This window comes from Lepisma saccharinum, chromosome 21, assembly GCF_977018435.1.
Source record: "Lepisma saccharinum chromosome 21, izLepSacc3.1, whole genome shotgun sequence".
Taxonomy (NCBI): Eukaryota; Metazoa; Arthropoda; class Insecta; order Zygentoma; family Lepismatidae; genus Lepisma; species Lepisma saccharinum.
The window spans coordinates 48,875,244-49,019,422 of record NC_139249.1 but is presented as its reverse complement, the minus strand read 5'-3'; the positions used below and the strand labels follow the sequence as shown (position 1 = coordinate 49,019,422).

The 144,179-nt window shown below is 37.9% G+C and overlaps 1 protein-coding gene across 1 annotated transcript; it reads left to right on the top strand.

Moving 5' to 3' along the window:
- Positions 1 to 42,886: 42,886 nt before the first annotated feature.
- LOC146004088 (uncharacterized) lies at positions 42,887 to 114,065 on the top strand. Its single transcript, XM_083142717.1, has 5 exons — positions 42,887 to 42,903; positions 66,370 to 66,517; positions 76,162 to 76,338; positions 101,858 to 102,382; positions 113,978 to 114,065. Exons 3-5 carry the CDS (start codon positions 76,208 to 76,210, stop codon positions 114,042 to 114,044), a joined length of 723 nt encoding a protein of 240 aa, XP_082998843.1. The 5' UTR covers positions 42,887 to 42,903; positions 66,370 to 66,517; positions 76,162 to 76,207; the 3' UTR covers positions 114,045 to 114,065.
- The last annotated feature ends 30,114 nt before the right edge of the window (positions 114,066 to 144,179 follow it).

The following is a 144,179-nucleotide window of genomic DNA, read 5'->3' as shown; positions in this document are numbered from 1 at the left end:
GCGAATAACTGTGGCAATGCGTCGGGTCATGCTGCGGACGAGTCGTTCAAGGTATTCCACATCGATGCGGTGCCATTCCTCCTGCAGGCAGGCGATAAGAGCAGCCACTGTCGTGGGTCCCCTCTGTTGCACACGTCGCTTAAGAACACGCCACACATTCTCAATGGGCGAGAGGTCGGGACTCGATGGTGGCCATGGCAGAGTTCACACGTGATGGCGAATCAACCATTCTCTTGTCAGCCGCGCTGTATGAGGCCTGGCATTGTCGTGTTGAAAGATGAGATGCCGCCTGTGGAACAGGTGCCTTGGCACTGTGGGAAGATGCCGCTCCAGTATGCGTGTATAGGCGTGTGCATTCACAATGCCCTCACAAACGTGTAGTGGGCCAACCCCAGATGCCGTCATGCATCCCCATACCATCACTGACGCAGGTTTCTGTACCCGACGTGCATAACATTTTGCTTCATTCTGTTCCTTCTTCCGACAAATGATTGTTTTCCGTATTTTCCCGTACACAACATTGAAAATGGATTCGTCCGTCCACAAAACCCTATTCCACTGGCGAAATGTCCATCCCCGGTATATTCGTGCCCACCGTAGTCGACTGCCACTGTTCAACATGGAAAGGAAAGTTTTACGTTTCGCCTTGTACACTCGGTAACCGCATCGCAGTAGGTAATGGCGAATGGTTCTGGTTGACACTTCAATATGAAAGTGTTCTGGAGTCCACAGTCGAAATTCGGCCACAGAAACATGATTGTTGGTCTGGATATAGCGCCTAAATATCCGTAGGTCACGCACGCTCAGCAGACGTTTTCGACCGGGGACCTTACCTGGCTCAGTAGTACCCGTATTTTGGTGGTGTTTGATGATGCAGTGGACGGTTGACTTAGGTAAGTTTAGTTGGCGCCCTATTTCTCGTTCACTGAGTCCATCCCGTTGCAACTCCACCACTCTTCTCCTCACGGTGTTGTCAATAGGTTTGCCCCTGGCCATGGTGATGATGCAATGAGGTTCCTCGGTGCACAGCACGCGCTTATATATGGCGGACTCCCTTATCGTGTCCGAATGCGCCACTATCTGGAATATTTCCGTATGGGTCTGGTGCCTGGTCGAAGTTCAATGTCACGCGTATAGTTCCCCGTTTTCGTTCTTTACGTGACCTTGGGTGCAACATGCTGGGATCACGATTCTTGCCTGCTCACACGCCTTCTCTTACACACATGCGTCACTTCTGCGGGTCACCCATTCCACCGCCTATGCCTCTGTGCATTTAATCACGTATTCCTTTCTGGTCGAACTTCATTGTCACCAAGGTTGTAGGTTAGACGAACCAGGTGATTTAAATTGACTTGAGCTTTTATTATAAATCCACTTTGTGTAGAAATAGGCTTGTCATGGTGGACCTACAGCTTAAAGTTGAATCTTAACACTATGTGTCTCCATCGAACACAGGACCCCTTGATTACAAGACAACGAAGTTGCCACTACACCATCGGGGAGGGCCTCTACAGACACACCAGCCAAATTATAATCGAGAACTCCAAGTTACTTAGGGACAAATAAAAAAATACTACACTAACCCGAAAATGTAATACTAGTATGTTCCTTTCTTTAACACGAAATTAGCATGACCTGCAGACTACATGAGTGTTTCCAAAGACCAAAGATATGTTGCTTATACTCTCTCCTTCACAACAAACTTCAACTAAGAATTAAAACACGAGTGTTTCTTTTCGTCATATTCTGGTGAGCCTGATTAACAAAAATGTCAGATTTAAATTTTGCTTCCAGTCCGTCTTTATTTACGTGCAGCGCGCAAAGGTAAAGTTTCAAGTTTCCAATCTCAGAAAAGCATGCTTTGTACTTGTCCTTTCTTGCATCATGACAAGCTGTACAGTCACGAACAGTTCTGGGTTGTACTTTCATTGACTTTCAATTGGACAATTACAAACCAGTAGTGTCAGTGACTGTACAAATGTCCCAATTCGATATTTCAACGGCAGAGTGCTTCTATACTGCTTGCGCAAGTGGGTGTTATCTGCTTCCCTAATCTACAGTCGTTCCCCTTCTCCCACTTGTTTGGCTGCGAGAGTAGTGCTTAAGAATTATTTTGACTGGTATCTAATTTTCGCTGCGGGCTACAAGCAAGGTGTAACAAAATTATTCCTCATGCCACATATAACATGACGATTATTATTAGAGATTAATTATGATTGCCCTTTTGCAGAGTGAAATACTTTTCTCTTTCGCAATAACTAAGAACAACGGGATAGCAAAGTTATGAACTATGAATTAACGAAATGAATAACAGCGTTGGTTTTTCTGTGACAGTTTACTTAGGAAACTCACCTGTGATCGAACGTTTCATTCCCAGTTTTTCTAAATGTAATATTATTATTTTTCTAAATCTTGTATTTACAAGGACAATCAAAGAAAAGTAAGAATACCTTATTTGAAATTGTTAATCCCCCGAGACAAAGGGAGACTGAGTTCGGAATGCAAAAGTTAACCTTCGTACTTGGTTCTTGGAGAGAACCTGCATAGCATTAATATTACGAATGGTTTGTCCAATGAATGAGTAATAATTGTAACAGACAGGACGAAAATCCCGTGGATAGAACGAATTTACTATTTACATTGGGAACCATCAAACATGATTTGCTTACCTAAACGCTACTGCATACCCAACCCAAAGCTTGACAAATTAAAAGCAATAACGAGCAAATGTAGAAATATTATGAAACAGTTAATGGTCCATCATTCCCAGCTGCATTTTATCTTTAGACATCTCTCATAAGTGACTTATCAAAAGTTTCATCTGTCCATGATTTTGCAATACTCTACCTTTCCAATTCCACCTTCCTCTTCAGAGGTATACCTTGTTCGATACCTGGTGGAGGCACATAGTGGTTCGGATCTCATTTTAAAACTTTAGGTCCAGTCCCATTTAGCCTACCTGTGCATAAAAATGGACTTAAAACTATCCATAAAAAATCCAGAGATATACCGACCTCCGTACGAAGTGGTTACCACAGAGTTTACGACGCCAGTGGTAACGGGTTCGCATCTCTGCCTGGGAATGGCTGTTCTTTGTGAGTGTTGCTGCATCCATTCTGTAATTTCATCCTATCATTACTCATCCTCATCGTCGCGATTAGACACTCTCTGTAGAAAAGCGACGCTAAATAACAAAATCAAATTTTTCCAGGGGCCCGCACGCACGAACAATATATACATACATTGAAGAAACGGAATAGCAGCAAAGGTTTTGACATTTCCTTTCACATACTTGTGTATTTTACATTGAAGGGACCTTAAGTGATGTTTGCCATGGGCCCAAAATATGTAGATCCGTCACTGGCAGTCATTTGTTTTCTCCTCTCTCTTCCGCATTTACCCGAGTACTGCGTGTTGCTAATTTCCTTCACTCCTTCGTTATCAAAAGCTTCAACAACGATAAATATTACATCTCGACTTTCGATGTGTGACGTTCATAATGATAATGCTTAGCACTGAATAAAGGTGACGACCATCTGTTGAAGAATGCTGAACATTTTGGCAACGCAGGGCCAGGATTACATGGTAAAGAGCTCATTGCGTCACCACTCTCCGACCGCTCCCTTATTGTTGAAAATTAAATAACAGGGCCAATGGATTTTTCTCAGCTTGGTCAAGCTTAAACATCAAATTCATTCTCTCTATTTTTCTTAGGTGGAGTTCGACTTTCGATTATACTTCGGCTAATTCCGTCCTTTGATGCTGATACGTTTTCACCTTTCAAGTAAATGCAGGAATGATTGATTTGGTGTTTTAATAGCACTTTCTGCTAATCGGGACTGGACCTACAGTTTAAAGTGGAATCCGAACCACTTGTATCTCTACCGGGTATCGAACCCGGGACCCCTTGATTACAAGGCAACAACGCTACCACTTTTTTTTTTTAAAAAAAAGGAATACCCCTATGCAGAAGTATTCCCCATCATTCACACGACTTTCACTCATATCAATTTGACTATTTTCTCGATTTTTCTCAGGACAGACAAACACAAATACCAATGCCTTACCCAGGACTCGAACCCGGATCCCCTGGCGTTGCAGCACGCTGTGCTAACCAGTCCGCCAAGGAGGTCGACTACCACTGCGCCATCGGGGAGGCCCTGGGTATGCTGAATCCAAATATTATGTTTTGCAATCTAAAATTTTAAGCTATGTGCTCCAAATCGCTAAAAAAACAAAATGGCGGCCATACAAAATGAGCTCCAAATATCTTTTGAAGGAGCAGAAACAAAATAGTGATCTTGGTGTCAAACATTATGTTTTTGGGTATGCTGAATCCAAATATTATGTTTTTTAATTTGACATTTTTGAAAATTGTTGTAGTTTTTTCCTCTTTTTTAAACAAAAGAACCACAAAAATGACTAAACCTATATTATTTTTTTTCCTTTTTTACTTGATTTCAGAATGATAGAAACATAGAACCATGGATCCACTTATAAATTTGAAAAGACCTGCACCTGTGAGCCATCATCATAAGATGTTTCTTATCAGTTCCTCCAGAACATTGCCACAAACAAAGGATTTAGCTACTTCAGATATTCAAGATACTCTTCTCAAAGCTGAAACACTGGGCCATGTAAAGCTAGACACCTTCGTGAAGGAAAGGATGATGGCCCCTGGTAAAAGTCACACGCAAGTCAAGTTAAGTGATCCGATACATAAGTCAAATGCAAAGACCTTTAAGTCCCTCTATGAAGTTAAATTGGTAGTAAGTGGCAAGGAAACCATTTTGAAAACTGACAGGAATATTCTCCAGCGCCTCGTAACTGCCTATGAGGCAGGTCGTAATGTGGATCTAAATCGCAATTTGTGTCATGAACTAATGCCAATTTCAATCTCCCTTGCCAACACAAACAGAAGTCTGAGAACAGGAAACAAAGCCATTCTAGCTGATGTGATGACCAAGGATGTAATTTGTCCACCTGATATATCAATTCCGTCTGCGTCATGCCTTATAATAGATGGTCAAGCATTAGTTGTTGCACTTGGAAAGCCTGCAGTTTTTAAACTTTGGTCAACTGGCAGATGTATTTCTTAACCTTGTTCTTTCTATGGGAAGAAGCTTTAAGAGGATTGATGTCACCTTTGATCGGTATAACGCAACTTCAATCAAGGCTGGAACAAGGGATAGGCGCTTGAAACATGCTCATTTAGTAAGGATAGTAATAAATAGAAAATGGATCCGTGCCAATCCCCAACAAATTCAGTGACTTTCTTGCTAACTCAGAGAATAAAAAAGATTTGGCCTGTTTTCTCTCTAATCATTTGATCAACAATGCTCCTGAAGACAAAATATTTGTGGTTTCCAGTGGATTTCACAAGGAGAATGACGTACGAACAAACAATCGTGATTTGTCTATTGAAGGATTGCAGGCAAACCACGAAGAGGCAGACACGTTCATTGTCCTTCACTGTCTTCATTCTGGTGCTGATAACATTGTTGTCTTAGCACGTGATGCAGATGTATTAGTGCAATTGGTAGCGTTATTTTACAAGATTAGATGTACGAAATTGTGGTTGCGAGCAGGAACATAAAAAAAAAGAAAATACATTCCAGTACATGAAGTCAGGCAGAAGCTTTCCTGTCTTGGAAACTCTCATCCCATTCCATGCCATAATAGGATGCGACAAAGTATCCTACATTGCTGGGATCAGTAAGAAGACAGCATGGAAAATATTTAACACTAATAATACGTAATGATCTACTAAATCTTGGTGTTGACGAATTGAAACAAGAAACAGCACACAATGCAGAGAAGTTCATATGCAAGTTGTATGGTGTACCAGATGCAAGCAGCTGTGATGAAGCCAGAGTAAAGCTGTTCAGCAAAGGAAAAACACCACAAACACTGACCCCCACTACCGATGCTCTACGGTTACATGTAAAACGGGTCCACTATCAAGCAATGGTGTGGAGGCAGTCGGTCATACCAAAACCTGTGTAACCACCACCTACTATCTTGGGATGGAAAATGGTTGATGGACAGCTCGTTCCAAAACTTCAATCTCTGCCACCAATTCCACAACCCTGGTACGACATTGTCACCTGTGGATGTTTGGGTGGTTGTATATCCGCTACATGTTCCTGCAGGAAAGGCCAGCTTGTATGTACTGCAGCTTGCAAATGTGCAGATACTGGCACTAAGAAGTGCACGAATATCCGTGACTAGAAAAATGTTATAATATTTTTGTAGGCAAAATAAGGTTGAATAAGGATAACATGCGGATTTATCATACACTGGTACTGTTAATATTTCAATATGGTCTTATGCTTTGAATAATATTATTATTTTGCATATTTACTTTAGCAATGTTCTATACTTTTTTCTGTATTAAACACCTAATGTTACGCTGTTTTATTCCTAGTTCAAAAGTATGGATACGAAACATTGCATGGATGCATGTAGCCGCCATTTTGTTTTTTAGCGATTTAGAACAAACAGCTTAAAATTTCAGATTAGAAAACATAATATTTGGATTCAGCATACCCAAAAACATAATGTTTGATACCAAGATCACTATTTTGTTTCTGCTCCTTCAAAAGTTATTTGGAGCTCATTTCGTATAGCCGCCATTTTGTTTTTTAGCGATTTGGAGCACATAGCTTAAAATTTCAGATTAGAAAACATAATATTTGGATTCAGCATACCCAAAAACATAATGTTTGACACCAAGATCACTATTTTGTTTCTGCTCCTTCAAACGTTAATAGGAACTCATTTCGTATGGCCGCCATTTTGTTTTTTAGCGATTTGAAGCATATAACACCAAAATCGAGAGTGGAAAACAAAATATTCGTAATCAGCACATCAAATACATTCAGAAAATGTTGTTTGCCCGCTTACCCTCAAAAATGCTTCCTACAGTCAGAATTTTCGAAAATTGTCCCAGTCTAGGAGTATCTAACGCTTAAATAAGTTCTTACATCATGACCATATTTTCAAAGGTCACGTGATACAGGGTAAGTCAAAATGATGGACCCAATTTTAGACATTTATTCTGTGAAACATAATAAACAAATGTTATTGTGAGACATGTGCTAAGAAAGGTAAACTGTCAAAGTTTTTTTCAAACAAATCACAAGTGTTCTATGTGAGCACCTCGCGTAACACTGCACACATCAAGCCGATAGTCTATCTCCTGCCAAACCTTGTGTAGCATGTTGCGGTCAATATCAGCAATGGCTGCTGTGATGCGGGCACGCAGGTCATCCAATGTTGTTGGAAGTGGTGGTACGTAAACATGATCATTGACAAAACCCCACATGAAGAAATCACATGAGGTTAAGTCGGGGGAACGAGGTGGCCAATGAAGGAGAGGTCGATCCTCCGGAGATGCACGGCCTATCCAACGTTGTTCCAATGCCCCATTGATTGTCCCAAACGCTGCCATGGTAATGCGCAGGGGCACCATCCAATTGGAGAATGAAATTTGCGCTATCCTCTGCAAGCTGTGGAAGGAGCCATAGTTGCAGCATATCAAGGAAAACAAGTCCTGTCACAGTACGTTCATGGAAGAAAAAGGGCCCATAAATCTTTTCATGGGAAATGGCACAAAAGGCATTCACTTTGTGAGAATCGCGTTCGTGTTCCACAAATTCATGGGGGTTAGCAGTTCCCCAAATCCTTACGTTGCGTCTATTCACTTTCCCTGAAAGGTGAAAAGTTGCTTCATCACTGTAAATTAACCTCTCAGAGAACCCATCCGTTTCCATTAATGCGAGGAAATCAGCACAGAAGGACGCGCGCAAAGCATAATCAGTGTATTTTAAGGCTTAAACTAGTTGCAAGCGGTAGGGTTTCATTTGTAAACGTTTCCGCAGAACCCGCCAGACAGTTTTCTGTGGAAGTTGAAGTTCTCTCGCTGCCCGGTAGGTAGACTTCTGTGGACTCCGCACGAGACATGTGCACACTCGTTCCACTGTCTCTTCCCCAGTCGACGGATGGCCAGTCGATTTTCGTTTATAGATGCAGCCCGAATCTCTGAAATGTTAATACCACTTACGAATGGCCGGCCTTCCCCATAGGTGGTTCTCTCCGATATTTGGTACTGAAATGCCATTGCACACTAATTACAGACTTGTTCACATGATAATCAAGCGCACAGAAAGATCTCTGTTCTCCAGTCAACACCATTTTCCTGCTCGCTGCTGACTCCTAGTGGTAGAAAGTGGAAACACTGAGTGGAAACTAAACTTTGAAAGTTAACCTTTCGAAGCGCATGTCTCACAATAACATATGTTTATTAGATTTCACAGAATAAATTTCTGTAATCGGGTCCATCATTTTGACTTACCCTGTACAAACAGTATGTACAATTTTATTGCTCAAATATAAACAATTGTTCCTCGAAATAAACGAATGTAAACATTTTGAATGCCAACAATTAAAAGTCAAGTGGAGATATATTGAAGAATCAACATCCTTGTTTCTTGGTTCGCGTCCAGTGTGGCTACCGTTTTCCTTTAGTGCGTTTGCGGTATTTGTGTTATATGGCGAAATACATATTGAAAGTGGCAGTTTTAAAGAACAACGAAGTTTAATGAATATTTTTAATCAGATGTATCGATATTTTAAACTATACAAGATCTATTAGTACAGAGTATGCATTTTGGTGACAAGCGGGGCTTTGGCGTCTAGACTCACACTCAGTCTGTGTGTTGCTAACCGCCCATGCGTGTTCGTCATTGGCTGGCTTCAATTTCACCCTAATCTTCGCGAGTGACCAAAAGAGACAGAAGCGAGATGTAAACTAATCAAATCAATAAGTAGATAACAGCAGCAAATGTTGTGTCTTCATGCAAATGTCGCATATAATGTGAAGGCTAGGATGAATGATGAAACAGACTGTTGGAACAAACACAACTTCATGTCCAGGTTTTTTAACCGGGATGCGAACCTAGGACACCGTGTTTTTTGTGGCACGCTACGCTAACAATTCAGCTACAGAGCCGAACTGAAATACCTTGTGCTTGCGGGAGTGATTCCCGAGACGTAAACGATATAACTGGGAAGATGAAAAGATACTGTTGCATTGGCGTTTTCAAGTCTGGCAAAACCTTAATTTGATTTTGCGGTGTCATGGGTGAATATTATTTATTCCCATACTTCCGGTCATTGTGTTTCTGTATAATCAAGGGGTCCCGGGTTCGATACCCGGTGGAGGCACTAGTGGTTCGGATCCCAATTTAAACTGTGGGTCCAGTCCCGATTAACCTGACTGTGAATAAAGTGGACTTAAAACACCAAGTCAATTAATCGTGTTTCTGTAGTCGAACTTTGAGATATGCATGCGAAAAGAAATGTTAATTTCACGATGCTGGATTAAGGGTGTTGCATTGTTAACTGACTGTAGCAATTACAATTATGAAAAATTAAATCTTTATAGATTGGCTCACCTAAAGACTATTGGCAAAATGTTTTACTTGCATGCCAATGGCAAGTTAATGTACTTGAAGGTAATAGGTATATATTTTCAGTTTGAGACATCATAGAGGTCGGAGGAGTGGAGAGGTGGCTGTTGAAGAACTGCTGAATTCACCGCATTATTCCTACAATGAAGGGGAAACTATGCGTTCAAAATTTAAATACTTTTATCCAAAACCCGATTAGCCTTCCTGTGCATAAAGTGGACTTAAAACTACAAATCAATCAATCAATCTTATCCAAAACGCTAGTAACAATAAAATAGAGGGTGGGAAAAGTTGTCTTGAGCACTTTGTCACTATCCTCAATATTTCGCATGCATGTCTGTCACAATGAAAAATGCAAGGAAGAAATGTTTCCCGAGAGCAACTATAGATGGCAGCGCGTCATATAAAGAAGAGCAGAGCTCATTGTAGAAACTAAGAGCGGAGAAGAGCGATTATATATATTATAGTAAATGCAAAATATATAAAGGAAGAGTATAAAAATTATAGAAGGTGTGAATAAAATGTTGTATATAGCCAATTAAGATAAATAAGAATATGCTCCTATATGAAACAATTATGAAAGTTAATAAGTGAGCAAATGAATTCATAAATGAGTGTCTCTCCTTTTTGATCCTAGTGATCAAAATTTGATTTAATACTCGTACATCTGACGAGGAGAACATCGTCAGCTTTTGTGTTTGTCCGTCCCTCGGTGGCGCTGTGTTCAATTAGACGCCCCAAAGCACTTACGGTTGCGCTTCTTATTAGACGCACTAGGCCATAGGCAGCGCTTGCTGTTAGCGATCCTGGGCTATTCCCCTTTTGGTCGTTACATAGGAGGTGGCGCTATTGTCAGTTTAGTCGACCCTACTCTTTCTATAAGTATAGCTTGTATCGTTTGCCAAAGAAACGGGGAAAGCGAGGGCATATATGTAATAAATAAATTACGATTTTAAAGTGAAGAAATAAATTAGAAAAAGGAAAAGAAGAAGAAGCCTTTTCCTAAATCAAAGAGAAGAAAAAGAAGAAGAAGTATTTTCCAAAAATAGAAAGAAGAAGAAGAAGAAGTCTTTTCCAAAATAGAAGGAAGAAAAGAAGAAGAAGCCTTTTCCAGAAATTACGAGAAGAAAGAAGAAGAAGATTTCCTTTTAAGAAGAATATAACCGACGTAAATTTGGAATCAGCATATATATATATATATATATATATATTCAATGTATATACAAGCTTCGCTATATGTTTTCTCTGTATTGTATATAGTTTTCAGAATATAGATCCGCATTTAACTATATCCTCTTGGCTATAAAAACGCTTTCTTATTTGGAATTCTCGAAAAAAGAACCTATCCCCTGAGATTAAGATATCTGTAGCCGTGGTATAAATAACATTTAAGTACGTACCGCAAGGGCGTAGCATAGTGGCGCCCACAACGTGGAGCTTTACCTTAACATACACCCAAGGGCGTAGCATGTCTTACTTGAGAAGCACGGACTTGAACTTTCCTACAGTATAAACGAAAAATTACTTGCAACCCTCCCCCACTCCATGCGCCAAAAAATCTGCTGCTACCAGGGGGCTCTGGGTTCTACTCTAAATCCGCGCTTTTAATCCGAGGAGACGGGGTTCTTCACACATTGACTCACATGCTTGCCTTTCATGAAAATCCGCGCTTTTAGTAGGTCATTCTCAATGAATAGTAGAACTGCGGAGGTATAGCTCGCGCACATTGAAACAATGTTTGTTAAAAAGAACTTATGAAGCTTGGTTCACGTCAAAATAGAGGCCTAGCAGTCTTTGTCGAATTGAATGACTCGTTCCCGTGTGTCTCCATAAAGATGGCGGGGCAATCGTTTCACGGTTAGGCTGTCGCAATTAGTAATATTTTATCATTACTGCAAGAATTGTGCCTTACTTTTCCTTTCCTTTATGCTTACTTGAGAAATGTAGATTATTTATTTCAATTTCACTGTTTTTTATAGTTTTTACTTTGTTCTACAATACGTAAATCCTATCAACATACGTATTTTGTATTTTTACCTGCTCAAATGATTTAACTTGGTTCTCTAATATCTAGAGTTGAAGCACGGCCAATTTGTACCCACTTTCATACCTTACTTAAAACTGTTATTCCGACAAAAATGATTTGTGTTATTGAAGTCGTGACTTTACAATTTTATGATCTGTAGGAATCGAAGATGAAAGAGGTACAAATTACATTACCTGTACCTTTTTTCGGCTACATTTGAATTGTATTCTAGCTCAGGAGTAAAAAACAGGAGAGGAAAGGTGGCAGCCAAATTGTTGAATGAATGGGAATCTGACCAAAGCGAAGAACCCTTGCAGCAATACCATATAATACATGATTGCAAGCATAAAACCATTGTTTTACAAAAGAACTACAGTTAAGACTGGAAGAAGTTTCGTTTTATGATCCCTAGCTTCCCCTGGCATACAAGAAATTAACTTTCCTGAGGGGTCCTCAGAGGCCCAGACATTTTTTTCCCTTTTTAACATTAAAATTTAAAATTCATGGAACAATTTTTTAATGAATCATTTCTTCTTTTGTTGTTCATATAGGTGCACTTATATAACAGATATAATAATTGCAAAATGACCATCATGTGAACCAATTATTGCACGAGTGTCACACACATTTTATCATTCACTAGACCTCAAAATTACATGTTAATGATGAATCAATGCTATTTCTTGTTTTCGTATGTGCTGTTCTCAAGTAATTATAATAACTACATTAATTACCATAATTACCAACCAATTTTACACTGTTACAGGCACAAGTTTCATGGCGGAACATACTGATAGGCCCACAGCGTGAATTTTCCTCCTATGTACGTTACCTTCATCATTGTATGAGCAAAGGTAATTCAGAAATATTGGTAGGGACCATTGCAACGTGTTTTAATTTATTTTCATTTTTTAAATACAAATGCCCACAGTTGAGAATTTGGTTGGCCTGGAATCCCCCCCCCCCCCCCCGGGTAAGCTAGTGCTACCAATATATTATTTTAATTAAGGGCGCGGGGGTAGGGGCTGATTCCAAATAAATAATGGTTATACACAATATAATGTAATCTAGTCAGTAGGGCGCCTGGCTGCCACACGGGAGTCCCTTGGATGATCTAAGGTCTAAATGTTTCCGTCGTTGTCCCCGCATAAAGCGACTGGAGCTCATCCAGCCTCAAATAAATGGTGGGTAACTAGAGGTAAAACTCTGGTGTGTAAAGGCGGCAGGAACGTAGTGCTGATCACATCACCTCCAAATTGGCCGTGATCGAAGAGTGTGTGAGGGCTTACACATCTTTTTAGATAGTCTGATAGATAGTCTGGTAATTTTTACGAGACTAAAACAAAATGAAGAAGAACTGAATTTAGAATGTAATCGTTATATGCGTACCTTCAGTCAGTGCCACAAATACTGTAGGAGCAATGCATATCAAGTGTGTTAAAAACACACCTCGAAACGTTTGCCGAAATCGTGGCCATGACGGTGGGTGTGATTTCGCGCAATGAATATCATCCAGTGGAAACTGAACCACTGAGGCTCGAACGCCAGACCGCCGCATCGTTACATGTGATACCGTTACCACTACGTGACTTACGATAGTGGACAGCAGTCATACTATTTCCCCATCTTTCTTCGCAGTTCACGTTAATTGTGCAGCGAACTTGAATCAATTTGGGAGTATTGCGTTCCCAACTATAACTATACCCATGCACACGCCACTGATGCTTGGGTGTATACATTACTCTTGTTCACTTGGAAGTGAACCCAAAACTCGAGCTCTCACAGTAGATCCAGCACACATGTCTGGGCGAAACAACTCCAGAGTCCAGACTCTTCGGCGCCAGTGAAAGATAGCGGCGGAGTCGTGCGAGTTTCGTTGAAAGGAACGTTCATTTCTACACACGTGGCCAAAGCCCTTTGTTACACTGGTTTTGTTGCGTTTTTACTGTTGTCAATATTTAGCTGCAGGATACATGCAAGGCGTAACAAAATTACGATTTATCTTTTGCAGAGTAAAAAAAAATTCTCTTTCGATAAAGTTAACAACAACGAGATAGGAAAATACTTAACCAGACATCAACAAAGTGAATAACAGCATTTGCTTTTCTTTACCTTTTGATGTATTACCAACGCAAATAGATTCCATTGATTTTTTAAAACTGCCGATACTGTGCGTAGATGCAGTGAGTACTTCTGCCACCAAAATGGCATGTTTACTCTCTCTTCCAATTCTCTCTATACTCTGTCCCGGCTATCTATGGAGCAAGTCCGCGCAAGAAAGGGGAAGAGTGAGTAAGCGGAGCGAATCAGTACACGCTGCTTGAAAGGGTGGTCGCTGTTCACCTTTACCACAATCCCGTTCCCTCGCACGCGTTCATTAGTCAGTCCTCCATATTGACCGATTGCGCAGAGACTTGCTTTCGTTCGGCCGCTGCAGAGATACCTGGGGCAGAGGATAGTAGTGTAAACTTAGCGGTTCAACTTCAAAAAAAGGATGAGCCCTTTTTTTTACGATTTAACCTCAGTTTTAGCCTTTCATGACGATTTTTTTGTGGATTTTATAGCGTTCAACGACATTTTAGTACAATTTTCATGGCAACTAAATTTTCACAAAAGGATGAGCCCTTTGTGCCCTTTTTTTACGATTTGGCCTCGTAGCCTTTCATGACCATTTTTTTTGTGCAACTAAATTTTCGTACCTCACGATCTTACGTGATATAACTTAACCTATTCACTGATTATTTTTTTCCTCGGTCTAAATTAAGCTAAGTGTTACCGGGTCATATGGTGCAAAAGAGAGGTACCCCCTAACCTTTTTTTTTGGCCCACCACCTGTTGACAGAGAGGCTGCTGGACTTGGAAACTTTTCGATTGATGAAAATTGGTTCTATGATGACCTATACTAATTTTGGTATGGGAGGACAGAGGACACCGAGATTCGACCAACACACTAAACCCGACCTCTCTACGACTACATGTTCAAAAGTTACAAGTGATCAAAGTTTTGGAGGGTGTGCAAACACCCCTTACGCTTGAACTCAGAACCACCAAAGATTTTCATTTCTCGGGTATTTTCAAATTTCAGTTTTTCTCATTTGGACAAACACAAATACCCGTGCCTTACCGGGACTCGAACCCGGAATCACTGGCGTCGTAGCGCGCTTTGCTAACCACTCTGCCACGGAGGTCGACAGGGCTATCGGGGAGGCCTTAGGTGGAGCTCATACCCCTCCTACTTGACTGCGAGAAGAACTACCAAAGTAAGATTGGACCGGGCGTCCGGTAAAAAAGGCGCGAAAACGAAATACTTGTGGTCCAGGTGCTAGGACGCAAAGAAACACCAGCAGACTTCATGGATGACGTGGAAGTAGAGGTCAGGTGATCAACAGTTACTGTGATTGGGTGGTTGCAAGGAATGAGATTTATAAAACATTTTCTTGTTTGCTCCATTCGCAAAACAAACATTTCTGTACGCTTCACATCAAGTTTATACGTCAAGCATTCATTATTGGGTCATTCCACGCCATTTCAACGAGGTCATGACACCAACCAACTCCGATTGCGATGAAATTTGATATACACCCTTCCTTTATGGTTGAAACAAACCCCCTAAATTTTTTCACTCTATCTCAAACGGTTTTCATTTTACAGCACTTTGAAATGTCATCAAATCAGTGTTGTCTGTCACTCTTGAGACCCTCGACACAAGATACCCTTGCTTACATTTTATTTCTTTTCTCCTTAACCAATCATCAGATCTCTTTGAAATTTACACAAAGTTCAATGAAATAATGAGGATTTCAGAAAAAATACAAAAGCACTCAAAAAATGTTACAAATGCCTATAAAAAGACTAATAGGCCTAATGGATTTGTAGCTAATTTTTGTGGTGGGAAAACTAGGTTACGAAAATCTGAATTTTCATCATGTGGGTATGATGGAACCAAAAACCTTTGATGTTGAAAATCATTGCAAAGATATGCTCTTTCTCTACAAAATATATTTTTTTGGGTTTTTTATTCCTTGTAACGAAAATTTTACGATTCTTGGAAATTGATTAAAATTTCAGGGTTAATCCGTATCAAATGGTCCAGCACTGGTCGCACGACTATTTTTAAAATTTTTCATTTGTTTGTCATTGTAACCCCTGTACAAGGGTAGTTCAAACAGGCATAATTTTTCTAAAACTAGACTTCGTTTGAAAATGGCGGCCATTTTTGTTTCATGACTTGCAGCATTTTTGGCCTATGCAGACAGTTGCGATAATTATGATAACTCAGATAAGAAAAATTATAAAAATCTGGGGTAAAAAACATTGTTTTCAGTATATTTCAGGCTACATTTTATGTTTCGTATCATTTTTCACCACATCTAATGCAAATGGCTGAAATTTAGGGTCAAAACTGACTGATATTCAATTTTGAAGGGAAATCAATGTATAGGATATATATTTTTTTAGTAGGTAAGCAATGAAATATCAGAGCTATAATTTTTTTAGAGGAAAATTGTAATATTTCAATTATGCCCTATTTCAGCGGATCCCAACCTTGTAGTTTTAAAATTTTTCCGCGGCGCCCAAGTCAGAATGTAGGCCTATCTAAAACTTGCAACGCTAAGTTGGTGTTGTTAGGTTGCTTGTCTTAAGTTAAAAAATGTCCATTAAGACTCACACCATTATATACTTGGATAGTTTTACTGTACTGGACCTCTGGTAAATTAACTGCGGAGACTGTATTTGTATAAGCATTCTCTTCCTTTCCTGAGGAGAATTCAATAAAACAATGGCTTGGTGTAGCTTTCAGAGGGGAGCGGCACGTGACACGCTTAACTTGCAAACCAGCATTCAGAAATAAATGCAACCTTTCGTATCAAAGCGACAGGACAAGCTTCACGTGTTGCTCTGATTAGGCAGTTTTCTCAATACCGTGCATCCTGTCACCTCGTGCTCTTGTTAGCTCATGCGCGGTGAATGTTTGAATTTAAACTAACTGTGCTAGTGTCGCTTGCCGCTTGCAGCTTCTGTGTGAATTCTCCGTGTCGCTTGTCGCCTGTCACTTGTCGTCTGTTGTTTGCAGCTTTTTCGCTGTGTAAGGGAGATTTCACACGAAAACGACAACCACCACGTGTCCCTTGGAAGCGAACCCGCAGTAATGAATTGAACGTTTCCAACAGAAGCGACACGACAAGATGCAGATGTTGCTTGTAGCTTGCATGTCGCTTTGATTGGCCAGTTTCGTTAATACCGTGCATCATATCGCTTCGTACTTTTGTTCGCGCATGTGCGGTGAATGTTTTGCCTTATATGGAATTGTCTAATGTCGCTTGTCGCTTTGGTATAAAATCTCCATGTCGCTAGTCGCCTGCCGTTTAAGCAGATTCCAGACCGAAGCGTAACGCGACAAGCGACAAGCCTCGGTAATCAATGCAACGTTTCGAACTGATACAGCACGGTAAGCTGCAAATATTGCATGTCGCTTGGTTGTGTCACTCAAACTGTCTATTTTATCAATGTTGTGCACCGTGACGCCTCCACTTGTTGTCGTGCACGGGCGGTGAATGTTTTAGTCTACAAGACAAAAGGAACCCGTGTCTCTTGTCGATGTGGAAGCACACTGTCGCTTGTCGCCTCCGTCAGAATTCTTCCCCTGACCCCTTCAAGGAGACTTCAGATCGAAACGACAAGTGGCAGGCGACAATCGACAGACAACACTGGCATGGACATCAGAAGGGTTTTTTCCAGGGAGGGGCAAGCAAGGTATTTTTTTTCCGAGGGTGGCAAATAAGCCACATTTTCCCCATTCCCTCAAAGGCATTGCTTACATTTGAATTTATCATATTCGTGCACTAATTATTGTGGCTGAAATGAAATTATATGTGTGAAATATAGCCTATAATTTTTGGCTGACTTTCATTTTCCAGGGGGGCATGGCTCCCCTTGCCCCCCCTTCCGGACGCCCATGAACACTGGCGACTTCAATCTAAAGCACGAAATTCACTGCTCATGCGCGAGAAACCTAATGCATCGACCCGCAATCGAAATCAATCAATTTCGTATCAATGCGAAAGGTCAAATTGATTACTGAGGGTTCAATTCCAAGCGATACGTATCTCTTGTCGCTTGTTACCTATTGCGTTTCGCTTGGTAGCGTGCCAATAAGGAGCTTCGTTTCACACAGTTGCGGCATGATAGGCCGCACAAGCCTGCTTTGATTTCTGAAATCATCAAACAACTCATAAAAGTATGCAAAGTAAAAATTAAAATTCAGCGATTAGGGTAAATGTGATTATTTTCTCAATTCCACAGTGGGGCAAAAACTCCTTAAGTACGCCACTGACTCCGGAGCAGTTAATCACTTCCTAACTCCGCCGCAAGAGGAACTCTTCTTATCCCCCTCCCCCTTCCTAATGCTCTGCGCCGATACAGATACGTGCAAGCTACACGCTCTCAATTGACGCCGTAAAGCGCATTTCACAACATTTTGCCCAATTCGGTATGGCCATGGACGTCCGCAAGGGGGGAAGGGGGGCCCTGCCCCTCCCTGGAAATTGACCAAATTGCTGTTCAGAAACTTGCATTTTCAATTAAATTTTGTGCTAGATATTTTTCATCAATTAAATATTTTTTCATTCATCCCCTTTGTCACGTTAATCTAGAAATATAAGAAATGAGAGAAATTGACAAACTTACAAAAATAATCGGTCTATATGCATTACCGTATTGAATGAGAAATGTTCCCATGAATATGCAAAGTAACACGAGTTTTGAGTGGTTTCTTTAGTGTGTCTATGGAGATACTTTAACATGAATTGTAAGTACGTGAAGCAGAAAGTTCAACAATTAAGTCTACATTCATTTTAGTGTATTTTTCGTAGGAAAATAAAATGTTTTAAATTAAATGGGTTGTGTTTTCATAGAACACAAAGGTAGATTGCCTAAAATATTTCTGCCTAAGTTTGTTAATAAACATATTTGGTTTAGAAATATATTTCATCCACACAAATAATGAAAGGCATCAAGATTTCTAACCTCTGTATGGTTCATCATGCACCCACCTCCCCACATTCCACAACAACTGGACTGGTCCGAAGAGGGTTGCTTGTCTTTTCCTACTTCTAAATTTGGCACCGGGGTGAAAGTTGAGTTTTGTTCTATCCTTTGTCGTGTCACTTCAGAGTGGTTGTCAAAATACAAAAGCATTCGTCTCTTTGCAGAAAACTTCACTGTAATTATTGAGGCACTAGAGCAGCTTAGTAACAACGGAAGTTCAAAAACAAAACACAGGGCTCACCATCTGTTGTGTGCTGCAACAACCCCTGTTTTCATTGTAACTTTGAAAATTGTAGCAATGTACAGTGGTGCTTTAGAACCAATCACAAATATTCTCCAGAGTGTCTCCATTGATATCAATGCAGTTCGGAATCATCTGAAGGAGCTTGTGGAAGTTTTCGTTAAGCACAGACGTGAAGCAGAACAGCAGTTTGAAAACATCCTGCAACAAACACAGGAAATAGCAGCTAGCGTTAATGTTGAGATAACTGTTCCACGACAAGCAGTTCGACAGTCACACAGAGCAAACCATGTCGCCACATCGCCAGAAGTTTATTACCGGGTAGCAATTTATATTCCATATTTGGACTCACTCATTTCATCATTACGCACACGGTTTTCAGACAGAAATGATGAAAGCTACAATCTCCTGCAGCTACATCCTCAAAATATGAAAACTTTATCAGCCAGTGAATTTAATAGAATTATTGCAGAAATTCAGGAATTTTATCATTTGGACAATTTTGTGAATGAAGCAAAATGCTGGTATGATTATTGGCAAAACAAGTATGAACAAGGGAATGCCAAAGACAAAATTGAATACATTGACATTTTGGAACAAACGAAGCTTTTTTACCCTGCTGTTTCAAAGGCCATAAATATTGCAATGTCACTGCCAGCCACAACTTGTACAGTGGAAAGGTCATTCAGCACATTGAGGCGTGTGAAAACTTGGTTACGTGCAACGATGTGCAATGACAGATTCGACGGCCTGTGTATGATGAGTGTCCGTCATAGCAATACAAAAAGATAAGGAAGCATTTGTTGCAAATGTAATAACAGCATTTGCTAAGGAATCACCAAGAAGATTGCAGTTTCTTTTTCAAGACTAAGGTAATAATATTGATTTTAATATCTTCATTAAAATAGAAATAACTTCTACTTTCAATGTTATATAATAATTGCTATTATTGCACTGTCTGTTTGCAATAAATGGAATCTTTATTGTCAATATGTACTAAAGATAACATTCAATAAATGGAGAAACAGAAATTAGCGTACAAGGGTGGAAAAATTGGGCCATAACCCCCCCTTTCAATTGTTAAAAATTTTCTGAGCACGTAATTGGCTGCGTATCTTGGATTTAAAAATATCAAATCAACCAGCTCCCCCCCCCCCTCCTGCGTAAAATCCTGCGGACGCCCATGGGTATGGCACGTAGCTGCTTACACACAGGAAGAAATCATGTGACCTACAAGAATTGTGATTGGTTGGACGGGTTTTGCAATATTGATTGGTACCCACAACGGATGCAATTGTATTAAAATTACAACACGTAAATTAGACAGGTGATATTGGTACCAGGTTCCAACAAGAATAGTAACCATTTTTTCGTGAGGAAAACTGCATAAATGATAATTTTCAAAAACCACGGTGGTATTTGTAATCACATGTATGGTCTCGACATTTCAAAATGACCTTGATTATGCTAATTTATCAAATTATAGTGGTTCCAACAACATATGTACACTCACTCGGGCCTTATAAGACCACGTTTACACGTATGTGTGTGTGTGTGTGTGTGTGTGTGTGTGTGTGTGTGTGTATGTTGTGTGTGCCATTGTTTATGTATTATTTGTGTGAGAACATCATACCTTCATACAGTTTCTTCGGTAGTTAAGATGGCGAGATTTTTTCAATGCAGGGTGAAATATGAATCATATTTTAAAAGCAAGTACTGTGTTTATGGGTACCATTATATGACTTTTATGTTACTTTTTACATCCGCATGCTTTGTAACGCGTGTGGTTGCTGTACGATCTCTAATAATGTTCACAGAAAATTTTAAATACTGCTTATCAATGAGCGGGTGCGTTCGCAGTATCGTATCAATCCCTAAGATTATATGTTTATTTTATTAAGTCTCTCTGAACGCTTCATGTTGACCAGGGCATTCACTTGTTTTTCTCAGTTGTCTCAGCCTCTGAGGCATGTTTACAATGCATTGTGTTGTGCCATGCAAACCTCCTGAGCATTCAGGAAACAGGTAATGCTTCTGGTTATGGAGTCGGCGGTTTGCATGGTAGCAATTATAATAAACACGATTCGGCATTGAGGAAGAATCGATGGTCTGGGAATATAGAGGTGAGAGGGGACTGACTTTTTGGATTGGAGTTGAGAGAAGAGGTGGTTAGCAGAGCAGTAGGTCAGAAGTGGAACGACGCTCTGGTCGACGAATTGGAGGAGCTAACAGAAGACTTCGCATATTTTATTCAGCTTAATACCTCAGATAGACAGGTAATTATCCTAACACCCAGCCATGATTCAGGTTCAACGGTTCACAAAATCTAACGAGTGACCATTGTCTTTTCTGTAGTTTAGTTCCTTAGTGTGATTTTGTACCTTTCGCATTGCCAAGCGTTAACTCGTCATGCCAATGACGAGTGCTCTCATCAGAGGATGAATGATGAGTAACATACATCACCCAGCAATTAATTGCACACACTGGTTCAGATCCCATCATTCTTTAGAATGACACGTGGTGGATTTGCTGGGGCTTTTCATGCATTTTTTCGGAAATGCGATGAGAATATAGCTCGTTACGTGGTGGAGATTAGCGGGCCCTTTCATTTTTTTTTCAGAAATGAAAAGAGTTTGTCAACCAGTTTAAATTTAAACCCCACCCCAAAAATTGTAACGTGGTCGAGGTGCTGGGATTTTCATTTATTTCACCATGAACTAAATGAAAATTGCAAGATTAGTTTTATAACCAGTTTTAAATTTAAACCCACCCCAAAATTTTGCTCACTTGTTTAGTTTTAGTATGTCCTTGCCATATTTCATTTTGGAAATACATAGGGCTTAAAGGGTTTTTTTAACATTAAGGGGGAAGAATTTGTATGCCATGATAGATGTTTAGTCTAACATGAGGATGAATGCGATGAAATTTATCGACCTCGAGTCTGGGTCGGTAATCAGCGAAATGTAAAATGCAGAGGAACCTGCGCCCTAGCTCCGTCGCGGTTACCCGCGTCGGGCTGGCGCTTTGGTATCAGGAGCGTCCGGCATTCCGCGTGGCGGAAGGTTCGATGTCGGGTTTCAGGCAGCCACATTTTGCCAAAAATGCGGTCGGCCAGGGACGTCCGTGGACGTTTCCCTATCAATCCGCTCCTGGTAGCACCATGGCTACGACGAATTCCCACCTGGGAAATTTTTACCATCCAGAATTTTAAATAAGGAATTTAGATTTGATGATTTCTTGCATTGACAGTGATTTTAGAATTTTTTTTACATGATCTTGGATACGAAAATTATCACAACGTTGGTTATGAGGATTAAACTAATGCAGTAAGCTACAGTAAACGATTTTTATCCTTAACATTTTAATTAATTAACAACGTGGATTAAAAGTGGAGTTTAAAGTTATTCATGAACGAGGAAAATAAATTAGAGTTTATTGACTCTGGCTCGGTGGCACTATGTGCATTTTAACGAGTCATAGCCGAGAGTATGCTTTTAAGTCAATATTTTGTTTCAGTTATTATTAATAATTGAGATTCCTTAAAAGTTTAATTTAAATTTGTTTTAAAACTGACCGTAACTTGTAAATGATTTAGAATGCTTGAACTATGACTGCTAAGACTATTGCAACAAGGATATTTCATTTTTATACATATATAGTTTTGGGAACGAATAAGGCCCCGAGGACCACTCATTTATATTCTTAATGACTGAAGTCTCCTAGCACCACATGAAAAGAGCTTAGATTAAGGAGATAGTCAAGTTTATACGAGATAGTCACTTGCCTTATGTTACCTTAAACTTACGAATACATTGCCTCAAAATTTTCAATTCATGTTAATATGTAAAGAAACGAAACGCTAATTATATTCCTCGACACGCTGTACAATTTGCGTACCGTGATTTAGAATATAAACCGCCCGATTAATTAAAAGTTCTAGTTGAGAAGTAATGGATGTATAAATAGGCTGCAGTGACGAGAGATGTCCGTACTGTAACTAATTAGGTGGGTACTCAAATAAAGCAAAAAGGGAAGACGCGTAAAGAGGCCGTGGAATCAAAGTTACACGTACCCAAACCTAACAGTTACAAAAGTCGTATCTTTGAGGCTAATGACGTGTATTTTGTACCGTCACCTCAGTCTCGTGAGAGAACCAACTAGTCGGGGTAAACCGATCAATTTAACAAAGGGATACCGTTCGTACTAACGTCAAAAGATGTTGCTTTTTTTTACACGACAAAAGACTCCTTAAACTAGAACGAAAATTCTGCCTCGGTTCCGTGTCCACATAACTACAATCTCGTTTGCCCAATTTTAATTTAAGGTACAGTTTTTTTTTAGTAAATATATATATATATATGCTGCAATCTATAATTTGCGACACGTGGTCAAATTTATTATATTAACCCAAGCAACGAAGGGATGGCTAATATTTTCTCATGAACAACAAATACATCGAAATAACATTTCCTTTTTTTCTGACAAAACCAGCGTCTATCCAATGGTTTAACTCTCCCTGGAGGTATTACAATAGACTAGATCAAACTGTTAACATTTATACCCAATATAAAACAACTTCAATGCATTTTTCCCATTTAACCAAACCTAATTTGACAAATTATATTATATACAATTCTGTACGAATGTTTCTTTTAAAAGTTAGAAACATCTAATCATGGACATTGGCATACACATGACATTTTAGAGAAAACCCTATTTTTTGGTGCTCTTACATGTTTTGCTAAGGTATGTAGTGTACCTATTTATCATCACCGGAATCAACCCGAAATTACGTAAGTACATTCCTTTTTTCTTGTGCCAAAATTAGTGCCGATTAGAGCCCAATCCGTTTTGCGTAAACAAAAGGGGAACCGAACGTCACATCACATTACTCTGAGGGCAACCGCGACGTTGTCGTGAAATTGCGAAGGAAACAACTAAAATCCCTTTTTATTTGAGTTCTTTTTACAATCTCTCTTGATATTTTTTGACTTGCAATTTGGTCCAGCGTAACACGTACATTCGTTCGACGACACTTCACTATTCACTATCGAATGGCCATAAAAGTACATACCTCAATAAATGGATCAATTGGACTGCGTGCTTTCTTGGTGGTGGCGACCTAGAGAGCCAAACGTCGCCTTCCTACGGGGCCTTATCCACATATGTCCAAACTTCCTGTACTGCGACTTGTGTCCTTTTCCTCTAACTTCTCCAATTGCGTCTTCATCGTGCGTGTCCCACTTCGTCCGCGAAAGAACAAGGATCAAAATCGCCAACAGTCAAAAGGGGCTTCGCGTAGTCATCACCGCTACTTGCTACCATCTCACGAAACACCAACTCTCTCACGTATTGTTCACATGCAGTCCCCAAAAAAGCAGCTTCTTGTCGAGTTCGAGAGATAAAGGTAGTCCACTGCTACCGAAGGTCAACGGAGTAGGAGGAGGTATGTCTTGCCAAATGTGCCCAAGCTGCCATCAAGTCGAGACTGCTCCTTCGCAACTGACTTTTCCTTCGATACGTAATCGCGTAAACCAAGAAATGCCACTAAGGACCTCTAGCGGCAATTTGACCAACAAGCCCTAATAAAAGGCTGACGCAAGGCGTACCGAAAAGATGAGGAAGAATGTGAGGCTTTTTTACGCGATAATATAACGTAATACTTTCGTTACTGATCTGCGTAGAAAAACGTCACAGCACACAGGTAAGAAATGCCACTAAGGACCTCTAGCGGCAATTCGACCAACAAGCCCTAATAAAAGGCTGACGCAAGGCGTACCGAAAAGATGAGGAAGAATGTGAGGCTTTTTACGCGATAATATAACGTAATACTTTCGTTACTGATCTGCGTAGAAAAACGTCACAGCACACAGGTAAGCAGTAGTGACGAGAATGAGTCCGTACACATATATACATATACTTATATGCTTTAAGCAAAGTTAGGCACAGCCAACTTATTTTTGAATAACTAGAAGAGAATTAGGAGAGCTTTACACGGCGTGGACGTTTCTCACATATTAACGAGATTTTTTTGTTAGTATATATTTATATTTTTTTTCCTGTCCAAAACATTGTTTTGTTTGACAGTTGAATATTTATCCTTAGCATGTTGTAGCTTCGAATGTTAAAAGTTTTAAAATGTAGATTGTTTTAAATCTAAAATATAAATATTGCAAATTTTGCTCCAAGTTACGGCATTTATTAAAGTGAAACAGGTCTAATATTTTAAATCCACTTGCGTGACATAATAATAATTTATAATAAAAATGGCACTAATAATATTAAAGGTTAAAAGCAGACTTATTACTTAATAATGTGCCTTAGGCACAAAAGTTTTTTGCAGTATTTAAAAATACTAGCTCAGCGAGTACATCACTAGAATTTTATAGTTACTCTTCAGAAGAAGAAGGTATATAATTATATTAGCAAAGTTTATTTTAAGCGCCAGTTATGAGAATATTTATATTATATGAATATGTAGACGTCGACGTCAAGATTTTTTGCGCCCCTATAACAAGTATTTTCCTTCGGATATTGGATAGCTACCGATAATCCTGGAAATCCATTCTGCCATTGCAGAATGATTATGATTAAACCACAACGGTTTTAGTTTCAAACTTTGCCACAATAATATGCTAAGCATATTTTAGAATGAGTTGAGAGAATTCAAGATTCTTCAAGTTTTAGTGATGTTAGTATTTTAATGCATTTAAAGATCGCATAAATAATAATTATTATTTTATTTCAGGTAGTCAGGAGTAAATCAGTCTCATTTTTTTCCATTACCTTGTACCTCAGTACGGTTCGATTGATTTTAAGTATTTAAAAATAAAGATAACACCTGAAATTAAATAAGATAAGTTTGCAGTAAAATTTAAAATAAGATAAGTTAACACAGTGCTAAAAAATTTAGAGAATAAATAAATTATATCAAATAAATAAATTAAGCAGATAAATTGAGCCTAGAATCAGAAATAATTTAGTTGAGTTAAAATACCTACTAATTTAAACTATTCAGGCTTAAAGTACGTGTTAGTTTTGAAGAACTGTTTGTTTCGTTGCCTAAGCAACATGAAAATCATTGCGATTTTAGTTATTTTAAACGGATTTTTTCCATACGTAAAAGCTTCAAATTTTATTTATCTGTTGAAAAAGTCCTTTGACTATCCTTATAATATTATTACGAGTTTATTATTAACAACATTTATTATTAGTATTTTTATAATTTTCATAATTTGTTACTGTCAATGTCAACGCAAGAAATCTATTACTTATGACAATGAGTGTACCAACGAATTACCGTTAAGCAAACTTAAAAATGATTCACCATCCGTGGACCAGCTTTACGATGATGTTGCATCAATGGCTGAAGTGGTACCATTGAAAACAATACACCCGCCACTGCCGCCTCCACTGCCCCAATCTGATATTATTCAGCATAGTGTACAAAAAGAAGTTCAAGATTCATCCCGAAATATTTTAGTCACCAAAGACGACATTTTAGATTTGCCGAAGAATATTTTATCTGTTAAAGTTAGAGTTCAGAAGTTTGCCGTAAGCAAGGGTCCAAGTTTTGTTCAAAGCAGCCGCAAAATTGAGAGTGAATTGACTATTTCACCCTGTGTCCAGCCAATTGTAAAAGTTAAAGATTTACTTGTAAATCAGTCAACAGCAAAAGTCGAGAAAGTTCCAAGTTTCATTCAAAAAGCAGAAAGTAAGCCAAATTCTCAGGTTTCCGAACCTGTTGTATCTTTTACTGATCATAATTTTTAGGATTATACGTTTGCCTAGAATTTTTATTTTTATTTATTATGTCTTAAATTTTTAGGTTATTATCCATTATTGAGATTTTACTGTATTTTATTCAAGGGTTTATTAGTATTTTATTTTGCTAGCAGCTTCCCAAGTTTTGTTATTGTATGATCACGGAAGTGTTCGAGTTTTTTAGCCACGCTGACAAAGCACGGCAATTTTCTCTCTCTCTCTCCATCCCGCCTATGACGTCATTTCAAAAGTCCTTGACTTTGTTTAGATTCTCGCAGCTCTTACTAAATCTTGTTCGTAATAATTTAAAGTTTTGTCATCATTCACGCGTCACCCAACGAGTCAGCGAATCATAGCGCCGTTGCAAAGTTTACGTCCAAACATCGTGGCCCGATGCGATTCTTTCGTCAGCTATTCCGACGGAACCCGAACTGTACCCGAAGTCGCCGATCACGGCAGCGAGCCTGCAAGTTCTCTCGCTGTCGGTGTAGTTACGTCCAGCGACCACAAAACTTTAGACTCTGCATTTTTTTTGAACCAGTGGCGTTCGCTCATTAAAATTTTCATGGGGCCAGTTTAGTTAAGGATACAGCCATCAGAATTCGATTTTCACGATAGAATTTCATGTCAACAATGTTAGGGATATTTTGTTTTACATAGATAAATTTTGCCAAAAAACGTCGCATTTATGCACTTAAGGTTATTCACGACCAATAATTTTAACAAAGGAATTGAGAAAGTTTTTATTATTTTTATTGTGTTTAAAATTTGAATTTCACTCTTTTGATTCCCTGATGATATATTTGTTACCGCCTGGAGTTTCAACGAAAGTCAGAAGTAGCATTTACTGAATTTTTTTGTTTTACATTGCATATTAATGAACGACGGCAAATTGCTTCGGCCTATCATTTATTAGGAGGCCATTAGAGGCTTGCCAAAGCAACCTTTTAGGACACTAATAGCTTGCTTTGCGCAACGCAAATTTTATATATATTTTTTTTAAGGGTTCACAACATAATATTTTTTCAAGATTTAAACAGAATTTAGAACATGCTTGCAAGACTTATTTTTGTATAATAATTTTAAACTTTGTATTTTGAAGTGAAATCTATTACTGGCAATAAATTATTTCAGTTTATCAGAACACGTAATGGTATTTTAATATCAGGCTCAGGTCAATTTATTGTCATTTAGAATTTGAATAATAATTTGAGCACCCACAGATCAATTCAGATTAACGAGGAGCAATCTATATTTTTTAATTATCAGGATTTTTCTCAGATTATTGTGGATCAACAAATTTTACATACCAGAATTTTAGCTTTTGAACAGGTAAAAATGAAGGGAGTTGTATCACCACTTAATATTCCCAAGAATTTATCTGATTTCACTGTTCCACAATGGACTCCGCTTGAACTTGCCTTAAAGCAACTTAATCAATCTGTTAGTAAGGGCATTCCATTTCAGGAATTAGTTTTAAACCCTTTGCCCATGTCTATATTAGTATTTATTATTTGGAATTTATTACTAACATCAGCACTAGGATTTTATTTTTATAAGCACCGTCAACTTGCAAGACAGGTTCATTCAGAGCAGCACAGTAATAATTAATAATTTAAAGCAACACATCAATCATGGACATTAATATTTTAATTACGGTTGTATATTTTATTTAAATTTTCCTTATTTATTTTCAAAGAGTTATGGCAATTATTTAATCAATTTATTTTTATTTTATTTTATCTTGATGAGGCAATTTAATTTAATTTAATTTTAAGAAAAGGCAATGGAATAAGTTTGGTTTTGTGTGTTTATCAAAATTATATATACCTATCCCACGCAGTTTCCTTTTCTTATTATAATTTCTCCCTTATTTAACCTAACCTGTCTATACGGAACGACGTGGACGAGCAATGCCTACACCAATCATGGGCATTTTTTATGATGGACTTCCGCAGATGCAGTCAATTACCATACGGGAGACTCGTCACCAACAATTTGAAGGAGGCATGCAGACATGTTTTACTACATTTTTACCAGGAAGGCTGTATTCAACCAGGAATTTTCCAGTTTAGTGTTACAGACTATCAACGACACCTAGTGAGGGAACCAGATAAAATTTCCCTCCACACTGTTTCCAGTTGGGACAACTTTTCCCCATCTCCCAAGTTCTACGGGTAATTTATTACACATTTTACATTGCCCCAAACTAAGTCAAGCAGACAAGCGATACAAAGAAGAAAAGAAGCAGAGAAAACATATTTCCCACAAGCAGCAGGTTTTGGTTACAACAATAGTTACGGAATTGTTGTTTAAATTGTGTTACAGTGTTTTCCCACACAAGCTTATACCATGTGTATTTATGTGGACATTTACATGCATTATAGTTCACATCATACTACAAGGAGGCGACAAGCGCCAGTTGTGTCAATTAAACAGCGCTAGCAACAATTAGTGTGTAATTTATTTTTTTAAGAAGAAATTTTCACAATGGATAACCAACCGTACATGCAAGCAATAACAAGCATAATTACAGCACTTTTGAACATGTCAAGAAGTATGCTTTAGTGCCAATGTTTTATGCAAATGTTTCTTCCAAGCAGTTAAATTTGTTTCACCAACATGGAACATAGTAAGCAACACATAACAACATAGGCAAGGAAATCGAACATTATATATTCTTTTTTTTTGCCTGCGACAGTTTCTATACACCTTTCACCATATCTTCTAAGCCTTTCCCAATACACATACGAAAAGTGACAAAACTAACACGTACGTTAAGGCCTTGAAAAACATAGTACACAATTTTGTACTTCGGAACATTTCTATAAATTATCATTTTCACGAGACAAAGTTTGTTTTTAATTCACTTTATTGTAATTTATTTTTTTTAAAATTCCCTCCACCGGGAATCGAATTTTGGATCCTTTGATTACAAGGGGATATCATTAGCCACTGAACTATCGGATAGGCCCGATTCATTCAATAAGAAGCGGGCTCCATAGTCCTGTAATTTTTTTGTATGTTACGTAACTTGATACAAAGTTGTTTTGTGGCAACTAGCAACTTTTAAGATACTCTGGTCATTGTCACGAGTCTTAGCAAAATGTGAAATACTACATTTGGCATGTAATCGTTATTTGTACCTTGAATCACTGCCACAAAAACTATGAGTGCAATGCTTATGAAACGCGTTTCGAACCCACTCTGAAATGTTCGGGGCAGGAAATGTTCGAAATTTCCCAAAGCTATGAAAATCTCGAATTCTACACGTTATTTTCAACTTAAGTGATTGTTTTTGCATTTCTGGAATAAAAACAAACAATTTCCGATAAGTTCCAGACACTTGCATTGGATAAAACGTCGAGAATTAACGGCTTTTCAAAATTACCATTAGGTATTTCCCGACTGCTCGAGATCCCGAAAAGTCGGGAAGCCATTTCCCGAAGTTGGGATCGGGACGGATTTTTTTTCCCGATAACGGTCCCGACTTTTCGGGATCCCGCACAGCCCTACCATAAACCATTGGTCGGCAGGGCAGTTTGTAGTACCGGACGTGGGAGTGTTCCAATTGATGGAAAGGTTTAAAGTCACCAAAAAGCATTGTCACCACACATTAAGGCTGCCAAGACTGAATCCCTGCAGGCTTCTTCATTCGCTACGACACTCGGCGGCAAGCGGCCCGGCGTCAGAGCTTGACCTTCCCGATGAACGGGGTTGTAAGGGAGAGCTTTTGTTCGGTCGATCCTTTCGAATTTTGCTTTTCCACTTCACATTCACGCATACCATCACTCCCCGCTCCCCTTCCAACAGGCCGATTATTTCGAGAAATATTGAAGTGATTCGCAAAAGCCAATTCATTGTCTGGAACAGTGTCGTTCAGCCAGGTCTCCGTAAACACTGCATGTTCTTAAATCCAAAGCAAAGGACTATCTACTATGTAAACTATTAGAATCTATCCCACAATGGATTAATGTCAATGTAAGAACTTGGTATTACATCATGTCAAATATTTCTCTCCTTGCACCATTAAACATTCACAAAGGGTGTGTTCCGAAAGTCTTAACGAAACGAACGCATTTAACGAAAATAACTGTAACCCTTTGAGTCTGTAATATCCCAATCCTTATTTATCCATTGTGATAATTACACGTACGTCACTGTACGGAAACAGACCTTATTTGTTTCAAATCAGTTCTCAAATCCGCATAGACGGCAGCACTATTGTGCCTGGACCTTGTCGCCGTCAAGCGGTGTTAATCGAAACTTACTTCCTTCTCCCTCTCCCCCACGCGCTTCCATTACGTACTATAGAACTAATCTGGGTTAATCGACATCGCCCTAAACAGGCGTTACAAGTCGTAAGGCCATTTTCACATGTAACCCCCTTGGTCCCGAGCAGATTATGAGCAAAATGCAAAGTTTCAATTAAATGAGTGTAGATCGGAGGCTAATTGCCCTAGGGAGATGAGTGATATACCGTTGTACGCGGAATGAACCAAAGATTTAGACTATATGAAAATTCGGCGTATATGTGGTGGGGGAGGGGGCTAACTCTCAAAATTCCAAAATTTCGGGAAAAAATGTGGTCCTCCTCCCCCCAAGAGAGAAGTACATGACAGTGTCGACATGCACATGGAAATGATCGCTGACATGTAAGAAACACAAAAATATTTTCATTATCATCATATGACCATTGTAACTTGAGTTATACCCCCAAAAGGAATGGTCGGCACGCCACTCATTCAAGCTTTAAAATGCAGCGGTACCTTGAAATGGCTTTAGCTCAGAGACTATTTGCCCTGGAGATATGAAGGATATACCGTTGTACGCAGAATGAATCACAGATTCAGGCGATGTATAATTTATGCACATTCGGCGTACATATTGAGGGGGAAAGGGGGAAATCCCCCGAAAAATACTTTTTTTTTAAAAAAAAAATGGTTTCTCCCCCCGCTGCCCTCCCGAAAAAAAGGATATGAAAAGTTCAAAATGCACATAGAAATTATCGCTGGCATGTAAGGAACAGAAAAATATATTCATTTTTGTCATATGACCAATGTAATGCGAGTTGTTCCCCTGAAACGAAAGGCTTGTACGCCACTGTCTCAAGCTTCGGAATTGAGCGAACTGCAGAGTTACATTGAAATGACTATAGCTCAGAAACTAAATGCCCTATAGATATGAATGATATACCGTTGTACCCAGAATGAATCACAGATTCAGACGATATATAATTTATGCACATTCGGCGTACATATGGGGGAAAGGGGGGAAATCCCCTGAAAAATATATTTTTTAAAAAAAATGGGGCTTCCCCCAGCCCCCCCGAAAAAAGGATGTCAAAATGCACAAAATGCTAAATTTATGCAAATTCCGCGTATATAAGGAGGGGGAAGGGAGGAAACCCCCAAAAAATAATTTTGAAAAAATATAGGAAGAAGAGTACAAATAAGAAGGTTAGGGGAGAGCGGGGCAAGTTGATACAATTTGAGAGTTTGATTTTTTATTTCTTATGTTGCTAACAAGAAAATAAAACATGTTACTACTCGATAGCTTAACTCTTTACTTTTATAAAAAGCACATAAAAATTTCACAGATATAATTTGTAAGCTGACGAGAACCTAATTAGTAACGCAGGACGCAACGTCTCAACTTGCCCCGTCGTGGGGCAAGTTGATACTCGTATGGGGCAAGTTGATACTAATTTGAAGTAGTTGATAACGATGTGACATAGTTTGATTAAATAAGACAAAATACAAGAAAGTAATTTTAAATTAAAGTTTAGTATTCAGGAAAAGCATACAAACATGAACAAAATATCGTAACATGATGGATAGCCTACATGCAGTTAGTCACTATCACTTTCTGTTATGCACATATCTGATTTACAGTGAACACAGGTGCACATAGAACTATGGTATCCGCATTTCGAGTGAGCCCATCTACTGCAGGAAATGCATTGTATCGTATACATTTTTCACCGGGCTTAGAAGCTGAAAATGGTTCGAGGCACATTAGACACAAGCTGTCTTCATCTTCTGACTCTGACTCTGAATTATTATTCTTCAAATATTTCCTGTTTGGTATTTTCTTCTTTTGACCTTGAGTTTCTCTTTCGGTCGGTCCATTATTAATTTTCTTAGTACTATTATTTGCTGACTCCCTTTTACCTTTTTTCAAAGAATGGCACAATCTATTTAAACTCTTTCTGATCTCAATAATTTATTGTTAACTCTAGTTCGAGCTTCATTTTCTAATCTGTTCTTCACTGTTGTGTCTGTAAGAATTGACGATATCATTCGTTGTTTCACTTTTCGATTTGCTTTTCGTTCTCCAGCCTTAGGGTAACTCTTCTCGGCTTACTGATTCACGATGCAATTCTTGATTGTCACTGCTGGTGAAAGGGGTGGCTTCTAATCCCAAGACGTTGGTTTCAGAGATTCTACTTCCATCAGGTAAACGATCTTGCTCATTTTCTTCGGTCGTTGGTCGATCAGTTACGGAACATGGTAAATAATCTTCTTCAGTAAAAATATCTGGATTGAACGGCTTAAAAGTCTGATATAATATTTTTTGGTGTTAGAGCATTGGGTAGTGAACTACTAACGACTCCTGGTATGTCGTATATAGTAAAGGTCTTCTCTGGATTGCTGGTCATCCAACTGCCAATTGCTGCAAAATAAAACTTCTTAAAAGGTCCATAAATCGATCTGTCCAGGTGTTGGAGTTTGTGAGAAGTATGAGGCGGAAATGACAACATAATGATCTCGTTGGCCTTGCAGAAATTCAACACTTCAATCAACAAACGAGAATCATGATTGTCCAGTATCAATAGACATGGGTGATCTTTACTTGCCTTCACGTGGCTCTGAGTGTGTTTCATAAACAGCAAAAATGAAGACACTGTCATCCATCCTGTGGGATATGAAGTTCCAATACAACCAAGGAGTCCGCTCTGAACAAAGTGATCTTTAAAATAGACCCTTGGAAATATGAACATTGTGGGCATGGAGTTTCCAATCGCATTTACGGCAGAGGCAAGTGTTACAATTGTGTCCCTTTCTGCTGACGTTGCCTTGGCTACTTAACGTACACCCTTTTCTACAATGATTTTCCCAGGGCGCTGAGCATTGTGAATACATGTTTCATCGGTGTTCCAAATATCTTTGCTCTCAAATTTCTACATCTCCAGAACAGCTTTTAACTTATTGAAAAATATGCCTACGTTGTGTCCGTTAAAGCTAGTAGCACGGCTTAGGTTCGTGCCTTCAGGCTCTCTAAGGGACAGTCTAGGATGCCTTTTCATGTATGCAGTAAACCATTCTTTCGAGGCAATTTTATTATTTATCCAAATGTCAGGAATTTTCACCTTGTTAGCTACTGCTAATTCATATGTGAACTCTCTGATGTTTTTAGGCGTCAAACCATAGTAGATACTTGAACAGTGGACAATGTATTCCTTTAGTTGCAGTTCTAAATCGTCACTGAAGACCTGACGATCTTTGCAGTAACACATTCGTATTTTGGTACCCTCACTTTGGTTTACTTCTTTTTCCTTTTTACACCTCATAAGAGTCATTTTGTCGATCCCATATGTCTTTGCGGCTTCACTCAGTGATAAGGTACCATTCTTGACATCGGCGTAGGCTTTCTTAAATGTTTCAACTGGTATTTCTCCTCGACTGGTCTTCTTGACGTAATTCCGGACCATTTTCTGTAAACAAACAAACAAAAAAATAATTAGAAGCAGCTCAGGTAAGTTGATACACCGTATCAACCCGCACCAATTCAGCCGTATCAACTTTCCCCAACCGGCGCCATTTCGATTAATGAACTATAACGTACTACAGACAACAGAAAAAGTAACAACAATAACAGAGTTTTCTTACCTTTTAGTGGCACAACACACATCCACCAAGACAAAATAATTCACAGTTCATGTAAGCCCACCAGGAGACTTCAAACAACATCCAAAAAAGTTACTTTACACCCTGAAAAATACACTTGGTCGGATAAATTCGCGCACAAAATTGTTCGTTAGCCATGCACACGCTCAGACAATAGGGACTGCTGAACGGCGTCTTCTGTTTAACGGACATTACCCAGCGCATCCGCGTTCCCTCGTAAATGACAATGTATCAATTTGCCTCAGTCTCAACTTGCCCCGATCTACCCTACCTTTGCTGCTCCAGCTCCCAGGCTTGGTCTAGAGCCATGATGCCTTACTTCTGGTGGTACTCCATAAAACATGGCTCCAGGCACAGGGGCACCTTGCAGGTAACGCAGCGGCATCTACTAGGCCGTGAAGTTCGTGGCCCGCACAGCACACATCTCCGTTGTTCCCGTGTCATGGTGGGGAAGTGACGGAAGCCACTAACCTCGTAGCGCGTGTTGGTGGATAGAGACGAACTTGATGATGGACCAAGTTGTGCCGCACCTTGGGGAGCTGGGGTTCGAGTGCCTCGCCTGCCACTTGTCCCCAAAAGACTTAGCCAACTTCTCACGGAAGTTGATGATGAAATGTCTTGAAGAGCAGGTAGGCGTTGAGGATACATTGGTCGAGTAGGTGGAAGAAGAGCTTGACAGTCCACTTCATGGTCTTTTGTTGGACACCGTAGGAATTAGTCATGCGGTCGGCCTTGTCAACGTAACCCATGTGGCTATTGTATTCTCATACAATAGCCGACTTGAGTACGTTGCCATGGTCATCCAAGAAATTTCCATCACCTGGTGAATGATGGATGTTCGTCAACAGGTACACCTCTCTCTTGTCTTTCCAACATATCACAGTCAAGTCATTCTTCACCCGAACACGTAGGTCACCTCTCTTCAGCTTGAAGTCAGTCTTTGAAAAGTTGGGTGGGAGGCCTTTTCGTCGGGGATTGACGGTCCCGCACCAATAGATACTTCTTGTTGCGAGATCATCAAATAGCTCTGGAGAAGAGAAGTTGTTGTCCATAAATAATTTATGACCAACTCCCTTCACCTTCTCCGTCAACGCTACAACTAAACCATGCGTCGCTGATGTCGTGGCAGTCGCTCTGTTCTTGTCCTTGCCCAGATATACGATCATGTCATAGGTGTATCCCAAAAAATCACAGAGTTTGTAGATCTTGATCCCAAACCTCTTGTGTTTCTTTGGAATATACTGTTTGAAGATGACTTTCCCATTGTACAAGACCATAGTTTCATTAACTGATAAATGCTCTGTAGGATAGTAGCAATTAGAGCTAAGCCCATTGATATTGTCAAAGACAAACCTAATCTTACCCAGCCTGTCATAATCGGGATCTTGGGGGGAGGGGTTTTTCGTGTTGTCCTCAAAGTGTAGGAATCTGAACAAGTGATAAAAGCGGTTACGTGAAATCTGTTGTCCGTAAAACTGTGTGTGAAGGTGGGGTTTTCTGGACCAGTAGTCTCGCCAACGTAATCTGCGGTCATGTCCCATCAGTACTGTCAAACCAACGAAAGTCTTCATTTCGCCAATGGTCACGTCACGTTCGGGCTTTGTCGTTGGGTGCTTTGTGATATGTTGGTGGTAGTACCTGTTGGTCTCAGTCACCAGATGCTGGAAGATTTCTTCGGAGAAAGTGAAGGGGAAAAAAGTCCAAGAAAGAGGATGCATCGTCAATGTGTCTAACCTTCAGTCTAGTCTGTCTTAGGAAAGGCTGGAGGTTGGGAGTAGTTCTACCAGTTTGGGAAAGGGGTTGCCAGTCGAATGGAGCAGGAGGAGGGGAATGGGAACGTCTTTGTGACATATCAGAATCAGATTCTGATGATATATCAGAGGGAATGTCAACCTCTTCTTCATCCCACTCGGAGTCTGTATCCAAATCCTCCATCTCATATCGGATTTCATCAGAACGGAGATCACCGGGGGCAGCCATGGTCGACTATAAGCCTTTTGGGGACACAGCAGGCACAAACGACACTAGCACACTTTTTACACCACAAGAAAACACGTAGATGACAAAAAAGTCCTTTGAAGTCTGTCACTTCACTGAAAAAATATCCTCGCACTTGGGCACAAAACGACACACACCTACGCACAACTTTCACGGACGAAGAGCTAGAACGCAGTGAAAAATGAGCCCCGATTCTTGCAGCTACTTGAAATTATATTTTTAGACAATGCAGGGTAACCTGTGTTGAAACTTGTGCTCAAAAACAAAGGATTCCTTCAGCGCGCCTCGAAATTCCATTCTCACAACGCAGATTCAACAACCAGTCTTCCCCCTCCCCCACCCCCACTCTCTGCTTGCGGAAAACTTTCATTTTGACATCGGATACTGATAAACAAGCTTCCTTTGAATGCAGTTGCCAGGCGGGAGTGAAAAGCATTGCTTTAGAACAACAAAGCCGGTCTTCCTTTGTCAGCAAAAATTTTCCCTTGAGTAGAGACGCAATAGAGTAGTCCCTTTTCCCGCCTTTTCCCCTCTATTTTCATGAAAAAAAAAAGTGCAAGAAACATTTCTGTTAAATACATGTGTTAGGAACAATATAAAAAAATCGACATTTAAGACAAAAATAGAAAAGTTAAAACGTAAAAACTACGACCTTGACATCGTCTCGATCGAGACGCGTGGGACCGCGAGGGTTACATTCGGGTATCTCGACGGAGACGCTTGGGACCAAAAAAGGCTAATAGTTCCGAAAGTCTTAACGAAACGAACGCATTCAACGAAAATAACTGGGCTCGTGGTTCTGGTGAAACCAGTTATCTTACAGACTTACTTCTTACTTCTACTCTAGGCAAAAGCGCAGGCACAACGTTTTGTTTGGAGAAAGTTTCCACATTGCGTCCAGCGGAAGGAAAGTCCATATCACAGGCCCTTATGGCAAAAATGAACTGTTGTTGTTGTTGCTGTTGATATAAAATTTCTGGGTGCGTCGGCACTTAAGGCCATTTCGCACCCTTCTATTGCAAAAATGAAATCTACTGTGGAGACTGTTACTCATTTTAACACATTCGGGTCTGGCCTCATAATACAGCATTGTTACCTCTGGTCTGCGGTTTTTGGTTGTTTTTCAAAAAATCATAAAAAAATATTTTTAATTTGCTTTTATTTACCACATATTTCTTAAATCTACAAAACTTCCTCTTTTCAATGAACAAAAATTTTTTAAATTTTCTTTTCATTTTCAGACATTTTTTAATATTTTTTTCAGCAATGTTTTGTGAAGAAAAGAAAAGTACAACATTGTAACAAATGTTAATATAGATATTTTAAGTTCGTAATCTGGAAATTTCAATAATTAACTACATAAACTATCAATTTATTTTTTGAATCTTGCATAAAAATACGTCTTATGTGCACATAACAAAAAATAATTACAAATTACAAGTAATTATCTTTTGTATGAAAAAGTGGCTGCAGACCAGACGATGTATCAGTTGGTTCTGCGTCATCTGTAAAAATTAAACAAATAAATAAATAAACTAATTAAATAAAACAAAATTTTCATTTGACATACACTGTACAACAGGCATGTCAAACTCAAAATCTGAACTGGGCCAAATCGTCAGTAGTGTTAGATAGGGCGGGCCGCAAGGAAAAAATTAAATTATCTTTAATACTTTATTTTAAAGAATGACTAACATAACACTTAATAAAGTATATTGAACATTCATTGAAACTTGATCGTTGCTTCTTGCCTGACAGCTGGCATCTTTTTTCTGCCACCAACTTATCAACATCAGGAGACATCTTATTTAAAGCAGCTACTTTCAGAACACAACTAAGATTTGGTTGGTTGGTTGGTTGATTTGGTGTTTTAAGTCCACTTTATGCACAGTAAGGCTAATCGGGACTGGACCTACAGTTTAAAGTGGGATCCGAACCACTTGTACCTCCACCGGGTATCGAACCCGGGACCCCTTGATTACAAGTCGACGACGCAACCACTGCGCCATCGGGGAGGCAGAACACAACTAAGATGAACGTCTGATAATCTGGATCTCGTTAGTGACTTGTTTCCTTTCACGAGTGAGAAAAATTTTTCACACTGGTAAGTGCTACCGAACATGGAAATTATTTCACACGCAAATTTGCGGGTTTCTGGAAAACGTGCAGGCAAGTACTTGTAAAAGTCAGGGATACCCACTTCGCTGTACTTTTGTTTCAAAGTTGAGTCGCACTGAATTTCAATTACTTCCATCTGCAAATGTGCTGCCACTTTTTCTAAATCAGTCGTAAACACGGCTGAAAACAAGGAGATCTTGTCTTCGAAAGAACGAACATCGTGGAACCTTTTCCCGAATTCAGTATTCAAAAGCTGGATTTTTGCGGCGTACGTTTTGTACAAAACAGGGTCCTTTGAACTTGATCTGTATTTAGAACAAGTTGGAAAGTGCGTCACTTCGTTTCTTAACTGTTTTTCCCAAAGCAATAACTTACGCTCGAATGTTTTGACTTGATCATTCATGTTGGTGATTAATTGATCTTTTCCTTGCAGTTTCAAATTTAAATCTGACAAGTGTTTAGTTATATCAACAAGAAAGGAAAGATCTTGTAGGCTAACCACGTTCGTTGCGAAAAAAAGGCTGGTGTTTTGTTCTTTCATTTCTAAAAATTGGCATGTTTCATCTTTCAAGTTCCAGAATCTTTCAAGAAACATAGAACACGATAGCCAGGACACTTCTGTGTAATAGGACACTCCAGAATATTCGCTTTCTAAATCTGCTAAGAAAGCAGAAAATTGTCGCTGGTTTAAGCCACGGGATCGTATGAAGTCGATAGCTTTTTTCACAGGCTTCATCACACTTTCCATGTTGATTACTTTTGAACACAAGACCTCTTGGTGAATGATGCAATGCACATGATGGAACATCTGTTCATCGCAGGTTTCACGAAATTAGTTTTGCAGTTTTGTTACAAAACCATTGTTTTTTCCCGTCATTGAAGGGGCACCATCCGTAGCTACACAGGATAACTTTGACAGAGGTAAATCATACTTCCGCAAAAGTTCACGAACAGTAATAAATATATCCTCACCCGTAGTAGTGTCATGCAACGGTACAATGTCCAATAGCTCCTCATCACAAGCACGAAGAAACACAGCTAAGTGAGCTACACCACCGATGTCTGTACTCTCATCACAAGCGATGGAATAAGAAATTAAATTTGACACTTTTGTTTTAATTTGATCCCTCAAATCACAGGCCAGTTCGGTTACTCTTTCAGCAACCGTGTTGCGGATAGTGAAATGCCTTGAAAAGCTTTTACACTTGCGGGATTAACTATTTCAGCAGTTTTTGCCAGGTACCGTTTAATAAACTCGCCTTCGGCAAAAGGTTTTGAGTGTTTAGCTATCAACTCCGACAATGCGTAGCTTGCGCGTACCGCAGCTTCGCTTTCTTGAGCTACTTTAGTAAACATTCCTTGTTGTTGTTTTAATCCTGCCTTCAACTCTCTCAGCTTGTCTTGCCTCATTAATCCGTCGTATTGGTTGTATGTAGCTCTGTGTTGCTCATAATGACCTTTGACTTTATATAACTTCGGTACACTAATGGTTGATCTGCACACCAAGCAGGCAGACGACTTAGCCTTGGACTCGGAACAACTGGCAATCACTACATTCGTTAACCAGCCCAAGAATGCAACACGACCACCTTTTTTAACCTACCGACGGGTATATCCTTTTCAAGAAAAAAACGTGTGAAATTTCACATCGTGTTATATAATAACATAGATATTTTATCAACTACTACATCTGAAGGCTCTACTAGTTAAAAACAGGTAATAGCAAAGGGGCCGCACAAAAATATATCGAGGGCCGCATGCGGCCCGCGGGCCGCGTGTTTGACATGCCTGCTGTACAAAATAATAAATGGAAAAACTAAAAATACATCAGTGCATGTAGGAGAATCAAGCAAGAGGCAAGATGAATAGACCCCAAAAAATTACCTCTTCTCACTTCATTCATAAAATACTAGAGTTTGCAACACTGTTTATATTGTCGACAATAATTATTACGAATATAACCTACCTTCCAAATCTTCAAATTCATCTGCATCATCAAAATCGTCGCTAACTTCAAACTCTGAGGCGGAATCCTCTATGCAGTCTGGATCTAATTACGCCATTCTAAACAATGCACAGTACATCAACGCGACAACAAACAGTCGCAGGTGCGAGATGAAAATAGCACATGAGTCACCTAGCGGTCTGAACTTCAACAGAGGGGCTTGAATGAACACGCGCATGAGACGAAGTACGAGCATAGCCCGTCGTTCAATCAGCAAAGCGATTGCATACCGCAGGACGGGCTATGCCCGTCGTTCGTCCACATTGACTTTAAGTGTACTGCGGGCTATGCCCGTCGTGAGACCCATCACATTCTAAGAACAGTTAAGGCATGCTCATATTGTGCATGTTGTTTCATATCGCTCTGTTAAAATTATAATACATTTTCCTAACTAGTGCAGTTTGAATCAATCAGCACGCGCGGTTGTCTGGAAGCAGCAGACGATTCTCACCTAACAAACCAGCCTCCTGGCCCGTGCGTTTGGTGATCTCGTTCTTGCACGAAACGCACGGAATGCGACTTTTGGGACGGCGTAATGAAACTCACGAAACGCACGAAAGCACTTATGAGACAGCAAGTTACCGTAACGTTTAAGGCGTTAAACTCGTGTAACTTTCGGAACGGGCCCAAATATGCATTTACGTGTACATGTGTGTGTGCCTATATGTAGTATATATACTTGTACTTAATGTTGTATTTAATGAGTGTATTTAAAATTTAGTTGTATGTAGTTTTATGTGTATACATATACTCATTAATTGTATCTTTACAGTTCTTATTTGTTTTAAAATTGCCCTTATGTTTCTCTTCATCTTTCTTACTTATTTACTATTATTATTTGTCTTGTTTATTTTTTCTTCTTATTGGATGTATATACAGTTTGTAACTGTAGACTGTATTCTGACAAGGGTTAGGTGGGAGAACAGCATAGGCTGAACCTCACCCGCTCATTAAAGATATGATAATGATGAGTTGTCTGCCTGAAGGCAGGTCTTTTGACCGGAAGGTCGCTGGGTAAGGTGAACCCATGGTGATTTGCCATTGCCTTTCATGGGATAAGGATGAAATGGACATTTACAAACAACCATGCACGAGCGGAAGTCGAACCCGAGACCTCTAGCGTCGCAGCGCGATGTGCTAACCACTCGGCCATGGGGTCCGTCAATAAAGATATATTATTATTATTTTGGTAATAAACTGAGAGGGAGGTAGCATTCCGTTGGAGGGGCACGGGATGCAGATGAACGTCACCACATAAGAGCGCGAGGCGCAGGAAGTGACGGTAGCTGGCGAGGGTTGTTGACTTACCTCGAATCTGCGGGTCCCGTTGTACCGGCCGCCGAGACATGGCTGCGGAGAGCTCGGGAACAATTTGAATAGCTGGAACAAAGTAACTTCTGTAACGAAGTACCCAATTGGTGATCACAGGATCCCTAACCCACAATGACGAGCCTTCTCACTCACGACTCGCCTTTCGCCCTCATCCTCAAGGATCGACTTTGCCCTCACCCTCACAAGTCTTCGGAGGGTAAGGGTGAAGTTTGCTCTCATGAGCGTCGTCCTCCGAAGGGTGACCACTTGGGGTGTGCGGATCTAGGTGTATGCGGGATCCCGAAAAGTCGGGACCGGGATCGGGAAAAAAATTCCCGTCCCGATCCCAACTTCGAGAAATGATTTCCCGACTCTTCGAGATCCCGAGCAGTCGGGAAATACCGAATAGTCATTTTAAAAAGTCGTTAATTTTCGACGTTTTCTGCTTTGTAAGTGTCTGGGACGTATTGTAAATTATTAGTTTTTATTCCAGAAATTTAAAAACAATCACGTGAGGTGAAAATGACATAGAATTCGAGATTTCAAGAGCTTCGTGAAATTTCGGACATTTCCGTCAGTCGGGAAATTACGAATTTTTACCGTCCCGAATGTCGGGATTTAAAAAAAATCCCGTACCCACGAAAACAATTCTGTCCCGCACACCCCTGGGATCCCAAAAAGTCTGGACCTGGATCGGGAAAAAATATTTACGTCCCGATTCCGACTTTTCGGGATCCCGAGAAATAGGGAAATACAGAATGGTGATTTTAAAAAGTCGTTAATTCTCCCCGATTTTTGCATTGTAAATGTCTGGAACGTATCTAAAATTGTTAGTTTTTGTACCAGAAATACAAAAACAATCATTTAAAGTGAAAATGACGTAGAATTCGAGATTTCCAGAGGTTCGGGAAAATTTCCCGTCCAGAAAATTTTCCGACTTTGTCGCTGTTCATGTCGTTAATAGTTCGACCTGGCCATACTGTGTGTTTACAACATGGATTCCATAGCAGGTAGCGAAATTTCTTTTTCCACATAGGACAGGACTAGCACCGGAAGTGATGATGAAATCCTGATTAAGGGGCCTCGCGCAATCGTCATGTAAACAAATGAAGATCAGTTACCGAAGCCGTGTTGTTTGTTGTTGTCTTATTCTGTATATTAATTGAATATATGTTAATTATAAAGAAGAGTGTGAATAATTTGTCGGATTGATATCATTTTCAGGTGAAATCCTTTTACAAACTCTCGAAAGTGAGTAGAATCAATCAGTTGAATCAATAATGCAATAACTAGAGTATAAAATTATGATATTGAAAACTGCAAGATACATACTCCCGAAAGTGAGTAGACAGTTGAATCGATAATGCAATAACTGGAGTATAAAATTATGATATTGAAAACTGCAAGAGGAGCTGTGACGAAAGAAATGTCTGTAAGAGAAACCTTAGCATTGGCGTAATGATCGTTTAGTGCAAGATTCCAGCAATATGCAACATGTTGATATCGGTATGTACTGCGAGGCAGTGATTTATCAGCACAAACCCCACATTTTTTCACAAATGCCCAATTTACAGTTATTTTGGCTCTAAATTTACCCCTACACCCCTCTAAATGCAATGTTAGACCTAGCCAGATTAATATTTCCGAATAAACCTCTTCTGTGAGGGGTTGTAATACACTGTTTTTTTTTTTTTTACATTAAATAGTTAATGATATTTTAGTGCAAGCTTCTTGAAATACAGTAGAGCGTCGATTATCCGAAGTAATTGGGGGACATGGGTGTTCGGAAAACTGGTTTGTTCGGATAATCGAACTGTACATGTTTATTTGCCAAAAAGAAGTACTGTACAGTAAATTTATTCATAAAAACAGGCATCTCTTTAAGTATGTATTACAAAGTAACGTACAAAGGCAACTTTAGTAGGAATATATAGTATGTGGTACAGTTTATTAAACAAAAATATGTACATATTACATACGCATTTTGCATGAACAATACACACAGTACACAAAATTAACGTTTAAAAAAAATCCTTTATTTTGGTCTGTCTAAGCAAGCCTACACGCTTACGAGCAGCTAAGTCACGTACTTTTTTCATTACAGATATCTGAAAGTGAGCGAGTACACAGTTCGGTTAAGCGGTCGTTCGGTTGACCGACGTTCGGATAATCAACGCTCTACTGTATGTTGATATGAGTGTGTTATGTGAGGCAGTGATATATCCATACAACCCCCACATTTTTTCATAAATGCCCAATTTATAGTGATTTTGGGGCCCAAGTTCCTTTTGTTTTATTGAGATTTCATCATGCTACATACGTAATTTTTACATGGTTCGATTTCGATTTACGTCTGTTAACACATACTGTGGAGTTTGGCACCCTTGACCCTGTGTACACCCTCTATAGAATGTGAAAGGTTTTGTATGGTATATGAATATTTTGTTGTTTGTGAACGTTTTCAGTTGATTTTAGCTCACGAAAATGTGCCACTGTGAAATAAAGTGTTTCTTTACCAATAAGAGCCTGAAAGCTTCGCGCAATTGAATCTAGCACCCAAAACGACATTCTACAACAGCAAGTATAATTTTACATAGTTAGGTTAGGTTTGGTACCAATAGTTAATATCGACTTGTTCTTTTGCTATTTGAGTGTGCATACAAAGGGTTTTAATAATAATAATCGAACTGTACATGTTTATTTGCCAAAAAGAAGTACTGTACAGTAAATTTATTCATAAAAACAGGCATCTCTTTAAGTATGTATTACAAAGTAACGTACAAAGGCAACTTTAGTAGGAATATATAGTATGTGGTACAGTTTATTAAACAAAAATATGTACATATTACATACGCATTTTGCATGAACAATACACACAGTACACAAAATTAACGTTTAAAAAAAATCCTTTATTTTGGTCTGTCTAAGCAAGCCTACACGCTTACGAGCAGCTAAGTCACGTACTTTTTTCATTACAGATATCTGAAAGTGAGCGAGTACACAGTTCGGTTAAGCGGTCGTTCGGTTGACCGACGTTCGGATAATCAACGCTCTACTGTATGTTGATATGAGTGTGTTATGTGAGGCAGTGATATATCCGTACAACCCCCACATTTTTTCATAAATGCCCAATTTATAGTGATTTTGGGGCCCAAGTTCCTTTTGTTTTATTGAGATTTCATCATGCTACATACGTAATTTTTACATGGTTCGATTTCGATTTACGTCTGTTAACACATACTGTGGAGTTTGGCACCCTTGACCCTGTGTACACCCTCTATAGAATGTGAAAGGTTTTGTATGGTATATGAATATTTTGTTGTTTGTGAACGTTTTCAGTTGATTTTAGCTCACGAAAATGTGCCACTGTGAAATAAAGTGTTTCTTTACCAATAAGAGCCTGAAAGCTTCGCGCAATTGAATCTAGCACCCAAAACGACATTCTACAACAGCAAGTATAATTTTACATAGTTAGGTTAGGTTTGGTACCAATAGTTAATATCGACTTGTTCTTTTGCTATTTGAGTGTGCATACAAAGGGTTTTAATAATAAAAAGCGGCGGAAGCACTCCAATACCAATTTTGTTCAATACCCTTCTACAGGTGCCATGATTGCCAAAATACTGCAATTTAAAGGTGTTGAAAAAATTGCACATTTTGCACTCATACTTTCATAGTTAGGTGGGTCAGGTTTAGTTCTTTTAGCATTTTCACATGGAATGACCCTGTTTAGAATTTGATGATAAATTACAGAACACAAAGTTAAAATGCCATTATGTCCATGATGAAAAGGGCCAAAATATATACTTTAGGAAATGAGTTCACGTTAATGCTAGTATAAATTCTGCTTTTGGTAACAGTTAGATATAGTGAAAACAGAATTCTTCAAATTTACAGGAGAAATGATGGGAAAGTACTTACGGAATTGATTTCCTGTGGACTTTTGGAAGCTGGGAATAGTGTTCTTTCGATTCGTGCAACTTATTCAGCCGGTAAATAATGTCATTTTCGACATTAATGTATCTCCGTTGCACGATAGCTCGTGCCACCATTACCGTCGACTAAGTGAATCAAATGTTCCGTTCATTCGAATATGTAACCCCCTATCAGTGTAGCAACTACGCAGTCGTTTTACAAGATGACATATGAGTGAGTTTTTTTTTTCCCAATTTAATTTTCTATTTTTGTCTAACCTAACCTAACCTTCCATGAATGGTTTGTGGATCTATGTTAGCCTAAAAACCATCATTTTTCGGTTAATAAGTGTTAGTGTAGCAACCACACGGTAGTTTTACAAGATGAAGTGTGAGCGGTTTTTTCCCCCAATTTAATTTTCTGTTTGCCTAACCTAACCTTCCATGAATGGTTTGTGGATCAATTTTCGCTTAAAAATCTTTTGTGAATAGTTTGTGCGGCATTTTTCGGTTCATAAGTTTGGAAACACTGCATATCAGCTGACGATAGACAACGTGAGTCAAGATTTGCCCGCCATATTGTGTGTAACGAAAGTGATTTAGCAACGACCAATAAATACTTGTAATGTGAAAAATTACACTTTTTTCAGTGAAAAAAACATAATCCCAAGTTGAAAAATGTTCCGCTATGCATATAAGGTAAGTACAAATGTAAATAATTCGGAAATAAACGAGTTAAATGTGTTTTCACTATATCTAACTGGTACCCTGCTTTTTATACAGTAACGCACAGGTTTCTGAAAATTTGATCTCATGTACCAGATATACGCCTATGTAATATATGTAATAGAAGAAAAACACTAATGAAGGCATGCAAGTAAATGAAAGAAAATGGAAATCCAACTTCAAATGTTCTGCTTTTTTTAATTTTTCATAAAATTCCCTCTTTACCTACAATTGGACATAGGTTTCCCTGTACCAAGATAAATTTCCCTTCACATAACAACACTGCCTATGCCAAGCACCCTGAAGCCTCATATTTTTAAATAACCACTCTCCTACTTTCTTTTCGTCTCCCTTACCTACAATCTGGGAGGAAACCTGGTCATCAGAAGGTGTGATGGAGACCAGTTTTTAAGTTTTTTTAAATAATTTACTTAAATTCTGGTTTAGAAGCTTGTTTTCGTAGCTTGCAGAATATATAATGAGCAATAAACCATACTTTAAATGAAATACAATATGAAAAAAGTTGGTTTACTAGCTGTAAACCTGGTAATTGGAGAATGTGCCACTGTAATTTACATACACAGATATGGACATCCGAAAGGAGCCAAGGAAAATGACTGTCCACCTAAAAACTACATATTTCACACATAATTTCATTTCAGTCACCGTAATTCATGTTATTTATTATAAATTCATTGAAGAAACATGATAATTTCAGACTGAAATAAGTGTTTTTTGAGGGGTAAAAATATTCCTGCCCACCCCCCTCGAAAAGATCCTGGAGATGTCCATGTACACAGAAGTAAGACAACTTATAGTAAACTTTATTTATATAAAAAGGCTAGGCAATACCAAATTCAAAAAGTTACATATATTTTCAAACCAGATATGATGAATCATATACATAGCTTAAACAGTTTTTAAATATCAGTAAAGTAAAGTGCTCCTGTGTGTTATGCACCATGCCATGATGGCGTATAGGGGGTGTGAGGTTAGGTCTCCACAATATCTTGATCACAGCCGAAGGTGGGGGTGATGTGATCAGCACCATGCCCCTGGCTGCCTTTCCCCCCCCCCCCCCGAGTTTTCTCTAGGTACCCACTTTATACGACACTGGGTGGGCATCGGAGCTGCTTGAACAGGTGGAAAAATTCCTGGTTCTCCCCCGCCGGTGATCGAACCCGGGTCTCTCACATGGTAGTCAGATGCCTTAATGACTGAGCTACCGCAACTACTTTTAAATATCAGTAAAGAAATTATATGGGTCATTCCTTCTCAGACCAATTTCAGAAAGTCTTGGATTTGGATGATGGTCCAGTTATGTATAGAAAGGTTCTATACAAATATTAGGTTTCGCTTAGAAATAGTTCTAAAAGGTTTCACTGAGAAATAGTTCTAAAGCTATAGCCTGTGGAAGAAGGTGGTGCACAACAAAAATTGTGACCCATATTTGACCAATAAGTATTGTAGCTAACTGCAAGGTTCAATAAGTTTGGAACTATTGAGCAATCACAGCTTGTTTAGCAAATACAAAATCAAAATATGTGTTAAAAGGTCTTGCATGCCATAACAGGCATATTTTGTGTGCATAAAGTTACAACTGTAATCCCAGGATCATGGTATTAATAGTAGCACTGATGTCGGCTGAATAGACACATTAGATTATTTCAATATCTATCACATGTGGCTGAATCTACTAGAAATGGAAGAATCACTGGAAAATGTAGCACAAAAAGGGTGATATCCAAGCCAAGTTAGACACACTATCTAATCAGACTTCTCCTTAATGAGTAACATAATACTAACTTGTTATTGCAAGGCATTAGTGTACAGTAAAGGTTTATAAACATGTATTGGGATAGGTGATGTAAACAAATTTTAAAAAATGTTGATTCGAAATCTCCTTCATTGCCATGTGCCATGATCTCATAGGAAAATCATTTGTAAATGATGAAGCGTCGAAGGTGAACAAGAAAATGGATGCTCTGAACAACAGTGGTTCTCTACATTTGTAACCCCACAGCCCAGTAAATTCGTAGTTTCAAAGTTGATGCTCCGATCCTAACAATTTTTCTCACAGATATCATCCTATTTTTTTCAACTTTATACATTAATTAATATGTACCCTTGAAATTTAACATTAATACATGAATTATGGAATATTCAAAGAGAGTATCAGGCCGTGTCCAAAAGATGCAAGACCGTACTTGAAGCGAGTATACTTCAAGAATGATCTTGCAGTGTGGTCTTGAAGGTGTTGACTGGAAGTGTAAATCTTTCAAACTGCAGTGCCAAATACGATCAGTAGATATAACCGAGAACACATTGCTTTTCCACATTTTAAACACTTGTGTTTCACCACAGAAATCACATAGCAAATGTTCTTATACATACATTTCCACACATTTGAAGAACTGCAACAAACAACTTGCTGGCTTTCTACCTCTGCAATTTCAAACAAATGAACAACTCCACTTGTCATGTGACCAAGCCTGTAACTTGGCGTCCTCTTTAAAATCTCTGTGTACGCCACTTGCGGCTCCACCTTGAATAACACACAATAGGTTATAAATGATGGTATTTTCCCTCAGGTTTTTTTATCACCCTGTCTCTGAACCGCCCATCCCAATTCTTCCATCAGGCATTAGCACACACTCCGAGCTACCCACATATAAAATTGGTGGTAAATTGAAGGGGGGGGGGGTATTGCACGAAATTTGCTATTGAAGTAAGTAATTTATTCTTCTAAAAATTACATGAAACTATACATAAAAATACATGGTTATTAATACATTCATCTGAAACCTTATTTGAATGAAAGCTTATACCATTTTTAACAAAAGAAAAGAAACTTGAAGTTTCTACGGCAAACCTGAGGAAAGATACTATCATTTATAACCTAATGCGTGTCATTCAAAGTGGATCTGCAAGTGGCGTACACGGAGATTTTAGAAAGTGCGTTAACTTCTGAACCCCTAGACCAATCTGAAAAATATTGTCGTTTTTGTAATCAGCATTAAAAATTGTATAAGTATACTGAATTTAGTCAAAATCGGGGATGGTGGGTGACATAACTTGGATGAATTGACATCCAATGACCCCGAAGCAAGTGTCAATTGTTACTTGGCCTGTACTATTTTCTCAGGGAACTTTCAGACCGAAGCAACAAGTGACATGTGTCAGTCACTTGGAAGCAGACTCTCAGTAAACCATTCAATCTTTTAAAACAAAGTGTGACAAAGACCTAAACATGTCACTTGCATGTTGCTCGGACTACACTGTTTTCTCAATGGTATGCACGGTGAATGTTTTGCTTTATACTGAATGAGACTGTGTCGCTCGTCATCTGTGACTTCAGTCTGAAAGCTCCTTCAATGGCGCACATCATTTTACCTTGGTCTTGCTTGTGCATGCATGGTGGATGCTTGCTTACAGACTGAAGGGGCCCCCCACTGTCATGTGTTGCTTTGGTCTGAATATTCTCTAAACTTAACAAGATTGTTAGCTACTTCATCAGACATTAAGATTTAATTTAGCCTGTAAATCACAGAGAACAAATTGCTAGTACTATTGTTGTAAAAAGGCCGGCTTTTTGATAGAAGTTTCCTATTATAATCACGAATGGGCCTCTGGAGTGGAATAAATTATTAATGTTGCCTTGTAACAAGAAGGTTGAACCTCAGTGGTCAGAGTGCTTCGGATCTCATTTCAATCTGTAGGTCCAGTCCAGAGTTCTAAAATAGGATTTTTTTGCTTGACATTTGCGACCAGTCTTATTTGCTTCTGCTTCAGTTTTAGTGCCAGTGTTTTTCAACTGCTGGGCCGCAAAAATCCATTGCACCCAGGGATTGACAACAAATTTAAATCTAATTTTATATTTGACAGCAAGTTTATACATAATTGAACCATGATTATGCCAGAGTTGATATATAAATATTAATTAAGGGTGCATATTAATTTCCATATACACTTTAAAGATCAGAAATGTATTTATCAGTTAAATTTGTTGGGATCAGGGCAACGACTTGTAAAAAATAAATTTACTGGGCTGAGGTCTCACAAATCTTGAGAATTTTGCAACAAGCAGCGAAAATACACCACTAGTTGCTCTGTGACCAGGGTTAGCAGCCATTTATCCAAATTATACATGATGTACTGGAAAGCCAGAATACAAATATACATATTTTACTGAACACAAAATTTAATGTAAAGAGATTTGATACTAGACTTTCTAAAGGTAGAGCAGTATTTTCTTTTTTGCTTCATGTACGTGTTCGTATAACAAATTCAAACATTGTAAATAGTATCTTACTGATCATACTATTAGGTTATATTTAAAAAAAAAACATACAAAACTACTCTAATTACATGAATATGTTTATCCTACATAGATTTATTTAATAATCCAACCAAAATATGAAGATAACATTCGGTAGGAACCGTTTCAACAATGTTTATGTCTAGCTACGAATTTCATATTGTAAATTTTATTTTATATTATGAAATGAGTGTCCACTTTACAGTAGGGAGCTAAACGAAAACAATGAAACAGGAAAAATACTGCCAACTCCTGTATTTTCATTGATTTAACACACTTTTGTGAAAAAAGCCGCAGAAAGCCATTTTTTCCCGACCATTTCCAATTCTAATTCTGCATGGATTTTTCTCTGTGCACGTGAAAATAGCAACTTTTGTGAATCAAAATTCCATTGAATTTATACATGTCTATGAATTCACTGAGGTACGTTTTTCACAGTTCAGCTTTATTTTTATCAAAGAAGGAAAAGAAAGCTGCATGGAAAATAGAACAGAATTCTCTCAATCAGTTTACTTTGTTAGTATCCTTTGCAGAACAATCTATCTGACAGACTGAAGATTATTGCAAGGTAAAATATCTCGAAGTTGATGTTAAATTGAGTTTGAAATTTTTATACAATTAACAATCTTTCATAGATTAGTATATGCCGTAACATTTGTGATTTATGTTTGTAGATGCATTTCGAGTCTTAGTATGTTAAATGGCAAATGTAAACTCTGCACCATAAATTAAATATTTTTTGAAGTATGTACATCATTTAATTGAATTAGAATTTTTGGATCCATTGGAATGACTCACACCCTTTATATTTTTACTATATCTGTGTGTAGGTGGTGAGAGACGGTACTAATATGTAGGAATGAGATAGAGAGAACATCTATCTGCATGTACCCTTGAATTTTTGGAAAATTCACCTTTAAAACTGGGAATTATACTTGAATATTACCATGGTCCTAAAGTTGCCATCCTTCAAGATCACTTAAACAAAAAAAACAAATGTATTTTTGTTTAGTATCACTTTTCTGTCACTTTTGTCTATTCATGATGATGAGAATGAGATGATATGGTGAAGAGACAGTCATAAAGAACACCCATGTCCAGACTGGGATTTGAAACCTGGGACACCCGCTGCCACAGAGGTGAACTAAACAAATAATGAATACTATTTAGGAACAACACAGCAATAGAATTATCCAAAGGCACCCAGAAAATTCAATAGTGGTTCTTTGCAAACAATTTTTGTCAGACAACAAAGAACAAGGAAAAGCATGTTATGGTGAATGATGCAATGACTAAATGTAATGAAGACAACAGTATTGAGCCATGGGAGATAACACAGGTCAATACAAAAGAAGTAAAATAGAGGTTTGTGATAAGGGATGGAGTTCAATCCAAACTTAACAATTGTAATGTGGTACAAAGGTGTACGCAGGATTTTTTCTCAGGGAGACTCAAAGTAAGATTTCATATCTTGACCCTCAGTTACAGAAGTTGTTACCTTTTCTTGTTATTATTATTTTACAAATTATAAAATTGAAATTGAGTGAAAATACCTTGGCGCTGTTAACAAATTCTGACTTGAGTCCACTATTTAAATAGAATTTGGATTCACCTTGTTTCCTTTACATAAATATCTATCACTTTGATGATGAACAATTCTTTATCATTTTGAAATTTTTCATGATGCATTGATATCAAGCAGAGAGCACTTAATCTGCTCTCCATCGTGGCACCAATGATCAATGTTTTTATGCATCAAAGGTTACTGTATAAAAGAAAAGTAATTCAAAATGACAGCATGAGAATTGCCAACTTGGGGAAATGATTTTCGACTTTTCGAGATCCCGAGAAATCAAGAAATTCCAAAGGATTGTGTTGGGAAATGGTTATTTCTTGGTATTTTTTCTGCTAAAAGTGTCTAAATTTTTTGAAATTAATGTTTTTTTATTCCAGAAGTGCAAAAACAATCACTTAAGAGGGAGGGGGATAGTGTGTAGAATTCAAGATTTTCACCGTGAGATCTCTTCGTCAAGATGGGGGAGGATTTTCTCTTTATCGTTAATCAAATAGACATGTGTGCCAATTGTTGCAAAAATAGTCGCATACTCACAGCCAATGACTCCAGCTCCTACAGTTCACAAATGTTGTAAGTTTCCCAAAACATGATTGGGGAGGGAAATCCTATCATACGGAACTGATAAAATTTGCCATTTATGGACCAGTTTCGGGATGGGAAACTTGCAAAATTTGTGAACATGGTGAAAATCTTGAATTTTACACATGTTCTCATCACAAATTTTTATCCTTGAACACTCCTAGTTATGGCTGTCAAATGTTCTTTCCTTACTTTGTTTGACATGGCAGTATTTGCTATAACTTACAGTTTGCAAGTCACAAAAAAATATTACTCCCTCTGTCCCATAATTATTGTCCGGTACAACTTTGTTTGTTGTCTCATAATAATTGCCCGATATTCAAACTGTGACATTGGTGTAGGCAGAAGAACATGAAACAAGGGAATGAGTCATACAACTTTACTACTCAAGGATCAGTGCAAATTGTGCTTTCCATCTGCCTCTTCGGCTGTCATTCCTGTACTACCATTTTGGCATACAGGACTATAATTATGGGACAGAGGGAGTAGTATTTATCATAAAATGTCACCACTTGAATTACATGGCATTTTCTCACATCTTAGCTTTTAACAAGTCAGAATATTTTAATATTTTAGTAAAACAACATTGCAATTATGATATTTTAGTTATGGTAAGGGCTGGACCCCGTATAACGTGACAGGTGCAAAATAGCCTAGGTGCTGACGCACCCAAAATTTTAAGTTCAAATTCAAATAAATGTATCTCCAGAGTTTATCCTTACTTCTTACTCCACTCTATTCTTGTGAAAAAATTGTTGCAATTGCTGTACAGAAATCTGAACAATTTGATTGAGTTGGTGTTTTAAGTCCACTTTATGCATATTAAGGCTAATTGGGACTGGACCTGCAGTTTAAAGTGGGATTTGAACCACTATGTGCCTCCATCGGGTATCGAACCTGGGACCCCTTGATTACAAGGTGACAATGCCATCGGGGAGGTCAGAAATCTGAAAAGAATTCATAAAAACAGTAGGACGGAGCCATGTTGGTATCGATAAGTATCTTTTGAATTTTCTCCACTGTTGCCAATGATCTTGAGTGACTAGACGAGCAGCCAAGAGAAACAACTCTTTAGTCAAGATATGTAATTTTCAAAGGTTCATTCACCTTTGTGACTTGGGGGTCCAACACAGGAAGTTCCACATAGATTTTCGAGAAATGCTGTACCCTTCTGGAAAGCAGATGACAAGAACCAAGGCAGAACTGATGTGCTGCACCCAAATGTGACATCGAAGGCATGTAACTGCCTAGTGGTCAATGCTATGTGGAAAAATTAAACAAATCATCCATTGCCAATTCTTGCTTGCAAACTCTTGGGTAAGAACGTGGACATTTTCAAAACCACCATTATCATCATGCTGGGCCGATTCCAGAGTTCTTGGGAATGGAATGAATGTCACTGTGTGGAGGGAGGGGTGTGGATTCCTACCCTTCTGTCTAAGTCTTTTGTGGGATTGCTGACTGATACCTACACTGCAGCAGCTTGTTTTTGTTGCACATGACAGAAAAGAATGGGCAGCAGGGGCATAAACAGAGCTGGTCAAATTAGCATTATTATTTTTCCGTATTTGTATATATTTCTATGCCATTTTCTTCCCTCTCCAGGTTAACCCAAACAACAAGAATCTTGATTACATCAAATTGAAGTAGGGACGCTCATAATAATCCACCAATTTTTCGGTGTAACTGCAACACTTTAAAAAGGCTTGCAAACTTTCAAAAACTTCTTCTTTTTGCATCCTGTGGGTCTAGAAAGAAGTTCGCATAAAATGTCACAAGACATTTTAAAGTGCTATAATGCTACACGAGAACAATTTAGGAGTTATTTAATGTGATGTGATGAGTTGTCATAACTCAGTAACTAGACTTTCTTATTTTAAAATGCTGCAATTATATAATCACACAGCCCTCCATTTTGGGGGAAAAATTTGGATGATTTCAAATCAGTATGCGATTCTGAAAGTATAATAGTATTTTGAGTGCAGATCACAGAAATGGCATCCATTTTTTTCCCCATCATGTCAGGATTTTTCAAAATTTCACAATTAAAATTCTCACATTCACCATTCCATTACCCTTATTACAGAATGCAATAAACTAAATTTAAACATGGGAAATTTCGGTTGTTTACAAACCAATAGGCGATTCTGGAAGTATTTTGAATGCTGATGGAGGATATGACAAATTTCTTCCCATCATGTCAGATTTTTCTCCATGTCATTAGGTTCAATTAAGTGCCACCGTATTATAACATTCTGTTTTCAACACCTTCCCAAACACTCAATGTGTAATGAGAAGAAAGTAACACATGCCAATAATGTTTTCTCTTTGGAACAGTTCTTCATGTTATGAATTGGGTATAATATCACATCTTTTTTATTTGGAGTTCTTCATCTTGTTTCATTTATACATACGTGTATACATATTTCTCTCTCTCTCTCTCTCTCTCTCTGTGTGTGTGTGTGTGTGTGTGTGTGAGAGAGAGAGAGAGAGAGAGATATAGGGAGAGGGAGATATGAAGGAATTGGGAGCATAAAAATTGAAATCTCCATTTGTTAAAGCATAACCCTGAAACTCATTGGTTGAATGCTCATTCACCCCAATTTCTACCGGGTGCAGAGTCTAGTAATAAGAAATTTCCACTCGGCTCTGCACAGTCAGCAAGGCAATGACCCTTACCAGCAGTGATTGCACCTCCACTATAACTTTCCACCAGCATCAAGGGATACCCCTGGTGAATATCTTGAGGTGCAAAGTCCACCACATCTCAAAGGAATTCTGAAGTATAAAAATAAACCTGGAGATGGTAAATAGACACCATCGACGCTGATTGACAAGATCACATCATCACGAGGTCGCAACAAGCGTGCGTACGATTCCAGCAGTCTGGACTACAGAGAGCCAGAAGCCAGCCCAAGTCCGGAGAAGTAGCGGTCCAGCGATAAGCCACCAAAACTCCTGCCGCCTCCTATCGCCGTCAACATCTAGGCCAGCAGTCTCCAGCATCTCCCGCCATCTCCAGTGCACCCATCTCTGCCCAACTGTCGCCGACGCCAATAGCCGAGGGCCAAATCATCACGCAAGTGGTGAGTATCATTCAACCGACTAAGGCTCCCAACATCCTTAGTCCACACCATTCAGGGTAGAGGTGGTCAAGCGTGACCCAAATTGAAATCTTATGTTTATTTAATTGAGCTACGTCCCAGCGTGACTCTATCCCATAATTAACCAGATGCCACACTACAATATATATATACATATGTGTGTGTGTGTGACACACACTCACACTCTTCAGATTGACCCTGCAAAAAAATAGTCCAATCTCATTAAAGAACGTTACAGGAGGCAAAATATTTGTTGCTATTTTAATGTTTCAAGGGCATTATACTAAAATTCTGTGCAAAGAAGCTGTTTAACAACACCTGGTACGAGTATTTTTTTGGTATACTCAATCTAAAATTTTGTGTCAAGACATTCTTCTGAGGATGACAACTACCATCTTTCTTTAGATGACTCATGCATGAACAACATGAGTATGATAATAAAATACAGTTATGTGCCCAGTTTCTTCATTTACTGTGGCTTCAATTCTTGTTGGACAGTTTACACGTTCGATTGCTATTGGTGAGCCCAACTTAAGAGTTCAGTATGGGGCTTATGGGGACAGTGTTGCCGCATGGTGCGCAGTGGAAGAAGGCTCCGGCGTGCATCGAACTTCTGCTGTAGTACATGCCCCAACAAAAGTTAGTGATTAACGGAACGGGTACTGTTCAATACAAGAATACAAATCCTTTCGCCATGATTTGATGGGAAGCTGTTCTTTCATGCGGCTGTGGTACAGAGTAATGACGGTCCATGGAGGGAGATTTGCAAATAACTGTTCCCGAATATACTTGTCATACGTCTTGCTGTCCATTTCATCGTGTACGTTGGCCGTGTTTTTTTCTTTTAAGTCCACTTTTTGCACAGAAAGGCTAATTGGGACTGGACCTACAGTTTAAACTGGGATCCGAACCACTATATGCCTCCAAAGGGTATCAAACCAGGATGTTACCACTGTGCCATCGGAGAGGCCTGTTTCACATTTATCGGCAAACTGTCTTGTTTGAGACAAAACCGTGTTCATTACCGGCATGCACCGAAGCAAATCTCTCCCCCCGACCTGTAAATGCTCGCAAACAACTCGTAAGGCCGCACAGAAAGTCTTGTTGTGTCTTTTTTGTTTTGTCTCTCCATTCGTTTTGCACAGCAGCAGCTCGGCAGTCATAGGCGGGTCTAGATTATTTTTTTCTGGGACGTGCACAGAATATGCTGTAAGCATTACGTAATATTGGAAATATAATGTGCAGATTTGCAACTTATTCGACACATCAAAGAGTGCCCTTATATCAGTGTTGTGCCCAGTGTTTTCGAAGGGGGAGGGGGTAGAACGTATACTTTTTAGTAGCTGGTCCTCATATGCCATCTTCTCCTGCTGTTGACCCTCTTCTTTTAGGAATACTTATCCAAGGAGGAGTTATGACCAGCATATACGCCCATTGGACACGTCACGTCATTCACATCAATATAATTGCAAGGGTTCGTTCTAGGTGTAATTTGTGGTCAGATGAACTAATCGGAACTGAGCCTTCAATGTATAATTCATCCTAGAATGTACCTCCACCAGGAAACTGAACCCAGGGTCCTTCGATTATAAGGGGATATCATTAGCAGAATTTCCGTCGTCGCATTATAATCAAGCGATCCATGGTTCGATACCTGCTGGAGGCACATAGTACTTCGTATCTCACATAAAACTGTAGGTCCAGTCCCAACTAACCTATCTGCGCATAAAATTGGACTTAAAACTCAATCAATCAATTATTAGTAGAGGTGTGAAATAAAAGGTGTTCTATTGTATTTTTACTCATATGAAGGATAATTACAGAAAGGAGACTGACATTCTTTTAACTATCTAGGAAAAATGGCTCCATCATTTTTTTTATCTTTTAATATAACGCTCTCAATACTTTTCATAATACTTAGTCATCATTTTGGGAGGGGCAAGTGAACCTCCTCCCGAAAAATCCGGCAATGTATTATATACAATGTGCCTGGGAAGATTCGCCGCACAACGCCTCGTAAAGTTATATTCGAAGTCGTTGGATTTTGCGTACCTCTTGACGTTTTTTCTGCTCGTTTGGTGTTGCAAGAGGACCTTTAATCGCTTCGCTATTAATTTTGTAAACAGTTTTGAACGAAATTCCAGTCGTTTCAGCATTTTCGCTTGCAGTCCAACTAACACTTTTACCGGGATTTTTCTGCTTGAAGTATATTTATATTTATTACAATTTGTCTCTCTTTACTTGTAGGACTCTAGACACTTTTATGCTTCATAATACTACCCCTTGCCATTTTGCTGTTGTAGAATAATTATAATAATAAATTCCTTCAAGAAATACCCAAAATGAGAAATCGCGTACGCAAACAACAAACCACTTGACCCCCGACAGGAGCCGCCTATTCACGAACGTTTGCCTGGCCATTCATCGCCCCCTTCCCTCTTCCCAACACGTGTTTGCAGCAAGTGGCAACCGTCGGACGGCTGTTAGTTTTAACTCCCCAAATCGCGGTAAACACAAGAAAGGAAAACGTCTTTTTTTGATGGTCCGAATTGCAAAAGAAGGTGTAAACCATCAAAGCCTTACATTTCCTCTGGTTTTTGCTTATTTATTATTTTCTCTTCGAATGATAACGACTTTTGTTTCTGACAGAAACACACTTGTTTAGGGGTGGTGATCTCAAAAGTAAAAGCCCATAAGGGCCCATACTGAACTCTTAACTTGGGCTCCACTATAGTTGACGAACATACCACTGTTTTATGCATCCATCCTCAAATGTTTTTTTGTCCTGATCTGTTGAAATAGTTGGTTGTATTCAGTTCCTGTTTCCACTTCAAAAATTCTACAAGAATTGTACATGCTTGTAGTTGTAAGAAATGTAATCAGTGCATTAAAATCTCATGGTAATGGAAGAACCATCACATCAGATAATAAATACTTGCAGTAGTGGAGTGTCAATAGAGATGGGAGACAGTGTCTATCTCAAACTTTTCATTAGTAAAAGCAAATAAAATATATATATTGATTTCTTTAAATGCTGTATCTGGCAAAAGGATGAGGGTAGTGAGTTCATAATCTGACAGTAAAAACAGAACACTAATCCAAAACAAACTGAACCATACCTCGCCGGAGGCTGCAGCAGGAATGTGATGAGTACTGATGGATGATGTCTGGTTTCTATTTCTATTTAGACAGGTTTCTATTTGCTATGCAGAAGTAAACTAGCTGACTGGAAGAATTTATTTAATTACTAGTATCAACACCATCATTCTTGACCGATCCTCTATTGCTTGACCAGAAGTTTTGTGGAATGAACAAATGATGTGATTGATTATTCAGTTTGGGTCCTTGATTTCTTTGTTTTGAGCTTCCTCCATTGTTTGTGAATCCACTAGGTTTGGAAAACAATGTGTATCTTTTCTTGTTAGGCACAGTGCCAATCATTATTAACTTCAGTAGTAAACATGGTATCCCCCAGCTAGCAAAATTTTCCCAAAGCATCCTTCAACAGTCCCATTGTCACCATGTCAAACCATAAGAGCATCTCCCACAGGGTGTTTACCACAATAACATCCAAAATTCTTGACTTTTTCATGACTAAATTTTCTTGACCCCCCTTTTTTTCTTAACATTTATTTAATTGTCCTCTAATTAGGTGTAGTAAAGAAAATATATATTTTTATTCAATGAAAACCCCCTACCGCAAGGCCAGTTAAGATGAAAATTGAAGCTCTACTTTAAAAAGAGATTTAGACTTGCTTTAATTAATAATACATGTAAAACTTAATGCTTCAGACTTTACCCTGGATGGGGAATGGCCACATTACTTTAATAGTTTTACAAAACTTCACGCATACAAGAATGTAATTCTTGAGAAACAGTGAACAAATCTTTACCACAACTCAATACAATTTATCAAATCCCAGTACAATGTACATTCACTATACTGTAAAAAAAAATAGCAACAATTCTTGACCACAAGCATAATTTTGTGACTTTTTCTTGACTTTCTTGGCCTACCTGTTAATTGCTTGACTTCCTTGACATTCCTAACTGATAGACACCCTGCCCCAGATAAAATTTTCAACTTCAGGTGCTAGTTTAATGCAAATATTACATCAAACTGCAAGTTACGCCTGCAGGCTTCATTGCCAACAATTTTTTCTGGCCTTCACTACATGCATATTTATCATATTGACAGGGCCTCCCTGATGGTGTAGTGGTAACCATCTTGTAATCAAGGTGTCCCACGTGTGATACCCAGTGGAGGTACATACTGGTTCAAATTTCACATTAAACAGTAGATTCAGTCGTGATTAGCCTTACTGTGAATAAAGTGGGCTTAAACTCAAACTCTTAGTGGGTATTGTCAATGTTAGATACAAGCCTTTTGATCATATAAGCAAATATCAGGAAGTAGTTTGGCCCCAAGCAATATCATTAGCTCAGGAGCTTGACAGTCAACATGTTAAAGGATCCCACATTCAATTTGCAATGGAGATACATTACCCAGTGGTTCAGATCCAAAGATCCAAAGAGGCCTGAAAACAAAAATTTGGAGACCTTGTATTATTCTGTAATACTGTTTACCATCAAATCGAACATGGCTTCATCACGAATATTTGTTTTAATTGTTTTTACTAATATGCTTTTTAACTTAGTGGGTCCATACACATGGTTTAAATTCATGTAGCAATAAAACTAATACATTGTGCGAGAGATTTGCATCCTTCAAGACTCTTATTCGTTTCTCAGACAGTGTATTCACATGAAGTTATTGTGTTAAAATGATAACATAGGTTCCCTTGAGTTTGTTCTGAAGAATAATCCACATTTTTGAGAGATCTTAGGGAGAATTCACACCATTTCGTCATTTCGAAGTGACACCAAACTGACAAGTGATGGGAGACACTTGTAACTTGATGATTTCCAATCAAATGTGGCCTGCAATGGTGCTATGGCTTGGAAATCTCCCTCAGTCTCATCTTAATGGACTTAATCACAGTACACCCAATCTGATTAATTTATCATTGCACAACTATTCCCAAAAGTACCAGACAGTGTTTGCTTCATCTCTACTTGTGGATATTTGCCTTCTGTTATTGAAGGCTTTGTAATTTTTAAAGTGTACGCGAATGTCTATAATCATATACAGGGGCATATCCAGAAATAGAATCCAGCCAGGGGTGCCCATTCCCAATGGCATGCCCCCCCCCATCAAGTATTTAATGACGACAGCGTATCTATTATTAATAATAATAAAATTTACTACATACGAAGTGAATCATGTTTTGCTTACAATCATGTTTCACACACTAACAAATAGTGTTTAATAGAAAGAAGAAGAAAAAACAGTTTCGCGGATAAAGTGAGTATTAGTTTCTCCGTATTTAAATAGTGTTTCTTACTGCCTGGTAGTAATGCAATATATTGTTTTTAGGAATTCACCACTGCATGTATTATTCTGATGGAAAAAAAAACTTTACTTACCGTACCAAAACAGTTTCTCACGGTGGAGTTCGACATGGCTGAAGATAGGGCTACATTTACAGTATGACTGGCACAGTGTGCACACATTCCTTTTGGGTATTGTTGATTTATTCACAATTGAACACATCTGCCACTCACATCATAACCTTGACCTGTGATTTTTTTCATGTCAAGACCAAGTTTGTGACATTGTTCAAAAAGAACTGATGTCAGATTTTCAGCTGACATATCACCACCCAGTGTGAAACTTGTAAACTTTTAGTGGATATTATTCTCAGAATCCACAAACCATGCACACAGAAAGAATTCTTCTATACCTGCTACATCGTGTCTCATCGGGAAGTATTATGAATCAACCATAGTATTTCCCAAATTTGGGGGGGATGGAGTTCCAGACCCCCTGGATACGCCCCTGATCACATACACACATGTATGCATGAAACAATATTAACTAATAATAAGCATGGTCATTTGAAATGTTGTGTGTTCATTTATAAGAAAGTGATTAGGGTGGAGGCACCGGGGCATGAGTTTACAATACCGGACCACTCTCCAATTTCTATAAAATTTTGTCTACTTACTAATTTCGGTGTCCTGATGACGTAACTGTAGTTCATATTTGGCAGTCACTTGTTAATATTGTACATTTACGTCTAGAAATTGTAAAATAACCTTGCGATTTACCACGGTGATTTTCCATACACAGCAATTCGGAACTATCTTTCTTTCGCATGATTGTCCCTACACAGCAATTCGGAACTATCTTTCTTTCGTATTTCATTAATGGTGTTCCTTTATGCACAACAATCTTGCTGACGTAAGACGAGGAATATCTAAGAGGTTAGGTTAGGTTCCATTAGCATAAATACAAAGAAAAATTAATATTTTAACTATGAGAACTATACCTTGTCTTGCCTGTTGATTTCTTCATGTTGAGAAAATGGCATCTTCCGTGGAGCTATTGTTCTTATGGTAGGGTTACGTTACGTTACGTTAGGAAAACATAATTTAGTTTTTTCCTCGATTTCCATACTTGACCGCAATTATTACATGCAGATTCATGTTTAGTAGTTCACAATTAGTGAGTAGGTGACATTTCATAGAAATTGGAGAGTGGTCCGGTATTGTAAACTCATTCCGGCAATGGTTATGGTCACCTTAAGACATTTTTGTACTGTAGATGTAATATTGTATCATAAAAAAATTTGATATTGATTTTGGAAGATTTGAAATGTATAGTTTGAAGTTTTGTGAATCTTGTCATATGGTCAAATTTAGTCTATACATAATTCCCAAAAGATGAAAACATTTTAAATTTTTGATGACATGTTTTCCCACTTTTGACCACTCTGTATCTAGTTATGGGCATCACTTTCTCCAGCTCTAGATTCTCTAGATTTTAGAATTTTCTTTCATAGGGGAGCTATGCCTTCACTGCCCCTGTTGCAGTCTCCCGTTTAAACAGAAATCTGTGAATTTGACCTTGATGTCATAATCCACATTCCTTCCACATCTGCGTCAAAGGTCAACAGCTCACAGGTTTTGGGAAGGAAGGGCTGGAATACATGGTAGGCACTATGATTGAATATTGTGCATTCATTTTGTATGATGTATATATCTGTATCATCAAAATTATTTTAGTAGTCAAGTGTGTAGTAGAGGATGATGTCAGTAGCAGTCAATTAACACCTCAAGAAATGTTTTAGAAGATACATAGAAAAACTAGTTTTACAACACACACATTTAATACTGTTAAATTTTGTTAATTTTAAATACATTTAAATTTTGACTGATTTTCATCTTTTTATATATATTTTTTCCTTGCTGTAGAGGATAATGCAACGATAAGATGAAATAGAACTGTCTCACTGCAGTACATGGGCTGCTTTTTTCCTCTAAATAGACGAACAAAATTTATATCCCCTGAAAGTACGTACCTTCTACATCCATTTTCCGGTGGTACTTTTCCGATTACTATTATATTATTGCGCATAAAAAAAAGTTGTTCCTGCTACTAAAAGCAATGCATTTCTCCATTTGTTCACGTCCATATTGTTTACACACAGTTGCTGTCATTTGTTTCGGGGTCTTACTCTCCGGACAAGAGTTTTGCTACCTTGTCTTCCAATGTCAGACGAGGAATGCCTGCAAGGTTAGGTGAGGCCTGTTAGGTTAGGTTCCATTAGCATAAATACAATGAAAAATTATTCTTTGGGCTAAGAGAACTAACCCTAACTACCTAAGAGAACTAACCCTAACTACCTAACAACGTAGGCACTTTTTGCTTTCACTAGATTTGTGCAGAAATGTGTGCCACCATGTCACTTCCTTCCAAGAGCACCCAACCTGGATACGAATTTCTAGTTTCTTTCAAAGAAAATTTGGTAAATGTCTGTTATATCGGAGACACATTTCTTCATTTTTACAGAAGAAACTACTTACAGAAATGAGTTTCTGTACCATTTGGAAAGTTCGTGGAGGTATTTTCTCACCGTAGAATGCTGCACAACAACAAACAAGCACTTTTGATATAATAAACTTTTGTGCAAAGCAACAACATTATGCTGTTGTTTCCATTATGTACCTGCAGATGGCACGAGCGTCGAAAGTCACGCGGTCTCGCCAGTGTTTCCAAAGGTGCCTTTTTTTTTTAACTATGCTTACCTAACCTAACCTTGCCGGAAATGGTCTGTGGGGTTATCGTGAATGGTTTTTGGGGCTATCCGTCAATGGTTCGTGGGGCTATCAGCCAATGGTTTGGTTGACATAATGAACACGAAAGTAGGAATTTTTCGGTTAAGAATGTTGAAACACTCCATACTCACTCCAAATCGACAAAACACAAGCACGAAGTGCGATGATCCACAGCTGTGCGTGGCATATTGTATGTTCCGCAACGGAAGAAAGGAACCAAAAGAATTACTCGTAATGTGAAAAATTGATGTTATTTTTGTGTAAAAAGCATAATGGCATCTTCAACTATGTTCCGCAATACATAATTGGTAAGTATGAACCATCCGAAACACAAAATATCCGATTTTAATGTGTCTCCGATATAACAGACATTTACCGAAAATTTTTATTCCGCACCTTCAAACTTACTTTACCCGATTACTAACTAAAAAACATTACCAAAAAAGGTAACACTTTACTATACCGGAGACGGATTTCTTCAAATTTACAGGAGAAAGTACTTACGCAAATCATTTTCTGTAGCGTTGTTGATGTTCGGGAATGTAGTTTTGATCCATTTTAATGCGAATGCATGTGGTTTTCTACGAAAATCTATTTCCAACGTGCTATTGCTGCTGCCGCCATTTGCTTTCTGCACGAGAGCACAATACGCGGTATTGCTGCTGCTACAACATGATGTGTCGAGGATGCGTCGTTAAGTTGTTGCCGGGTGTGGAAGATGCCGTGGAATTTGTAAATCCGATGTTGTCCGTATATGCTAAATTGAACGAAAGGAGTGCTAATGCAACCTAACCTAACAGGCCTAACCTAACCTAGTAGGCATACCTCGTCCCCGTGATGGTTCGTGGGGCTATCGTATGTAAGAAATAGACATTATTTTCGTTAGAAATCCATTATTTCACCTAAAGAAATGTTCTGCAACGCAGAATAGTACGTTATCAATGTAAAAAATTGCAAAATAAATCATTGATAGGTGTCTCCGGTATAGTAAAGTAGTACCCCAAAAAAAATTATGAACCGCGTTCCTCCTAAGCAGCCCATATTCTGCAGTCTTACCCTAACAACACATACATTTAATACTGTTACATTTTGGAAAAAATGAACTTTGAGATCAATTCTAGCTACGGGCCTGGTATAGACTTTCAGATTTTGGTACTATTATAGTATAATGGAAACACCTAGAAATCATATATTTCGCACTTTTTTACATTGCTAAAGTACTATTCTGCATTGCGGAACATTCCCTAAGGTGAAATAATGAATTTCTAACGAAAATAATGTCTATTTCTTACATTAACGAGTACTTACTGTTGTTCCTTATTTCCCACAAACCATCCACGGGTAGCCCCCAAAACCATTGATGTTAGCCCAAAAAATCACGATAGGCACACGAATCATCACGGGGACGAGGTATGCCTACTAGGTTAGGTTAGGCCGGTAACAGTTTCATACATCGGAGACACATTTCTTCATTTTTACAGAAGAAACTACTTACGGAAATGAGTTTCTCTAAGCATAGAACGCCAGACGTTCGGCAACAAGATCGTGAGTTTCATGAAATAACTTCCCTGCCAAAGAATCGAATTCACCAAATCTTTCTTACGTGAATAACTCGCTCCAAATTTCCAAGCACTTTACATGGTGTCATTTCAAGCTGCAGCAATCCACTGACATGTAATATTACCTTCATTTGTTGTACATTTATGAGCTCATTTGGCATGTGCATTCAATGGTCCTTTATATTTATTTGTAGGTTTTTGCACAAATGTCGCAGAGAAAAATTTCCAGAAGCAAATGCAACATCTTTGCCAAGAAGTTTGTATTTGGCTATTTGCCTTTGCTTGTGCCCTAATCCGCCCTAATCTGTGCTTGTGCCTTTCAGTCGCAATGTTGCTAACTAACAACTCTCATTTTTGTTTAAAGGAAACGGCATATTCGCATACGTCCGTAGCTTCTTTCTAAAGCTATTTATTTTTCTTGGTTGGCTACTCTGATTTTGTGAGGCCCCGGAATCTGGATTTCATTATCACTTCCGGTGCGGGTCCTGGGATATGTGGAAAAAGAAATTTCGCTAGCAGGTAACTGCGTATGCTAAGTAATGCAAGAAGAATATATATTTTCTTACAGAACAGGAACACAAAGTGAGAAATGCACAGTGCCACCTTGAAGTACGAATTGAATACTATTAACGCTAAAAAGGTATTGTTCTCGACATCTACGTTAAAGGTAGGGACACGTCAGATTGACTTGTAGTCTATAACGAAGGAGAAATCATTATATTGTAATGCCCATTTGTTGTTATATTCTTTTTAGGGTACATTTTATTTGTTCATTGGTATATTGGAGAATAGTCACAAAAAACAGTTCAAAACATTCCAGAGAAGAGGTGGCTTGACGGGAGTTGTTTGCTGCTTTGGGTCCTGGCCTTATATGAATAACGTTTTTGGCTGGTGTCTTTTCCTTGTTCTGTTGGCATTTCGTATCCCAAACAAACCCATTCTTGCCCTTCATTGTTTCTCCTTGCACTTTTATAACAGTTCCGATAGTGTTTTCCTCACCACTTTTTGGTACGCTTGGCTTTATTATTTTTACTTTCTTTTGAAAGAGTATCATTTTTCGGTACTATCATCGTATGAGGGAAACACCTACGAATCCTATATTTCGGACTTCTTTACATTGCTAACGTGTTATTTTCGAATGTGGAACATTTCCTAAAGTGAAATAATGCATAACAATGTATATTTCTTCTATTTACGAGTACTTACTGTTACTTGTTGTTTCGAATCTGTAACACATTATGGCCGTGATAGCGTACTGGTTTAGGGGGCGTTCTGAGAGTGTTTTGTCGATTTGTGCAGTGTTGCAACCTCGTTCACTGGAAAATATCTACTTTCGTGCCCGGATTTGAAATTATGCTAATACGTCGCAAACCATTGACGTTAGCCTCACAAACCATTGACGTTAGCCCCACAAACCATTGACGTTAGCCCCTCAAACCATTAACGTTAGCCCCAAAAACCATTCACGTTAGCCCCAAAAACCATTTTCCGTAAGGTTAGGTTAGGCAAGCATAGTTAAAAAAATAATTAAAAATGCTCGACACGTCATGTTCTAGTGAAAACACGGCGAGGCTGAAACACTGGCTACGGGCTTGCATCATCTTAACACACAGAACATTGCACTCTCGTGCAGAAAGCAAATGGCGGCAGCAGCAATAGCGCATCGGAAAGAGATTTTCGTAGAAAAACACATGCATTCGCATTAAAATGGATCAAAACTACATTACCGAACATCAACAACGCTACAGAAAATGATTTGCGTAAGTACTTTCTCCTGTAAATTTGAAGAAATCCGTCTATGGTATAGTAAAGTGTTACCCAAAACACAATCACGACGAGTGATGCATGAAGAAGAAGACGACGCGTGATGGTGTATGAAGGTGTACGCCAAACGCTATTCTCCGTCTGAGAATTAATTTTCAACGAACAACATGAATTTCAGCTATGAAATATTCCCACATCATACAAAACACCTTCCCGATGTTCGACAATGCTACAGGAACTTATTACAGTAAGTAGTTTCTTCTGTAAAAATAAATAAATGTGTCCGAAGGATAGTAAACTAGTACCGTGTTTTGTTCATGTTCATTGGGTATCTAGTGTTTCGAACTGTCTGCGTTTGCAACGAGAGTTAGAAGGATGAAACTAGAGTTAGAAGGATGGCATGTCGCTAGCCCCATGAACCATTGGCACGTGGTTAGGTTAGGCAAACATAGTTAAAATTTGGTGTTGTGTTAGTATCAGGATCTAGAAATTGGAAATAATTGCGAACCATTGACACTAGCCCCATGAACCATTGGCGCTAGCCCCACGAACCTTTGGCAAGTGGTTAGGTTAGTTCAGTTAGGTTAGGAAACATAGTTAAAATTTGGTGTCGTGTTAGTATCAGGATCTAGAAATTGGAAATAATTGCGAACCATTGACGCTAGCCCCACAAACCAATGGTGCGTGGTTAGGTTAGTTCAGTTAGGTTAGGAAACAGTTAAAATTTGGTGTCGTGGTAGTATCAGGGATATATATATATATATTTGGTTGTGAAACAAAAAAAATTCGCGAAAATCGACAGTTTCCATTTCGAAAACTAATGCCTTATTTTTGTGTATTTTGCAATTTCTAGATGTTTCCCACTTATTCCAGGACGGATAGCCCCAAAAACGATTCACGAATAGCACCACGAAAGATTACAATTTTCTTCGTAAAAGAACGCAAAAAAAAAAATGTAAAAGAAATAGATCTGATGAACTTTGTTCATGGGCATTTCTTGGGTTCCGAAGGTTGAAACACTGCATAACAATTGAAAATCGAGGAAAGACAAGCCCAATGTGTCATTATGTAGGAAGGTGTACGCGCCATATTGTGTGTGAGGCAAGCGGAAAGGCTAGGAGAAAGAAGTACTGGTAATGTGAAAAATTGATCTTACTTTCATCAAAACAACGTTGATACACCTTCAGGAATCTTCCGCGAAGCAGATACGTAAGTACGAATGTCAAAAATTGACGAAATGAAAAAATTAGAGGTGTCCGAAGGATAGTAAATTTTTACCGGAACAGTAAAACACCAGGATCTCTAATGCAGCATTTTAATATGAGATCTGAGTTGTCATAAATACTTATGTTTGAAAACTACTTTATTAAATATTGTGCAAATAACATGCATAATATGGAGCTATGCATTTCACCCCAACCAGGTAGGCCTTTAAAATTAGAAGAATTTAAGTTTCTTCTTACCCAGAATGTGGAACGACGAAAGTCCGCACATCAACGTTCAACATAACTGCAACATTACAGACATGTAATAGTAGAGAAACTGTATTGTAACCAATAAGTTATTGTCACAGAAAGGTATCCCACTTTAAATTTTAAAAAATCGGGACATAGAGTAAAAAAAAAGGGGACTGTCCCAGCTAAATCGCAACATGTGATCAACTTATGGTAGGAATATGGATGCTAGTACTTTTTAAAAAAATACAAATCCTCCCATGGTAATATCGTGGCCAAGATTGTTACCTTGTAATCCAGAGATTCCATGTATAATTGCTGGTGCAGTGAGCACACTGGCTGAGATTGGACAATTAAATTGTTACACACCTACGAGGAAGTACTCAGACATATACATGCATTAGAGCTGAGCTAATACCGATGTGATGTATTGGTATCGGCCAATACAAGTGGTATCGGTATTGGTAGAAAGTGGTGTTGCAAAACCACTTCAACAAAACTTGGATACTGGTATATATCACAAAAACAAGTAACTTTTCCTCATAAACATTACCTCAAAAGTGCTTAGTTTTTGCATTCTTAAGTGCTTAAAATCTGATGTGTATTTATGCAACCCAACACTTCAAACGATCGCTCTGACATAACTTCCATGGGCACGTGGCAGGGCTGCCACTATCGTCAATTGAGAGTCTTACCTAAGCAAAATACAAAAGAATAATGATACTTGCAATGTTGTAATATGTATTTACAGTACTTACAAACTAACCAAGACATAGAATTTCCAACAAGCGTGGACTGAAATTCAAATGTTCATTCTAAAAAGTCTCTATTGTGTTCTGACTGTCATGCAATATCAATAATCGCAAAAGAGGTTTGTGATAGATGTTGATGAAATTGATGAACAAACAAATGCTGCATAATGTGCCCCCTCCTCATTTTGAACATGCGGACTTTAACAATTTGTTTGGAAATTATGCCTTGGCATGTAGCAAAACTTTTTTTCAAGTTCGTCACATAATATGGGAGCAAGCCCTTTACTGGGAACAAAATAATATTAAGGGTAAAACATATAATTTTATTGTGTGTGTATGCACTAATTGACTTTTTTCCTGTTATACAACACACCGAAGAATTTAGTTTTTCTAATTTCTTATGTTCAGTGTATCCGAACCACTACGTGTCTCCACCAGGTATCGATTCCAGTGTGACATCCTTTCCTGTCATATATGTATGATGTATGATTGATATGTGCCATTGCTTTTCTGTGTTTGCGCCAGTTACAGTAGGTGCAATGACCAATTGATGTATCTTGTTTGACTGTCTAGGTTGTTCACCCTCCCCTCCCCTCTCCTTGTTCCCCTACGTTGCATTGTTTTAGGATGCTGCATATTCTCATTTCACCAGATTGCTTGTGATACATATCCAGAGACCATGACATTTATTTTACGTGTAGAAGGACTACGACATGTAATTATGTCTACTTCAGAAATCTACCTTCCGTATCTTGTCAATGAGGACTTTACGTGAGGACCTTATTACCAAACTTCATGAGTATGCATTATTGCAAGCAACAAGTTATTTTGACTGTGCCCAAATATGCCGAGATTTCACGATAACATCATGTGCCCATGATAGGAAGTGAAAAGCCCAGGGTTGTCCCAGGTGGGCCCAGCCCAGTTTTCCCCATGCGGGTGCTTTTTTCTTCAGAGAAACCCACTCATTTTTTTTTTTTCAGAAAATAATGTATATTATTGCTTTAAATAATTGTGAGATTCTAGAATTGTCAACATTTTGAGAAAACTTGTCAAATAAAGGCTTAGCTAAGCTTGTAATACTCAAAACAATTAATGTGGTACAAGTCACAGTTTTTTTTGTTTTTTTTTTCAGAATATGTTTCTCAAATCATGCTAGAAATAGACTTTTAACACAAATAATACAAACATATGTCCTAGAAACAAAAATCAAAAGGGTCTGAAATATTTAGATAAAACATTGAACAAACAAAGCTTATAATTTTGAAATGTGGTAGCACTTTAGATATCATTCACTTCCGTATTTGGGCAAGCCACATAGTTTCACCTGTGACAATCAATTTTTACAAAATTTAGTATAGTGCAAATGTTTTGTTTTCTTTCCAAAGCCTTGCACTGACACAGTGACCCCTCCCTCCCTCCAGTTCAGTCCATTGATTGAATGTAATGGGTTTCTTGCCCAGGTAGGATAAATGTTATTTGTGCTTAGGAGCTCTATACCTAAAAAGTTGAGCACTCTCATACTCTACCACAATTTGATTTTTTTTCCCTAAAAATAGGGTGTGTGGGGTTCTCAAGTAAATACAATTCATACGTGTACTTTCATATTTTGACCATTTTTGACATTTTCAAACCTTTTTATAGATTGCAATTTCCAGCTTTGTGCATAAAACTTTCAGGAGCATTGTGACATTACCTGCAATGCAAATTCACAATAAAATTATTGAAAAAATAATGCACGATTTAGGACGAGCATGGGTGGGGTTGAAGGGCAAAGAAAGACAAGTCATCTATTTAGTGACCATCATAACATGTTTGTGCTGCTAGAAACTTGATAGACTGCAAAAGTATTACATGTGAGTGAAATTAAAGTTTGTGTTTCAAGATAGTAAATGAAAAACTGATTTTCCTCATGTTGCACGCACGCTCTTCTGTGCCATGCTCTCTTTTCCCCCAAACTGTCTACAATACATTTTCAGAGTATAAGTAACTAAACTATCAGTCACTGTACATTGTATATAATTCATCGGTTCGCAATTTCGCAGTCAATCTTTTAAAAGTATATTTAATAGTTCAGGAGAGAAGTGGTGCTAAAATCGCAAACATACATTTTGCCATAATTGTAAAGCTTTTGCAATTTTTATAGTTACAAGATAACTTAAAAGATTGGTGTCATATTATATTAAAGAAAAAATTGTCACCATGTTTATAGATGGAGCACAATAGACTGATTTAACGTGCCTTTCAAGAGTTTTAAGTTATGCCAATATTTGAGATAATATTTTCATAGATTAAGAAACCCAAGTCTCAACTATGTTAGGACTTGAGCTTGATGTTTTTAATAAAAACTATGTAATATGACACAGGTTAGGAAGGGTGGGGGAATGTCACCAATTTTGAGACCAGGATATCTGTAGCAAATTTAGAGTTTTTAAGCTGAAATTCATGTCACAAATAGATACACCCAGGAAATTATTTTATTTTGCATTTGCATTTGTTGAAGGCATTTCATGATGGTGGATGAAAAATAGAGTTTTCTTATTCTGAGGTAGCTCCAAATTGTGTTGCCACTTTCAAATATCTGTGTAAAGTAAATTTTTGGAAATTATAAAAAGAGACTTAAATATTTTAGGGCATATGGCTTGACAGATATTTATTTTTAAATATAGTGCATATGTATGTTAGGATCTAAATTGGGAGTCACTAATGTTTTTTTTTTTTTGTTTTTTTTTCCATGGGAACTGTTAGTTTCATAGCAACCAGATATTTTGGAAAATGGATATGGTACTCCATTTGGATGAAATCAGCCAAGACAATAAAATATGTCAGCCTTAAAATTTTGGCATGGGCAATACACGGAGGAGATATTTTAACTTGAATCATCCACAAAAATAATGGGAAAACACAACTGTGAACAAAATGTATTGAAGCATATTTAAAAGTGTGTGTGCAGCTGCCGTATGTTGTATAGAAGGTAAAGGTAAAGTTCCCCATGCACATAGCATTGTGCCATCAAGGCTTGAGGGGATATGGGGGTAGGACCCTACATTTTCTTGATCTCTGCCATTTTGGAGGTGGTAATCATAACCAACCTCCAGCGGCCTTTATTCCCCCATGGCCCATTGATTTGAGGATGGGCCAGTTCCAGAGCTGCTTTATGCAGGGACAAGACTGGAAAAATTCCGACCTTAGATCACCCACCCCAAGATTCGAACCCGGGTCTTCTACATGGCAGTTAGACTGCCTCTCTACTTTTTTTTTACATTTGTAATAAACGTAATACCCCTAAGCAGTAGTATTCCCCATTTTCTCTCTATTTTCTTTGTATTCTCATTGGGACAAACACAAACATCCATGTCCGAACCTGGATTCGAACTCGGGACCCCTGGCATTGCAGTGTGCTATGCTAACCACTCTGCCACAGAGTTGACTAAACCACCAAAGCTATCAAGTATTGGTATAGTATTGCAATGTGCAACCCTGGGAACTGATCATAGATATATTAACTGTTATGCCATCCAGCAAGAGTAGAATCAAATATTTGGTCATTTTTTTAAGAATATAGTATTTGTGTATAAACACTCACCATCATGATTAAATTGGGGGAGCTATGAATCAGTAGCATACCCTGATCATGAAAACCTTCAACGATGACTGGAGGTTTTAATTGTTCTGACCACACATCACCCCATAACTGTTTGGATGATCTCCCACCTCAGAGTAGGATCAGGTGGGAGTGCAGCCGGCAGTTGGTAAGTAGGCCTGGCCCTCAATGGTCTATTATGTATGGCACGGGTTATGTATGTTGTTAGTTTATAATCATTTCAAGGTGTGAGACCTTGATTGTCAATTCTTAACTATGTTAACAGAAAATATTAAATACTTTTTTATTCAGTCAGCTAAAACAATACAAATTGAATGTTCCAATATATTACTATCAGGGAGAAATGTATTTCATTTTTAAAAAATATATGTATTTATAATCATAACCTGAGAGAAAAACAATAAAACCCAGTTTTGCCCAGGTTTTATCTAAAAAAAAAAACTCCTGGGTTGGGCAAAATGTCAATCCTGGAAAAGGGTTAATCACACCTAAAGTGTGAAATATTGGAATATTAATGTGCATTAGTAAATAATTGTTCCCTTGGTGCACTGAATGTGCGCAAGTGTCAACACTTCTTTGAATGCTGATAATAAACATTTATTTATTGCATGGGTTGCTATTTTGCATGAATCATCTCAGTTCACACATTGTATGTTGTGTACGCTTATGGATGTGATCTGTTGAAGAATTTTCCCCATGTACTATATTTTTGCTTACTTCGTTGCAGTTTCCGCAAGTGACAAATTCAACGACTGTGTTCAATATTGGGACAAAAGGGTGATCTCTCATAAGTATGGTTCATACTTCCCCATTTTGCCTTCTTTAAAATAAAAATAATTTTTAAATAGAGAAGCTGAGTTTTTGCATGACCAAATGCAATTCACATAGCAACAACAGTCCTAACGTATGTTGTAAAATATGTTGTTGGAAAGAATATTGATGTAAGCAAAAAGCAAGGAGGCATTCGCACATGTATAATTTCACTTTTTTTTTTTGAGATAGTTGTGGAATCTTTATAAAATATGTTCTGTTATTATGCTATTTAAATTTGATGAATGTTGTTAACTGTTAAAATATTTCTATGTTCCATTGTATTCCAAAATTAATATGTTAATACCTCAACCATAATCTTGTTGTCTACTACCAGTATATTGATTGATTGATTGATTTGGTGTTTCAAGTCCACTTTATGCACAGTAAGGCTAATTGGGACTGGACCTACAGTTTAAAGTGGGATCCGAACCACTTGTGCCTCCACCGGGTATCGAACCCGGGATCCCTTGATTACAAGGCGACGACGCTACCACTGCGCCATTGGGGAGGCCTACTACCAGTATAGAATGTGCAAATATACTAAGTCATAGTGTAAGTATATACCAGCATTTAATATTAAGAGATAGTAGATAATCTAGTAGTATTTACCTTGGTGTTTAATCTGAGATATGTATGTGCTCCCTCGATTGCAGAATTTCTGAATTGGTTGAATGTTACAAAAGAGAATGTACTACTTCATCTTTCAAGTGCTTTATGTTTTGGTGCATTTTTGTAAGTACCATTTAGGGACCCTTGATAGAGCTAGAAGTGGCTGCAGGCTGGATGCTTGTAAAGTTAAATACTTTGTACACATTAGTTTGTGGCTTTTTACATGGCCATATTTGATGCTCCACAATTGTTCCAACCCACCTAATACTTTACATGGTTAAAAATTTTGAAAGATGAACTTTTCAATTGCATGATTTTTTTTATTTTAATTTGTGAAATGAGAATTTTTTGACATGGAGAGATAAGATGAGTTTTATTTTGAATGAAATTTTTATTGGATTCAGAGGCAGTATGATGTCGAGATTGTATCTTGATACAGGCAGAGTTAGATAAAGTAAAAATAGAATTTTCTTATGAAATTATGTTTTGCATGCTCTTGCGATCCCCACTTTAAGCCAAAATGATCATTAAAATTTAAAAATGTAGTATCACTGTGTTCCTACACTTGTAATTTATCATAAGAAATATTAGACACTTATTTAGTGCACCATGAGGAGAATTTTTTTTCAAACAAGACTAAGTTGCTTCTCATATCCTATCATGCATTTTTAGTACATACTATTGCATAATACACACACACACACACATACATGCATTGCCACGTGCCACCACCCTCATAACTCCAATATTTGGAGCCACAAGTTAGGCAACACTGATTCTTCTTCTTCGTCAGTTGCGATCATCAGTTCTCACTCAGGGATGAGAGAAGTGACACCAAATTGTACACGTCACTCTAAATAAAATTCAAAGATGTTCAAATTAAAATGTCCAAAACTTTAATACTGATTCATGAGTGTTGCATACTTATTCATACAAATAAAAATAATATTGTGTTGGGTCCTGTTCTCACATAGGCAGTGATAAGTAAATTATCTCACAACAGAATGCCTTTACTGATGACAGCAAGAACTCAACTGCAAGGCATAGCTACATCGATTGTTATTTTACTACAATGGTGCAAATTTGCATTCACCCAAGGTCCAAATCCTTTGAGGAAAGAGTAAATATTTTTTTATTTTTTTTTAAAATTTCTTTAAATTCTTTTCACTGCACGTTCAAAGAACACAGACTTGGAAACCTGGGTGTTAAAAGTCAAACCTTCTGATTAACTCAAATGAGACAAATAAGGAAGTATTGTATAAATAATTGTTAAGTGCACTTTCATTTTATGCAGTTATTTCTTTGTTCTTGACAGGTATTTGTATACATTGAAGATATAACTATAAATTGTCAGAACGAAAATGGATGATTACCAGAAACTTACAGATGAAGAAATATTGAAAACATTTGAAAGTTTGAAAAAGGAGCTAATGGCAGAGCTTTCTAAATTACCTGAATCAATTCGAAATGAAGCTGTTCATTTGAATATAAGGTGAGTTGCATGAATGCTAAATGTATTTGAAATTTCACAAGCAATTTATGTTATATACATCTTTGATCTCTTCCACATCTATATGTTATTTCACTTCTTGATTTGCCTTCTGATCATTGTAATTAGATGTTTGATGAATAGTATTCTGAGCAAATTTAGCCAGGTTGTCACTGTAGTGTAAATATTATTAACAATTATTTTGTATGTGAATATAGTGTTTATGTGCATATTATATGGATGTCCACTTTTAGTGCTGCTAGAATCTAAATCAAATCTAGTGAGCAAGATGATTGAGTAAATCATCTAAACGCACAGCAATGAAAATAGGTGACTGGACTGAATTGAGCTGGTGCCACATGCTGGAAATGCAAAGCGAGGCAGCACATTACTCACTGGTTCCCATGCACTGTGTGGCTTCCACGGGACTGTATGGCCTAGTTTGAGCATCAGACCGACCTCTCTCTGGGGCATACAGTTGTCATCCCTGACCTTACAAGCAAATACTGTCAGTATGTATCACGTGGATTACAAAGACCAACTCTACAGTGAGACTTTTCCTTCTCTAAACCCTCCGAACACATAGGGTTTTGCTCCATCGTGGCAACAGGGCAAACTTCTGCAACCCATCTAATTTCATGGCCATGCGATGAAGTGCCTTTGAGAGTCATGTTCCATTTTGGGTAAAAATATATGAATTTGAGGCATGTTCATTTTACACCCATGTCCAAAAGTTAAGCATAATTATATGGGCAACATCTGTGCTACAAGTGCACGTCTGTATGTAGAGGAAATGATAAATTTAACATGTTAGCACCAGGTATCTAAGAAAAATTCTGCAATGGACTCCAAGGCAAAGTAACCGGTTTAGAACTATATTTTATCGTATCATATTAGTTGAATGTATTGACAGTGGCGAATACACTTTTTGTCCCCGTACTATGGTTTCTTAATTCTAAGCATTGTCTACCAGTGGATTTGACCCAAAATCATCTGTGCAAATTCCATTTTCAATACGATTCTTTCTAATTACAACCAGTGGAAAGTAAACTATCCTTGCCTCTCTCCCCACCTGCTGCTCAGTTAAGACACCTAATCACACCTAATCACCTTAAACAACAAAAGCAACATGTAAGTAACAAACGCCACATGAACGAGACTGCACAAAACAATGTATGACATTCTCACCAATTTCGTAATTGCTCCATGACGCCAGGGTCCCTGATTCGAAATCCAGCCTGGGCATGTATGTTTGTGAGTGTCCATTTATCAATGTCATCATATCATCACTCATTCCCATTTTCGCAAATTAGCCAAAAGTGGCACAAAAAGCGAAATAAAATAAAGCAAATCAATCAATCAACCAATATCATATGAAATGGAACACGTAAAGTTAGGGAAACACATGACTGCATAAAACTCCATATCTCATCAACCCCTGACTAAAGGCACGAAACAAAAACAAATCTCTAGAGGAAATCATAAGCTATGAATTTTGTTCAGTGACATTAGGATATAAATTACATAGTTTCTTACATATTTGCTGTTCTTTGTGTCAGAAACCAACATTTGCGCTAATGCAAAAAATTAAATTAAATATTTGAATCTTTGTAATTCAATTAAGATTTATGGTAGCTCTATCAAACAAAAACCATAATATAGGAAATTCTGTTCTTTCATTTTGGTTATCTTCACTTTTGTGTACAATGCACCGTTTTCGAGATTTTTTTAAAATTTTTATTTAATTAATTTTAATTTTTTATTATTCACTATACCATTCCGCACAATCTGGCACAAGAAACATTTGTGTTGCAATTATTTCCAGGTTAGGCCTTTTTTTCCAATTTGTTTCCTCTACTATATGCTGTTAGAGAACTTCACCTCAATACATTTGGGCATTAATGAAATCATCAGCGAAAATATGCATTTCAATCCCCCCACTCTCCCTCAAACAACATGTTAGCCCACACCAGCATGCAACCACAGCAACCAAAAGATCGGTATCCGGGTCACTCCAGCCGAGATTAGCACAGCCCGAGAGATTAAAGAATTCGAATTTGATATGACATAGTTCACCGGATACAGAAGGGGCAAGGTAGGGGGCGAGGACATCTACCGAAGGTCTTCCGGCATTCTATGGGAGGCCACGTCAGTTTGTTGCATAACTCACCAACGTGCACATCTAAGTGGGACCTTTTAACGTGTTTGTGTGTCAAGCCTTGTGCACCCATGGCTTTTTAGATCAGTGTTTTAACTTGGTGGGAATATGGCAGTTTTATGTGTGTGGTGTCAGATGGCCAAGTGTTCCTTTTTATTCTTTTTTATCAAGTCTTACCAAAATTCCTAAGTCCTTGTGATATCTGATGCTGCTAAGGTGTAGTCACACTGGCCTAGTATGGTAACCTGATGAAGGGACCAGTAGAATCCTGGAACATTGTTTTCGTTAAAATCAATACTTATTATCATAAGTACCTCTAAGTATATATATTTTATTGTATACTAACTTATACAACGTGAGTAAGATGCACGAGCACTAAATATAATAACACCATTAAGCCTTGTTTCCATGATTATGAAAAACTAAATATGCTGACCAAGGCAGTCATTTATTTTATTAAAAACATAAACTAAACGTAACGTTTCAACCTTCTAGCAAGGTCTTCATCAGACTCTGTATCAAGTACAAAAGTAACAAAATACACAAAAAGGCATTATATATACACAAACATTACTCCCTCCAGACTATTAGAAAGTTGATAGGAACTTTCTAGCAGGTGGCTTTCACTTGCGAACTGTACTTTCACCTAAAAGGCTAAACATAATTACTTTCATATAGAATGTGGTTGGACTTTTTATCTCACGCTCTTTTTCCTTCCTTTTTTCTCCCTTCTCCTCTCCTCTTTCTCTCTTGTCCTTTCCACTCTTTCTAACACCTTCTTCCATTCTTTGTTTAACTTCAGTCCCCCAATTTAGTTCATTATGTCTTCTTCACCTTTCTTCTCTATTTCCTTGGCTTCCTTCCATTTTCTCACTAGCATTCTCTTCTCCCTTCCTATCTGCTTAGCCTCATCCCACTCTATGTCATGTCCTGTTTCTCTCGTGTGTTTAAATATTGCATTTCTCTCTCTCTTAAGTCGTACATCATCCCTATGTTGTTTCAACCTGTCTTTCAGCCTTTTTTTTCGTTTCTCCTATGTACACAATCTGACATTCTTTACATTTCACTTCTAAGCTAAACATTGTCGTCTTCATCTCATTTAACTTAAGTCCTTTTATGAGGTCTACTACTTGTTCACTGTTGTTAACTGCTCTGCTTTCTTACTAACACTTCAATAACTTTCTTTAATTTCTTTTCCAAGGGTTCCAAAATATTGTTTCTGCAGTTCATTACTGGTCTTAACTTTATCTCCTCTTTGTGTATCTTTGGAAAGCCTTTCAAACTTGTTAGTCTTCCTGTCTCCTTTATGCATTTCTTGAATCCTCTCCTCCTACAGTCTTTTATGCCCCTTTCGTTTATAGTTTGTTCTTCTCCTGTTCAACAAATCTCCTCATATCCGTTTTCTTTTAGGTCTTCAAACTTCCTCTCTTACCATTCCCTTTCCATCACCACAATTGCTCCTCCTTTATCTGCCTGCTCTATCACCACATCATTTCTTGTCTTGATTTTCTTTATTTCTTTTTGTGTATTTTGTTACTTTTGTACTTAATACAGAGTCTGATGAAGACCTTGCTAGAGGTTGAAACGTTACGTTTAGTTTATGTTTTTAATAAAATAAATGACTGCCTTGGTCAGCATATTTAGTTTTTCACTAAATATAAATATGAACAGCAACCAAGCTTGTTCCATTTGATGATGTTCCTGGGATTGTACTGGCTGCCATATTTTCTCCAAGCCATAGTTCGTAGGGAATCAGTTTGCGAACTGAATCATGACTCATCTGTAAAGAACATACCCCCATTCATGCAGGGTTCAATTTTCATGATATGTAAATGGTGCCCATATATACCCTGCAAAGAGTGCGACACACACTACAGACCAGCCTCTGGTATAAAATTTGTGATGAAACCATAACTTGCTTGGAAGACAATTGCCATACATGCTTCTTCTTCTGTTGTTGTACAGTTAAGAACAGGTAAGGGAGTGTATTATATAGTTACAAACATATGGGGTTAGTTTGGATGAGGACTATAAATAATCGCTACTGTGATATCATCTACTTCACATTTGCTCTCATATGTCCCTTTTTTGTTGCCTCTGGGGGTGTAAGGGGCGACCTTCTGCTAAGGTGCCCACAAGTCAGCCTCACTTTCACATAGTATAAGCTGGACTGCATTTTGCAGACTAACAAGACTCTGGCGACGCACTATTGCCAGTATAATTCTGTGTGTTGTCCTGTATTTCATCCTTGTGTGTGCTGAGTGACCCTTTACAGCCTCAGCTTTTAACCGTTAGAATGTTTTAACGTTTTAGCTAATGACATTAAGTTAATTTAGTTATGGCACAATTGTGTTCTTATAGGTGTTTTGGATAAGGTAAGAGGCTGGACCCCGTATAAAGTGATGGGTGCAAAATAGCCTTTAACTCTGATCCACCCAAAAATTGAAATTCAAATTCAAATTTGTTGCCTCTGATATTCAGGTAGTAGTGTGTGTGTGTGTGTGCATGCACGTTTTTTTTGGGTGGTGCACACACCATAATTTTACTTCGCACCCTTTTTCAAAGCCACTTTAACTCTTATAGTGTCACATTACGTTGCAACTTATTATAACCTTGTCATCATGTGGAGCAAGGTGTTGTATACAAGAGGCAAGCCATTGAAAGAGAAGCCGCACTTACTATCCATGACAAAAATGTTGAGCCTTCTCTTTATGTGCTTGTAAAATTGTACTCTGTGTGAGGAAGAAAGTAAAATATACCTCACCTCAATAGAAAGCCTCGAGTATCTACACTGGTGTCCAAAACGTAAGCACGGAAGCAAAGATATTTTGGTACAAAGAAGAAGTATATTGCAGAACACACTATTTTACATAATCACGAATGAGCACATGGTGGATTTTGAAACTGCTTCATCAGCATCCAATAGCAGCCTATGGGCATATGTCCATACACACTCTGTAATGAACCACAGGTGAATCAGTATGGCCGTATGCCCTCCTATGACAGATATACACAGTTGAAATTATCGCTGCATACTCAGAACAAGATTATTACAGGGTTCCTGCAGCAAAGCGTTTCACTTCTCATGGAGGGCCCTTCAGAGTTCCGGCAGTGTTGCTGGTAGAGGTCTCCTCTGCGCAATGTTTCCCTAAACCATCCCACACATGTTCTATTGAGTTGGGGTCTGAGATGGATGTAGACCACTCCAATTGATGGATATCCTTTTCCTCAAGGAGGTTGGCTACAGATGCTGTACGATGAGGATGAGCATTATCGTGCATAAAAATGAAATCCGGACCTACAGCTCAGTGGAACAGGCGAACATTATGGAGGATGACATCAATGAATACCTTTCACCTGTCAATGATCCTCATTCCAGTAGTTGCAGCCCAGACCATGATTCCCCTGATACAATTTTTGTCCCTTTCCACAACATTTTCTTGCATGTGAGTCATTCCATGTGAAATCAACACAGCCCCCAACCTGACCATCTCCGATTTTCATGAAATTTGGGAAGTTGAAAAACCTTCGGTGCTTCATTTCTCGTGAAATTCTAGCCTGATTTGATGTATCACATCACCCTCTTTCCTTTCAAATTTTTGCGTTGAATTCAATATTGCGGTAAACAATATGCCAAACTTGCACTTGACACACATAGTTAGGGATCTCCCTGTGCGTAACCTATTTCTTTCATGACCAGGATAACTCTTTTACATTTTGTAGAGGGTGTTGGACTTTTGACTCGTCATAGTTCATGTAATGAGGTTTTTATCAGTCACATAGTTACACATATTATTTTGTATCTTGTGACCCAATTGCAGTCCCAGAATGATTTTTTAATATGTTTTATAGTATGACATGAGGAACCAAATATATTTTTTCACAATTTTTGGTGATGACATGTTTTGAGATATTCAAGGTCGAAGGTCAAGGTCACGTGAGAAAATTATATTTTTATCGAAAGGTGAGCTTGTTATATATCACTGGAAAGCTTGTTCCATTCCCTGTACAATAAGCTTTATTTGAGCTTCCTAGGCAAAATAGTGGCGGAGTTACAGCACATTTAGTATAGCTAAGCAGGCTCAAAAAGGGTAATTTATACGAACCTTGACCTTGAATAATTTAACAATTACAAGACGCACGAGACTAAAAATTTTCATAGTTACTAAGTTCCATGCATAGTTTCAACTCCCCAAATTTCATGAAAATCGGAGATGGTCAGGTTGGAAATTGCACATATCTGTGTTGATTTGGCATGGAATGACTCATGTACTGTTTCCCAGGTTCACGCCTGACGTCCAGAATCAGATGTCAGACTGAACCAGCTTTCATCTGTGATTAGAACTCTACCCATTCTTCAACCGTCCAAGTACAGTGCTCTCAACACATTGCAAATAAGACTGTTTGGGGGCCAGTTTCAAAGGTACACATATAATAGGTTTCCGTACATACACCCTTCCTCATTCAACCGTCTTGCTACAGTTTGATGAGATACATGTGTCCTTGTACTGGCAAACAAGTTATTAGACAACTGACCAGCGTGACTTTGACGATTACATTTTGCACATAACATCACATAATGGTCTTCACCTGTTGTTGTCTTTCATGGGCAATCTCCCCCAGTATGTCTAGAGGCATTTCCAGTTGTCCTGTACCTTCTCCACAATCGTGAAACAATGCTGTGATCAATTCCTAATTCACTGGTCACAGCTTGCCCTTCTTCCAATCTTCCGACAATCCCACCATGATCAAACTCACTCAGATGATGCATTTGAGCCACGTGCATGATAAGCGCAAGCACAGAAGCACAGTTAGTCCACAAGACCTCACTAAACCAACGAAACCACTGCTTGTACTCTCACACTACAACTCTCGACTTTGCACTCGCCGATGTTACTGACCAACTGACAGGTAGGATGGGTCCTTCACTGACAGGGTAGGTAGATAAGCCCTTAGACTACCCAATGGATCACATATTTGCATAATGTGTAGTCTTCGTGGCACATATAATGGAAAAGTCACTTTTGTGCTTCAGTTTCCTGACACCAGTGTATTTTTTAATAAGCATCATCTGAAAATTAATCTTCATTGCATTTTATTTATTGTAAGGAAAAATTCACTAAAAAGTGTAGTTTTTTTCTTCCATTTTGCAAGAACGGTGAACTTAACATCATACAGGTCATAATCAACTCTTGATATAATATTGATGTTTTTTGTACTTGAAGGTGGATTATTTTTGCAACTCTGTGGAAAAAATCAAATGCAGATTTTCACTACATACTTCAAAGATTGAAAATTTAGGGAAACGTGCAATCTTGAAATGCATAATTGCAAATTCAATGAAATTGTAAAACTCTGTTTATATGACACATTTGATCCAAATCCGAAAGTTTAACGTGTGTATCTCAAGTTTGGCCACAGATATCCATTATTATTTACCGCTCCTAATATGCTAAATGCACGGATGACATATGGCGAAATGCAGCCAATCTCAGACTGCACGGGCTGCAGGTGCATTCCACATCATTTCTGCCTCTCTGCATAGCCTGCAGGAATATTGGAAGTGTGTTCCATTGATCCGAACCAAAGCATTGTGGCAGTGTAAAATAATGAAAGAAAAATTTATCATATTATGAATGAAATACGTTTTCTTTGTATACTCGTTTTTGTTACATTTTCTAGCTTTTATCGAATCTTTATACTTTCATAATTTTCTTTGTATCATTTTGAGTAACTCATTTAAACAGAGTAAATGCAACGATGAGCATGATTTGATGAAGACGATGAAAGATCTTATAATATTTGAATTACTGACTTCTGGTTTCGCACTCTCTTCTGTCCAAAAAAAAAAAACATAAAAACTTGTGATGTACAGCAACTTCAAAACAAAGGAAAAGAGGAAAGAATAAGTGCACATATGGATTGTTATGGATGTGTGCGAGTTCAGGCAATAATTTATGGTAGGAACACAGGAGTGATAAAAAAAAAATTGCATTAGTCCATTACAGCATCTCAACAATGCTTCCCTGTGTGCAACAATCACACACAAATCAAAACTTTCAGCTCACTTCCTGAGTCAAAGCTGCTGGCTGAATGAAGAGTTTAGAGGGCTGCAGGCAACGTGTAACAACAAAGCGGACTTCATCGTAGCAACAATATGGAAATCTTGCAAGCTTGTTGGGTCATTCCATACCAAACCATCCAATGGTGGTTGCATGACCATTTTAGAAAATTTTCATCTTTAGTACATACATTTGTACATGTTTAAAGATCTCAAAACCAATGTTCAAAAAAATTTATTGTCTTTAGCTCTCCTGGTGCAGCCATTTTTCCAACATGGCGCATGCCTTGTTTTGTTCATGTAGAAGTTTACAGAGACCTTAATATTACAAAACACACCTAACACATAATTCATTTTGTATCTAATGAAGTATACTTTCTATGATATTCAAGTGTGTTTTGCTAAAAATTGCATCCTAAGCACAAAAATTATGGTGGAAATTTGGGTAACAATAGTTAAAAATTTGGATTTTTAAGCCCGATTTTTTAAATGAAGGGGTTTAGTCTTAGGCTTGAATTTTTTTTCATGTGTAGACCTACCTGGAGGGTGTCTGCAAATAAAGTATCAGTACTTAGAAATGCAAACCTTTATTACAGCAAGGGCTCAAACATAGCCATTCATTGAATTTTGACAGTTTTCAGGATTAAATATCTCAGATGGGTCCTCTTAAAAAATTCTGAAATTTAGCACAACGGAAGCACTGCATGCATGAACCTAACTCGTAGTAAAAATCTCAACTTTTAGATTCAACTCGTTTTGGTCAATATGAGGTAATGTTGCAAAGTAAGGTTAAGCTACATCCCATACTTAGAATAATGAAGCCTTTTAATTTTTCTTTTTTAAAGTTGGGTTAAAGAAGCCTCAGAAAATATAGTAACATAAGGTTTTTAATACTTGACTTACCGGAAATTGAAATTACATAGTATGACAATAGAAAATCTGCGAAATCTAATTACAAATGGTTTGATTTATTTGGTATCCACATCCAGTGGGTATTGTCAGCTCCAAAACTGAGCTTCCCCCATAATTTTTTAAATATAGCAGTGCATGCAGCTTAAGATAGGCAGTGTCTTGCCCAGGAATTTCGAAAGGGAGGGGAGGAGGGGGTTACGTATACTTTTTTAGTATACAGCACTGTTTTGGCCACATTATCCTGCCTTGGACGTAATTGTTTATGGAATACTGGGCCAAAGTTAGGGGGTTATGACCCCCCACCAACCCCTCCTTGGGCACTCCACTTGTGAATGTTTGTTATCTGTGACTGGAAGTGGGGTGTTCTGTAAGATTTTTAACTGGAGAGGACTCATAAATACACTTTTGGTAAGGTTCCCAAAGACTTAATTATTCTTAACAAACTCAGCAAAAATGATATAACATTTCTTAGGTCAAAGCTATATAGTCTATGGGCCAAGTGGCCAAAATCAGGAATTCGGTATAATTTGGGGGTGCTAATTTTCCTTTATGCCACAGTTATATGGGTGTGTAAGGATACAAAAAAAACATGCTTGCCATTTCAAAGTGAAATGGCGGTGAATCCAAGATGGCGGATGTTGGCTTTTGAAAAAAAAGATTATATCTCTGAAACCAACAGCCCGATCTAAACGAACTTTTTTTTAAATGGAAGCTTAATATATGTTCTATATTTAATGTTATCTTTAGTTCTTCGATCGGAGCAACCGTTAAGTAGTTAATCACGGATTAGTAAAAAAATCGTATTTTTTACTTTTAATTTTATATTTATCATTAATTTATTAATAATCTAGGCATCTGAGAAGAAAAGGTTCCAAACAGATATTGTAGCGTAAACGCTTATCTTTAATTTGACATATTACACTTGTTTTTTCTCACCTTAGAATTCATATAAGACAAATGAATTATGTATTGTGTGCATCGAATTCTTTTAGCAGCATGTCCCCTTAGTCCTATTTAATTACATGTATTGTAACTGGTATTGACTATTGAATAGTATATTATTGTTATATACAGTACATGAAATAACATTTAATTATAATCATAATAATTGATATTAGTATTGTTATTATTATTATTATTCTTAATAATAATAATATATTTTTGTGGTAGTATTAACTAGCCATTAATTTTGTTTAATTGTTACCAATGTTCATGGGAGAATGTTATTGAGTGATTGAAATTAAAATTTTGTATGCGTCAGCACTTAGACTATTTTCACCCATCATATTATATGAGGCCAAGCCCCTTACAATGTATAAAAAAATCACCATACATGTCTCTAAAATCTCCTTACCCAGGGTAAAAACCGAGGCAGTACTGGAGCACTCAGCACTTACATTCCTATGAGTAATACACAGGAGATCATACATACAACCATACAAAGTTAGCCTCCCCGATGGCTTAGTGTAACATCGTTGCCTTGTGGTATAAAGGAAAATTAGTACCCCCAAATTATACCAACATCTTGACTGCCCCATAGACTAATAGGTGGATGGCTTAGAGCCAATATGCAAATTACATTGAAAAAAAATTGTATATGGTAAAGAATGTTTTGATCTTCAGAAGTACGATGTAAACAAAAAGTTTAGTAAGGTAATTTTTAAAATCAATTTGCATCATATGGTAAGGCCAAAAAAGTGTCAAGTTAGCCTTATACAGTTAAATCAATATGCCTCACATGTTGGGAGTAAAATTTTCATATCTGGAGAAAGTTACTCACTCAAATGCCACAATGGAAATGATGATACCTTTGTGCCAACCCAAGAAAAACTAAAGGAAATGGATAAAGTCTGTTCTGTTTTCAATGTATCTCCTGTTTCAAAACTGAGGAAACTGATTGCAGAAAAACAATAAAGTTTGCTCGAAAAACTATTAACATCGTACAAGGAGTGTAAAGGAACAGGAAAGTTGATTTTCACAAAGTATTAGAACTAAAGAAAAGGAAGGCAAGTGTGACAATCCTTTGTGTGGCCAGTACAGGTCATTCGGATTAGCTTGAGCTCTAGCCTTCAGCTGCGCAGAAGCGTGCCATCAGCGCGACAATGCGAGAGTTCCACTGAGAGCAGAGTTGGTAACTGCCTTAACAAATACCTACTATATCCATAATCTGATTTCAGAGCTTATTGTTAGGTGTGTTCAGTACTTCCTGCATTTATATATATATATATATATATATATATATATATATATGCCTATTCAACTTTCCTCATTGGACACACACACACATATATATATATATATATATATATATATATATATATATATATATATAAAAGCTACAGTTTGTGTTACGTACCCGCACGAGTGGAACATATGGCAAACGATTGAAATAAGGAGTCATAGATGGCAGCATGCGGAAAAAATATTAGGATCGCAGATTAAAGCAACAATGTGCATGGGAATTGAATGAAAGTGTTTAGGAATGCTGAAACTAATTGTGTTTACATAAACTTATGAACTTAGATTAATAATGGAGAAGGATAAAGGCAAAAGAAAGAAATGATCAACATGTATAGCATATGTGATTATATGCAGAGATTAATGAAGTCAGAATGCGATTACGATTTTGTATCTCTATCGTCTTAGTAGGAAGGAGTTTTTCTACTAGACATTTTGGTTGTATTTCCTGGTGCGGTGCCAACTCAGTGGCAACCCCCAAGCACTTCCTTTGCGGCACATATATTGCAGACCCGGATCGAGGTCGAGTGTGGGCCAGATGGCGCCCCTTGATTAACCCCTTTTCTCTGCTTGTATTAGGCTGTGGTGCAGCAAAACATTGATTTAAATTATTATATCCTTGACAAATGCCATAAAGGAGGAGAAAGAGAGCAGTCCAATGAGGAAAGTTGAATAGATGAAGGAAGTTGTATATAGAAGTCTGTAAATAAATATATTCACTAGAAGAATAAGTGTGTATATATATATATATATATATATATATATATATGAAAGGCATATGAGTTTATTAATAGAAGAAGAAGCCTATTAGCCAATAGAAGAATAAATCCCTCACATCTCCATAAAGAAGAAGAAGCCTTCTAGTACTTGCAATATACCTAAAAAGAAATATATATATACTAATGATGAAGGAGACAGTAAACACTTACCACACGAAGAGAAATTATTCTATATTTCGCGATCTGAGTCGCATTTTCAAGCTAGAAGGAAAAAGATCGGCGTTACATGGAGAAGAGGCACAGAATACTGACCGTAGCGTCTCTACGATCAGTGTTGCCAGAAACAGTTGATAGATGACAAAAAGTACTTTGGCCAGTGTTTACTGTAAGGTGGGTGGGTAGTTTCGGGTAGGAGAGGAAATGGTTACTGGTTAGCTAGGTTGAGTTTAGGGGGTATATATAGGTCCTTTCCCATCGCCTGCAGAAAGATGTCAGAGCGGGGGAGGGGGTAAAAGATGGATGATGGCAACACGGAAGCAGTTATTGAAGGTGGTGTTATGGCTGTTGGTGTGGATGGCAACTGTGAAATCGGAGTTTTGGGTGGAGGAACGGTGATTATTGATCCTTACATTCAAGGGGGTGGAGGTTTCGCCTACGTAGAAGTTGCCGCAGATTTGGCAGATGAGGGTGTAAATTAGGTTGGATGAGTGGCAGGTGCCCTTAGGGTGAAGGGTGAACTCACCTGCCACTGTGGGGATCAGGAGGGGGGGGAAGGTGATGAGTATGGGGCAGGTCTTGCATCTGGGTTTGTTGCACCTGTGTGCTGGGGGAGTGGTGTGGAGGGGGTGGGAGTGTTTCGGACCAAGACGTTTTGGAGGTTGGAGGGGCGACGGAAGACGACCCTAGGTTTATCCCGAAAGATGTCCCTGGTATCAGGATCACTGTGCAGGATGGGGAGGAGGGAGTGGAGGGTATGTCTGATTTTCGTAATGTGGGGGTGGTATTGGGTGATCAGAGTTGGAGGGTTTTTTTTTGGGTGGTTTGGTGCAGTTGTGGGAGTTGGCTCTAGTGATTTGTTTGTTGATGAGGGTGGAGGGGTAGCCACGGTTGGTTAGGGCTACAACCTATGCCTGCACCAAGCCCTCATCCATCTTTTACCCCCCCGCTCTGACACATCTTTCTGCAGGCAATGGGAAAGGGCCTATATAGCAGGCATGCACGCCACTATACCCCCCGGACTCAACCTAGCCAACCAGTAACCCTTTCCTCTCCTCCCCGAAACTACCCACCCACCTTACAGTAAGCACTGGCCAAAGTACTTTTCGTCATCTATCAACTGTTTCTGGCAACACTGATCTTAGAGACGCTATGGTCAGTATTCTGTGCCTCTTCTCCATGTAACGCTGATCTTTTTCCTTCTAGCTTGAAAATGCGACTCAGATCTCGAAATATAGAATAATTTCTCTTCGTGTGGTAAGTGTTTACTGTCTCCTTCATCATTAGTATTTATCCACCCTTCTGGCACCTTTTCTGATCCTATTCCTGTGTTTATGTATATATATATATATATATATATATATATATATATATATATAGGGTGTTAATTTTAACTTGACATATGAAAATAGCGGGAGTGATATGCATGTGAGGAAAATTTGGTCCAAACAAACCATGATCCTTGTCGGGGGGGAAAGTTAATGGCGTACAAATGAGCCCCCGCAGAGGGCCCCCCTGGGGGGCAGGGGGCACGTTGTGTTTTTCAAATAGGAACCCCCGAATTTTTTTTCATTTTGGGATTCGCGGAGTCAAAATAAATAATAATTATGCTTGACATGGGTGCAACAACATGCGAAATAAAAAAGATAGGGCCATGTGTATGTTTGGAAACACGTAAATGTCGTGCATGGAAAAACGGTTACAGGCCCCCACGAAAATACGAAGAATGGCGTGTGGAGTGGAAAATTTCATTGCTGTCGATGGTGTCATTGAAGAGTGGAAGAAGTACCAAAAGAAGAGTGCAGAGGGGATAGGGGGAGGGGCAGCATGCAACGAACAAAGTGGAAATACAATTGCTGGATTAATGCAGATGGCATGGAGATGAGGGAAACACAAAAACGTATTCAGGGATGCCAGAAAAGTGTAGGAGATGGGAAGGATGGAATGCAAATACTATTACCCTCGAACCTGTGGGGTGCTTGTTTCACGTGAGTCCCCTTGCCTCTCACCTGTGGGGGTGGGGTGGTGCGTGGGCATACATGCCTTACCCAAGCAAATGCTCGAAATGGTGACCATGAACATTGATGCATTTATTTATTCTTGCATGAAATGACTGTTCACAACGCAAAAGTGTGGCGGCATCAATTTGTGTGCAAGCATTTCGTATTCGTTGTATCATGTCGTTGCGTGTTGTGGGTACAGTTTGATACACCATTCCTTTAAGAAAACCCCACAAAAAGAAATCTGGCGCAGTAAGGTCTGGTGATCTAGCCGGCCAATTGACAGGACCACGTCGTCCGATCCAGCGATGATGGAACTTGAGCGTTAATACGTCCCGAGCTATGGCAGCATAATGCGCCGGACAACCATCATGCTGATACCACATGGCCTGTCGCTGTGCAAGGCTTAGATCCTCCAGCAATATCGGTAGTTCGTCCTGCAAGAAATTGCGATACTTTCGCCCATTCAATGTACCGTCAATGAAAAACGGACCAATGAGTTCACGTTCACTGACCACTTGCGTTGATGTTCAACTTCACGCAACCAGTGTGGGTTGTCGGCACTCCAGTAGTGCATGTTGTGCCGGTTAACCTGGCCATGGTTTGTGAATGTTGCTTCGTCGGAAAACAGAACGTCCCGAAAGAATGCCGGATTTCGATGTATTTGTCCACGTGCCCATTCACAAAACACCATCTGTGCACGGAAATCATCACCATGAAGTTCCTTGTGCAGGGACACATGGTACGGGTGAAACTTGTGCCTCTTGAGTATGTTCCAAACACTGACATGGGACATCCCACTCTGGCGAGCTATGTTATGCGTGCTGGAATGGGGCTCATACGCCACTGCAGCTAATACAGCGATTTCATTATTTTCCCCATTGACAGTTCTTCAACGCCGTCTTTGTTGCGGACACACACTTCCTACTGTTGCAAATTGCTTGACAACCCTGGCGAAAGTCGACCGCGAACACACACTGTTCGGATATCGTCTGGCATATTAGGTGACAGCATTGTCCACATTCCGTCGACATTCACCATACATGAATATCATTTCAATTCTGTCTTCCACAGATACACGCTCCATCGTCCTTATGTCAGTTAATGTCACTGGTAAAATAGAAACTAAGAACATTGACAACAGATTATTTATAAATCTTACGAATATTGAGGTACCTGATGAGTATATACAAATTTTTCAATTCGGAATGAAATTTGCAGTTGGTAGTGCTTATATACACAAAGAAGATTTTGTGATTTCAATAGAAAAAGCACTGAATTTCTTAGATGATGAGGAGGAAAAGAGAAAATTACGAAGTCTCACACATGATGCTCTTGATGAACGGTTAAGTTTTGAATACAACAGAAGAAATAACAGAGGTCCAAAATACACAGAACGGAAGAAAGAGCATATAAGGTTGGGGAAAAAAGTTCATGGCTTCAAGATCTGGTTGAAAGAAAACAACATTTTCTTAATAAAATCAGACAAGGAAAATAAACCTGTCCTTATCCGAATTAAGGACTATAAAGAAAAAATGGAAGAATGTTTCAAAGTAAACAATTTCACAGAAACCTCTCGAAACCCTATAAATAAAATAATAAATGAGGTAAAGAAAGTAATTGAAAGCAGTATCACGATACCAAGAGAAATGAAGAAAAAACTCATTGTCAAAAATTCAACCCTGCCGATTGCCTTTTGACTACCAAAAACTCACAAACCAGGAACTCCAATACGACCCATCATTGCAACTTTCACACATCCTGCATACAAACTATCCAAATATTTAGTTGAAAGACTTGCTATAATTAAACAACAAACACCATTCAGTGTTAAAAATGCATATGAAGTGAAACAGAAACTAAAAAATATTGTTTGGAATAATGAGTATCGTATTGCAAGTTTTGATGTTGAAAATTTATATCCAAGTGTCCCAATAGAAGGTGCCACAGATGCATTACACAGATGGCTTATTGAGATGAAAGTTAACCCAGTAGAATCATGGGAAATGGTTCGATGGTTTACTGTATGTGCAAATTACAATTACTTTATATTTGATGGCAAAATCTATCAGCAAAGTAATGGTCTATCAATGGGAAACCCAGTATCCGGAATCATCTCCAGCATTTTCCTTCATTACATAGAATCTCCAATTGTTAATGCAATAGGTGCAGATATCAAACTCTACATCAGATATGTAGATGATGTGCTAATTATTGCTAAAAATGATAACACCATCATGGACGTATTTAAATTGTTAAATGAATCACATCGTCGCATAAAATTCACTTGTGAACCCATGAATAACAATGTAATTTCTTTCCTTGATCTGCAAATTAAGACAACTGACTCAACAATTCAAACATCAGTCCATAGAAAAAAATTAGCGGGTGAAAAATACATCCATACCAATTCAGAACATTCACGTATAACAATGGATAACATATTTTTAAATTTTTTCCTGAGAGCACAAAGACTCTGTTCTAATAATGAGGATATCAAAAATGAAGAAGAAAGGCTTTTTAATATAGCAAAAGAAAATGGCTTTCACACTAACAGAATAAACCAAATCAAAAAACAAGTAGCAAGAAAACTAAAGGAAAAGAGAAATACAGACAAAGATGAAAAATCTGTTGAAAAGAAATTTGTGTGCATTCCATTCCACAAGGGATTCTCACATAAAATTGCAAAAATTTTCAGAAGTTTTGATTTCAAAATTGTTTTTAAATCACCAAGAAGTTTGGAAGGTACATTTAATGAATTCAAAATGAGAAACTCTCTACCAGATGCGGAAACCACAAGAATATATAATATAAGTTGTTCATGTTCAAAGGATTATGTGGGACAAACAGCAAGGAAAATGGCAATAAGATGGCACGAACATGATTTGGACATTATAAATCTAAACCCAAGAACAGGTTTGTCAACTCATATCATCGAAGAGAAACATTTGATTAAAAAGAGAAGGGTTTTAAATAGATTAACGGGAAACACAGAGTTGAATGTCTGGGAAGCTTCATTCATTGCAGAAGAACACTGGAATAAATTAAATAATGAAAATGGTAACGTAGATCCAGTATGGAGTTTTCTTTTTCACAAATGGAGTAAGCCACCATCTTTGAAATTTAATGTAACAGAAAACATCAAAAGACTTTGTGAAAACAATGATGAATTTGAATTGCCTGATGATATTTTGGATTCATAATTTAAAAAGTCTCAAATAAAAATACAACAGACTGCTTTTTTCACAGTTAAGTTGCTATATTACAACAATGTAACATTGACAACATCCATTATATAACGGATTCTTTTTGTTTAAAAATTACTAACCATTGTTATAACTGTATCTTTAGTCAAAATGAAAATAAATGTCTGATGAAAGGAGCGTGTGTTCTCCTGAAACATCACAAAGAAAAACTGTTTTCTTATGCTTGTAATAACCGTAAACTACAAGAAAATAACTCGTTTGAACCAGTTTCCAAATTCAAATACTTAGGAGTAATATTAACAAATGAAAATTATATTAAAGAGGAAATAAAAAGTAGGCTTAATTCAGGAAATGCATGTTACTTCTCTCTTCATAAACTTTTGTCTTCTCGTTTAATATCTAAGAAACTAAAAGTGAAAATATACAAAACAGTAATTTTGCCTGTAATATTATATGGATGTGAAACTTGGTCCCTTACATTGAAAGAGGAACGTAAATTGAGAGTATTTGAAAATAAGATCCTTAGGTAAATATTTGGACCTAAAAGGGATGAGGAGAGAGGTGAGTGGAGAAGGTTACATAATTTAGAATTACATAATTTGTATTCATGTCCAGGTATTATTAGAATAATTAAATCAAGAAGACTTAGGTGGGCAGGCCATGTGGCACAAATGTTAGAGGAAAGAGGAGTTTACAGGATTCTTGTTGGGAAACCTGATGGTAAGAGACCTGTAGGAAGGCCAAGATGAAGATGGAGGGACAACATTGAGTTGGATCTAAGGGAAATCGGTTGGGATGGAAAAGAGTATATAGATCTTGCTCAAGATAGGGAAAGATGGAAGGCCTGTGTTGCTGCAGCCATGAACCTTCAGGTTTAAGAAGGCTAGAGAGTTAGTTTAATAAAAATTTCTATATTTTCCATTTTTTTCAGCAAAAAGCCTTTGTATACATGTGTGTTTGTGTGCATCCTGAATGATGATATGCTTATGACTTGTACAAAACAATAATTTGTCGTGGGATTCATTATTCTATGTTGGCTCTTAATTTCATACTACCTAACCTCATTTTTTTATGATAACACACTTTACTACGTGCATTCGTGTATGCATACGTTAGGAGCGCCAATTTATTAATGCCACCTCTATTTGGTGAAATTTGCATAAATCTTAATCTTAACCTCAGCTAGAATATCTTCAGGGTATAGTTCTGTGTAGACAATGAAACCAGACAGGATGCCTTCCAATGGAGACGGTTAAACGAATATTTTATTTAAACAAAGGGTACATGGAATCAGAATATTTACATGATAAGCTACATTCTTCTACAATTCTTGTTTACAGTCAATGTTCATCTCAATATGCTCTTTATTATTTCTTTTCTTGATTTGTATGTTCTTCTATGTGGACTTCCTTCTGGACTTCTTCCTTAATGGATGTTCTGGATCCAGACTTCAGTCTTAATGAAGGATCTGGATCTGGACTTCCTTCTCGATGCAGGGTTTAGATCTGGACTTCCTTCGTGGGCTTCCTTCTGGATTTGCTTCTATTTCCGCTTTTCTACAATTTAGGAATTCCTGTATCCTTTTTCCAGCTTTTTTTCCTTTAAACTTTGGGAATTATACTACAGGGTGGCTACTCACTGGGAATTCTGTGTTTGAATTTTTCTCCGTAGACATCATAAATTGCAACCTTTATTCAAATTCTATTGAATTTATACATGTTGATAAATGCCCTGACGCGAGATTTTCACAGTTGAGCTATTTTTATTGAGGAAGGAAAATAATGTTGTGTTAAAAATAAAACACAATTCTCTCGATCTGTTTACTTTCAGGGTGGCAACAGACCTGGAAAACTGGGAAAAGTCAGGGAATTTGAGGTGTCAAAAAATGTCAGGGAATTTTGTCTTGCTTGACTTTTTTCCTTTTTTCTTTTAAAGATATCGTCATGGAACTCTGCACGGGAACAAGAAATCAGAAATCTTGTTGCTAAGTTTCGGCCTGAAGTTTTAAGCCCCTTTTATGCACAAATCAACCACGTCGCCAAAAATCAGTGCTGGCACTAGAGAGAGAGAGAGAGAAATTTCTGGAGGGGCAGAAAAATGTGTTAAACCTCTAAATATTACGTGGAAAATTCATTGAATTATCATTTTTTCTTATCCGTATGGGAGTAGTAAGGGGCAAAACTGTCAACAGGTGGAGGGGGTGGGAGCAGGTGGTGCCGTCCGATAGTTGTTTGACATCGTAGAAAGGCATTTTGTTGGACAAACTGAAGGAACATGGAAACAAATAGGTTACATTGATACATACGATTTTTGTCAAATATCGCCACCCGACAAAGTATGTCACTACAACATATGACAGAAATTGCATGCCACTCTTATGAAATTGATTTTTGTTGGATGTCTTCTGATTGCAACTTCCAACAAAAATCGCATGCACAAACAAGAGCTTTAGACTGCAAATATGCTGCTGGAATTTTATTACTCTTCTGTCTCACTTTGCCTTATTTAATGTAGAAGTGCTTACAAAGGTTTTCTTTCATCATCCTGACGTATTACTGGTTTTGCACAAGTTAACATAATTTTACAATGATATTGCACTATTCTTAGATATCAAGAAGAATGCAACAAAACGGGATATATATTGAATACTATCACGAAAATGTGAAACATAAATCTGCATTGGTGAACGTTATAAAAATTTGGCAAGTGCATGGTCCCAACCTCAAATTTACTCCCAACACTAGTATTTCAATTAAATTAACGCCACTCTCTGTCCTGTCTGTTTAAACTCGTGAGAGATGGTCATTAATCTCTCAGTGAAGTTAATGTCCAATATTATGAAATAAAATACTAATAATAAATACGTAAATATTTTAATATATTTACTCAAATCATAAAAACAAATGACTTTCTTCAAGAATTGACTTTTCTCTGCCAGCCCTGCTAAATTTTCACTTTCCATCTACTGATTTATACGAGGGGTGCCCAGAAAGTAATTTCCAATTAGTACGGACCTTGATTTTTCGCAAACACGAAAACCGTGAAAAATGTTAATTGCTGCGAAGTTGTGTTTATGAATGTGCAGTAATGTCTGGACACATTTTTCGCCTGTTCTAAATATCGAAATAATACGAATTTGGCATAGAAATGCGAATTGTTGCTGTTTTAGCGATTTTTTTTTTTAAAAAAATGTCCTAAAACAATGAAAAATTCCATGAAATCCAACATTCTTGTCTTTTCTAAGCTTAAAGAAACAAAATGTGCGATATTTGTGTATATGGAACGTGCAAGTTTTCAAACATTTTATTCAAGAGTAAACTATCTTGCTTGTTATACATGGAATAATTCTGACAACCACATTAAATCATGTATTTCCCACGATTTTTTCAACTTCTATCAAAACAATTTGCATCACAGAGCAAATTCTCAGGGTTCTAACGGGAGATCGAGTGCGTATCCACCATCACACGAGAGCTGCATCTTCAGTATTTGTTGCGCGAGATGTGATTTGAGTTACCAAACTAAGTGCGCACCATTGGCATTAATCGAGCGAGAAATAATGGAACTCAGTCATTTGGGTGTCTGACTACCATGTAAGAGACCTGGGGTCGATCCCCTGCAGGGGAGAACCGGGATCTTTTCCACCTGTTCAAACTGCTCCGGCGCTCACCCAACGTCGTATCAAGTGGATACCTGGAGGAAACTTTGGGGGTAAAGGTAGCCAGGAGCTTGGTGCTGATCACATCATCCCCACCTTCAGCCATGATGAAGAAAGTGTCGGTGCCCTAACTCCACACCCCCTAGATGCCTTCATGGCTTGCTGCTAAGCATAGGGGAGCACTTTACTTTTACTTCCTCAAGAATATGATCTAATATATCAAACTGTCACGAAATGTAGACCATGTGACTTACAATTTAAAATAATAGTTTACAAGCACGATGGAAGTATTAAGTTTGGTATATTTGGCAGAAAAATGTTCTAAAACGAAAAATGTTCTAAAACAAAAACGCGAATTTTGGGAAACGTACTAACAAGTCAAAAAAAGATAATGCCAACTTTTGGTGCCATAATTTATCTGTATCTGTCACGTGAGTTTGGGTGCGTCAGCACTTATGGTCATTATGCACCCTTCAGTATATACGAGAAAAATTCCATTACCTAAAACCCTTACATTAAAATTAAAAAGGGGGTATGGAAAATAACTTTCAAGATATCAAAGTGTCACGAAGAGCCATAGGCCATGTGAATACAATTTGAAACAGTAGTTTAAAAACATCATGAAGGTATAATGTCAGGTAATTGCCAGAAAATACACTAAAATGAAAATGTGAATTTTGGGAAAAATAACGTGAAATGGTAAAAAATAAAAAATACACAATTTGGAAAAAAAAATAACAAATCAAGATAACTACCGATTAGGCATAAATGAAACAAGAATATCAGTAGTAATTTATTGCATTAGTAACAGTGGGTCCTAACCTAATTTTCAGCATAATCACCACCGTTGTTCTGTCATTTGTCGTAACATGGCACTAAATTTTGTATGCCCATGGCATATGTGTCTTGACAGCAAAGACTAGAACTATCTCTACTGCAGTGTAGCTGTCAAATCCTTGTCCTGCGAGAAACCTCTTCAGTTGAACAAAGAGACGAAAGTCTGTACATGCAAGGCCAGGGTTGTACAGGGAGTGGTCCAAGATTTCTCACCTGAAGTGTGCAAAGGGTCCGCGTCTACTCAGCTGTATGGGCTTGTGCACATTCGCTTGGCCTTGTGTGAAATGTCGGCTCCATCGTTTGACCATACTATCACTTACGACATCTGGTCTGCACACCTCACATGATTACAGGTGGCTCTGTGCATAAATCTGATTACTACACTTAGTTTACATCGCAGTCGGTGGGAGACTTTATGAGAGCTGTAATCTCTAACCTAGAACTGTCCTAAAACGGCTGCATTGCGACTGTACCAGATTACAGCTACATGCCACTTCTTCCTGCATACATGTGTGTGTCGCTCTCCGGCCACTAGTGCTGCGTACAGGCACCATTGGAGCTTTTTTAAGGATGCCCCTCGTATATGAACTTTCAGAAGCTGTTATTAACAGAGTGTTCTGTTTTAATGTTTGGTTAGCTAAATCAGGTACCTATGCAATGCAACTCTATAAATTCCATGCATTAAATTTCTAATACCTACATACCTTTTTCGTCAGCAATAATGGTATAACTGCATGTTGTCAGTTTGACAGTACTTCACTTGGATATACTGCACTGATGCAGAAATTCCATTGATAATGTAAGGAAATATGACACTTTATTTTGTACAATTCAATTGTTTCACATATATGCAAGAGCTAAGTTGTTTGCTTCACAGAGATGAGAGAAGTAGCTTTATGCATAAAAAAATGAGTCCGCACTCATGGTTCTTGCAAGCAGAGGGTACCAAGCCTCAGCCTCAAGGAAACTGATAAATTACAATATGTATTTCTTAAATCAATCACTCTTCACTCTAATCTCATTTAGTGGTAACTTTAAAAATAATGAAGTATTTTATTTTAAACTTACTGTGTATGATAAAATTCCATAATCCAACTTACTGTGTATGATAAAATTCCATAATCCTTCCCTAGGTTGTGAATTGTAATAATTTTCCAAAATCAATATTTTGCAGTTTGAATTCAAATCATAGAGAATAGAGAAATTAAGTGAATTTCATAGAAGATAATATTGGTACTTAACAAATCCATACCTGGATCAGTATGAGTTTATTATTTCCATTTGCAACAAATCGATTTAGTTATGTTTGTAATTGTCAGGGAAAAATGTAAATTTTGTTCTGGAAAACCTGGAAATGTCGGGGCTTTTGTTACTGGCTTTTGTAGAGCAATCTGACAGATGGAAGATTATTGCAAGATAAGATTTGTTGAAGATGATTAGGTAGGTTTGAGTTTGAAATTCTTACACAACTAACAATTTTTCGCAGGTTAGAATATATACCATAATATTTGTGTGACTTGTAGATGTATTTCGAGTCTGAGTATGTGAAATGGCAAATGTAAATTAAGGACCTCAAATTAAATGTTTTAAATATACCATTTAATTAAGTTAATTAATTAAATTAATTAAATTGGATACATTGCAATCACACAGACACTTCATATTGTTACTATATTTGTGTATGCATATCAGTGGCGCAACCACATGGGACATCCCCCCCCCCCCAAACCTTGAATGGAAATCAATTCTAAGGAGGGCAAGGGGGCAAACATTGATGGCCAAGGGCACCTGCAGAGGGCACAGAGGGGCTATTGTTATCTTTGATTTCAAATTTTATACAAATAAAAATACATTTTATAAAATTTTCTAGCTCACTTCGCTCGCAATGCCTGCTTTTCTTCGTCTCGTCAAGTTCAGAACCATAGCTAGGGAGCGGCGGGAGTCGACCCTGGCTGCCCAACAAGCTAAATGATAAAAGTTGTAAAAGAGAGAATACCATGGCACCTCTTGAAATTATTTGCACCGTATTATATCAATATTGTTTTCAATTTGCAAGAAAATGGATTAAAAATTTCTTTGTTTGCTTCACTTGCAATATGATTGTTTTCTGTAATGCATTGTAAATTACCAGAGAGAGAAATAGGACATGCATGAGAAAATGAACATTCACATTTGAGAGACAATTTATATAATTTTTGCAGTTGGTTTGTTATGAGGTGGATGAATTGATTATGTAATGAATATAAGTAATAGACGTATGCTGTATATATATATATATATATATATTAAAGAAACTTTGAATACGTACACAATTTAGTGTTGGCATGTATTTTCTTATTCTACATCACTCCATTTTGAATATGTGTAAAACATATGTTGTACATGAAAGTTATACATGTTATATGTACAAAAAAAATAATATTTGGAATGCATTTATCATGCATGTTCTGCCATTCAAAAATACAGTTTGTGTACTTGTTTTCCATTATTAATGAATGTGAAATTGAACTTTTTTTTTAATGTTTAAAATCATTTGTTGCAACACAAATGCTTTCAACACCGATTTCTACCTCCTTTTTGTGTAATTTACGAGGATGATAACGTCTTTGACAGTACCACCACTACTACTAATAATAATAATCATCATCATAATAATGTCATTATTATTATTATTGGTACATTTGTCCTGGTACTTGCCCCCCCCCCCCCCCTGCAAAAGATTCTGGCTGCGCCTCTGGTACATGTGTATGGGTGTTGAGAGGCGGTAATATGCAAGGTTGAAATAGAGAAAACATGTCCTTGTGGCCTTGAATTTTTTGGAAACTTGCCTTGAAAACTGGGAATTATACTTGAATTTTATCATGGTCCTATAGTAGCCACACTATACTAATCTCCTCCCTTACGGTTGTGATTGGAACGTGCCAACACTAAATATGTGCAACAATGTGTATACTTGGTGCAAAATGACTTACATGTGCATCCAAGTAGGTGCCACGGCTGAAATGCGAAACCAAAAGTGCTGTGGGGCGTCGACTGGAACTTGCCACCACTGGTGTAAACAAAATTGCCACCATGTGGATGGTAAATCAATCAGACAGATTCAAGATCTGTTCAAAGACACAAATTTGTATCGGTGCTTTGGCTTTTTTAGTCTTCTGATTAAGTTACATATGATCACTGATTTGATTTATCGAATATATACATTAATTTATTCCATTTATATTTATTCTTGATCTTCTTATAATAGATTCTATTGTTTTTCATCTTTCCAATTTGCTTTCTTCTTATTTATATAGTTATTCACGTATATTGTGTTAATTTTCAATTTTGCATGCCTGGTTCTGCCATCTATCTCTATCCGCTTTGGCAAACTATTTACATTATTTGGTCTTATTGGGTACATAACAACTTTCATTACAACCTCTTCTCAGAAATTTTGAGAAAAAGTTTGTTGTATTTGTTTTATTGATTTAATCACTCTTTTGACTGTTTATCTTCTCTTGTCTGATGATTTCAGTGAAAATATATCATCTGAAAGCACAACATTGGAGTGTGAAAGGGAAGCCAATTTTAGCACTTCACAAAAAAAATGTATTAAAGATAGCAAATCTCTACCAGTAATCCCATATTCCAGTGCTCACTTCAAATTGGAAGATACAAGCTGTGAGAAAACTTCGGTGCTTGAACATGCAATACGTGAAGTTGATGACATTTGTGGGAATGATTTGGATAATTTTGGTCCTGTGATATCACCAGATACAAAACTTGATTCAATGAGAAATATATGTATGGCAGAGAAGTCAGTTGTCTCCAAATCAGAAGTCAAGGAAGAGGGAAATGCATTCAATTGGGAAGAAAATATATTTAATGTAGGAGAAGAAAGCAAAATTTCATTCGCGAAAAGAGAATATGTGAAGATGGAGGAAGATGTGAAATATAATGATGAAGAAATCCCAACTCTTAAAACAGAAGAAAGGAACATAATAAATCTGACGGATGTGGATTTGAACTACCCAGTAAAGGATGAAGATACTAATTCCAGGTAATCGAAAATATCTACATTATAATTTTCTTTACTATTGTCAATAAGATTTTTCCAATGTTAGTCAAAGAGCATGTTGCAAAATTCTTTCACAGATTTAAGTCAAAATGGCACATAAAACGTAGAAGAGAGCAACTTGTGGTTGTTTTAATCGAAATTGGTAACTGCAATTTTGTACTATCTCTTCACTTCAACATGGACTCTTTTGGTTGCCCACGAGGTTTCTAGTTGACATTGAATTTCTCTTAATTGTTATTCATGGCTTGTCTTATGCTTCACTTCAGTTCTTCACTGTTAGACTACTGTCACCCTGGGATGCCAGAGCTGCTCTGGTGACATTTCTCCTGACATCTGTTGGGTCTGCCAATGGGATGTCATGAAAGAGTGCACAGACTAACGTTTACAGCTTATGCAAAGTATGCTTGAATGCAGTGGCACAACCACAGTGGAGTCAGGAGGGCATTGCATGTTTAATCTTAGGTGGAAATAAATTACAAGGGAACAGGCAAGCAGGGGGTGGGGGAAGGCAAACATTCAAGTAAGAAGTAGGACTAACAATATCTAAGACTAGCCTGATAATATAGGATATTCAAGATGAAATAATGTTAGGGAAAACTGATGCCAAATATCGACTATCGTCTTCAAATCATATGACTGTCTCATTTCATAGGACTATGTGCTTCATGAATGGCACCAGTCATTGATCAAAGACAAACTCGTACAGGAACAAGCTTTGAATTTTATGTAAGCATTTTATCTTTCTCTTCATCATTTTTAATTACATATGATATCTGCTATTTCATAATCTACAATTTCTACGAGGGGCATACTATAATGATTTACACTTTATTTTTTTCAGGTCCCATGGTCCACCATTCGAGAAGTGAGGACTGGCATATGAAGCTACAAGTCTAGTCTACCAATTGCAGGCAGCAGTGCCCAAAAAGGATTCCCAGTGTTCACACAGCAGCACGTTCTGTACGTCATTGTCAGCGGACTATTGGACAACATGGAAAGTGACTATAATGGTCAGCTTTGAACAACTTGGTTTCAATGGACAGAGGGTGTGACCACAGCAGAGATTTACAGATGATCGGTGGCAGTGTGTGGTGAATTCGCCTTCACGGAAAACCATTTACAATTGGGTGGATGGCTGGAAAACAGGACACACATCAACAGAAAAAGGGACAAGGGGGTCTGCTCACATTCACATGCTGCTGCCATTGCACCGATGTCAGGGATTTGGGAACCCATCTGGTGCACACTTTCACCATATTGAGGTAATTGTGCACGATTGGCTGCAGGGTGTTTCTGGACAGGCCCATGGTCACCTCCATTTCAGAAAAGATGATGCACCTGTTCTGAAGAATGACTTGCTCAACCTGTGTCATGTTTGTTGGTGTTGTGACAATCACTTTCCTTCCAGAACTTGTCCATTTTTCTGTTGACGGGCATCCTGTTTTGCAGCCTTCCACCCAATTGTAAACGGTTTTCCGTGAAGGTGCATGTTCACCACACACTGCCACAAATCATATGTAAATCTCTGCTGTGGTCACACCCTCTACCCATAGAAACCAACCAACTTGTCCAACGCTGGCCATTATAGTCTCTTTCCATGTTGCCCAGTAGTCCGCTGACAATGATGTATGGAATGTGCTGCTGTGTGAACACCGGGAATACTTTTTGGGCACTGCTGCCTGCAATTGGTAGACTAGACTTGTAGCTTCATATACCAGTCCTTACTTCTCGAATGGTGGACCATGGGACCTGAAAAAAATAAAAGTGTAAATCATTATAGTATGCCCCTCGTACATGTGTGGTTGAAAAGCCACGGACGCTTTCGTGTTGTAATGGCGTAATTTACTTTCAATGGGATCATTGCAACAATGCCATGGTTGATTAGGGCTTGATGCAGGCATAGGTTGTATTATGGGTGGGATGAGGAGGATGAATTGAGGTGTTGGCCTCAATCTGTGATTTTTTTCCCCAGAGGCCTCCCTGAAGGCCTTTCCAACTTCACTCTCATCCCTGACACACCAGTGTCTGTGCCTTCTGTCTTCTCCACACAATTGACAACCCTAGCAACACTGGGAGACCCATTGTGTCCAACTACATTTCCCCCACTGAACTAATATCTGCCTTCGTAGATTCCCACCTCTCTAATCTCCAGTGTCTGTGCCTTCTGTCTTCTCCACACAATTGACAAACCTAACAACACTGGGAGACCCATTGTGTCCAACTACATTTCACCCACTGAACTAATGTCTGCCTTCGTAGACTCCCACCTCTCTAATCTCCAGTGTCTGTGCCTTCTGTCTTCTTCACACAATTGATAAACCTAACAACACTGGGAGACCCATTGTGTCCAACTACATTTCCCCCACTGAACTAATATCTGCCTTCATAGACTCCCGCCTCTCTACTCTCCAGTGTCTGTGACTTCTGTATTCTCCACATAATTGACAAACCTAACAACACTGGGAGACCCATTGTGTCCAACTACATTTCACCCACTGAACTAATATCTGCCTTCGTAGACTCCCACCTCTCTAATCTCTTCTCCAAGCCATGGCCTATCTCCTAATACGTATATATCTGGTCATGGAAACATACAACAAAGAATGGGGTTTGGCATGGTGACCACACTCCACCCCATATCTAACTGTTTGGATGATCTCCCACCATGGGTGAGTGAGTGAGTTGGATCAGGTGGAAGTGAGGCCATTAGAAACTTACATACAGAATGTCCCAAAATAGTGTTTACACTCTTTTGAAATATAATAATGGGAACACTAATAACACCAAGTATAAACTTTTTTTCTAGTCACATATCTTAAAGTTACAGATATTCATTTGCAGCAGTAAGTTGTCTGCAATGCTGTAGAACAGATCAACAAACAGCAAATATGGTTTCTGTAGGAAGGGAAGCACAGGAAGAGTCAATTGTATGTTTCATGTCATCCAATGACCATGGCTTTGTAGGGTACACATTATTATTCAGTTTCCCAGAGGTAGAAATCTAACAGTGTTAAATTGGGAAATCTGTGTTGTAGATACTTCTTACATTGCTCAAAAGAAAATTTGCTCACCTTTGCCACTTTGCGTATACAAATGCCTACCACCTGGTGGGCTGTGATGGAACTAATATCAACAGAATACTTACACATGTTTACACACACGCACAGTGGTATCGGACCATTTTGAAATCAATAATATGCAAGCTACTTACCTGAACTATATGTCTTCTTAAAGTTTTGAATGTCCTCTACAAGGATGTCACTACTTTTCTACGTAGTCACTATCATTGTCCACACACAAATGCATCCTGTCAGTGAAGAAATCAGGCATCTTCTCCCAGCAACAGCGATGCACATCTGCATCCTGTCAGTGAAGAAATCAGGCATCTTCTCCCAGCAACAGCGATGCACATCTGCATGCACCTCGGCATCACAGGTGTAACAGTGTCCCTTCAGGTGCTCTTTCAGCCTCAGAAAAAGGAAAAAGTCACAAGGTGTGAGATCTGGGCTGTACTGTTGGTGGGGTAAAATCTCATGGAATTTGAGATGCTGCAATGCATCCTGTGTTCGGATTGTGTGTGGGTGTGCATTGTCATATTGAGGAATTGCATCCTTGCAAAGCATAACTTGCAGTAATCGTACACGGAGTTTTTCCAAAGTCTTCACGTACCAATCGCAGTTTACAGTGGTTCCATGCTCCAAAAATTCTGTGTGGACTATGCCTTCAATTGGTGAATGGCATGAATCAGTTCATCCACCGAAGTGTTGCAGGGGAAGCACGAGAACTTCTGACAAATATTTCTTTTCTCCTGAAATTTATACTTACTAATAAAAATATATATCAATATCTTGATCTTCAGAAGAAACTATGCATGATTTACTTCGTAACAAGATGTTCTTTTGTACAACCCTGACAAAATCTGAACATATAAGTAGAGGACAGTTCTGGCAACACTACATTACTCAAAGTCAGAATGGTTGCTAGAATCCTGTGCATGCCTTCAAAAGGAAGTGCTGCTTTCAAAGAAAAAGATTGAAGATAAAAACATTGGTGATTGTTTACCTACACTGAGCATGGTGGTAGAAGGAACAAGACTACAATGAAGTGGAGCATTTCACACAACTTCATCCGCTTCGAAAAGTACTTTCCACAACCGACACTGCACAACTGAATGAGAGATTCATTCAATGCAGACCCTCCATCAATGTTTTCCAAAGCAGAAGAGGAGCAGCTTACTGAACTTTCCTCAGACAACATAGTGAAGTATATGTTTGTTTCTATCTGCGACAATGTCTTAATTTTGGATCCATCCGCAAAGAATAAGTATCCATAGTTAAACAATAATGAGGCCTTACACATTATGCTTCCTTCTGCGACTTTATATCTTCGTGAAACTGGACTTTCGACCATGACTGTGATCAAGTCCAAATAAAAATCAAGAGTAAATATCCACACTGAGATGATCCTTGTCATTTCCAAATATATACCCAGATTAGTTATAATGTGTGCCACCAAGCAAGCTCATACAACTCACAGACTCAGCTAAACATTGCAATATGCCTGATATCCTGTTTTCTTTACTCTGTTTTTATCTCTCAGCTTATGAACATTAAAGAAAATTGCATCATCTCTATTTATCATTATGTTTTCATTACTTGTATGCATACATTAACACATGAACAGATTTTGTGTTGTTTTTTTATGGTCACATAACATGCATTTATCTATTATTGCTGATGGTAGGTGCATGGTGAATGCAGATTTTGGCATCTGAGGGGAACTGCGACAACAAAAACTTTGAAAACCCCTGGTGAATATTATTAAAATGAATGTTTGGAATTATCTAATATTCTCTGAGGCATATATCGTTATTCAATATTCTTCACAGTACTTCATATTATAACTCTGTAGGAAAGTAGCATATGCTGGTTTTAACAAATGGGTAAACTACTACAGATTTTCACCTACACAGGTAAATATAATATAGAGGTATGTGCTATGAAATAAAACACCATACATTTAAGTGTTAAATTTCTTGAAACTTGTATCAGACTGATTCCATTTTAAATCCCCCCAGGTAATGATTGGGCCTCTTCCATGGGTGAGTGGTAGTGTCATTGCCTTGTAATCAAGGTCCCCAGGTTTAATACCCTGTAGAGCCACATAGTGGTTCGGATCCCACTTTAAACTGTAGGTCGTTCTGATTAGCCTTTCTGTGCGTAAAGCAGACTTCAAGAACCCCAGGCAATGACACCCACCATTCAGATTTTAATGAAACTTGGTGTATTCGTTAATACTACCAAGGTATGAACCCATGAACAATTTTTCTTCTGTAGGCCTCATAATTCCTGAGAAACAGGGGGCTAAATTTCCTAATCTTGCATGGATCAGTCAATGCTGAGGCCATGGTGGGAGCCTACAGTGCTTAACAGAAATAGTTGTATCTCAAAGTCAAATTGGCATACCACTCTGAAACTTTTTTCTAAAGTTCATAAATGTATGTATATTCCACTAAAAGAGTTGTCATAAAGATTCCTCCACTGACAATCGAGAAAAAACTATTGTATTGTTTATAATGTTGATTTTTTTGTATGTCAACATCTCAGATTACTAAATTTGCATTATCATTATAAGGCAAAGCGGTTATCATGCAATTTTTTTCCAAGTTGAAGTTTAAGGTAAAGTATATTCTGAAAGGCTATGAAATAAAATTAGTGGAATTTGCTGTGCTTATTAATCAATATTCTTTGAAACGAGGTTTATGTACATGCATACGGTCATTCTGTGCCAAATCATCACCAAAAAGAAAAAAAACCCTTTTCAACCTGACAATTTCATATTTTCATGAAATTTGGTAGGATGGTAGAAGACATGAAGTAACTTTTGTAGAAGAAACTAAATGAATATAACATCTTATGAAGTCTTAATTATTCTTGAACCAAACAATAATATTTTATGTATTGTAAGGTTGATTGATTTGCTTTATTTTACTTCGCCTTTTGTGCAAAATGATCAAGGAGACCGCAAACACTTACCACACGAAAATAAATAGTTTGATATTTCATGAGGTTATCGCATTTTCAGTTGAGAAGAAAGAGGTGCACAGATTCACATCATGTATACAGGGTGCTCGGAAATTCCCCTTACAAACTCCTAGGGCTAGTAGAGGGGACTGAGTAGACACTATTTGGAATAGGAACCAATGTCCGGACACGTACCGTTTCTGTGCTACAACCATGACAATGTGTTGGATGTGCCTGTGTTGGTATGCAACCGGGTAGGCAGTACATGACGTCAAAAGATCACCTGATGGCACCTGACGTCTACAAATTGTTGCGTTCCACTGTCGACACAAGTGTTGTTCAATGAATAGTACGTTTCTTTTTTGTTCCCTTGGCATTGTTACCAAATAAATTTGTTTGTATTATGGACTGAGTCACACGTCATTCACTTCTGTACCTTACGTAACACCTCATTTCACATGGTTGTAATAAATGATTACACTTTAGGTCATCAGGTGATCTTCTGACGTCATGTACTGCCTGCCCGGTTGCATACCAACACAGGCACATCCGACACATTGTCATGGTTGTAGCACGGAAACGGTACGTTTCCGGACATGTGTTCCTATTCCAAATATTGTCTACTAGCCCTAGGAGTTTGTAAGGGGAATTTCCGAGCACCCTGTATATATGCATATATATGTGCTATGTGCATCAGGTTCCGGCCACGTATGGATGCCATGTGAATTCACTTTCTGGATCTCCCTCACATGGAAACTTTCAGAAATTCTTACCAATAGTGTGTTTCTGTTTTAATATCAGATCAGCTAAATCAGATGCATTTACAATGCATTCTATTCTTCTTACATAAACTTAATTTTTTATATCGTTTTCGCCAGCAATAATGGTCACTATTTGTTGTCACTTTCACAATACTTGTATATGCTGTAAATGTTTGTATGGAAGGAGAAGTGCCACTGATAATGTAAGGAAATAGGACTCTTTGTTTTGTACAATTCCATTGTTTACTTTCATAATGAATAGTCCCGAGAAGCATGTTTATGTGTTTTTAGCACCCAGCAGAATGCTATGTGTTGCCATTTGAGCATCGAACAAGCTGCAAATTCACCTTGCCAAAATCTCACACTTGTGTGCAAGGTTTAGCTTGTTTGCTCGTCATCGAAAACAGAAGTCATAATAATAATCTTTATTTATTCGTTGACCCCTTTTTGCATTGGTATGCATATCATCAGATACATGTAAATATAGATAAGATATAGTATAAGAGATATTACAGTATAAAAACATCACAGATGTTTATATAATGCACATATGTGATACACAAATTTACATAAATTGAACGTTTACAATATTAAAAACAATGATAAACAGGTATGCCCATAATAAAAATATATAATGTATGCATGATTTTTTTTAAGTTGGATACATTATTCCTTAAATTTATGTGATAGTATTTATAAACACTAAGCTCTATGAGATTACTAGATTTTTGTATCTCATCATTTAGTATGAAAATAATAGATTTATAAACATACAGTCAATATAAAGTCAAAATTTTGTTTTCACAAAAGGCAATTCTACATGTGGATGTGGATGGTATTTTGCATATAAGTCTAACAGGCCTTTTCTGTAGTGTAAATACTCTTCTTGTATGTACGTAAGCTGCTCCTCCCCAAGCTATAATACAGTACTCTAAGTGAGGATAGATAAGACCATAATATGGATTCATGATGATTTCCTTGATATGATACTGCGAAAGAATTTTCAACAGGTATAGGTTTTTGGTGAGTTTATCCAAGATATACTCAGTATGACATGCCCAATTTAGTTTTATCATCGATGATCAATCCTAGAAATTTACCTGGTTAACATACTGTATTTAATTCTCATCTAGGTAAACCGTCAAGTTATCTATCAAAGTTCTTCTTGTTGCCAGGGTTAAAAATCATGAAATTTGTTTTTTGATGGTTCACATTTAGGCTATTAGCATTTAAGTACTGGGTTATTTGATTAATCGAGATGCAAATTTGTATTGTTTTTTGTGTCAGCTGGGATACAGTACAAAGCAGCAGTAAATTTAATAGTTTAAATAATGTAATTGTATGGAAAATAACTTCTTCCTTTTAACTTAATTATAGATAATACTTGAATTTTTACGAAATGACAATTTTAGATTGTTCAATCACAATATAGCATAAAGTTAAAGCATTGCATTTAAATACTTTGACATGCAATGTCCCTTTATTTTAAACTCCCGCATATGAAAAATCCCAGTAAAATTTCCTCCCTATCTTGTGAATTATAATAATTTCTCAGTTTGAATATAAATGGTAGAAAAGTCAGGGAATGACCCAGAGTATGTGCAGCTGCTGTAGAATGGTACAGTAAAAGAGAAAATTGCCATGGAGTAGTAACAACATGTGGCTGTGGTTGTAGGTTCATATGCCAGTAGGTAGATACTGTTACACATGTTTCTGCAAGCATAAATTTAAGAGTGTAGCCTATGTTAGATGATAATTTCTTGTAATTCAGCATATTGAAACTTTTTGTTTCAGGAACAAAGAAGGAAATTTAATATTACCTGCTTTCATCAGAAATTGTGGGAAACCATCAGGAATCATGTGTGCTGGTGAAATTGTTGGTGGAGGTATTAAATATCATCACATCATTGGAACCATGTCAACATGTTGTAATAAAAAATCATTCAAAAAATCAGTTGCTTTAATTAAACGTAAGTACAGGAATATCCTCAATCGAAAAGAAAATATTAATATCAAACCTGAAATCAAGGATAGAATTTATTCTTTCAATTGTACTCATTGTGGAATATCATTTACAGAGAAAGTAAATTTAATGTGCCATATCAAAACGCACAATGAATTAATTTTGTTGAAAAGAAACCAATGCAAGAAAACAGTTATCCAAAACATAAAATTAAAAGAAAAAGGCCACAAAGGAATTCGTCCACATGAATGCCCTCAATGCAAGAAGAGATTTACTCATAGTGGACACTTGAAAGTCCATTTGAGAATTCATGAAGGAATTCGCCCATATGAATGCCCTCAGTGCAAAAAGAGATTTACTGAAAGTGGAAGCTTCAAAGTCCATTTGAGAATTCATGAAGGAATTCGCCCATATGAATGCCCTCAGTGCAAAAAGAGATTTTCTCAAAGTGGAAACTTGCAAATCCATTTGAGAATTCATGAAGGAATTCGCCCATATGAATGCCGTCAATGCAAAAAGAGATTTACTAGAAGTGAAAACTTGAAAGACCATTTGAGAATTCACGAAGGAATTCGTCCATATGAATGCCCTCAATGCAAAAAAAGATTTACTCATAGTGGAAACTTGAAAGCCCATTTGAGAATTCACGAAGGAATTCGCCCATATGAGTGCCCTCAATGCAAAAAGAGATTTACTAGAAGTGGAAGCTTGAAAACCCATTTGAGAATTCACAAAGGAATTCGTCCATATGAATGCCCTCAATGCACAAAGAGATTTACTCATAGTGGAAACTTGAAAACCCATTTGAGAATTCACAAAGGAATTCGTCCATATGAATGCCCTCAATGCAAAAAGAGATTTACTCAAAGGGGAAACTTGAAAACCCATTTGAAAACTCACTAGCGAATTCGTCCATAATGTCCTTAGTACCAAAAGAAAAACATGCTTTAAGTGCTAAATTTTGAATTAATTTGATAATTCACGAAAGAATTGGTGATACAAATCCCGCTACAACGGAAAAACTTATCTTTGAAAATACAATCTGGAAAATTGATTTGATGGAATTTTTCTTTGTGCAAGCATTCATAATATGGTTACGAGGGTTTGCGGATAGCTTCTAGCTTTACTTAGAAGAAATGAGATTTTACGAATGATGTTGATGTCTTTATTTAACATGTTCTTTGTGAAATCTGTCTCACTTGTTTGATTTTTGTCGGAAGTTTAGAAAACCTTCTAAAAAGATAAATGGTTGTTACTGAAAACTTGCTTTTACAACCTGTATGACCTCGGCAGTTGTAACAAAACAACTCCTCTTCTGGTGTTTTTTTATTTTTTACTTTGGGTAGAGATAGTCTTATGAAGGGGCTAAGCATATGGAATATAGCAGATGGTTCAGAATTTTTGAGCGAAACCAGGTGAGCCAAATTGTGCATTATGACAGTGGCTCTGTGTGCAGATGCGATGACCACTGATGTGCCGTAGACTATAAGTTTATATCTACATGCATTGTCTATGTGTAATCTACATGAATATTGCATTAGCTTATAGTAGTTCACATAGTCTACTGTAGAGAATAGATTTAATGTAAGCAACACGGAAGAATGAAATTCCTTGTGCTGTTTAAATGAGAAAGTATTTTTCGCATTCAAACAAGTCTATTATCTGTGCATATAACCAACTTATGACCATCTAATGTAAACAAACTTATTTAATTTTCAGTAACGATAGAAAAAGGTACTACCGGGAAAAAACAAATGACAAGTCAGGTAAACACTGATATTACTGTTTACACTGACAAAAAAGACAGGAAGGCTAAAAAAATAGATTTTTTCACCGTGTTACTACATAGAAAAATGCATTTGTCTTTAGCCCTTAGACGACCAAGCATGTTTTCCCGGTAAACGCACGAACGACCAAGGCATTTTCAGCGGCACTGGGGTTACGAATTATACCTTGTTTTGCTCAGTACAGATGTGGCTATAAGCCTATGACATAAAAACAAAATTTTCCGTTATCAGGTAGAAATTTCGTAAAAAAAAAAACAAGTCTTTTTTTTACGAAATTTTAAAATCTGCTGGTCCCCACATGGCGACGCAGGGACGTAAATGTGCAAAATTGTACCAGCACATTGCCTGCTATGTTTTGCACTATTGTAAAAGAAATCACAAGCACATTCCAGATACTTTCCAGGAAAGCATATATTTCCCAATGTGAAGCACCCGATTTTTTTTGAGCGGGAAACTTGAAATTTGGCGCACGTACATTAATGTTTTTTTTTTAACTGAAATTAAGAACACTGGGGTTACAAACCTCGTTTTGTTCAGTACAGATGTGGCTATAAGCCTATGACATAAATAACAAATTTTCCGAAGTCTGGTAGAAGAAGAAAAATGATTTTTTTTTTACGAAGTTTGAAAATCAGCGGGCCCCCATGTGACGACGCCGCGACCTAAATGTGCAAAATTGTTATTTTAGTGCGATCGTTCCTTGGTAAAAGTGCCATTACAAATCCCCCAACTGAATGAATAACTATAATAAATTAAAAAATAAATGGAACGAGATTTCCAAGGGGCTGCCCCCCAAATATAACCCAAATCAAATTAAATCTTACTCGTTGTTGATCACACACCTCAAGACTCATGCAGAACAAAAATAAGAAGCACAGTATGTCCCAAAAGCTACATGCAAAAGCATCTTGTCACCTATAGGTGACAGGCCGTCGTTTAAGAGCTAATGCAGATCTTTCCAAGCGTGTGTGAAATGATGGAGCTAGAAGTAAGAAAAAAGTTTGTCCATTTTGGGGACATCGCATTTTCTTTTTTCTTTTCAGTGTGTGTCAAGTTTATTCTGCACTTCAGAAAATAGTGAATTGGTTGATTTGTGACTTACCAACATGATAAAATTACTGCCGCTGTGTTGTGAGGGTAAACTGCTGTTGCAGTTGATAGCACTGCAAATTAAGTGAGCGAGTTCATTTACCAGGTGAATCACAAACTTTTATCTATAAAATTATTAATACTGTATTTGGATGATTACCATGTGCAATAAAATTGTATTTGAACCTAAATAATATTTTTTGTTGTTGGGAATCCTTGACCCTAGAATATTGATATATGTAATTCTTTTTGTATGCACGATTGTAACATTGTCAGTTCACATCTGCTCTATCTCCTTCTAGGAGTTCTACCACTGATAAGTTTAGGTTGTGATACTACAGAGTACAGGTACATATACTTATGTAGTTTTACCCCAAATGGCATAGATCTTTTTATTTAAGTCATTGCCCTTTTTTAACGTATAGGACTTATTGAAAATTTTCTCTTCAGTGAAACTATTTATTACATTTATTACAACATAATTACTGTTACAAATGTTGCAAGCTGCTCTCGGAAGGGAACCAAAAGAAATATTTTTCACAAGGTTAAGTTGTTTTTTTCTTTGTTTAGATACTTCTTATTTCTAGTTTATGCTAGATCATTTTTATATGCTTTGGAAGGTAGAATTCTATGAGATGATTATTTGCATCAACTTTGTTTTCTGACCAGTGTGATACAGTTTTCAAATGCTCTGCGTGTGTGTGCATAGACACACATAGTACATGTAATACATACATTACCAGATTTCTTGATTTCAACTCAGATTTTGGTAACATTTCTGAGTAGAGTTTCTAAAAAGATTTCTTTTTCTGATAAAAAGCCTGCTTTGGTGGGAAAAAATGGAAATTTTTGCCATTTGCACCTCATCTATTTTTCTAGCAGTTTCAGTTGTGTGGCAGCATGTAACAGCCAAGAACTTACAAATTTGTTTTGCCCTAGAGATGTGTGTGTATCTAGACCTACCCAATGGCATAGTGTCTTTTAATCTAGCTATCTATCTGCAGTGTTTGATCCCTGGTGCAGATGTAGTGGTTCAATCTATCCACAGTGTTTGATTCCTGGTGCAGATGTACTGGTTCAGACTCCATTTCAGATTTGTTTGTCCAGTCTCGATTAGGCTATCTCAGCATAAAGTGGGCTCTAAACAAACTTTAATAAAATTCCAGATTTTTGAACGAGGATAGATCTCCTTTTTTGCCATTTGTAGGTAATCTATTTCAGTCTCTGCCTTTTTCAGTTTTACCAGTGTGCAACAGAATCTGTTGTTAGCACCGAGTGACGATTCCACATTGGTAAAGCAGGGACAGTGAAAAATCAGGAAAGGCCAGGTGAGTACAGTATCTCAGTGGTAGAGCAATGGCATAATGGAGTCCTGGTCGAGCCTATGTTTTTCGCTGAAAATTTTGAGTATGTTAATACATTTAAGCAGCATACAGAATTATGAAAATGACAGAAAAACCAACCCTGGGAAAAAAAAGTCAACATTTTTTGAAAATGCTGCTTGTATGATTTATGTGTCAAAAGTTGTATTCTAAATTCAGAAAAGAGTGTCACTTTACATTAGAGAGACAAATGAAAGCTGTGGAAAAAGAAAATTGCTTCAAGTTAATGTACTTTCATTGATTGCAAGCAGTTTGGAGAAAAAGCTGAAAAAAGCCCATCCAAAAAGTGTTTTTCCTTAAAAATGCAATTTTTTTATGATAACTTTGCAATCTAGTTCTGAATATTCACTGATTTTGGCAAGTTGTTGGGAAGTATTTCAGAATACTGAAGTAAGAATGACTAATTACCACAGTTAGAATTTCACCAATTATTAATTTACTGGAGAAAGTATGACATGACAAGTTGCTTATGCAAGTATGCACACTTCCCAGTGGGCAGGCATTTTTTTCTTTGAAGTTGTCTCACATAGATTCCTCGTGGATTTTCATGTGAAGCTTGGACATTTTTTTAAGCTTGGGACTAGATAGCATATGAAGAGCTGTTGGAAGCATTGAGGGATATTTTAATGTTAAATAGTCCTCAACTGAATAATGAAAGCATTAAGGGGCATTAAGCCCCTTTTCACTTTACAGCATGTGACATAGTTACAGCAGTAATCCACATCAAAGATGACAGTAAACAAAGTGCTGCTCACAAAGAAATGCATATTGAAGCATAAGGACACATAGTACTTAGACGTACAGTATGTAACATTCTTATTCGTACACACTGATTTTCAAAGAAAATGCTTTAATATCTGAAAGGAAATACACTCTTTTGAAATTGTTTCTTTACAATTCAATAACTAATATCATTAGGAACATAAAATTTTACCCAAATTCTGTATAACCAATTAACATTAATAAATTAAATTAAATTGAAAGAGAAACATGCCATTTTTTGTACAACGTTTCTATTCGTACACTTAATAATATAAAAGAAAAAAGTATATTCAGAGCAAATTGACGAGACAGTTTTAATACTTTGATGCATTTCCTTTGGCTTGAATTACTGCTTGACACCAGTTCTTCATAGAATTAACCAGTTTCCGAGATGTTTCAAATCTTATTTTATTCCACTCGGCTTGCACAACAGTTTTCAACTCTTGTTTGGACTTGACGGCTGCTTTATGGACTCGTCTCTTTAAAATTGCCCATAAATGCTCAATGGGATTTAAGTCTGGACTTTGTGCTTCTGTTTGTAGTAATTTGGGCACATTCCATATTAGCCAGTTCATGTTAACTCATGCCTTATGCTTACTGTCATTATCTTGTTAGAATCTGTAGATAGGCGGCATGTCCATTTTTTGGGCACTATGCTTTACATTGTTCTTGAATATGTCTAAATAGACATATGCATACATGATACCATCAATAAAGTGGATGGTACAGTCATGTTAGAAAAATCTGTCACATGGATTTTTTCTAAGTCCAACGTCTAACAAAATTATGTTGGTAGCTCTGAAACAAGGAAGTGTTGTGAAATATACGATCCTCCAATCAGAGTGAAGTTCAATCCAGAGGAGCAGGAGGCGTGACTCATGGTCTTGTCCACAGGAAGTTCAACCAATGCAGCATTTGCAAATATGAGATGACGTCCCCATTGGTTAAATACTGTTTCAATAACGCGAATCAGCAGAAAGATTGCGCAAAAGTTTACTTTGTTGATTTAATTGCCTTTAATCGTTTCAAAATAATATTAAATTGTCCCAATTATAGTTCACGAACTTAATATATGTATTCATGTATGTGTTTGACAATCATATATCACTCATTAGAACAATTTTCACATTGTTTTCACTACGTGAGGTGACATTTCATTTATATTTAAGATAAAATAGTGGTTTGGGTGTAATAACAGTTTTCATAAATTAATTTAGAGATGCATTTTTATTTGTTGAGTTAATGATTAGGTCAATTCGTTATTTCTCGCGAAATGAGGGAACCACAACTGAAAGAAAATTCACAAATCGCATTATTGAGGTCAAGAGTTCGTTTTAATATCACTTTTTGCACACATAGGCTAATCACGAATCGGGATACTTTTAAATTGGAATCTGAAACATTATGCGCCCTGACTGGAACTCGGAAAAGGACACACTGATTACAAGACGCCGATACATTACCACTATGGTCTGGCAAACACCAATAATAATGAGGGGTTGTGGGAGTGGGAGAGGGGTGACGGAAAGTAGAAAATAAAAAGTATTTTGGGGGTATTTAATGTTATAGTTATACACATACAAGCCTAAGAAAATATTTATTTTGATATATGTGTGGGGAGAGGGGGAAAAGAGAAGGACAGAAATATATTGGGAGAGATGGGACGAAGAAGTGATTGTAGAAAATGTTTCATTTGACGTTCAGTAATAAAAACAATCGAATCAATAATGATTATCTTATAAATACCATATTTAATGTAAACTTGTTTTAGAAATGGGCGCGGGGAGCTGTTTGTTTAAATTCTGTGCAGGATAACAAGTGGAGACACATAGTGGTTCGTATCTCACTTTAAACTGTAGGTCCATGCCCGATTAGCCTATCTGTGCATAAAGTGGACTTAGAATGCATTACGAAAATAATGTCTATCTAGTATTTTGGATTTTAGATGCGTTGAGACCACTAAAATTACCAATTCTTATAATAAGAAACCTGTCCTCATCTTACCATTTTGAAAGAGAGAGAGCTAATTGTATAATATTTCGTTGTTAATTTCAAAGAAGACTAATTCAAATAGTAACAATGGGAACGAATAAAGCTTACAAAAATTTTTTGCTACCGTGGGGATTTGAACCTACGACCATTAGAGTTACAACCCAGTGGGATAACCACTACCCCACGAGTTCGTTCCTTTATACAGCATGATAATAAGTTAAGACCAATTCGTTCAATGTGCATTAGAAATATAATCCCCATCTGCCTCTTTATAAACAACACACCCAAATGGTCCTTTGTAGCAAATGAAATAAAGGTGGTATGAATGTCACAAAACATTTAAGCAAAATCTACAACATTTACGATGCAATCGTTTTACTTGGAGAGCTACAGCTTCAAAAATTTAGTTTGTGGTTTTACTGTAATTGTAGGATACCCCATAGGTATTGATAAGCCAACGCTTTAGTGTGCAGTAGATTGGTTCATTTGTTGTGACATGCTCAGGAATTTGTAAAGAGGTATGTGAATATAAAAATGTGTTAATGCTTATTTTTTAAACAGTGAAGTCATATTTTAATATATCTCTGTCCATCTCATTATCTCATTTAGGAACTATTTAGTATTGCAGGAGTCATACTGGAAAAAATCTCACGTGAGAAATTAGATTTACAGAAGGAATATTTTTCATATATTAAAACCTCGAAGGGCCTTGGGCTATCTCCCGACTGTCAGTCTCCCTTCCACAATCCTACCTAGATCTGTGGAGATCTTCAACTGGCAACGAGGTGACGTTTGTCAGCACGTCGAACCCTCAGCCGTTATAGAAGATATCTGAAACCAGGTTACACCAGTCACTCGTAGCTCCCCAATTTCCTCAGGATGGTGGGTTGCCACTGGTCCTATACACATAACAGGCCGAGAACCCAGGACGACTCGAATCCATGCCGTCCCGCTGCAGTCAGAGTCCAAAGCACAGAGTCTTAGACCGCACCACCACGAAGGAGGAGAGTTTTCATATTTTGTTTCTTATAAATGTCGACAATTTATTAAATCTAATATGCACCAAAAATTAGTTGAAAAAGAGCCGGTTCTATAAGAGATTCGAATCTTCGATCTTCACTCAACTAGGCCGCTATTTTTAACAATTTCCCATTTTCTTACTCAATAACCTGCGTTGAACGTTTGTCTTAAGAGTCATTAGCAATCTTGTTAACCTTATTAACCTATCTGCTGTACAACCTGGAGTAGAGTTTGATGTCTGCAATTTAGAACTTTACTTTCGTGGTAAGATATTATCTACCATCTAGTATAATAAATAAATCAAAGTCTACATATCTCATATTTTGTAAATGTGAAATGTCATTGTTAAATGTTACAAACGATTTCTCATTCCACCGTTAGTTCCTGATTTAGCCACAGCCACCGCGTATTTGCATTCTGAAAACCAGCGTGAAACGTGTTTCCCACATTACAAGGTCAGGTGAACCCTTATCAGTTGTACTGGATGCCTGTGAACATGTTACTTCATACGTCATGGTACTGTGGTGGATTTCTTCCTTTCCCCTTTTACATTGAACGGTAGTAATCCCCGACTGGGCACGATGAATCAATCACAGAAAAGCACACTGTCTAGTAAATCGCAAGCCATGTATTATTTCGAGCTCCTAGGGTTTGGAAAGTGAAATAAAAAAAAGTATGTAACATAAATTCATATTCTTTGGGTATTATTTCATTTCTCTTTTCTACTTACTCCTCTGAAACTTTTGTCTACCGTTTTCAGTAGATCTAGAAGTGTTTTGAAACATCTACTGTGTTCAAATTTTCAAAAAGATATAAATACAAAAAGTAATAAGGGGAATGAAATAATTAATATTTACAGACAAAATATTAAGCTTAATATATTATACACCATACTGAATAAATTATTTTCACTAGCATTTTTTCTACTGTGCTGGTTTCAGTAGATCAATAGGTGTTTTGAAACATCTATGTTAATTTTTTAAAATTTGAATTACAATTTGTGTGCATCAAAACTTAGGGTATTATGCACCCATCATGCTATACGGGGCCCAGCCCCTTATCATGACAAAAATAAAAGCGTGTCTGAAAACTAAAATATCCTTACCTAGGTTAAAAGCTGCGGCTGTAAACGGACAGTAAGCACAAACAAAGACAAAACACAGGATAACACACACACAGTCCTACAAAGATTATACTAACAGTAGGTCCAGTCACCAGAGCCTCGTTAGTCTGCAAAATGCAGTTCAGGGTGTACTAAATGGAAGTGAGGTTGGTTTAGATTTTAAATAGATATAAAAACAAATTGTTAATCAGGAGGAATAAAAAGTTATATTTACAGCTAACATCTTGAGCTAAACACACTACAAGGGTGTAAGGGATGACCTTCCACAAAGTACACCCAATTGTTGCTTCAACATAGTACACACGGGACTTCAGTTTGCAGACGAACGAGGCTCTGGCGACTGGTCCCATGGCCAGTATAATTTTCTGTGTTGTCCTCTGTTTGGTCCTTGTGGGTGCTGAGTGTCTCTTTACAGCCTCAGCTTTTAACCGAATTCAGAATATTTTAATATTTTAGTTACAACACGACGTTACAGTTATTTTCAAATAACATTGAAAAATCATTAGCAAGGAGTGTTATTTTTTTAAAATAGATAACATTTTTATTTCTTTGAGTTATTAATTAAATACAATACTTAGTTGCTCTATATAATAATAATAGGACTAATCGAACAGAAGTCAAACCTATAATCTTCAGTGTGTGATACTGATAGTCTATCACCGAACCACTTTACCATCTTAAAAAAAAATTGAAATTTATTTCTTGGAAATTACTGGCTAGTGCACGCTAGAACCTTGCCATACCAATATCTACCTTACCACTAAAAGGAGCCACGTCACAAACTCAATTTTCGAAGCTGTAGCTCTCCATGTAAAACGATTGCGTAGATTTTGCATAAATGTTTTGTGACATTCATACCACCTTTATTTCATTTGCTACAAATGAGCATTTGAGTGTGTTGTTTATAAAGAGGCTGATGGGAATTATATTTCTAATGCACATTGAACGAATTAGTCTTAACTTATAATCATGCTGTATGAAGGAACAAACTCGTGGGGTAGTGGTTATCCCACTGGGTTGTCACTCTAATGGTCGTAGGTTCAAATCCCCATGGTAGCAAAAACTTTTCGTAAGCTTTATTCGTTCCCATTGTTACTATTTGAATTAGTCTTCTTTGAAATTAACAACAAAAGATTATACAATTAACTCTCTCTCTTTCAAAATGGTAAGATGAGGACAGGTTTCTTATTATAAGAATTGGTAATTTTAGTGGTCTCAATGCATCTAAAATCCAAAATACTAGATAGACATTATTTTCGTACTGAATTCTAAGTCCACTTTATGCACAGATAGGCTAATCGGGCATGGACCTACAGTTTAAAGTGAGATACGAACCACTATGTGTCTCCACTTGTTATCCTGCACAGAATTTAAACAAACAGCTCTCCCTGCCCATTTCTAAAACAAGTTTACATTAAATATGGTATTTATAAGATAATCATTATTGATTCGATTGTTTTTATTACTGAACGTCAAATGAAACATTTTCTACAATCACTTCTTCGTCCCATCTCTCCCAATATCTTTCTGTCCCTCTCTTTTCCCCCTCCCCCCCACACATGTATCAAAATAAATATTTTCTTAGGCTTGTATGTGTATAAATATATACTTTTTATTTTCTACTTTCCGTCACCCCTCTCCCACTCCCACAACCCCTCATTATTATTGGTGTTTGCCAGACCATAGTGGTAATGTATCGGCATCTTGTAATCAGTGTGTCCTTTTCCGAGTTCCAGTCAGGGCGCATAATGTTTCAGATTCCAATTTAAAAGTATCCCGATTCGTGATTAGCCTGTGTGTGCAAAAAGTGATATTAAAACGAACTCTTGACCTCAATAATGCGATTTGTGAATTTTCTTTCAGTTGTGGTTCCCTCATTTCGCGAGAAATAACGAATTGACCTAATCATTAACTCAACAAATAAAAATGCATCTCTAAATTAATTTATGAAAACTGTTATTACACCCAAACCACTATTTTATCTTAAATATAAATGAAATGTCACCTCACGTAGTGAAAACAATGTGAAAATTGTTCTAATGAGTGATAAATGATTGTCAAACACATACATGAATACATATATTAAGTTCGTGAACTATAATTGGGACAATTTAATATTATTTTGAAATGATTAATGGCAATTAAATCAACAAACTAAACATTTGCACATTCTTTCTGCTGGTTCGCATTATTAAAACAATATTTAACCAATGGGGACATTATCTCATATTTGAAAATGCTGCATTGGTTGAACTTCCTGTGGACAAGACCATGAGTCACGTTTCCTGCTCTTCCGGATTGAACTTCACTCTGATTGGAGGATCGTATATTTCGCAACACTTCCTTGTTTCAGAGCTACCAACATAATTTCGTTAGTCGTTGGACTTAGATAAAATCCATGCAACAGATTTTTCTAACATGACTGTACCAACACTTTTGGGTGACATACAGCCCCAAATCATTAATGACATACCACCGTGTTTAACTATGACCATTAGTAGAAAATATTGCTGGCAAGATGATGTCTGATCAAACTGTCCGACATGCCTTGTGGAAGCATGAATATCATGGCAGAATACCACGAAAGAGGCCGTATGTACATAAGATGAATCTCTGGAATAGAATTTTATTTGCAAAAGAGCACATCCACACAAGTCCAAGATTAATACATATGGGTCAGATGGGATAAATAGGGTCTGGAGAAAATCAAATAAAGACAATGATCACATTAACACAGTTCCAACAACTGAGGAACACTTACTCAAGGGTTTTCTTGCACTCTTTTTAAAATAAAGTGTTCATCACATTTATTCAACCATCTCTTTTCGGTTTTCTCGGCACATTCTTTGTTGAACCTTCCTCTCTAAATTTGTTTACTATGTATTGAACTGTGGAGTGTGATTTATTGACTGTTTGTCCAATTTTTCTTAACAAATAACCTCTAAGGGCCAAATTTATAATAACACCCTTCAGATCGGAACTAAGTTCCCTCACCTTGCCTACAACAATACCTACGCCAGCATTCTGCTTGTCAGGGAGCGCGCCTGCATGTTCAAACTTGTTACGAAGTTGCAAACTGCACGAAATCACCCGAATAGTGGTGGCGCTGTATGCGAATAACAATGTTGCATAAAACAGCATGTTTTTCTCTTTTCACACAAATTATATGCTCTGTTTATACACTTTGAACATACATTTTTATTGACATTTGTTGGTGAAACCTTCATTAACATTAATTTCCAGGTACATATGAAAATTATTATATTTATTAGTAGATATGACATTTTTCCTCGGAAATTCTATGTGTACAAATAACAATGTTACATACTGTATGTGAGTTACTTTTTCACAAACTTCCACTATTCCTAATGAGTTCACAAGTGGATGGTGGAAGAATACGAAATTAATAGAACCTATCAGCAAGTTTCGCAGAAAAATAAATTTTCTTACATCTAAGTATTATAAAACATGTATTTTATTCCCCTAACATAAACACAAAGTAAGTAATCAACCAAGCCAATGAAGAATGTATTAATCAAATCATGTTAAAAATTCATGTGTACCATGATTAGTTTTTAATTAAATAATCAGAACTTGGAACTAGATATTTACTGTCCGAGCTACTTCTGGCTGACTGAGCAACTAAGCAGGAAATAACTTCTGATTGTAAAATTTTGTTCAGATTATTCTACACATGTGTTTTCAAAGTGATACATGTCTTGAAACATTAATAAAATGTTTTACCAATTGCTTTTTGCATATTTTTTACAGAACAATGTTTCCTTCCACGCCCCTATCTGCTATTAGAAGGTTAGACAAGTTATGGTTATAGCTCTTTGGATTATGATGCTGTGGTGTCTGGTCAAAACATAACTCAAAATTTGCAGTTTTCATAAAATACAATCTAACATTCTAACCGAACTAGACAACCATTCTACTCACTTATAATTTTACCAAGTTTCAAGAATCCATGTCCTCCTCTGTGGCCATGAGGTCTAAGGTGCTCTGCTCTTGACTCTGACTGTGGGACGTCATGGGTTCGAGTTCACCTGGGTTCTCAGTCTGTGTATTGGACTGTATTTGGGAGCTACTAGTGAGTAGCGTAACCCAGTCATGGATATCTCCTATAAGGGCTGAGGGTTTGACGTGCTGACCCCACCTCACCCCATTACTGTTGAATATCTCCACCCCTCTAGGTAGGATTGTGGTAGGGAGACTGGCAGTTGGGAGATATGTCAAGGCCATTCGAGGGTTGTTAAGCCATAGGTTATTATTTATTCTAGAATCCATGCTATTCAGTTTGAACATAGCAAATTTACACAATTAAAAAAATACACTTTTTTAGATTTAGCAAGTTAGACCAGAAGCCACAGAATTAGGTTCATACATATTTGCAGTGTTACTCTTTTTACATCTTGAGTAGGTTAGGATTGTTTTGTTTGGTATTGTTAGCATCCCCACACTTCTTTCTATCTGGCATGTATGGTTTATTTTCTTCCAAAACATGAAGTGCATATTACTTAGGACAATCTTCACACTTCCATTATTTTCATGTCTTTTATAATATGAGAATGAAACAAGTATTGATTTCATCAAATATTGGAAATATAGAATTATTAATTATGCACACAAGACAGGTTCAATCTTTTGTGCTGAAAGGGATAAACATGTTTGTAATTAAGCACTAATTTATTGACATAACAAATTTTAATTTAACATTTGTTTTAAAAAACATCTCCTGCATCTTGTATTAATATTATAAAATAACATTTTAGGCAAGACACGTTTTTCTAATCATTGACCTTGCTTTCATAGACGCTGAGTTGCAATTCAGTTGAGCTATTAAATTTTTATGTGTAATTCTAATCTTTATCTGAAAAACATAAAACTTTTACAGTAAATGCTCTAGTTGGAAATTCTTCAAAAACAAGCACAAATTGTTGCTGTTGCTGTTTCAGCTTTTAAACCTGACAAGCTTTTTTCATGCTGAATGAGGGCATTTGCCTGGAGAGAGCTTAGTGAAATTAAAGGCTGAAATATTGCCAACAAAATAAGAGCTTTTGCTTGTTTTCATAATAATTCCCACAAAAAAGGGCATAACAATAATCTGAGAGAGGAAAAAAACTAGAAAGCAAAGTTTTATCAAGTTCTATACATCGAAGTTGCTATTTTCTTTAGGATAGATCAAATTAATTTCAAAGGCCACTCACTCCCTTCATTAATAAATTTTATGGGATCCAAGACTGAGATGGTAGCATGGCACTTCTTTGTTTAGTTCTGGTTGGCATACTACCAATTAGCCCAAGTAGTCAGAAAAGCAACGTAAAATGTGATACGTGAAAGCACATAATACATGCACATACCGTATATTATATATATACATTGTGTCATTTTAATGGCGCCCACGGACCACGGAAACGTATAGAGGACATCAAAACAAACAATTTTTCTTAGTAACATTTTTCTCGTTGGTGCATCGTTTCGGCACTACAGTCGTTCAAAAAACCCATTTTGCCACCTGAATGCTGGCAGCCACACACAACATTTGATTGCATTTGTAACGTCATATCCTGTCGTGAAGCGTTGCGTTCCAGGGTTGCCAGGAACACACATATTCTGCGAAAAATGACATAGCTACAATCAACCACATTATGTACCGTAAAACAAAACGAGAAAACACGTTCTGTAACCTAACAGGAAGTAAACAAACGATACGAAAAATGGTAGAAAGAAAATAGAATTCAAGTGGAAGTGATCATATCGAATTTTGTCTCAGCTTACATGTCAAATATTTTCAAATCTAGTTACCAACTTGGCATATACAATTTAGTCTATCCACTTCGTTCTTCTGATACTAGTTGTCTGTGACACACTGAACAGACGACAAAATAAGAATGACAGAACTCAAAATTCCAAAGGTATGCAACACATAATATCGTATATTCAGGGCATTATGAGGCAAGTGGAAAAAATTGTTGCAAATACAGGGTTATAAGTAGTAGTAATACAAGTTTTCTGATGACTGTGTTTATCTATGCACCGGATACACATGTAATTGTTTGCAACTGTGAACAGGTAAGTATATTTGCTACTGATTCATAATTTGATTGTTACTGTGGTTGTATGTGTTTTAACCGGAATGTAACAACGTGAACCTCGGATACTTCCGTTATCAGCACAAAAGTACCATAAGGCATCTGGACTCAAACCTGTAGATATCAACCTTGCAACGAGATTTGCAAATATTTGACATGTAGCTGGGCGTAAACAGCCACGTGTAAGCTGTAAGTCCAACAAAATTTATTGTTGTTGATATTTGACATGTAGGCTCAGACAAAATCCGATATAGACACTTCATTTTGAATATATTTTTACCATTTCTCATATCGTTGGCTCACTTGCCCCTTCCCCTGAGATGACTGCTGATCTTCTGGCTGGTAGGCTATGATGTTCGGTCTACTGGACGCGTTTCTCGATTCGTTTTACACCTACATGTGGTTGGCACCAACGAGAAAAATGTTACTGAAAAAAGTTGTTTGTTTTGATGTCCTCTAAACGAATCTGTGGTCAGTGGGCGCCATTAAAATGACACCCTGTCAAATTTTGCAAATGGCAAAGGGGTCATGTGGGGTATCAAAATACAATGCTGTAATTAGTTGTTCAGTGAATGTGTGTGTTCCTTGCAACCCTGACCTGCGCTGTTTCGCCGCAGGAAATGACGTCAAAGATACAACCAAATGTTGTGTTGTGTTGCCAGCATCCAGGCGGCAAAACGGTCTTTTTTGAATGGCTGTAGCATCGAATCGACGCACCAACGAGAAACATGATACTGAGAAAAGTTATTTGTTTTGATGTCCTCTATACGAATCTGTGGTCCGTGGGTGCCATTAAAATGACACCCTGTATATATATATATGTGTGTGTGTGTGTGTGTGTGTGTGTGTGTGTGTGTGTGTGTGTAAAGAGATAAACACTACCATTTCAGTGGTTTATTTTGTTCTTCTGCCTGCAAGCCAATACCCATTTGTGACAAAATTATTATTCTTTAACAGGAAATCCAAAATACTTGATATTCGTTCCTTTCGTGTTTTTGTAATGATTGCTACAGTCGTAAATAGCACAATTATGCATATTTTCTTTCGCAATGCACTTAGATTCTTCTCACTAGAAGTGAAACGAAGACAACAAAAAAAGAAAGAAAGATTCAGTTCAGTGGTCTACAGAAGAGAACAAAACCAGAAACTCCACTTGTCACCCTCTGAAAAGCACCCCGTCTCCTGTCTGTGGCCACTGTGTTGACGTCAGAGCTCTGACGTAATGGGTGAGAGACATGCGCATGTATCCACCTGTTTGTCATTCCACCATGGTCCAGTTCATATGCATCTACACCGCAAAACTTCACTTTTTCTCTATATCTTTCTCTGTCGACTGTGCAAAGAGTTTGAACATATGAAATATTACCGCTATTCCCATCTTCTTATGTACATATTTATTTTGGCCTCCACCTCGTCAGACTTATCATTCATTAATTTCCTCAATTATCTCATCAAACTCGTTTGCATTTCCACCCTTCTATATAGAAGTTGTAGCTTTCCTGGTGACGTCAATCGAACAGAGGTTCTCGTGTTACCAGCCAGGTTAAATCGGCGTTAGCTTCCATCGCATACATTGCTCGCATCTTCAGGGATGAGATGTTGTAGCTTTGTATGTGCTCGAAACGTTGGAAGCCAACGCCATATATGTGGCTGGTATACCTGTTCAAACCCTTCGAACATGTTAAATTGAAACAACAATCTTTCGTAATCATTAAACAGGTTGGAATAAATAGCAGGGAGGCTTTTGTAATATTAATAATTTGAATTGCATCCCCATTAAAAATTGAGCATCCTCGATGGTGCAGTGGTAGCGTCGTTGCCTTCTAATCAAGGGATCCCGGGTTCCATGCCTGGTCCAGTCCCGATTAGCCTTAGCATGCATAAAGTGGACTTAAAACACCAAATCAATAAATCATTAAGAATTTATTTTAAAATTTTATAATGAATTTCGGGTGAAAGATTCAATATGCTAACCTCCATGATTAATTCAAAGCCTAGAGAATTATAAAAAATTGGGAGAGGGGGTTGCATTTATACACACGAATGCTCGGGAGCCAATAGAAGTTTACAATCTGCAAATTGGATTTTCTCTGCCGATTCAACAAATTCAATATCTCCAATGTTGTTTGTGTTGCACCTGATTCAAAATTCAAGATAATTTCTTACCCTAACCTTACCGGAAAAAGTTTTGTGGCGATATCAGTTAAATCTTTTCCCAATGAGCACATATTGTAACAGAATATAAGTTTTGTAGCATTAGCTTCCTTACTGCACAATATGCCATTTTTCTAGAAGAACGCTCAAACACCATTGCCAAATCTACCTCTAATCAAAGTCCGCATTCCACATGCTCTTCAAGTAATGAAGCAACAACTAATGCTCTTCAAGTAACGAAGGAACAGAGTGGCAATGCTGTAGACAGCGCAACAAATGCCGAAGGTCACTTGTTCATATCATCAAACATGGTTGTTATGTTTATGTATGTAGAATGATTTCGGTAATGAAGAACGTAATTTTGCAACACATATAAACGTAAGTGTACAATTTTTACACGTGGCCCTTAAATCTTAACTCCACATACGTTGCCAGGACTGCATATTTAGTGAGTATAAGAATTCGGAAAGGAATTGGAGACATTCTCTATATTCTACATTCATACCGCCAAGAATGCCTGTAATTTCTCCTGTAACTAATATTTAATGAAGCTTTTAACTCCAAACTTCGAACTTACTCCCACAATTATTTCTAGTATTCTAAAGTACTTCCTATTACTCCTATAAAACTTGCGAGAAATCATTAAACATTTGGAACTGGTACCAAAGTGAAATTGTTAATGTTAGATTTATAATTATACATTGTTAGGTTTGAGGCTGATAGCAATTTTTAATGTTTTTTTTTAATTCGATGGTGTTATCTTTTGAACCTGTTCTTTCGCTATTTGAGTGTGCGTACAAACAGTTTTCACTAATAAAAGGCAGCGAAAGTACTCTGAGATGGCAGGTTTTTACTTTTGCATGCCATACTTTGAAATCACATATCTCCGTTACCTGTTCCACATGCTGGGACCAATTTTATATTGCATAAAACATCGAAATGTTGATTATTAAGAAAGATGATGTAATTGTCAAGGAGGTTGAGTCAAACGGTTCCATTTTTTTTTTTTTACCAAAACTTGCCGCTCCCTCAATAAGTGGTGCTTCATTCTGAAGTAAACATGTTCTTGTAACAACCTTAACCAGTCTCTTGCAATTATTAGTCCCATATAAAGATTAATGCAAATCATTGTGACTAAAATGAAGTTATATATTTGTGATATGTAATATTAAGCTCCACTCTTCAACTGTACCTACTAAATTATCTGCTCGTTGCTTTCTTTGGGAGCTATTTTGGTCGGTTGTCTTTAAGGGCGTATGCTTTTGAGCAGGTGGTGGTGGATGCTGTACAATTAACGTCACTCGCCAAGCTTAATAATGCCTTGTTGCCATCATGTCCCTTTAACGGCTATTTTCCCTTGCACTCATGAGTGGTCACCTCGTAACAGGACTCTTCTTAGCAACACTTGCATGTTTACAACTATGCGAGGGAGGAAACTATTCACTTACAATAGCCCAGATTTTAGTTTTTTTGGTACTACAAGTGCCATAGTAGCAGGGGGATAAAAATCGCTATATTTATTGAAAAAAATAATTTTTGATGATTTTTTTTAAAATTTAAAGCTATTTTTTTAAAAAAACACTTAAATTTGGGTGTATGGTTTTTCGCACCATACATATAGATATGTTTTTTCATATGGTAAACATCCCTGTAAATATATTTGAACAGTTTAATTAAGCCAACTTGAAAAATTACATGTAAATATGCAGTTTTCTGTTTCTGATAATGTAACATGTTTACACAGTTTAATGATAATGATGCTATTTATGGTTTAACATGATTAGTATTTTGTATATTATTCTCTACAAAATGTTTGCTATTTTTGCCTGTAAATTGAATTCTAAATCTAGAGAAATTTACGTGTGTTTACAGTTTACATATACATATTACATTTCCTTTCTTATGAACTTCACCCCATCAGTTCACATATTTTGTTTCCTTTTTTTTTCCTTTCTTAGAGCCTAATGAACACCATTAAATGATTGCAAGATTAATGTACTTTCACCAAAATTGATTCTGATATCTACAGGATCCTTATGTACATTATTCTAGAAATTATTTCTTAAAGTGATTTGAATCAGTGATTTTTTTTAGTAAATTAATGTAAACGACAGCTGAACACAATTGAACCCATCTGTGATTTGCTGATTTCCAGCTACCAGTTCAGAAGGTACATTGTATAATATACAATTGCATTATCAGTTTACAATAGAGATTATATCAGCTTGATTTCCGATTATTAAGTCTGAACAAATTATGGCACATAAGCATTTATTATTATTTTTGTTTTTTTTTACATGGTTTGATTTCTAATTTTGTGTGTTAACTCATACTTTGGAGCAGGGGTACCCACAGGGGGAATTCATGACATGCCTTTCGTTATGGGAATTTTTGGGGGAGGCAAAATTTTATAGTTGAACTACCAATTCTATATATCTTCATACAAATATGGGAGGATAGTTTCATTTGATTGACTTGTTATTGATTTTTAGTTATGGTTATTAGTTTTTCTTCCTAGCTGTGGGTGATCGCGGCAATTGGGTTGAAATGAAACAGCACCTTTTATACCTTTAGAATCAGTTTGGAATTAATACAAGGTTAGTCAAGCAGATAAACTATTGAGAATAATGTTGATTCAGAACACTAACAATGGCAGTGAGCCTGAGCAGTTTTGCATGTTTTATGTTAGCAAACATGAAAGTGAGCCATGCTTTTTCTTTCTATAGTCTTTTAATTTCAACTGCAATGAAAGTTTTTGAATTTTGTGCACCTTTCAATTGTTGGCATCTCGGCCAGTGGTAAACTGTCTGGTGTTTCTTTGTGGTAGTTCCGAGTCTGCTCCGAACTCCCGACATGCAGACTTCAGTTTTAGGGTTGGATGATTTCACACATGATTTGTTTCACTTGTATGTGTTCCTGTGTTATGACTGACTGGATAGTTAAACATACTTCAGTTTTACTTTTTTTTAAAAATGAAATCAAATTATGGACATTCAAACAAAAATCAATTACTGCATGTTTATCCAAACTATATTTGTATGTGTGGGAGGAAAAGGTTATGATGAAGAATTCCTTTGGGGGTGATTGTGATAAACGATTTTGGCTGGATCCTTGGCCTTGGAAGGGGGGAGATGGGCACCCCTGCTTTGGAGGCTTAGTGATTACTTACAGTGTGTTTTCTGAACAGTTTGTACCCTTTCTATACTCCTGTTGTCTTTGATATGGACTGCTGCTGCCATCTGGTTCATGTGCATGGGGTGTGAAGGGGCATTACATAATTAAATGCTTTGTTAGGTTTGGTAAGTCAGTTTTATGGGTCCTAGCATTAAAATAACATCCCTAAATTCTTCCAACATGTCCCGCACCATGGCCGTGAGGTCTAAGGCATCATGCTTTGGCCTATGGCTACGGAACGCATGGAAATCTGAGTCTCCTGAGGGAATTGTAACAACTTTTCTCTTGAGATTTTGGCCTGTGTATGGGACCGGTGGCCACCCACCATCGTGAGGAAATTGGGATGCTATGAATGAGTAGCATAGCCCAATCATGAAAACCTACAACGAGATTTGGGGTTTGTTGTGCTGACCACACATCACCCTGTAACTGGTTGGATTATCTCCCACCTTGGGTGAGAGAGAGAGTAAGATCAGGTGGGAGGGAGGCCAGCACTCGGTAGATAAGGCTGTTGCACCACAGATTATTATTAAATTCTTACAACACCTAATCACATAATACCTGGTCTCAAGCATGCAACCCCCTTTAAACCTCACATGATAATCTGCCAAACCTCCATGTCTAGGATAAACCAAGAAAAGCTGCGAAGCGCTGATGTTCATTTAAGCTATTTTTCAAATTATAAATTCTCTGGGAAGGAGGAAGTTTTTAACTGCTAATTAGTTTATAAAAGCTTTGAACTTTCTTCCACAATTGTTTCCAGTATTCTAAAGCACTTACTTGCAAAAAATAATAATAATAACAATAATTAAACATTCAGAATGATAACCATTATATCTTGCAACAAGTCCGTTCTCTCTACGGTTTTGAAAATCTTTCTGCTATTCGAACTGATGAATAAACTATGTTAACTTGGCAAACAGTATTCAAAACACGAAAAGTGTGGGATACTTATTTCTGATCTTATTTCAATTTCATATTGAGGTTACATTTGCAATAAATTGCATAGCTATAAAGGTACGAGATGAGATAATTTTCCTATTGATTGCCATCTGTGAGTATGTTAATTCTGTACTTCGAAGGAGACCCATATGTCAAGTTGCCTGGGCCCCTCTGGCTGAGACAATACACCACTCCTTATTATCGCAGATGTTGTCATATGATATATTTCTGGGAACCGGATTTCTGTTTTGTAAATCCATTTTTTAAATAAGCAATACTATCTGTTGAATTTCTGGGATTGTATAAAATTTCAGGAGCACGGAGAGAGAACATAGGGTGGTCCCTACACCTTAAGGCCCCCTCACATTGTGGAAGTTGGGGAGGCAGCCACTATGACGCTTTCCAACATGAACAACGAAAACACTATTCCCAGCAGGCCACATTGACTCTACAATTATCAGCTCAGAGAGCCATACAAAATATGAAAAATTCAAATTTAATAGCCACTTGACAGCCAGCGGGTCACTGGCCTCTTGGGAATACACACATTTGAACTGCTGGGGGTACAACTGTGCATGCTGTAGACAATTCGCTAAAATGCCCATGGCAGCTAAAGTGTTAACAGCATTACATATACAATAAGTTTACTATACACACTCAAGAAAGAATACCACATGTATGTTGCTCATGCCATTTAATCATGAAAAGCCTCCCCGATGGCACAATGTCGCCTTGTAATCAAGGGGTTCCGGAGGTTCAATTCCCAGTCGAGGCACATAGTGGTTCGGATACCAATTTAAGCTGTAGATCCAGTCTCGATTAGCATAAAGTGGACTTAAAACGGCAGTAAACAATAGTAAATAATACCTTTGAACTGTAAGCCCATCTGTATACGCTCTGGCATGGAATCTATCAACGTGCGACATTCTTCCACTGATAACCTGCAGCCAAAGTGTGGTTACAGCAAACCATAATGAAACACTCAATAATATGCTGACCAAGGCAGTAATTTATTTTATTATAAAACATAAACTAAAAGTAGCATTTCAACCTTCTAGCAAGGTCTTCTTCAGACTCTGCACCAAGTACAAATGTAACAAGGTACAAAAACAGGACAATATATATATACACAAACATTACTCCCCTCCAGACTATTAGAAAGTTGTTCTGGAACATTCTAGCAGGTGGCTTTCCCTTGTCAACTGTACTTTCACCTAAAAGGCTAAACATATTTACTTCCATCTAGAATGTGGTTGGACTCTTTATCTCACGCTCCTTTTCCTTCATTCTTCTTCCTTCTTCTCTCATTCCAGATGGAAGTAAATATGTTTAGCCTTTTTTTTTTTTTTGCAAATCGTGTGTATTGATGCACAGAACTCACTGAGGTAAATTATTGCAACATTTCACAATACCAACGAACAATTTGGATGACCATCTATTGAATTTGACAGAAAAAGAACTTTGATGGAGTTTCAAAAACATTGCACAAGGGAATAAATGGGCTGTTCCAAAAATCGATGTTTTCACAATATTACGAGGGACACTGGCAACTCTGTTGCTGTCACGTGTCACTAACAGATGTGTTTCACCTCAGGCGATCACACTAAGGCACTCTTAACAACAAAGGAGAAAGTTGGTTATTCTCAAACATATGCAATAAATTGCATAGACCTTGCAACCCTGAAATGTGGGTACAGAAGAACGTGTATCAATTGTTATGTTTTTTGTGCCTTAGGTGGTTGCTGTTTGTCGCAAATGGCATTCCAGATTGTGTCTACTTATGCTGACGTCGAGTGTGTGTTTTCAAAATGCATATTCTACACAGGAAAGAGTGATTATTGTTGAAGAATATATCCGAACATCGTCATATTCTGGCGTAAGAGAAGCATTTAGTGCCAAGTTTTCGACTACTCCCTCTCAAGATAAGTTGTCAATTTTTCGTCTTGTGCAAAGGTTTCACCAAACTGGGTCAGTACATGACAGGCAACATTCAGGGTGCCCTTCTGTGTTAGGAGCTGATGTTCTGCAGCATGTTGAACAAAGAATGGTGACGTCGCCACAAAAGTCTGTTCGGAAGCTCACCTCAAATTGGACTTATGCAAGTCAACTGCTCACAAGGCTATACGGAAATTGAAATTTTACCCGTATAGAGTTCGTGTTGTTCATGAATTGAAAGTGGTGGATGTCCCAGCAAGGTTGCGTTACTGTCATTGGTTTCAATCATTCGTTCGACAAAATGTTGTCAATGTACTGAATAAAGTTTTCTTAGCGACGAAGCCTGGTTTCAATTGGATGGTTTGTCAACAAACAAAATTCCAGGCATTGGGCAACAGAAAACCCACATCAGTTGCATGAACTACCCTTGCACTCTCCGAAAATCTGTGTATGGTGTGGAATATCACGACGTCGTATTGTGGAACCGTTATTCTTTGAGACAACAGTGGATACCGCTGTGTACAGGGATCTCATAATGCAATTTGTTGCTCTCCTGGAAGAAGATGAATGTGATGCTTGGCTACAATAAGATGGAGCAACTTGCCATACATCTAATGAATCTCTTCGTATGCTGAGAGAATTTTTTGGTGATCGTCTAATATCTAAGGATTTATGGTCCTGTCGCTGGCCCGATTTAACATTTGCAAATTTTTTTCTGTGGGGTTACTTCAAGGGGAAAGTATACCAAACGAGACCCAGAACATTGGAAAAACTGAAACGAAACATTACACAGGAAATTGATAATATCAGTGCTGCAACCCTCAGGAAGGTATCTGAGAACATGATCAAGCGAACCAACTTATGTATCCAAGAAAATGGGGGGCACTTCGAACATTTGCTTTAATTTGTAGGGATACCCACATTTCAGGGTTGCAAGGTGTATGTAATTTATTGCATATGTTCGAGAATAACCAACTTTCTCCTTTCTCGTTAAAATTGCCTTAGTGTGATAGCCTGAGGTGAAACACATCTGTTAGTGACACGTGACAGCAACAGTGTTGCCAGTGTCCCTTGTAATATTGTGAAAACATCGATTTTTGGAACAGCCCATTTATTCCCTTGTGCAGGCGCGTATATTCTAGGCTACCTAGGCTATCGCCGAAGAACAGATTAATACAGAAAATAATCGACTATCGAATGTGACTGATGCTTCACTCTCAAACAACGACCGCGAGAAAAAATGATACTATAAAACTCGCGACTCCTGTGGACCATGCTTCCTTATGCTTCTTTGAACGGAAGAAAAGACTGCTCCGGGATTTTTTGTGCAAGGTTTGTTTTGCTTGTGCTCGCTCTATACATGGGGATGGACTCCTTTCCTTTAAAACTACCATCAGGCTTCAGCGGTTAAACTCTTCCCCGACCAGCGCCTGGAGGTCGGTGACGTATTTGTAGTGGCTTCTTAGACAGGGAACTCTTCGTTTTACAACGGTGGTAAAACCTTACAGCGATGCCAGCATGGGATTTTCCCAGGTAAGGGAAATTTTGAAACTAAACTACTATTACAGGAACGGGAAAAGAGTGGCTGGCATGTGATAGGGAATTTGTCCTCTAGGCCAAAACAACACTGTCCCATAGAACACATGCAGAACTCGCAGGCCCCTGACTTTCAACCAACAAACCTTGCTTTATGATGTTTTCAACCCCTCTGCTGCTTTGTTTATGACTGGCTGGGGTAGACTGACTGACTGGCCGGAGATGACAAAGGGCATTTTGCAAGTGTAAATCATGTTGAAGGAAGTTTAAGAAAATTAGGTTTCTTACTGTGTGGATTTTCTTAAGTGTATTGAGTGAGTGAATTACATATATATATCTTGAATGATCTGTGCTGCATCGTGTAGTGAACGAAAATGATTGACATAATTAACGAACTATTGCCAAAACAATTTACTCTCCTTTGGCATGAGGATATACTTCAAATCATAAAGCCCGACCCTGTGGCCGAGTGGTTAGCAAATCGCGCTGCGACGCCAAGGGTCCCGGGTTCGAATCCCGGTTGGGCTTGGTTGTTTGTGAATGTCCATTCATCAATTTCATCATTTCATCACTCATCCCCATCTTCGCAAATTAGCCAAGAGGCACAAAAGGTGAAGTAAAATAAACTAAATCAATCAATCAATCAGATCGTGAAGATATGCAGGCCTCTGGCATCGCAAAGAAGAGAAGAATGGATTTGATTTGTTATTTTGCGTTGCTCTTCTGCCACTTTAGCTAATCGCGACGATGAGAATGAGTGACGATACGATGAAATTCATGAAGGGTCATTCACAAAGAATATCCATGTCCATGCCTGGATTTGAGCCCGGGACCCCTGGCGTCATAGAGCGCTGTGCTAATAACCATTTTACCACAGAGGTTGCCAAGAGAAGAATGGAGTTCCTGTCCAAATTAAATATTCAAGGTAAGAAGTTTATTATACGCGTATATTTTATTTTCGCACGTAGGCCTACATAAATATTTCACAATATGGGCCTCTATATTTTATAAATAACCATGAAATATTTGAAATTTTTTCCTTATTGTTTTTATATTAATGAAACAGTGATATTTTTATAATTATTAGTAAATTGTAATTTTGTATTTTAATCGCAATGTCACATCACCTTAAAATCCAAGAAATTGAACGAATTATGATTTGATTTGAACATTATGATAAAAAGAGAAAGGCCAGGTTTTAAACCCAGCATACGCCACTGCCCTTGTGCAATGTTTTTGAAACTTCGTCAAAGTTCTTTTTCTATCAAATTCAATAGATGGCATCCAAATTGTTCATTGGTATTGTGAAATGTTGCAATAATTTACCTCAGTGAGTTCTGTGCATCAATACACACGATTTGAAAAAAAAAAAATCCGCCTTTGGCAACACTTTGCTTATTTGTTATTAAAACATGCATGTTCTTACATATGTTTGTCTCTCTAAATTTTCCCAATATACAGGCAGAAAGTGTTTCTTCTCATTCCGTTTCGCTATTCCGTTGTACGGTCGTAAAGACCGGGTTGGATTACTTTTCGGACACTCTGTATATGAATATTTAACTTACTTTCTGGTTCACTCAAAGAAGCAAATTTCTCCAAACTTCAAAATTAATATCACACTCACCAAATAGGCTAATTGGGACTGGACCTACAGTTTTAAAGTTGAATCCAAACCACTATGTGCCTCCACTGGTTATTGAATCCAGGACCCCTTGATTACAAGGCAACAACATTACTACTATGCCATCAGGGAGGTCCTCTCATCCTTGTGTACAGCTTGTGAAAAATTATGCCAGTATCGGAACTCGGACCATGACTTTTGCAAGTTCTATGAGAGGATATGGAAAAATCTCAACTGAAAAGTTGTTAAATAACCTTTGAAGTTTCTAAGCCATGAGAACTAATGATTTCAAGTGTAATTTGGCATTTATATACCAAGGCTAAAAATTACCGATGTATATGGCTACAGATTTTGCTAGGAATGTTGATGTTTACCAATTATCCTATTATCAATTACAGAAGATAATTGGAATAACATAAATATATACAGTATTGACAAGTTCCAAAAATTGCATGGAATGCATAGAACATACACTATATAGCCAAAACTCACTGGACACCCAAGTGAATGTGACTGTAGTGTCATTGTCTGGGGCTGTTTTTTCCTGGTTTGGGCTCCGGCCATTAGTTTTGGTCAGTGGCAACATGGCCAGTGGTGTTTATGACATTTTAGAAAATAGCTGCTCACAATGTGGCAACAGTTTGGAATGGGCCCTTTTCTCTATCAATACGATAATGCCCCTGTCCACAAAGCAGGGTCCATTGCATCTTTGTTAAGGACAATCAGGTGGATGTGCTTAGCTGGCCCGCTCAAAGCCCTTACTGGAACCCCATAGAACATCTCTGAGCTGACCTAGAGCCAGGAGCGGTTCAACCATTAGGTCACATGGTCATGTACCCCTCCATCCATTATGTAGATGTATTTAAAAAGAACTACAATTATAACAATTCATTGTTTGCAACGCTTGTATTTTATTTACTTTGTCTCAAGCCGTCTTCATCGGAGCGAAGATGACTAGAGTGGGTTAGAGGAAACTTGACAACATAGCAATGGTCACATTCTGCCTGCAGACTTCCTGCCTCACTGCTTTAACATCATTCCTTCCTTCTGAGCTGCGGGAGAGGTCAGGGGGTTATGGGTGTTTTCATTGCGAATGATCGCTGAGACCCAACACGTGGGGCGCTGTTTTTCAGTTTCTCACTAGATGGTAGCTGGGGCAATTTACCGTACCTTATTGAACAAAAGGAAGGGAAGGAGGTAACTTGGGAAGACGTAGGTGGGAAGGTTGTGTTCTTTTAGAATTTTTTAAAAATTGATGTGATTTAGTGAGTTCTTTACTGAATTGTTACCGTGTGCATGAAAATAAAGCGAAATGAACCAGGTGAGATAAAATGCAAAGTAAAATTTTAAATCACCAATACTGACTGTTGGCCAAAGGCTTATGCCTGCCAAGCCCCGAGCTTTGCCTAAATCAAGTGTTCAATGATAAAAACAAAACAGAACGTACAACAGAAAATTTAATAAAAATATCTACGAAAAGTGTGAATGGATGTGTGGGCGTCCTGTACCTAATTCCCTTTTTGTTTTCTGTGCATTCAACTGAGAAGACACATGGACTAAAAGTGGATAAAAAACTTGAAACATTTTCCTGCAAAAAAAAAAAGAAATGTTCGTCAAAAAATCACTTCGACAATGAAATGAGTCTTGCTGTCTTGGGGAAAACTGATATCAGAGTGCAACTTGATGATGTTTATGAAGTTTCTGTTCAAAGAAAAAACGAGCTCGTGACAAAAATAGATATATTTTGTCACGTATTATGGATACAATTAAATTTTGTGGGGATTTTGAATTGGCTTTGCATGGTCATGATGAGATAGAGGACTCATTAATTACACCGCGACTCTTGACAATGTTTTGAAAGACTATTTAGAAAGTGGTTCAATGATCTTTGATATATCGTCAAGAAAATATCATCACAGACTATATGATACTTTTTCCATATCGTAATATTGGCAATATATTGTCTCCACGATATATATCACCAAATATCGTGACAATATATCACTGACATGATACACAGGGTGTTTCTAAAGTTCGTTTCTAATGCATAGGAGGTGATTCTACACATGAAAATAAACAGAAGTTCATGTGATGAAGTGCCGAAAACGGCACCTATTTGGATTTATTGAAGTGGGAAAAGGTGCGAAAATTATGTTTACAAGGAAATAGTGGCACAACAGCCAACCATTTGACCACGTTGAAGGTCGTTCCATAAAGAAATACGGCATGCTGTATTAAAAAAAGTACATGGCAGATGTGTGAAGTTGATGCGCAAGGGACTACCCAAAGGAAGCAAATGGGTTTGTTGAAGTCATGGCAGGTTAGATACCCGGTGGAGGCACATAGTGGTTCGGATCCCACTTTAAACTATAGGTCCAGTCCCAATTAGCCTTAATGTGCATAAAGTGGATTTAAAACCAACTCAATCAATCAATGTTGAAGTCATGGGGTAGGGAATGATTTTATGGAGTGATTAGCATGGGCGACCTGGGCGATGTATTTATGTATTTGGTCGCGATGTTGTGTTGTCGATATTTGTACATACCCACATGCAGAAAGGCTGAAGCGTGACCTTGACTTTGGCGTTTCTCGCTAGGGGTGCTAACACACTAGTTTTCTTCCGGCAGGAAAGCACCGGTTGCTGCCATTCATGCTTCACGTACTGCGATATCAGCATCACAGTGCATCAGGTTACCATCACATGTTTGCGGTTGAATACGTACGAGTGGAAAGACTTGAACTTGGTGAACGAATTGGGTAAACCTCGCAATAGGCACTGCTAGGTGTTATCGATAGGCACAGCCCATCGTGTACAGTGCACTAGTGTTCATCATCTACGGGTCGGCAGATATCCAGCAATAGGGATGACTGCATACACCACAGAGGAGCTGGCAGACATGCATCTCATTTATGGCAAGACAGGAAGTAATAGCTATGCAGCATGGCGTTTGTAGGGTGAACGTTTTCCAAATAGGAGGCTGCCATCGGACACCTTCTTTGAAAGAGTGTATACTCGACTTCGGGAAACAGGATCAGTGCTACCACGCCGTCGAGAAATTGAAGCCCACGAAGTGTGCTCACAGATCAATTTGTGGATGTGGTGTCCTGACACCAGTACGCATGCTATAGCAAGTGCCCATAACACCTCCCATGTTAATGTGTGACACGTCCTGTCCAAAGGGGGGATGTACCCTTTCAAACTCCAAAAGGTACAAGACCTTTTAGCTCAGGACTTTGGCCCACGTGTGGTGTTTTGCCAATTGTTTTTGGATCAGATGGAAACTATCCTGAATTTTGCAAACAGGGTGTTGTGGACTAAGCAATGTTCACCAAAACGAGCGTGTTCAATAGCAAAAACAGTCACGTTTGTGATATTGCAAATCCACATGCAATTCTTGTGGCACACAATCGATGTATTGGTAGGGATGGGCCTGTGCCATGGCCAACAAGATCGTCGGAAAACGATGAAATGCCTCGTATACGAAACACCTGTCATGTTAGCCAAGGATCTTGTTGCATGCATTAATGTCACCGCAGGGATGATAGCAGATACCGCAGGGTTGTTTCCTCGCACTAGTCAATTGTTGATTCGGCGTTGTCATCTCCGTGTGGAAGTTAATGGCAGACAGTTAGAAAATCGTCTGTGGTATGGTTCCTTCGGCACCTCCACTCTGTACACAGTGTACATGTCGACACATATGCAACCTAGAGCATCACCACCACCATCTTTGTTTCTCTATGTAATGGAGACGTCCACTACAGATATTCGCTTTCTTCTTGGTTGTCAGTCTCCGTATATCACTTTCCTTGGATAACACATCTTGCTAAACCCTTCCCTACCACCATGACTTCAACAGACCCATTCGCTTCCTTTGGGGAATCCTTTGCACATCAACTTCACACATCTGCCATGTGCTTTTTTGAATAGAGCATGCCGCATTTCTTTGTGGAAAGCCCTTCACCGTGGTCATATGGTTGGCCGTTGTGCTACTATTTCCTTGTAAACATAATTTTCACACTTTTTCCCACTTCAATAAATCCGAATGGGTGCCAATTTCGGCATTTCGTCACATTTACTTGTGTTTATTTTCAAGTGTAGAATCACCTCCTACGTTGGAAACGATCTTTAGAAACACCCTGTATATCACCAAATATTGTGATGATATGTATTGCCAACACAATATACTCTATGTGATCAAAAGTATCCGGACACACCCCGAAACGTGTGTTTATCATAAAGGGCGACACAGTACTGCCTTCTACCGCGTGGAACACATAGTCAGCGAACACAGTAGTCTGCAGACAGTGTGAGACAGCAGTATGGGATGGTCTGAGGAACTCACAGACTTTCAACGTGGTCAGTTGGTTGGGTGCCACTTGTGTAGGAAGTCTGTGTGTGAGATTTCCACCCTCCTGAACATCCCTCTGTCCACTGTTTCCGATGTTATAGTGAAGGGATGTGTACAACACAAAAGCGTGCAGGCCAACCTCCCATGTTGACCTCCAGAGACCATCGAGTGTTGAAGAGGGTCGTTCAGCATTATCGTCAATCATCCATCGCCACCATCACACAGGAATTCCGAACTGCATCAGGATCTACTGCAAGCACCATTACTGTTTGGCGCAAGGTGCGGCAACTTGGTTTCCTTGGCCGAGCAGCTGCCCATAAGTCAAACATCACATGGACAAATGCCAAATGCTGCCTCATGTGGTGCAATGAGCGTCGAAACTGGACCATAGAACAGTGGAAAACCGTTGTGTGGAGTAATGAATCAAAGTACACAATGTGGCGATCCGATGGTAGGGTGTGGGTGTGACGAATGCCTGGTGAACGACATCTACCAGCCTATATAGTGCCGATAGTGAAATTCGGAGTTGGCGGTGTTACAGTGTGGTCATGTTTCTCCTGGAGGGGGCTTGGCCCTCTTGTTGCTTTACATGGCAATGTCACGGCACAAGCTTACGTTGACACTTTAACAGCTTTCATGCTGCCTACCGTCGAAGACCAGTTCGGGGATGACCATTGTGTCTTTCAACATGACGGAGCACCCGTCCATACTGCAGGGCTTGTGGGGGAGTGGTTTGACGACAACAACGTCCCACTAATGGACTGGCCTGCGCAGAGTCCTGATTTGAATCCTATAGAACATCTCTGGGATGTTTTGAAATGCAGACTTCGTGCTAGTCCACACCGATCCACATCAATACCTCTTCTCATTTTGGCGCTCTGCGAGGAATGGGCTGACATTCCTCAGGAAACCTTCCGGCACCTGATTGAAAGTATGCCTACGAGAGTGAACGCTGTCACCAAGGCTAAGGGTGGGCCAATACCGTATTGACTGGCAGTGTTTCCAATGGAGGGTTGCCCAAACTTGTACTTTATTTTCAGGTGGGTGTCCGGATACTTCTGATCACATAGAGTATATTGCCAAATATCATGATATATCGCCAACATGATGATATATATGAAGAAAATATTATCGTGATGATATATCGCCAACACGATATATATCGCCAAGATATTGTGACCATATATATCATCTAGTTGATATCCCCTGAAAAATATTTTTTCAATATTGCAATATATCATTTGGACAATATATCGCTCAACACTAGTAGCGTATTCAGTTTTATTGAACTGTGTATTTCAGAATAAGTTACTTTAATATCATGGTACTTTGCTTGAAAAAATGTACATACATACATATTCATAATTATTGTGATTTTCACACAGACCTAAAGGAAAAAATTGAAATTTTCGAACCTTCCTGGGTGTTGGAGGGATTGAGAAAGGAATAAGCATTACTGTGGGTTAAAAACGTTCAGACTCCATAGACACCAGAAAGTATAATTTTAATATTTTAAACCATTTAAACCTATCTTAACCCAAAGTTATGCTTCTTTCTTTCTCAATCCCTGAAAATGAACCCAGGTGGGTTTCAAAATTTGGGTAATTCGTAATGTGTTTGTCTTTGTGTAGACTAGAGGTCTCCAAACTCCAATAATTGTTAGGGTCTCCCTGATGGTGCAGGTGTTGCGTCGTTGCCTTGTAATCAAGGGGTCCTGGGTTTGGTACCCGGTGGAGGCACATAGTGGTTCGAATCCCACTTTAAACTGTAAGTCCAGTCCAGATTAGCCTTACTGCGCATAAAGTGGACTTCAAACACCAAATCAATCAATCATTCTAAGAATTTTTAATATCCTATTCAGATTTGAAAGTACATGGCGAGCTACCAAGGGTGTATTTCTATTTTATGATTATTTCTTGTTTTGTGAAAGCTTTAAGAGGAATAATGAAATTATACTTTTTAAATTTGTACAACGTAGAACATAAAAAGAGAGTTTAAGACATGTGAATACATTCATCCACATTTTTGTTAAGTTGGGTTCCTAAGTTACTAGAGTGGATGCAATTTTCTA

What these genes read in the sequence shown, in the direction of transcription:
- LOC146004088 (XM_083142717.1), top strand. Translation starts at nt 76,208, where the DNA reads ATGGATGATTACCAGAAACTTACAGATGAAGAAATATTGAAAACATTT. An exon ending in GCTGTTCATTTGAATATAAG is followed by an intron (nt 76,339 to 101,857) that starts GTGAGTTGCATG and finishes TGATGATTTCAG; the next exon opens with TGAAAATATATCATCTGAAA. An exon ending in GATGAAGATACTAATTCCAG is followed by an intron (nt 102,383 to 113,977) that starts GTAATCGAAAAT and finishes TTTTCTTTTCAG; the next exon opens with TGTGTGTCAAGTTTATTCTG.